Below are 144,179 nucleotides of genomic sequence, written 5' to 3'. Positions count from 1 at the left end.
AACATATGTTGTTGACAGTTTTTAACAGTTGTCATTGAAATTTTAAAGTTTATAGTTGTCATTGAGTTATTGTAAAAAAGTATTGTAATATTGTTGGTGTTAAATAAAGTTATTTTTAAAGAAATATAACATTCATGACAGCGGTGCAAAAAAGAAATATTTAGCAGTTGTTAATGGTAAAGAGAATCATTAAAGTTGAAACGGGAATACGCTGGACATGTAGCTAGGAGCGATCTAAACAAATGGCACAGATCAATTTTAACCTGGAGACCACACCAACACAAAAGACCCAGAGGCAGACCTCCTATGAGATGGACAGATGATCTGAAAAGGACTGCCGGGAAAAATTGGCTACAAGTAGCGTACAATAAAAAACAATGGAAAGGAAGACTTGAAGAGGTTTATGTTCAGATGTGGACGTGAATGGCTAGACGAAGAAGAAGAAGAAGAAGAATGGTAAAGAGAAGAATCTACAGCTTTTGATAAAAAAAATGGATACGTCCGTAGCCCTCGCATGGTTTTTAAAAATAAAAAAAGATGACGAGCTGAAGGAGAACCGTAGACAAAAAGATGAAGAGAAACGTAGGCCAGAGGAGAAAAAGAAAATTGAGAAACGTGAAGAAGAGAAAGAGGAAAAGGAAAAGCGTAGAGAGGTGAAGGAGAAACATAGACAAGAAGAGAAAGTAGCAGCTTAGTACAACTCAAAGTGCGATGGAGAGGGATTAGTTTAAGAGACAGGATTCAAAATATCGACATTCGTGAAAGAACAAAGATTAATGATGTCGCAAAACATATAGTAAGGCTCAATTCGCAATGGGTCGGTATTAAGACGAATGGGTAAAGAGGTAGAATTGTTAACAACTGTTAAGAGGAGGAAAGCGTCATACTTGGGCCATGTGTTCCGTAATGATAAGTACAGTCTGCTACAGCTTATCGTGAAAGGCAACATTGAAGGTAGAAGAGGTTTGGGCAGAAAGAAGAAATCCTGGCTGAAAAACTTAAGAGAATGGTTTCAAATACCAGAAGCTGCAAACGTAATACATGTGGCACAAAACAGAGAAACCTATCGCTTGATGGTCGCCAACCTTCGGTAGAAGACGGCACATAAAGAAGAAGACTTAGTACGAATAATGCAACACAGAATTTTCGTTTATTTTGCTGCCAACGCTGCAATTCAAAGTTTATAGAGACAGAACCATTTTAATATTTTGTTATAATTGATAGAGTTTAATGCATTGTTGATCTTTTTTTTTTGTTTAATGAGCAAATTTGTGAAGATGGACATTTTCAATAAATTTTTGTTTGTCCGAACACTTAGTTGTTAGGGCTCGTATTATTATTTTTGTGAAAATAAATTGTACTCTTTTCAGATATTACAAAACCAATGATCCGTATTTTTGTGCTTAACTATATTTCCCGTCTATATAACTAACCAAAGCATGCTCTGTTGAAATTGCCTTTGCTTGATCATGCGTTTCGGTTTAGTTTATAGTGAATTTTAAAGGCACTGCGCTCGGTTCCAAGCCACTTCCGTCAGAACCAGAGACTCTGTTATTAATCGATTAAAAACGAAAAACGAGGGACAGCTGATGCTGTTTGGCTCTCCCGAAGAGGAATCACAGTCGAATGCTATTTGAACATCAATCATCTTATTAGTGCTTGATTGTATCGTAAAATATTGGGGGTTTGATGGGATTTAGATTGGCCGTTTGAGTACAAAATTTATACGCATAGTTTTATCTTTCCACTCACATATGGTGCATTAAGGGCATTAAATGCTTTTGATCTTTTGAATTGATAAATCGGGATTAAATTTTAGCTGTGGTTAATTTATTTTTTAAATAATATTTGATTTCATAATTGGGTTTGGGTATAAATCTTTAATCTCTAAACCATTACTTTAAATCTGGAATATGCTTTTATTAAAACATTAATAGTACAAACGTACATGCCTAGAGATTAAAATATTCCACTAATAAATCCTAATAAAAATCCAGAATCTATATCAAACGCATTTTAAATTTTCAAACTTTAAAATCTGTTTAAGCTTCTACCGTCGTCGTGCACCATTTTTTGATAGAAAACTTTTTGGGTTTTTAAAATGTGACCCAGGTCTTAACTGATTTTCCTGCCACACAAAGGAATAGTTTCTGGATTTCTTCGATATCGGAAAGTATTTCGTGAAGGGTTTTTTTAACTTTCTTTATTTCAATATGTTATCAGTATAACAATAAAAATGACACAGTGGGAGCTACACACATTGGTGAGCACCCTTTACCTATATTTAGTTTACATTACAAATTTCTGACTTTTGTTTAAATAAGTTACTTTAAACTAGTTCCTAGCAGTAGAAAGATCTAGGGGATCCAACCCTTTTTAGTCTTCTAAGCAGCGGTTGGGTCACGAGGTCGTTGGCAAATGGATTTGGATAAGATCATAGTCTCTTAAAGTAGTTTGTACACTGAGTGACAATTGCTTCTTTAACATCTTGGCACATACCATGGGGCATTTCAAACATCACGAAGGACTTAAGATTGAAATCTTTGTAGACTTTGCATATTTGTATTACAGGCAGTTCCCCAGATTTAAATCCAGTATATCCATTCTGGTCGCAGTATTGCCTTATAGAGAAGAAGTTTGTTTTGGATACTTAAGCCTGACTTCCGATTCATTTTTATCTATGATCCGGGAAAGGTTGCAATTTCATAGATCCAATTTATGTTTTTGTTGAACAAGATATTGCAAGTATTAAAGATTTGCTTTTTATTGTGATATCAAATTCTGATTTTGATCGAATTATTTTCAGTTTACATAATAGTATATGAAAATTCATACAATAAACAAAGAAATATACATTTAAATAAATTTAATATTCTTTTAGAACAAAACAGTATACATACTTTAGATAACCTCAATAGAAATAATGGCACATTAGCGACAGTTGTTAATCTATCAAATATACAGTTAAATGCAACTGAGAGTTTAATACCGAATACTGTCAAAAGGGTCTAAACTTTGCTGTTACTGATCCATCTATTTCAAAATTAGACATAATTAGCTCAGTGGGTAAAATATATCTATCAATATTTACCAACCCACACAAAAAAAGAATACAGAGTATTATGTAAACTTGAATTGAAAAAGTCTATTAACATTAAGCAAAACATAAGCAAAGAGGATCTTAAAATAAAGGATAAAGGCTATAAAAACTTTTAAAAATGACGACTCCATAATTATCCTTCCAGCAGACAAGGGGCATGCAACTGTGATGATGAATTAAGTACAATATGAAAACAAAATTAAAGATCTAATAACAAACGCACCTTGTACAAAATTAACAAAGGATCCAACAAAGCCTTTGGAAAACAAAATATATAGAACTTTATTCAAGTTTAAAGACTGTTTAACAAATTATCAAAATATATTAATTACACCTTATTACAATAAGACCCCTTATTTTCATGGAGTTATATACCAAAAGTTCATAAAACGAATATACCACTTAACTTATTTGTTGTACCATAAATTATCCTTGTAGTTGTAGTGAACTGTCAAAATTTTTATTAAATATTATACAACCATTTGCAAATAAAAGTGAGACATTTATAAAAAATACAAACCATTTTTTAAATAAATTATCAAATATTAAATTTAATTCAAATAATATTTTAGTAAGTTTTGACATAAATAGTTTATTTATAAATGTGCCATTAAATAAGACTGAATATAATCAAGACAAAATTAGAGAGTGATGATACATTGGCAACTAGAACAAGACTAAATATATCAGTTGTAATGGAGGTATTGATTTTATGTACTGATCATACATATTTCGAACTAAATAATGAATTCTATAAACAAAATTTCGGTCTAACAATGGGCTCTATTTTATCTCCATTATTAGCCGATATATTTATTGAATAAGATATTGATTATATATATATATATAAGATTTTGAAACAAATCTTATTTCTAAACAAAATTTAAAACAATATGATGGAGATATATATATATATATATATATATATATATATATATATATATATATATATATATATGACGTATTCTCAATATGGCCTCATGGATCAGAGTTGTTGGATACATTCCTGAATGATATAAAAGATAAAGAAGAGACAATAACATTTACCATGGAAAAGAAATGTAATAACACACTACCTTTCCTGGATGTTTTAATCTCTAAAAACGATACTGGATATGAGACTCAGGTGTATAGAAAACCAACACACACCTACAGAATGTTAAATTCGTTCTTAGAGAAAAAACATTTGTTAACATCTGTTTTATTAAACAAATACTTTACCGTTTATAAATAGGGAATTTTCAACAATCAATCGAATAGAACAGAACAACTTAGAACGAGATCCTACAGCATACACAAGGAATAATACAAGGAAAATAACAATACCATACATAAAAGGATTATCAGAAAAACTTAAAAAGATAAAAAATAAATTCAACATTTCAACAACATTCAAAACAACAAACACATTGAGATCTATTTTATCCAAAACTAAACCTAACAATGAACAAGAAAGAACAAATAATTGTATTTATAAAATTCCTTGTAAATGCGATCAGTTTTATTTAGGTGAAACATCAAGGTCATTAAATGTTAGAATAAGTGACAAATACTTTACCGTTTATAAATAGGGAATTTTCAACAATCAATCGAATAGAACAGAACAACTTAGAACGAGATCCTACAGCATACACAAGGAATAATACAAGGAAAATAACAATACCATACATAAAAGGATTATTAGAAAAACTTAAAAAGATAAAAAATAAATTCAACATTTCAACAACATTCAAAACAACAAACACATTGAGATCTATTTTATCCAAAACTAAACCTAACAATGAACAAGAAAGAACAAATAATTGTATTTATAAAATTCCTTGTAAATGCGATCAGTTTTATTTAGGTGAAACATCAAGGTCATTAAATGTTAGAATAAGTGAACATCAATCTTATATTAAAAATAGAGAATTTGATAGATCTCAAATATGTAAACACGCATGGGAAAATGAACATAGATTTCAATGAAATGATTTAAGTATAGTCCTAAAAGAAACAGATGGTAAAAAGGGAAAAATCAAAGAAGCGGATCTAATTATGCTAAATGAGGCCAATTGTGTCGCAAATTCCTCGGCAGAATGCAGTAGGATCAGGTTACTTATATTAACAGAGGAAGTTAATAAAAGGAAAATACCAGCATTAGTAAGTCAGTAACATATCGAGGATACATAATTTATGGTTTTTAAATAGCAAACATATAAAATCAGAATTTGGTGTTTATTGAGAGTAAACTAAATTTAACACTATGTCGGGATAGTATTATGAAGTTTTTTCCTGTGTTTTCCTCAAGATTTACTATGGAATCACTAACAGTGGTTGTCTTTTTATAGACAAATTACATGCTATGATTTTTTCTGACGGATATTCTCAAGTTAAAGTTGATTTCCTATAATCCAATGAACTTATCTTACAATAAAGTCGTCCCAGGAACGCAACTCAGAAATATTGGCAATATCATTTTAAAGTCGTCTACTTTAAAATGTATACGATATATCTGAATTGTCAATATAAATGAATCAGATAAAATTAAATTATTGGAAAAAATTTTCACCAAGTAACAAAAAACAAAATAAGTTTAATTTATTAATGTTTGTATTTTGAGAACGATTTCCGAAGTGGAGATTGAAACCTCAATAAACTTATTTTAACCTTTTATTGTGGCTTATTCTCATTAAAATAGTAAATACTTTAAAATGCCACAAGAAAATAGCTTCAGAGCAATATTTCGATTCATAAACCACTACACTTCCTTGTAAATCATGTCCAGTTGTAGTCATTTGGACTATAATATGTTTTCCCCAATTTAGGTATTTCACCAATTAAAAGGTCTCTCGATGGCATTATGTATAGAATATAATGTCAGCGGATTCGCTGGGTGACGCGCATCCGAAATGTCAAATTTTCCACGACTGGCGGATAAATCAGACGGACATTGACAGATGGCATGAGTTACGTTTTCTTTGGGGACCGCTGCAGTGTATGGTTTATTTGCATAGACTTAATACTGAAGAAAACCCCATAAGAAAGAGTCTAATGGGGTAAAATCGTACGATCTTGGTGGCCTGTTTACATTATCATGCCTTCAAATCGCTCGTGCAGAAGCTTTAATGTGGTATGAGCTGTGTAAAATGTAGCACCGTCCTGTTGAATCCACATGTCGTTTGTATCCATATTATCTTATTCAGGTCAGATGTTTATAAACATCGACCCAGCACCGTTGGCGGTGATGGTCTGGCTAAAGATTTTCTTAAAAAAAGTATGGACCAATGACGCCGCCCAAAATCAACAACAAATAGTGACTGTTTCGGAATACATTGGACGCTCTTGGATCTCGTCTGGATTAGTATTGTCCCAAATTTCACAATTCTGTTTGCTGATGTACCCATTCATCTAAAAATAAGCCTCATCGCTAAAGATGAGTGCTTAAACAACACTGATTATAACCAGTTTAAGAACTAATGTGTAGTTTACAGCACAAAATTTAAACGTTTTAAAAATGTCTTAAAGCATAATTATTAGAGGCCATAATACAATGTGTCTTTGAATGTTAACATCACTATGATGTTCCAATTGATATTTTTTTAGTGCTTACCTAAGGTCTGTCATTTTGTATTTGAATTAAAATTTATGATTTAGCATCCGTTTTTCGAAGTTTTTCTCTGTTTGTCCTACTTAGGTCGTAGTCACAAATAAACGAATTACCACAGTGTTGGAACTGTAATTTAATACTCTATTCAGTCTAAAAACGGAAATTATCGAAATAATGAGATAAAGTGCCGTCTTTAATGTAAGCAATGTACAAGTCATAAAAACGTTTAAAAATTACTGTTATAATAATACCAGATAAGATCTTTTTTTAATTGGATCTTATTTTATACAACCGTACTTAATTAATTCTTATTATATGAACTTTATTACAATTCTCGACAGTAAGGCAATGAAAATGAAAACTTGATGAGTAGAATTAATTTGTAGTAAACAAGAAACTCTCACAGTGTATTTATTAGACAAGTAAAACAAATTCGATATAAAGAATATTTTCTAAGATTTTTCTTTTTGTAGTTTATTACATAGTTACAGAAAAACGTAACCAAAAATATGACTTAAAAGTATAATAAAACGTGCTCTCAATATTACTATGTTATAAAAATACAATGGGTTGAAACGGGTTAGCAACCATAAATAGAATGTTTGCCAAAATATACATATAACTTTGTATTTAATGATCATACTTTTTAACTGGCATTTTAAAAATGATTTTATTACGTCACATTTTTTGTTTACCTTTACGAAACCTCAAGGAACTTTTATTTTTTTTAAGACATATAGGTACTGTGTTTTAAAATTATTTATAGAACAGTTTTTTGACATAGCTGATAGTCCCCGAATTTATTTTATTTATTTAATACATGGGATAACCTCATTGACAGTTTAAATTACAATATACAATATCACAGGTTAGGATTCAAAACTTGAAATTACTTATAATATAAAATCAATATCAAAAAGTTAAACAAATGAGATAAAAATCTTACATAGGTACTAAAAATATAACATGAACAAAATTCAAAAATATACATATCACACAGCAAGAGATCTTTTTAACTGAGTTGAAGTTATATTGAAAATATCAAAATCGAGAACATTTAAGCCCCATGTATCTATTCAATGGGTTGTGACTACCATAGGTTGTTCTGTGGAAAGGAATATTGAAAATATTGTGGTAACGTAGGGCTTGATGGAGAACATTAAAGTTAATCTGGCTTAACAGGTTTGGACAATCAATAAATCCATGTGTGATCTTATAACTATAGCTCCTGACATATCAGGACGGTTCTTGAGTGAGGGTAAAGGTAATTGTTGTTCGATACGGGAATAATCATGATTTTCAATAGTAGTGTGGACATGGTAAGCACAATATCTTAAAAAATTATGCTGAACTCTTACTATGGTATCAATATTTTTCTAAAAATAGGGTGACCAAATAACTGAACAGTATTACAAAATACTTCGAACTAAGCAACAATACACTAATCTTGTTGAATCAATGGAAAAATACTTGCAACTCCTAGTAACGAAGCCAAGAAGTTTAGATGCCTCTATTGAAATAGAGTTTATGTGGTCACAGAAAGTAAGATTCTCATCAAAAATTATACTTACATCCCGAATAGAAGAAACATAATTCAGTGTAATCGCCATTCCGAAAATCATAAAACAACTTATCATAAACCAACTGCTTCTTTCACCTCGAGGTTTAAGCAACCTTCATATCGCCTTCATACCTTCATATCCTGGATATCGAAATCGACAGGACAACAACCGATAGGAATATTTCTTTTGTAAGATATTTAAGCAGCGTTGTCAAGAATACATTACAGAGTGCTGACTACTGCATTCCTGAGAGTGTTACCCAACAGGAGAACTTCCAGTAAGCGTGCATTCCTTAGAGCAGTAGATGATTTTACTATATGGAGCACCAGTATGGTCAAGAGTACTGCTTGAGAAGCCGACCACGCAAAAATGGCACAATTTATGGAACAATATCAATAAGGGACGGTGGATACAGCAGTTGATACCGGTGCATAGGGTGCATGCTGCATAGGGTGCAAACATACGAGTTATCATTTTACGCAGTTTTTAAGTGACCATGGTTTTTCTAATAATATTTTCTTCTAATATATTCACATATGTTCGAAAAAAAACTCAAAGACCAAACTGACTTTCTATGACGCTACAAATAGTCCAATATACTTAATTTTTGAGTGCGATAAATGTGTTGAGGACAGACAACATTTTATTATTGAAACAGAAAGTTACCACCCAGCTGAGGAACTGATAAATTACATACTAGAGAGTAGCCAAATCTTTCAACGAAAGTACCAGCTAGTACCGAAGATAATTAAAAAGAAATAAGCAGCAGACAGAGATTTAAGAAATTGAAGTGGGAAGTTTACTATCAAATTGCCCAGGGTGAATGTGACACATATGTCATTCTGACACATATGTCATTCCATTTTATCTCTGCATTAACGAGTCCCGAGAGTTTTTGCCGGTTTAAGTCCAGCACGGCATCTCATCATATAATCTAAACAGTTGGTGTCATTTTTGATGGGTTTTCCCTTTTCAGCTGTGAAAGCAATATTTTTTATATGAATTAATAATTCAGTATTGTTTAATCTTTGTCAAATAAATATTTTATTTTTTAATGATGCCTTCTGAGATATAATAATTGTAAAATGTATTTATTTTTATATAATCTAATAGCAATGATGATCGTAAACATTTTATAGGTTTGTTGGTAGAATTTGGCACCGCCTAATACTGCACCACCAAACATAAAATAAATTCCTTAGATCTAAATCCCGAACTTTACTCGGAATTTGTCAGCTTTAGCTAATAAATGCTGCAAATCCTAAGAAATAAATGTCGTTTATATTTCTTTCGGGCATTATCAACATTTTATTTATGACTATCGATCTATTCGCCAAAGGACTGGCATTCATTTCGTGCTCGAAGGCTTTGCTAGGGACTGAAATTTATATGAGTAATTATTTTTTGTATTTTAATTTTTAAGATGTATTAAATGTGAGATATTTCTTTGTATATAATTAAAAAATATGAGTAATTATATGGTTCCTGTACAGTGCAGAGATAATGAATGAAATATTCAAATGATGCCAGATCTTTCAGTGTTCATTTATTTTTTTATAAATTCACCTTACCAGCATTTCTAATTATTGCAGTTTGGTTAACTGAATAATGAGCACTGGTAGTTTACCGACGATTTCTTAAAACCAAGAGCCTATTCTATAATGTTCTCTTATTATATTAAGCAAATACTGCACAAGCTTTTTTTTGGAAGTTGGCTGTTATAAACCGGCGGTATTGCAGCCAATTGGCAATTCATGATACTCATTCCAAATTCTGAAACCCTGTAACAGCTTGCACAGGTCTAGTGGATGAGCACCATATGTCTTTGGAGTAATTTAGTATCGCCCCTGTGATGTAGTGCCATGTAGTCATAACAACTATAGTTGACTGTTTCAGATTTGTTGCTAAAGAATCTGCAGCTTAAATTTCCATGAAACTGCTCCATTATACAGGTATCCCTTGACTGGAGCATGTCCATTTATGAGTCCCTAAGTTATAACTCTGAACTGATTTGTGCTTGATTTCCGCAGTATTTTAACCCTATTAGCGCAAGTCCGTCTTCTGTGGTCTTCCTCTTGGTCGTCTACCTTTGTAAGGTGTCCGATGTTGTATTATGGCGTTCCAACGTTGGACTTTTTTTGTAGCAATGTGATCTGCGAAGCTCCATTTAAGTTTGGTAATTTTTGTTGTTATTCCTTATAAAGCAAATTACTGAAAAATCACTAGAGTATAATAGTGTCTGACTCTGATTGATCTAAAGAAAGCGTTTTACAGAGTAAGACTCAAAGATGTAATCCATCTTCTGTATAATAGACAAGTTCCCCTAAATATTATAAAAACTATCGAAAACATCTACCAAAACAACAAAATGGAAGTCAGAATAAATGGACAACTAACAGAATCTATAGAAATAGGCAGCGGAATAAGACAAAGGGATTCATTGAGGGTTATACTCTTCAATTTGATCATGGATGAAATCATCAAAAGCGTTAACAAAGGAAGAGGATACAGAAAGGGAAACAAATAAATAAAAATACTCTCTTACGCAGACAACGCAATATTGATTGCCTAAGATGAAGATAATCTGCAAAGATTAGTCCACAGATTTAACATAAGAGCAAAAGAATTTAATATGACAATATCATCTCAGAAAACTAAAACAATAATAATAGTAGTTAACAAAAGAACCAACCAGATAGAAAATAGAAATTGATGGCATCAGTATTGAGCAAGTAATGGAAATAAAATACCTGGGAATTACACTGTCTAGCTATGGAGACCTGGACAAAGAAGTGAGAGATCAAGTGCAAAAAGCAGATAGACTGGTAGAATGCCTTAATAACAGTATATTGCGAAACAAACACATTAACACTAAGTTTAACTCAAGAATTTAAAAAGCCAGTGTAAGACAAATAATAACATATGCCCCAGAAACAAGACCCGACCCAGCCACAACGCAAAGGCTTCGGGAAACGGCAGAGATGAGAGTATTGAAAAGAATTACAGGAAATACGCTAAAAGATCGAAAGAGAAGTGAAGACATTAGAAGAAAATGTAACGTACAGTGTATAAATTAATAGACACAAAATAGAAAAACGAATGGAATGACCACATAAGCAGAATGGAGGAGACCCGTGTCGTCAAAATGGCAAGAGATAAGTCACCAATCGGCAGAAGAAGTATCGGACGACCGGGCAAAAGATCAGGTTACAACCTTCCACAGAGGTTTTAATCCGCCAATGAACAAGCAGAATGGCTTATAAAGAGAAAGAAAAATAAGAAGAAGAATTTTTTGATCTTACCAAGCCGTTACTCTTTTTATCTTACAATCGTATACGTAACATTACTCTTTCCATTGCCTTTTGTGTTGTCTCTAGTTTATTCATATTTGCCTTGGTTAGGGTCCAGGTTTGACATATATGTGTCATGATAGGAAGGATGTACTGGTTGATGGGGACATATTACTGGGCTCTAGGTGATATGGTACGCCGGAGTATCTTCAATTTTTTTACGTATCAGTATGCTTAGAGCAGTACCAGTTTCTGTATGGCCTTCTAGAGATGTTTATTAAAATTCAGTTCTTTTATGTTTTCCTTTGGAATGACCCCACTAATAACGGGAATAGTAGGTATTATCTGGGTACTTTCTAAAATATCCTTATTTTTTTCTGTATTTGTATCTCAAGATATCGGTACTTAACGATCTTTTCATTGTATTTAATATGCAGATTATTGTTGTTAGGTACTGTCACATCAATTAGTGTTGTTTGTCCAGTCAGTTTATTAACCAGTACGAGATTAAGTCTATTAAGTATCACTGGTTGTTCTGTAAGCTCAATATAGTCTCAGTACGCTTGAAATTATCACTTTAAACCATATTGCCAGAGAAGTATTGATAATAAGGAACATGATTATTTTAAAAAAGCCCCAGTGTCTTGGCTGGTATTTTATGAAGAATCTTCGTTACTAACTTATGCCGTTCTTCATAACAGTTCCGAGAGACTCCTAATAGCACACGGTAAAATGTTGGATGGTTTCTTGGGCTATTCGACGATATAGCATTTTTCTTTTAGATATAAAAGTTTTTGACACGAAAGGTAATTTTTGATTGTAATATCTAATCGTAACTGACGAGTAGGAAGAACCTTTTTATGAAATATATTTCCTGATCTTCTTCTTCTTCTTCACGTTACATCTCCTCTAGAAGGTTGGCAACCCTCATGGTAAAAACAATTTACTAATGTTTGTATTTTGAGAACGATTTCCGAAGTGGAAATTAAAACGTCAATAAATGTACTTTAACCTTTAATTGTGGCTTATTCCCATTTAAATAGTAATTACTTTAGTAAATTTAGTAAATAGTAAAAAAAAAAAGTAATTACTTTACCATGCCACAAGAAAATAGCTTCAGAACAATATAATAGAAAAGGATACATGGATTGACTATGTAAAAAAACAACAACAAATACGGATAGATTTTTTTACAAATCGTCATTTTGAAGCTTTTTGCATAGTCTAAATCTAAAAGGCGGTTACGATCACCTCACCTGCCGAATCTTGGCTTCCGTACTCCGTGATTAGTAGCTGTTTCCACTTTAGTTGTGTTTGCCATGATAGCTGTACTAGAGATGTCATCAGGGACCTTTAATGCAGTGATTTCTCGTTGCCTTCTGCATTCTAATCCAGTTGACCACTTTCTTGGTTCTTCCGCCTTTGAGTGCATTTGAACCCTGAAAAAAAGATTATAAAAAGATTTTTTTTAATTTAATTGACAAATTACTTGTTTCATATTTTCATTACTAGAGCAATTTACTTTCATACTTCTTATGCTGTACATGAGAGTGATCTATTGGCTGTAGAGTATCTAGCGATAATACAAAATAGTTGTAAGTTCGTGAAATAGAGTATATACCATTTTTAGAAGACAAAAAACATTTTTTGTTACATTATTAATTGGAACTTCATAGATGCTAAACCGCCTATTTGTTTTTATTACATGCTGTAGATAACGTTTACTATTATTAGAATTCCTTTATCGCGGCAATTCCAATAGTCCTTAGTTTTATTCCTCTTCTATTACATTTATGGGTTGTTTGATTTCTTTCGGTGCATTGTACATTTGTATTTAATTGGATATAAACATTAAAGATACGGTCTTTACATCTGCTCTATAACGACTTTTTAATGAAACATGACAGAATCATTAACTTACCTTACCTGACAGTAAAATCTGGCTGTGAATCATTAATTTTATAGTCTTGGTCATTTTATAATTCGAATTAGTATCGAGATAAATACAATAAAACTGAGATGGCGTGCGTCGCTAATAAAGTGCCATAAATTCAACAATTTTCTTAAAAAATTGCCATATACACTTGCATTTATTTTTAGTCATTTTTTATGACAGAAATTGTAAAATGTTTTCTTTGTTTAATTAAATTGTGGTGTTTTATGAGGTGAGATGTTAACTCAGACTACAATCTGTTATTGCTGTAAAAAAATTAATACAAAAATGCTAAAAAATGAAAAAATAAAAAACAAATTAAAAAACAATCTGAATGTTCATATACAAACAATGCTAACTGACAACAAACAAACATGGGTAAATAAAAAATCGAATAATATAAAAACATATTACTGAAACCAGGTCAAGAAAGTTTGACATAACAAAGGTCGGAGGCTAAAAATCAATGGATAACAGAAGAAATACTACTACAAATGGAAGACAGAAGAAAATATAAAGAAAAAATCTACAAAAGTATAAAAAGATACAATAAATATGCACAAAAAAATAAGAGAAGTAAGTTTCCAAGATGAAAGAGGTGAAATGCAGGGGATACAAGAATTAAATCCTTTATACAGACAGAATATCACGATAGATGAAATCAAATATGCCATTAAAAACTAACTGCTGGATAACACGAAATACCTGTAGGACTGTTAAAAGTAGGGGAAGAGGATAACTTGAAACTAATGGCAGATTTATTCAACACGGTGTAAGATACGGGAATAATACCGCAAGAGTGGCTGAAGTCAGCGTTTGCCCCTAAAAAACAGGCAACAAAAGAGTGCTTGATTATCGAACCCTGAGCTTTGAGTGATACTTTAAAAGTACTGCTTAAAGTAATACACAAGAGAATCTATGACTTAAAGGAGGAGATTAGTGAGATCCAGTTTGGGTTCCGAAATAAAATGGGTACTCGAGAAGGACTACTCAACATACTTATGCTTTGTTGACTACGAAAAAGCTTTCGATAGAGTTATATATGAAAAACTAATATCAGTACTTATGAATAAGCACATTAACAGTAAAATCAAAAATAATCTAAACAATATATTGGAACTAATATCCCATAATTCATATTGATAGGCAGCAGGCAAAAGTAATGAATATCTGTATACGATTTAGACAGGGATGCGCTCAATAATATCAAAGCATGAGTTACCGTTAACTTAACACTTACGATATGCAAATGATACTGTGATCATTGCAACGAGCATATAAGACCTACAACATATAATGGAAAGCTTAAGTATGAACAGTACTGAGATGGAAATTAGTATAAAAGCGAAAAACGAAATATATGCTAATTACAAAAAGACCAGAAGACCAACCAGATAGAACAAGTAGAAAATTATCAGTACTTGGAAACTTTGATCAATAAAACTAATGATCATACTGCAGAAATAAACAGGCGAATAGAGATTGCCAGATCAACATTTATACGAATGAAGTCGCTTCGAACGTACAGAAATCTTAATTTTGAAATCAGTATACGGACCTAGGGATCTGCGCAGGGGTAACACCAAGACGCAAGCTCTTATCTTTTGCCATACTATTCATCCATAGGTACTCATCTGACACCAAAATCCTACAATCGGCACGCCCACTTAATGCGCAGCAAAATAACCGGAAATCTCTTAGCTGTAAGAAGTAAACTCGACCTATAAACTAGGTATCAAAATTATCCTAGGTAATAAAAGTCCCGGCGTGTTCCAACACGATATATATATATATATATATATATATATATATATATATATATATATATATATATATATATATATATATACATCTAGCGGTTAATCTGAGCTCCGTTCTAAAACGGTATCATACTAACTCCAGTAGAATATACACCGTGTATAGTATTATCTAAGTAGCGCTTTATTTAGACTCCGACCAACATGTAGGATTAAGTGGACTCCACAACAGGATAAATCATTTGTGGGATCCGTATTTACCATTTTGCGTACACTTCTAATCTCCTGAGATGTTGCCAATAATTGTATTAGTAGTAGATTTTCAAATTTTACAGCTGGTACATTTTGGAACTTGAAATTTATTTAAATATCCATCAATTTAGTCATGGATGAATTTCAGGATTATTTGGCTAATGTAGTTAAATATAAATTGTTAACCGACACATAACTTTATTTTACTTTTTAGTTTTAATAAACAAGGCGGTAATTTATATTACTTGTTTTATATATTTTTAAACATAAGAAAGTGTCTATTATAAACGTGGAAAAGTTAAGTTTCCATTTTTATTAATTAGTATTTTTTATTAAAAGGCATTGTCACTAAAACATTTAGTTCATAAATGTACGCACATCGGATAGAGTAATCGTGTAACAGTTTATGAAAGTAGAAGCCCCTTCGGTAGGATTATAATGCTTGTTACCCTATTAATATAATTAAAGAAAACTCAAACAACAGGGAGATCTTTGTAATTTTTGGATTACTGCAGTTTATGACATGCAATGTTTGTTTTATAGCGTAGTTGAATTTAAACTACAATAATTTATAAATCAATCTTTAATAACATACTTTTTTACTGCCTAATTTCAATAGATATGTCGATTTTTAATTAAAATATTTAATGCATTAAAGTCGCGTAGAGATTTTCACTAAACATTTAATTTTAAAGCTATTATGATAATAGTCCAAAAAAAAGTATAAAAGTCTAGGGAATTCAATATCCCACTATGGATTTGTTTTATAGATTATCGTAAAGCGTTCGACAGAGTCAAATGGATACACTTATGACTGATACTAAAAGAATTAGGTGTACAACAACACCTAATTTTGCTTATAACTGAACTGTACGAACACACTACTGGACCATTTAAACTAACATTAAAAGAAGATTGAAAATCAAAACGAAATATAAGTATCTCGGAAAAATTTCTCAAACGATATTAATATTAAAAGGGACTTTAAAGAGCATCTGACAAAGCATGCTAAACCTTAAGGCGACTAAACCACACAAAATGGTTATTTGAGAAAAATTATAGCTCGTTTCAGAAAGAATTGTAAATATAATAACATTAATGTAGATTAAGAAGAAACGCTGAAGAAAAAAACAGTAGCGGTTAGCCTAAATAAAGAAAGGCAAAAAGAAAATGTAATTTGATGTTTTGAAAAAATCTGATCCGAAAACTGTATGAAAAACATCTCATAGTATAGACATAGAGCGCGGCGGTGCCTCTACCGTCTGGCGGCCTATATCGGAAACTTTTACTACCATTTGACTATTTGTGTACAATTTTGTGTATGGTTAAGTGGCACACCACAAAAAGTGTTTTTATTTTCTCTTTTGTTCAACAATTAAAATGTATTGCTATACTTCTAGATGTTCCAATACAATAAAGGATAATAAACATAAAGCACAGGGTAAAAATTTTTATTATTTTCTCTGCACTAGTTATTATAAACACATAAGCTATACTACAATTAAAAACTATGACCACTATGAAAAATATACGGTAGACTATGACTACATTTGTGCTTTAGCACTATAGTAAGAACAAGATAAAATTCTTAATTCCTACATAATTATATTAACGAGAAGTTAATAAAACTTTTGTTCGTTATCAGTAAGAGAAAGCGCATTTCAGAATATATTATGAAAAATGTTGTTGATATTACAATATCAGATGATAGGAATACAAAAATAAAAAACAACTTACCTTTTCAAAACAACAATCAATCACTTCATTTTATCACGAAAAATTTAAAAATTGCAATGTAATTGAACCCATTTTGCGAGCTATAGTTACATTGATACTTATGTGGCAATTAGCTGTAAAGTCATTAGTCTTTCGCGTCGTATCATATTTTCCTAATATTTTTTGTAGGCAAGCGGTTTAGTTTGTGTAATATAATATCCCCAATTCGTCTCATAATATTTAGTTTTCAAAACAGCTGTTAATAATTCGTTCACATTTTTTAAAGCTCTTTGCAGTACATTTGAAAATAAGTCGACAGTAAGATACTTTATTAATTAGTTTATTAGGTAAGCCTAGTTCTGCCATGGTATTTCATAGTTTTATTCTTATGATTATATCAGTGTTTGTTTAAAATCTATAAATAACTAGTTTAATGTTTTTTTTGTATTCCCAACATTTCTAATTAACTGCCTAATAGTCAATAATTGATTATTCACTCAATCGTTCCAGGTGTATTAGAAAAAATATTGTATATCCTAATAATTAATAGATATATAGCTTATATATAGCTCATATCACTATAGTTTGTGTAGTACATTTTATTATCCCTTTTGTGTATGGTATGCTTTTCAGCAAGTTGGTACTTGCTCTTACTTCTAAATTGACAGATCAGCTGTTTAACTGCCTGTGCTTAACTTTCTTCTTCATTTTGCAAATATATATAAAATTTATAAAACTCTGATATACCATTAATTAAAATATTGGATACCCTATACTATTCAATGAACGGAAATACTAAGATCACACGGGGAGAATCTGTCTCTATCTAATTAGCCTTTTTCGGTCCATCTTTGGACATAGGCCTTCTCAATCCTTTTCCATTCTTCTCTGTCTGTCGGTATAGTTATCCACCTAGAGCCCACGTGCTTCTTAATATCATCTGCCCATCTCATTTGGGACCTTCCTCTGCTTCGTTTATATTCCCATGGTCTCCAACTTATAAGAATTTTGTTCCATTGGTCTTCTTTTTGTCTTATATTGTGCCCGGCAAATCTCCATTTCAATTTTGCAACTACTTGTCTAACATCCCTCACTTTTGTTTTCTCTCTTATCCACTTGTTTCTCTTTTTATCCATTAGTCTTATGTGCAACATTTGTCTTTCCATTGCTCTTTGGGTTTTTATGGTTATGTCCATGTTTGCTTTTGTAAATGTCCACATTTGAGAACCATAATTTAGAACAGGGAGTACATCTTTTGTTTTTAAGAATGTAGCTTAGTTTGCCAAATGCCGCCCATGCCAGTCTAACTCGTCTTTTTATCTCTGCTGTTTGGTTTTCTTTGTTACGTTTTATAGTTTGACCCAGATATATATAATCCTGAACTTGTTCTACTTCATCTTGTCCGAACCTCATTGTGATGTTTTCATCTGTATTTGTTATAATTTTGGTCTTGCTGTAATTCATAATAAGGCCTATCTTTCCAGCTTCTACGTCCAGTTCTTTCATCATTTCAAATAATTCTTCTCATTTATCTGTTATCAATGCGATGTCATCAGCGTATATTAGATGGTTCAAAGTTCAAGTGTTGTCCACAAATTTTTAAACCTTTTTCTTCCCATTCTAATCTTTTAAAAATATCTTCCACAGCCCGATTGAAAAGTTTCGGTGATATTGTGTCACCCTGTCTCACGCCTCTATTTATTTGTATTGATTTTGTTTATTCATATACTTTAATTGTTGTTTTGGCTTCCTTATATATATTGGCTATTAGTTCCGTATATCTGTGGTAAATTCTGCTATTAATCAAAGAACTTTTCACTGCCCAATGTTCGACACTGTCGAAAGCCTTTTCGAAATGTATGAACGCTATATATAGAGGAATATGGTATTCATTTGCTCGTTCTATAAGTATTTTCATACTTAGTAAATGGTCACTTTTGCTGAATCCCTTTCTAAAACCAGCTTGTTGGGTTTCCATCGAATTTTGTCGTCAATCTATTGGTTAAAATTTTTGTTGGGAGTTTATACATTACATTGAGGAGTGTTATGGGACGGTAGTTTTTTATATCTGCTTTATCCCCTTTCTTGTGTAGGATAATGGTTACGGATTCCTTCCAGTTGATTGGGATTCTTTTTTCTTTTAATATCTTGTTAAAAAGGGAATGTAGAGTGTTAATTACCACTTTTCCACCATATTTCAGCATATCTGCAGTTATTCCATCTTTTCCAGGCGATTTGTTGTTTTTCATTTCTTTCAATGCCTTCTTTATTTCTGATTTGCTTATTTCTGGCTGTAGCTCTGAGTTGACATTTTTTACTTTAGCTTTAAGTTGGTTTTTAATTGTTTCTGGTGGTTCCTTTTTTGTTTTATATAGTTCTGAGTAGAAATGGTGGATAATATTTATAAAGTCATCTTTAATGTTTGTTTCTAGTCCGTTTTCATCTTTTATTGTGTTTATTTCACACTTACCTAATTTCGGTCTTAAGCATTTCATATTTTTGTTGTTTTGTATTATTTTTCTATTTTTATTTCTTGTTCTTTTCTCTTATTTTCTCTTATCATTCTGCTAATTGTTTTATTGATTTCTACATATTCTATAGCTTCCTTCTTTTATCCATAAGCTTCTTTGTTTCTGTTGATATATAGTTGTTCTTTTTTAGATCCTTTTTTGCTATTTCTTTTCCTGATGTAATCATCGTTGCTGTAAGTATGTTGTCTATTTCATCTATATCTTTGTCATCACTGTCTAATTTTTAAGTAAGTTGTTCTTTTAATAGGTCTTTGTATATCTCTTTATATTGCCCTAGTTTGTTTCTATCTACTAGATCCCAGGTTTTAATTATTTTTCTTTTCATTTCGTAGTTACCGTCAACACTAATTTTTGCTCTGACCATCCAGTGATCGCTACCTGTTGTGAATCTGTTAAGAACTGTTACAACTTTAATGATATATCGTTCCGTGGACAGTATGTAGTCGATCTCATTTTTTGTGGATCCATTAGGGCTGATCCATGTCCACTTTCGTTGGGGCTTCTTTTTGTAAAAGGAGTTCATTGCGTATAGATGCTTTTCTTCTAGGTAGTTCATCAAAGTAGCACCTCTATCATTTCTCTGACCATACCCGAAATCTCCTGTTTTAGTTTCTTCCTTGTTTAGTTTTCTACCCAGTTTGGCATTGAAATCTCGAATTAGTAGTATAAGACGATTTTTATGTTCTTCCATAGCCTTTGATATATCTTCATAAAATAGTTCGGTATCTTCGTCATCATAAGCTGTCATGGGGGCATATACCTGGATAATTTTAATTGATGTTCTTCTTATTTTAAGTATGACATAGGCTGTATTCGGGTTTCTTCTTTTCGTCGAGTTTCTGATAGGCCTATGATATCTTATTTTATGTTTGTTAATTCTTCTTCCAATTCATGTACTTTTTCATCCGTAGACATTGATCTAATATTGTATGTCCCTATTGACAGGTTGACGGATTTTTTTGATTTATGTTGTGTTCGTGTTAGTGGGTTTTTGTTTTTATCTATCAAAAGCGAATTATTGCGTCTCTAAGTTACCGCGAGGCAGACCTTTGAGGTGTGGGATAATATTATGGGTTATTTCTGGTTTCGTCATAATTTACACTGAAATTACTAACAAGAGAGTGCTCTTACTTATACATGTTCAAATTGATATATAGTACCAACAGATGCAAGTTATATACCATCAGTACTAATAAAATGAAAACTATCAAATTAATGTCAATTTCATTGAATAATCAAAACAATCGAAAATATATACCAAAACAACACTATAAAAGTAAAAGTAGAAGAAGAACTAACCGACCCTATTGAAGCTGGTAATGGGATAAGACAGGGAGATTTCCTGAGTCCTTTATTGTTCAACCGGATTGTGGATGAAATAATAAAAAAGTAAGAAATAAAAGAGGATACCAAATGGGAGAAAAACAAATTAAAATAATCTGCTATGCAGACGACGCAATACTATTCCTTCAAAGTGAAGATGATTTACAACGTATGCTACACCAATTTCATATAACCGTCAGAAAATTTAACATGTTAATTTCTTCAAAAGAGACAAAATGCATGGTTTCAACAGCAAGTTTACTAATATGTTAATTGGAGCTGGAAGGTCAGATAATAGAACAAGTGATGGAGTTTAAATATCTAGGTATCACATTATCTAGCTACGGAAATCTCGAAACTTAAGTGGAAGATCCACTGAATAGAGCAAACAGAGCCGCAGGCTGCTTAAATGAAACAATATGAAGAAATAAAAATATCGGGAAAGAAACCAAAGGCAGAATTTACAAAACAGTTATCAGACCAATAATGACATACGCAGCAGAAACAAGACCTGACACAGAGAGGACAAAAAGGATGTTAGAAACAACAGAGATAAAAACACTTAGAAAAATTGATGGTAAGACACTATGGGACAGAGCTAGAAGTACAGATATACGATGTAGATACAAGGTGAAGAACATTAAGAACTGGTTAAGAAATAGAAGAGTAGAATGGAACGATGATATAAGCCGAATGACAACAAATGGAGTAGTAGACATGGCAAGAGACGGTTACCCAATAGGAAGACGATCAGCAAGAAGACCACGAAAACCATGGAACGGCAACTTACTGGAGACACATTGAAAAACAGACAGAGAAAAACAAAGAAGAAGAAAAAGATACACAGGATTGACAGGATAAACAATAAAATAGCTGCAAGAAAGAGAAAATGAATCAGTCATATTAATGTAGAATAGCAGAGGACAGAGTATTTGTCATAGCCTTTGATAAGTGCCCAATTGAAAAAAGACCACAGGTCGTTCAAAGAAGACGGAACTCTAGAAAGAAAATAGAATAGATTTAAAAAATAAATAAAAGCATAAACATGTCTTTTCCTACTCTTTTAATATTGAAAATAAGCAAATAGAACCTTGAATTAAAATGTAACCTTTGATATCTGTGATAAACCCATCATCACCTGAACAATGGCGCCATGTATGAAGTTGAAACTTTTTACACCTATTTTAACTGTTTATTTTTTTATTATCTATATATAAGTTACGAACGATATCACAAACTTATTTATTTTCCACAAACAGGCTCTTTAATACCTTAAATTATTACTATACAAATCTGATTCGAAATATCGTCAAAAAGTAATACACGGCATGTAAAATTTAAATTTTCAATAAAAAGTAAAATATTAGGCATTACTTACGGGGTTCAAAGAACGAGCCTTTACGAAAATTTAAGTACTAAGAAGATCAGAACAATCGGGCATACCCAGGGTAATGATTAAATAATTAATCGGCTAATTCGTCAGTCACCCCTTTAATATGATTTTGTCAAATTGGTCCTTTTTAGGACCAACTATTCTAATAACATATGTATATAACTGTTAAGGGTATATCTAGAGATCAAGAAACTTTACTTTACTTAAACTTATCAGACATATGCGCTAAATACGAATCTGACTCATTTCTAGTGCAGGAAACACATATAGGGCCTAACGTAGGGTATTTGGTATGAAGCTTATCGCTGAAAACCACATTATAGATATAGACATGCTATCTTTGTCGGAAAAAAAGCAAAGAATAACTCAAAGTAAGAAAGGACAACACCAGTCAGCTTTCAGAGAACCTTTCAACGATGTTCAGCTTGGATCCACCATCTACATATTTAATGAAAAATAATACAACTACCTACATTGAGGATCTGAGCACTATTACGAAATCTGTAAACAAAAGTGGCTATAGATAGGGAAGATCATGTAGATTACAAATGCTAAATCTTACCCAACACATCAAAGACGGGTACAAAAAATATCGGGTATCAGGGGTGGTATTTTTCAATCTAAATGCCGCTTACAACACCTTAAATTACCAAATAATTCTCGAAAAACTATATGATATCCCCTTAGATAACAAACTCACTTATATTATTTGCGTATGCCTACACAAGAGAATATTTTTTGTATCACTCAATGTTAAGAATAGCAGATGAAAAACGGTCTTGCTTGGGGTAGCATAACAGCACCTACACTGTATAACATTTACCCAAACGATCAACTCATACCGGTAGATAATAGGACTAATATTATAAAGACGATACACCTATTATTGCACAATAAAAATAAACTATGAATCAATTTTCAGCCAAAACCCCTGAAAAACTCATGTGCGCTCCTCAATTTCCCTAACATAGACGCTTTCACAAACTGAACATCCAATAATGTCATGAAATTGTTGAACTGTAGACTTCCTATAAATTTCTTGAAAATAGTTTGTATCCTACGGGATCAGTCACAGATCATTGTTTAAAACTAAAAGGTAAATTGAGGACCAGAAATAATATTCTTCGCAAGCTTGTCAGCTAAAAATGAGGCGTACGTCCTTCCGCCTTTAAAACATAGACGCTTGCACTATATGCTTCTGCTGCCGAATATACCTTGATAGACAAATTAACCATTCTTTTTTTTTGTGCACACTACTACCCATTTAAACACAAAAATATCTATTGCAGCACTTAACCATATTTATTTTGAGATAACCTTCTATCGAGATATCATATGAGTATACAAATAAGACCAGAACTAAAATAATAAAAAAGCTTTATACAAGATATCGCAGAAGAGTAGATGAAATAAAAGTAGTTTTTATTAACCGGGTGCTTACATAAAACGTACAAAGACATACTCACGTAAACAAAATACATTACGAAATTTCTGTAATAAAAAAAAACATCGAATTCGGCATTGAACTAATAAAATTATATTAAATAAAAAAACAACATTTCTAAAAATGCAGAAAAAATAAAATTTTCTATGCAAGCGAACATTCCATTAAATAATAAGCCGAAATCCTTTTGTATCTATATACCTGTTTTTTAAAGAACCAGTTACCTTTTAGTACGTAGTTATACCAGGTAATAAGATATCCTCTGTTACACAGTGTAATGCATATGACATTACACTGTCTACAAATAGTAGATAAAAATAAGGAGCCCATATAAACCGTTCAGGGTATATGTTGAAAATATACGGTATAATCGCACAGTTGCCAAACTCTCAGAGCTTACTTAAACCGATAAACGTATGGTTCAAATATACAATGAAAAAGATCTGAACGACCCCTATAATATATACACGTGAACTAAACGATATACATTTATGATACAGGGGTATTTACGGGCTCCAAAAAATTTTTATAAATTATTAAACTCTACATGTTGATGAATCGACTGAACCAATATTACGGAATTGTCAAGTGAGCTCCGTATATCGGTATCCACTTGACCACGGAGCTCAATTGAACCTGAATTTTAACATGGGCGGAGTTCACTTAATGCCGTAGATATATATATATATATATATATATATATATATATATATATATATATATATATATATATATATATATTGAATTTGAAATATATATATATATATATATATATATATATATATATATATATATATATATATATATATATATAGATCTAGCGGTTAATGTGGGCCCCGTACTAAAACGGTATTATACTAACTCCAGGAGAATATACACCGTGTATATTATTATCTGGGTAGCGCTTTATGTAGACTCCGACCAACACGTAGGATTAAATGAACTCCGTAATAGGGTAAAACACTTTTGGGATCCGTATGTATTCTTCCCCGTACACAACTAAACTCCTCCGATGTTGCCAATAATTTGATTAGTCGTAGATTTTTAAATTTTATAGCAGGTACGTTTTGGAACTTGAAATTTATTTAAATATCAATCAATTTATTCATTCTGAAATTTCACAAATACTTGGTTAATGTAGTTAAATATTTTATGGTGGTAATTTATATTACTTGCTTTAATTATTTTTAAACTTAAGTTAGTGTCTGTTATAAGCTTGGAAAAGGCAATTTTTATGTATTAGTATTTTTTTAATGCATTGACACTGAAAAATTTATTATATAAATGTACGTTCCGATGTTTCGATTGCTACGTTTTATGATGTACAATATTTGTTTCATAAAGTAGTAAAATTTAAATTATAATAATTTGTAAATCAATCTTAAAATTACAATTTTTTACTGTCTAATTTCAATATTTCAATTTTTAAATGTAGGGAATTCAATATCTTACTAAAATATAATACTTTGGTATGTAACTTGTAACAGATACTAAAATAATAAGTAGGCATAACACCTAATTTCGCTTTAACTATAAATGTATCGTATAACGTAACGTAGCAATCAGTAGTGAATCATTACTCAGATAAAATATTTCGGTGACTTTATGGTAATTTGATTATAGCCAACATATCTATTACAATTATTACATATAATATGTTCGGTTGTTTTAAAAAATACTTTGTGGCTTGTAAATTTTGTATCTTTCGTGATCAGGCATACGAGTATTTTATTTTTAATTTAGAAGTAAAGGTATATATAATATTCTTTTTTCTGTCACTTATTTTAAATATGGTTCACTTATATTCTTCTTGCTTATTTATTTTTATTCGTAATACTTATAACGTACGTAATAACGTACCCGTTGTTGCAAAAAGCAACAACGGGTACGAAAGATATCAGGTATCAGGGGTGGTATTTGTCAATCTAAATGCCGCCTACGACACATTAAATTAGAGGACATTTCTCCAAAAACTGTATGACAAACTGTAAACATCGTTTTATCCGCGTATATCTACAGAACAGAAGATTTTTCGTATCATTCAATGGTAATATGGAGAACGCAGACAAACGGTCTCGCTTGGCGTAGCGTAATGGCACCTACACTGTATTACATTTACACAAATAATCAACAGATACCAGTAGATACTTAAGCCAAACCCCGAAAATCTTAGGAACGCTCCTTCAATTTTCCCAACACAGGCGCTTTCACAAAACTGAACATCCAATAGTGTGATGAAATCCTTGAACTCTGAATTTCCTATAAATACCTTGTAGATAGTTTATATCGCACGTTGTCAATCACAGAATCTTGTTTAAAACTAAAAGGCAAACTAAGGACCAGAAATAGTATGCTCCGCAAGCTTGTCAGCTAAAAATGGGGCGCACATCCTTTCACCCTTAAAACGTAAATGATTGCACTTTTCTTCTTGCTTAACTGTCTTTTTCCTTTTATTCCGATATACTTTGTACGAGTACTAGAAACCAATTCGTTAAGGATTTTTGCTTAGTTGAGGATATATGTTGTGGAATGCAATTTTTAGATTCCCCATGTCTCTAATAACATTTTTATCAACGTCTGTTTTTCCTTGCAATTCTTAGAAGGCACAGATTAAAGCAAAATACTGAATTTGGTTTCAAAAATTAGTTTACGTTTTTTAACCAAGTTTGACATCTTGGCGTCTATGCATGTGTCCGATCTACCTTAAGCGATTTATTTTCCTAAACAATATATTTATAAGAGCTTTCTTTATTTAGTATGTGTTCTTATTCTATACGGATTTGTAGCAATATGATAATGAGGTTAAAAAAGTTTTCTTATTATTTTTCTTTCAAATATTCGGAGTTCTTCCTTATTTGTTTTAGTCATTGTCCATGATTCGCATTCATGTATTAAAATAGGTCTTAAGTGAATTATGCTCTGTATTGAATTGCTTTCTTCTGTTGATTCGCTTGTATTTGGTTTTTATTTTGTTGATTTTAAGTAAAACATTTTTCGTGCTCTCTTCACTTTGTTGAAGATGTCGTTTGCGGAGAGAGTTTCTTATAAGATCAATATCATTAGCAGATGCTAGGACTGCTTTGTACCTTGAGCCATTAATGAATTGCATTTTAAATAGACGTTATTTCTATTTTGGTAAGCTCTTCATTAAATTTTTGAATATTTGAATCGAGAATCTGTATTTTATTCAACTGTTTTATAACACAGAGTTTCTTGGCGCCTATCTTCATCTCTGTTTTTTTTTTTGTTTAGCGTATCATTATTTTTCTTCCTATGCCGTCCCCATTAACGGAGGTTGGCGACCACATTTCTAAAAGTATCTCTGTCTTTTGCAACGTGGAATAATTCGTCTACAGTCATCTTTGTCCAGTCACGAAAATTTCGCAGCCATGACTTCCTCTTTCTACCTATTCCCTTTTTGCCATCGACTCTACCCTGCATGATGGTCTGCAGAAGACTTTATATTCCTTAGTATGTGTTCCAGGTATGCAGTCCTGCGTACTTTTATTGTTTTCAACAATTTTTTGTCTCGACCCATCCTTCTCAGCACTTCCTCATTGGTGACCCTGGCAGTCCATGGAATTCTCAACATTCTCCGGTATATCTAAAATTCAAAGGCTTGAAGCTTCCTAACTATTTGCGCTTTTACCGTCCATATTTCTACTCCGTACAATAGTTGAGACCAGACGTAACATTCAACAAACCTCAGTCTCAGCGCAGTATGAAGATTTTTGTCACAGAACAATTGCTTGAATTTTAAGAACGCTGCCCTTGCCATTTCTATTCGTACCCTGATTTCTTAGTCTGAATCTAATTCTTTGTTGATGTAAGCTCCCAGATATTTATATTTTTACTCCCGCATCATTATTAAAAGAATTTTGCTGAATGTCGATCTAGGGAATCCGGTGGTATGTACATGATGTTTCCATAACCAACGTTCGAAAATTTGTCTTACTGTAAAGTCATGAGGATTTTACTAGGAAATATAGTGCTGTTTAATAATAATAAAGTTCAAGCAACAATTCCTATATGCACTAACTTGGTACTGATATCTCTGCTCCCCGATACCAGGTAGCAGTCCCAAAAACATTATAACTGCTACACTCATGATTTCAATTATCCAACGATTAGCCAGTCCAGGACTATACGCCTTATTATGGTACTGATATTGCTGCTGTCCCTCATAAGTAAATATAATATGCAAGAAAGGTTTTGGCAATTTAATAGAATTTTGTATGTTAGAATATTATTTCTCCGAGAAAGTGAAAAATATCTATTTGCTATCCGGATTTAATTCATAGATTAAATATTAGAATGCTACAAAATAATGCTATTAGCAGCAAAAAACGGTCTGATATTAAGTAATGAGAAAACTAAATAAATTTCTTTAACATACAAGAGAGAGGACGTAGGGTAGGGCATAACGTAACAATAAACCCATATAATTTTGAAAGATTGCAGCGTTTTAGGTATCGTAGATAACGCTGTCACATAAGAAATAAAATGGAATATTCAGGTAGCTAACTGATGTAAATATAACCCACATAACACTTTTAAATCCAGAAGTCTAATACAAATCCCTAAAATCAGGATATATAAAACAGTGATTAAACCAGTGCTATTGACTTAAATGTGACGAGAACGCTGACAAAACAATGTAAGTAAAACTTAGGTATTAATTAGATCAGGATTACTAGAAAAGCCATCAGAATTATTTTCCAACTTACAAAGGTCCGAATACTAACCAATACCGAACCGGAACTAATGCCAAGGTCTAACAGATATATAAAGATAGCAACGTCATACAAGAGACTAAATCTCAACGCCAAAGTTACGCTGGCTACATCCAAAGGCTTTCTAATAACTGCATTGCCAAGTTAAACTGGGAGAATGCCCCGAGAGAAAAAATGCCCTTAGGACGTCCACGAATCAACAGGGGAGGTAACATATGGTCAGATTTAGGAATAATGGAACTACCTACCGACCCATCATATTTATCAACACATGCCTGTACAACCAACTGCTATCCAACCTACAATCAATACTTATCTGTTGGGAACTATCAAATCCATTACATGTAGTCAAACGAAGTAGGCTTAAAAAAAGTTATCTTAGGAAAGGCACTAAAGAAATATTGATACATATTTTTAAAACGTTATTTACGTGGCTAAGTTTTCAATAGGAATGAGGAGACAAAAAGCAGAAAAGCCAATAGAACCTTGTTGCGTTCTGACTATACTATGACGATAACCTTTACAATATAAACAATACTTGAGGCAACTGTTTGTCTCAATTTTGTCATTCAGAATAATTATGTCTGTATTTTTTAATTTGCTAATTTCCATAGATTCTTATTTCCATAGAATCTAAATATATCTTAAGGCCTTTATTTTAAATATACTTTTTTAGTAATGAAAATACGTAGATAGAACCTGAAATATACATTTAACCTTTAATCTCTGGGATAAATCCATCTCCTAAACAATGGCGCCGATATATTTAGTTAAAATTCTGTGCACTTATTTTAACCGTTTATGTCCTTATCATTCATATATGAGTTGTGACCGATATTACAAACTCATTTACTTTTCACAAAGAGACTTAATATTAACTATACTTATTACTATACAAATCTGATTCGAAATATCGTCGAAAAGTAACAGTGTGTAAAATTATTTTTAATGAAAAGTTAATTAGTCATTTCTTATGGGGTTCAAAAGAAAAGCCTTTACGAAAATTTGAGTACAAATAAGACCACCGTAATCAGTTGTACCCTGGGTAATGAATAATTAATTAATCGGCTAATCAGAATCACCCGGTCAATATGATTTTTGTCAAATCGGTCCTTTTTAGGATCAATTATTCTAATAATGTCTATAAATATTAAGGGCATATCTAAAGATAAAGACACTTTACTTTACTTAACCTTATCAGACATATGCGCTTAGCACAAATGTGACGTATTTCTAGTGCAGAAAATACATAGAAGGCAAAAAATAGTGTATTTGGTATTAAGCTGATCGCTAAAAATCACATAATAAATGTAAAAGTGCTATCTCTGCCGGCAAAGAAGCAAAGAAAAACTTAAAATGAGAGAGGACAAAACCAGTCAGCTGAAGGAACCTTTTAACGATGTTGAGCTTGGATCCACTATCTACGTATATAATGAAGAATAGTACGGCACTGACTGAAGATCTGAGCACAAAGCTCATTATAAAATTTGGACCAAAAATACAACAGTTACTGATATCCAAAGTCTTCAGACAAACAAAGCAAAGACAAAGTTGTTGCCTTGCTTAAACCTGGCAAAAACTCCAACGACCACAAAAGCTATCGGTCAATATATTTATTTTGTCAGCTTTACAAAATACTTCTCAAGAGGTAAAACAGAAGAAAAACTCAAATTAAAAGACAAAAGTTACTATAGACAGGAAAGATCATGTACGTCACCAATACTAAATCTTGCCCAACACAGCAAAGATGGGTACAAAAGATATTAGGTATGAGGAGTGGTATTTGTCAATCTAAGCAGCAATTTGCAGTTTTCATTCAACATCTAAGTTACGTTATGCCCTACTCTACGTCCTCTCTCTTGTATGTTAAAGAAATTTATTTAGTCATCTGGGAAAAATTTCTCAAACGATATTAATATTAAAAGGGACTTTAAAGAGCCAAAGCACGCTAAACCGTAAGGTGACTAAACCACACAAAATGGTTATTTGAGAAAAATTATAGCTCGTTCCAGAAAGAATTGTAAATATAACATTAATGTAATTTAAGAAGAAACGCTGAAGAAAAAAAACAGTAGCGGTTAGCCTAAATAAAGAAAGACAAAAAGATGTAATTTAATGTTTTGAAAAAATCTGATCCGAAGACTATCTGAAAAACATTTCATAGTATAGACATCGAGCGCGGCGATGCCTTTGCCGTATGGCGGCCTATATCGGAAACTTTTACTACCATTTGACTATTTGTGTACGATTTTGTGTATGGTTAAGTGGCACACCACAAAAAGTGTTTTTATTTTCTCTTTTGTTCAACAATTAAAATGTATTACTATACTTCTAGATATTCCAATACAATAAAGGATAATAAACATAAAGCACAGGGTACAAAATTTTATTATTTTCTATGTGCTAGTTATTATAAACACATAAGCTATACTACAATCAAAAACTATGACCACTATGAAAAAATACGGTAGACTATAACTACATTTGTGCTTTAGCACTATAGTAAGAACAAGATAAAAATCTAAATTCCTACATAATTATATTAACGAGAAGTTAAAAAAACTTTTGTTCGTTATCAGTAATAGAAAGCGCATTTCAGAATATATTATGAAAAATGTTGTTGATATTACAATATCAGATGATCGGAATACAAAAATAAAAAACAACTTACCTTTTCAAAACAACAATCAATCACTTCATTTTATCACGAAAAATTTAAAAATTGCAATGTAATTGAACCCATTTTGTGAGCTATAGTTACATTGATACTTATGTGGCAATTAGCTGTAAAGTCATTAGTCTTTTCCGTCGTATCATATTTTCCTAATATTTTTTGTAGGCAAGCGGTTTAGTTTGTGTAATATAATATCCCCAATTCGTCTCATAATATTTAGTTTTCAAAACAGCTGTTAATAATTCGTTCACATTTTTTAGAGCTCTTTGCAGTACATTTGAAAATAAGTCGACAGTAAGATACTTTACTTGTAGATTACTCCTTGTTAAATTAGTTTATTAGGTAAGCCTAGTTCTGCCATGGTATTTCATAGTTTTATTCTTATGATTATATCAGTGTTTGTTTAAAATCTATAAATAACTAGTTTAATGTTTTTTTTTTGTATTCCCAACATTTCTCATTAACTGCCTAATAGTGAATAATTGATCAACGATTTATTAGTTTTTCTAATTCCACACTAATAGTCTCCTATTTGATAGTTCACCTATTCACTCAATCGTTCCAGGTGTATTAGAAAAAATACTGTATATCCTAATAATTAATAGATATATAGCTTATATATAGCTTATATCGCTATAGTTTGTGCAGTACATTTTATTATCCCTTTTGTGTATGGTATGCTTTTCAGCAAGTTGGTACTTGCTCTTTCTTCTAAATTGACAGATCAGCTGTTTAACTGCCTGTACTGAACTTTCTTCTTCATTTTGCAAATATATATAAAAATTAATAAAACTCTGACATACCGTTAATTAAAATATTGGATACCCTATACTATTCAATCAACGGAAATACTAAGATCACAAGAATCTATCTCTATCTAATTAGCCTTTTTCGGTCCATCTTTGGACATAGGCCTTCCCAATCCTTTTCCATTCTTCTCTGTCTGTCGGTATAGTCATCTACCTAGAGCCCACGTGCTTCTTGATATCATCTGCCCATCTCATTTGGGGCCTTCCTCTGCTTCGTTTATATTCCCACGGTCTCCCACTTATAAGAATTTTGTTTCATCGGTTTTTTTTTGTCTTATATTGTGACCGGCAAATCTCCATTTCAATTTTGCAACTTCTTATCTAACATCCCTCACTTTTGTTTTCTCTCTTATCCACTCGTTTCCCTTTTTATCCATTAGTCTTATGTGCAACATTTGTCTTTCCATTGCTATTTGGGTTTTTATGGTTATGTCCATGTTTACTTTTGTAAATGTCCACGTTTGGGAACCATAAGTTAGAACAGGGAGTACGCATTGATTATATACTTTGGTCTTAAGATGCTGTGGATATCTTTTGTTTTTAAGAATGTAGCTTAGTTTGCCAAATGCCGCCCATGCCAGTCTAACTCGTCTTTTTATCTCTGCTGTTTGGTTTTCTTTGTTACGTTTTATAGTTTGACCCAGATATATATAATCCTGAACTTGTTCTACTTCATCTTGTCCGATCCTCATTGTGATGTTTTCATCTGTATTTGTTATAATTTTGATCTTGCTGTAATTCATATTAAGGCCTATCTTTCCAGCTTCTACGTCCAGTTCTTTCATCATTTCAAATAATTATTCTCATTTATCTGTTATCAATGCGATGTCATCAGCGTATATTAGATGGTTCAAGCGTTGTCCATAAATTTTTATACCTTTTTCTTCCCATTCTGATCTTTTAAAAATATCTTCCAGAGCCTGATTGAAAAGTTTCGGTGATATTGTGTCACCCTGTCTCACGCCTCTATTTATTTGTATTGATTTTGTTTATTCATATACTTTAATTGTTGTTTTGGCTTCCTTATATATATTGGCTATTAGTTCCGTATATCTGTGGTCAATTCATTTTCTTATTCGTTTTTCATTATTCATTTGCTCGTTCTATAAGTATTTTCATACTTAGTAAATGGTCACTTGTGCTGAATCCCTTTCTAAAACCAGCTTGTTCTTTTGACTGGTATCCATCGAATTTTGTCGTCAATCTATTGGTTAAAATTTTTGTTAGGAGTTTATACATTACATTGAGGAGTGTTATAGGACGGTAGTTTTTTATATCTGCTTTATCCCCTTTCTTGTGTAGGATAATGGTTACGGATTCCTTCCAGTTGTTTGGGATTCTTTTTTCTTTTAATAACTTGTTAAAAACGGAATGTAGATTGTTAATTACCACTTTTCCACCATATTTCAGCATATCTGCAGTTATTCCATCTTTTACTGGCGATTTGTTGTTTTTCATTTCTTTCAATGCCTTCTTTATTTCTGATTTGCTTATTTCTGGCTGTAGCTCTGAGTTGACATTTTTTACTTTAGCCTTAAGTTGGTTTTTAATTGTTTCTGGTGGTTTCTTTTTTGTTTTATATAGTTCTGAGTAGAAATGGTGGATAATATTTATAATGTCATCTTTAACGTTTGTTTCTAGTCCGTTTTCATCTTTTTTTTTTGTTTATTTCACACTTACCTAATTTCGGTCTTAAGCATTTCATATTTTTGTTGTTTTGTATTACTTTTTCTATTTTTATTTCTTGTTCTTTTCTCTTATTTTTTCTTATTATTCTGCTTATTGTTTTATTGATTTCTACATATTCTATAGCTTCCTTCTTTTATCCATAAGCTTCTTTGTTTCTGTTGATATATAATTGTTCTTTTTTAGATCCTTTTTTGCTATTTCTTTTCCTGATGTAATCATCGTTGCTGTAAGTATGTTGTCTATTTCATCTATATCTTTGTCATCACTGTCTAATTTTTAAGTAAGTTGTTCTTTTAATAGGTCTTTGTATATCTCTTTATATTGCCCTAGTTTGTTTCTATCTACTAGATCCTAGTTTTTAATTATTTTTCTTTTCATTTCATAGTTATCGTCAACACTAATTTTTGCTCTGACCATCCAGTGATCGCTACCTGTTGTGAATCTGTTAAGAACTGTTACATCTTTAATGATATATCGTTCCGTGGACAGTATGTAGTCGATCTCATTTTTTGTGGATCCATTAAGGCTGACCCATGTCCACTTTCGTTGGGGCTTCTTTTTGTAAAAGGAGTTCATTGCGTATAGATGCTTTTCTTCTAGGTAGTTCATCAAAGTAGCACCTCTATCATTTCTCTGACCATAGCCGAAATCTCCTATTTTAGTTTCTTCATTGTTTAGTTTTCTACCCAGTTTGGCATTGAAATCTCCAATTACTAGTATAAGACGATTTTTATGTTCTTCCATAGTCTTTGATATATCTTCATAAAATAGTTCGATATCTTCCGTCATCATAAGCTGTCGTGGGGGCATATACCTAGATAATTTTAATTAATGTTCTTCTTATTTTAAGTATGACATAGGCTGTATTCGGGTTTCTTCTTTTCGTCGAGTTTCTGATAGGCCTATGATATCTCATTTTATGGTTGTTAATTCTTCTTTCAGTTCATGTACTTATTCATCCGTAGACATCGATCTAATATTGTATGTCCCTATTGACAGGTTGACGGATTTTTTTGATTTATGTTGTGTTCGTCTTAGTGGGTTTTTGTTTATATCTATCAAAAGCGAATTATTGCGTCTCCCAGATACAGCGAGGCAGACCTTTGAGGTGTGGGATAATATTATGGGTTATTTCTGGTTTCGTCATAATTTACACTGAAATTACTAGCAAGAGAGTGCTCTTACTTCCACATGTTCAAATTGATATATAGTACCAACAGATGCTAGTTATATACCATCAGTACTAATAAAATGGAAACTATCAAATTAATGTCAATTTCATTGAATAATCAAAACAATCGAAAATATAAAATATACCAAAACAACACAATAAAAGTAAAAGTAGAAGAAGAACTAACCGACCCTATTGAAGCTGGTAATGGGATAAGACAGGGAGATTTCCTGAGTCCTCTATTGTTCAACCGGATTATGGATGAAATAATAAAAAGTAAGAAATAAAAGAGGATACCAAATGGGAGAAAAACAAATTAAAATAATCTGCTATGCAGACGACGCAGTACTATTCTTTCAAAGTAAAGATGATTTACAACGTATGCTACACCAATTTCATATAACCGCCAGAAAATTTAACATGTTAATTTCCTCAAAAGAGACAAAATGCATGGTTACAACAGCAAGTTTACTAATATGTTAATTGGAGCTGGAAGGTCAGATAATAGAACAAGTGATGAAGTTTAAATATCTAGGTATCACATTATCTAGCTACGGAAAGCTCGAAACTTAAGTGGAAGATCCACTGAATAGAGCAAACAGAGCCGCAGGCTGCCTAAATGAAACAATATGAAGAAATAAAAATATCGGGAAAGAAACCAAAGGCAGAATTTACAAAATTTACAATAATGACATACGCAGCAGAAACAAGACCTGACATAAACAGGACAAAAAGGATGTTAGAAACAACAGAGATATAAACACTTAGAAAAATTGATGGTAAGACACTATGGGACAGAGCTAGAAGTACAGATATACGATGTAGATGCAAGGTGAAGAACATCAAGAACTGGTTAAGAAATAGAAGAGTAGAATGGAACGATCATATAAGCCAAATGACAACAAATAGAGTAGTAGACACGGCAAGAGACGGTTACCCAATAGGAAGACGATCAGTAGGAAGACCACGAAAACCATGGAACGGCAACTTACTGGAGGCACATTGAAAAACAGACAGAGTCATGGCTATATAAAAAGAAGAAGAAGAAGAAGAAGTAGAAAAAGATACACAGGATAAACATTAAAATAGCTGCAAGAAAGAGAAAATGAATCAGTCATATTAATGTAGAATAGCAGAGGACAGAATGTTTAGAGAAAATAATGAATCAGTCATATTAATTTAGAATAGCAGAGGACAAAGTATTTGTCATAGCCTTGGACAAGTGTCCAATTGAAAAAAGACCACAGGTCGTTCAAAAAAGTCGGAACTCTAGAAAGAAAATAGAATAGATTTAAAAAAAAAGCATAAACGTGTCTTTTCCTACTCTTTTAATATTGAAAATACGCAAATAGAACCTTGAATTAAAATGTAACCTTTGATATCTGTGATAAACCCATCACCTGAACAATGGCGCCGATGTATGAAGTTGAAATTTTTTACACCTATTTTAACTGTTTTTATTTTTTTATTATCTATATATGAGTTGCGAACGATATCACAAACTTATTTATTTTCCACAAACAGGCTCTTTAATACCTTAAATTATTACTATACAAATCTGATTCGAAATATCGTCAAAAAGTAATACACGGCATGTAAAATTTAAATTTTCAATAAAAAGTAAAATATTAGGCATTACTTATGGGGTTCAAAGAACGAGCCTTTACGAAAATTTAAGTACTAAGAAAACCACCACAATCGGGTATACCCAGGGTAATGATTAAATAATTAATCGGCTAATTCTTCAGTCACCCCTTTAATATGATTTTGTCAAATTGGTCCTTTTTAGGACCAACTATTCTAATAACATAATGTTTATAACTGTTAAGGGTATATCTAGAGACAAGAAATTTTACTTTACTTAAACTTATCAGACATATGCGCTAAACACGAATCTGACTTATTTCTAGTGCAGGAAACACATATAGGGCCTAACGTAGGGTATTTGGAATAAAGCTTATCGCTGAAAACCACATTATAGATATAGACATGCTATCTCTGTTGGAAAAAAAGCAAAGAATAACTCAAAGTAAGAAAGGACAAAACCAGTCAGCTTTCAGAGAAACTTTCAACGATGTTGAGCTTGGATCCACCATCTACATATTTAATGAAAAATAATACAACTACCGACATTGAGGATCTGAGCACAAAGCTTATTACGAAATCTGGACCAAAAACACCACAATGGCTTATCCGGATGATGAACAACTGTATTCAAATTATGGAAACACCCAAAATCTAGAGACAAGCCAAAGTTGTTACCTTGCTTAAACCTGGCAAAAACTCCAACGACCACAAAAACTATCGGCCAATATCTTTATTTTGTCAGCTATTTAAAATACTTTTGCACAAGATCGTTAATATGATTTCACCGATATTTGAAGAAAAGCTCAAATTAAAAGACAAAAGTGGCTATAGATAGGGAAGATCAGGTACATTACAAATGCTAAATCTTACCCAACACATCAAAGACGGGTACGAAAAATATCGGGTATCAGGGGTGGTATTTTTCAATCCAAATGCCGCTTACGACACCTTAAATTACAAAATATTTCTCGAAAAACTATACGATATCCCCTTAGATAACAAACTCACTTATATTATTTGCGTATGCCTACACAAGAGAATATTTTTTGTATCACTCAATGTTAAGAATAGCAGATGAAGAACGGTCTCGCTTGGGGTAGCATAAAGGCACCTACACTGTATAACATTTACACAAACAAACGATCCATACCGGTAGATACTAGGACTTCTATTATATAGACGAGACACCTATTATTGCACAATAAAAATAAACTATGAATCAATTTTCAGCCAAAACCCCTGAAAAACTCGTGGGAAACACTCGTGTGAAGACGTTTTCACAAAACTGAACATCCAATCTTGTCATAAAATCATTGAACTGTAGACTTCCTATAAATTCCTTGAAAATAGTTTGTATTACACCGGGTCAGTCACAGATTATTGTTTAAAACTAAAAGGTAAATTTAGGACCAGAAATAATATTATTCGCAAGCTTGTCAGCTAAAAATGAGGCGCACGTCCTTCCGCCCTTAAAACATAGACGCTTGTACTATATGCTTCTGCTGCCGAATATACCTTGTTAGACAAATTAACCATTCTTTCTATTAATTTTAACACAAAAATATCTATTGTAGCACTTAACCATATTTATTTTGAGATAACCTTCTATCAAGATATCATATGTAGTACACAAATAAGACCAGAACTAAAATATTAAAAAAGCTTTATACAATATATCGCAGAAGATTGGATAAAATAAAAGTAGTTGTTATTATTCAGATGCTTACATAAAATGTACAAAGACATACTCACGTAAACAAAATATATTACGAAATTTCTTGAACTAATTGAACTAATAAAATTATATTAAATAAAAAAACAACATCTTTAAAAATACAGAAAAAATAAAATTTTCGATGCAAGCGAACATTCCATTCAATAATAAGCCCAAATCCTTTTGTATCTACATACCTGTTTTTTAAAGAACCAGTTACATTTTAGTACTTAGTTATACCAGGTAATATAATATCCTCTGTTACACAGTGTAATGCGTATGACATTCCACTGTCTACAAACAGTAGATAAAAATAAGGAGCCCATATAAACCGTTCAGGGTATATGTTGAAAACATACGGTATAATCGCACAGTTGCCAAACTCTCAGAGCTTACTTAAACCGATAAACGTATGGTTCAAATATACAATGAAGAAGATCTGAACGACCCCTATAATATATACACGTGAACTAAGCGATATACATTTATGATACAGGGGTATTTACAGGCTCCAAAAAATTTTTATAAATTATTAAACTCTACATGTTGATGAATCGACTGAACCAATATTACGGAATTGTCAAGTGAGCTCCGTATATCGGTATCCACTTGACCACGGAGCTCAATTGAACCTGAATTTTAACATGGGCGGAGTTCACTTAATGCCGTAGATATATATATATATATATATATATATATATATATATATATATATATATATATATATATATATATATATATATATATATATATATATATATATATATATATTTGGAATATATTCAATGGTTGAATAGCAGAGGTTTTATCGGTCAATAATTGGCAAATTGGCAAATAAAACCTCTGCTATTCAACCATTGAATATATTCCAAATTTAATCAACGGTCGTATTTTTTACTATATATATATATATATATATATATATATATATATATATATATATATATATATATATATATATATATAGTTTCAGTTATTTTCCGGGTTTGGCTCCGCGTTAAATATTTTTGGTTTTTAGAAAAACCATTGTTTTGGCGACGTTTCGGCAAGGTCACACTTGCCATTGTCAAGTCAGATTGGTTCTGCTTCGTCTTGATGTTCCAGGCGAACTGATTTCTCGGTCGCTGCATGCTGAGTTTAAATATCTTGTTGCGCTTCTTTAAAGGTGCGTTTTCACCAAGAGCGCAAAATGTTTGCAAACGTTTGCAAATGATTGCATCTGTTAGCAAATAATTTTATTTGGTTGGTGTAGACAAATTTGGCAAGATAGGAAATGGCAAGAAACGCGTTCATAAAATTGAAGAACTTACTTTGCAACCGTAACCTTAATCTAGAGATCCGCACAAGAATGCTACGTTGTTACGTTTTTTCTACTTTATTATACGGCATGGAAGCGTGGACAATAAAACAGTCTGAAATCAAAAAATTAAACTCCTTTGAGATGTGGTGCTACAGGAGAATCCACAGAATATCGTGGACTGAGAAAGTAACTAATATAGAGGTGTTACAAAGAATGAAGAAAGAATGTGAAGTCATAAAAACTGTTAAAATTAGAAAGATTCAATATCTGGGTCATATAATGAGGGGCGAGAAGTACGTATTACTTAGATTAATTATGCAAGGGAAGATATAAGGGAAGAGAAACCCAGGACGACGCAAAATATCCTGGTTAAGAAATTTGGGAGAGTGGTTCGGTTGCAGCTCATTAGAATTATTCAGAAGCGCGGCCAATAAAATTAAGATAGCGATGATGATTTCCAACCTCCGATAGGAGAAGGAACCTGAAGAAGAAGTAGACAGATTTGAGAACGCTCCTAAACAATTGCAAACGTTTGCAATTGTTTGGCACGGTTCCATTTTCCACGTTTGCAATTGTTTGGTGGAGACACTAGGTTTTATAGTCTGTCATAGTAGAAAGAAATAGTTTGTTTTCGGTGAGCGATTAGTCGCGACTTATTTGTTTTCTACAAAAAAATGGAATGGGGTAATGAGAAATGTTTAGAATAAATTGAATTTTACAAAATGAAACCAGACATACGGAATGCCAGTCATAAGATATACTACAATAAATTTAAAAAATTCGACGCCTGGTGTGAAATAGCAACAGAAATGGACGAATCATTTAGAAGTTCTATTAAACTTCTGCTTTTTAAAAAATTTGACATCCAAAATCTACTATTTCTTCTTTTTTCTATATTCTCGTTTTTTACTAACTCAAACATGATTATAAAACTAGTCGCACATATAACTTATCTTCTCGGATCCATTTTGTATAAACAAGACGGAACGATGGCAAATGTTTGCAAACTTACTCAAATTCTCGAGTTCTTGTTTTTGACAAACTATGCCAAACATGTGTTGGCAAACGTTAGCAAATGTTTGCTAATGTTTGTGTGTAGCTGTTTGTATATGTTTTTTGGTGAAAACGCACCTTAAGACTCTACGCTAAACAATAACTTAATAGCTTAGTTTGTTTAAAAAAATCACAGTTGTTTTGTTTATATTACTTAAGAATTAAAATCGTTGCCATTCAATAGTTAAAGGCCTATATTTTATGAGAATATAATTTTCTATTTCTAGTCAAAAAACGGAACTTTCCTTGTTCGATGATGTTGTTGACTCGATGGAAAAGATTTTACTTAAATATGTTGATTATGTGCCAAAACACAGTGTTTTGCTAAACACAGTCTCATAGTTTTCAACACAAAGGAGAAAAAACAGCTGAACGCTTTCGTCTTAAAAAATCTGGAGTTGGTCGTGAATTAAATTTTAATGAAACTACAAATATCTCTCTCAAACCAAAACAGTTTTTAGCAGAAGATAAATATAAACAAAAGTTTATTGATTTGTTATGTATGAAGTTGAAAGCTGTAGGTTTTTAAACTAAATAAGCCCAGAAAGACGTCAAATAATTTTTATTTCGTTTACTTCTACTTATTATTTTTACTTCTTTTGTAAATTAAAATTCTCATGTAATCAAATTTTAGAATTCTGCAATAATTGCCGCTTCGAAATAGAAAACCAAATTGAACCGAACAGTTCAATTCTATTCCATTCTTTCCGGTCCCTAATTAGTAGTCGTCCACGTTAAGATTGGAATTTAGTTTCAGAAACCTCAGGGCACGTTTCCAAGTATCATTAGCAGTTCGGTTAAAACGAAAAACGCTCACATAATTGCGTACCACTGTGTTCTACTCCAACCCACCAATTATGTTTATCTTTTGACCTAAACATATAAACGTAAAAAATCAGTAGCGCAGCGGAAAGCGCATAGTTTTTGTTTAAAAGTTGGCAAAGAAACTTTTACCTATTGATTTATTTTTCTATAAATATATTGGTTGCTTTGGCAATTTCAATTGTTTTTAAAGCAACATTAAATTTGTTTGCTGAATATCTAAATTTGAAAAATTAAATATGTTTGTCCTTGATCTTCCTTTCGTCCAACACAAGACGAGAACCAAAACTTCTATATTGGTTGATTATAAAAGATACCGATTAACTCTCATAATACCACGGGATCATTGAAGACCCCATGCGTAACCTGAGAGTGTTTTTCTCTTGAAACTATTTTACTTAATATTCTAAAAAAATTAGACTTTTCCTAATATGATGCTATATTTAGCCCAGAGCACATATTTTGTAGCTTGCATGAATTTCTAAAAAAATAAAAAGTCACGCCTAGTACCATGGGGGTTACCAGTGACCCCAATTATTGTATAGCATTTTGTCATGCCTTTTACATTTCTGTTGTTTATTTTGATATTTTCTTAATGCTTAAAAGTTTCTTAAAAGTAAAGTGTTCTGTAACGTATTCTCTGGGAATGTAACTTGTTTTCTTCCTGGAAACAACTCACTTCCCTACTTCCCCCTGCCTGTCCGGCGCTTCCCCTAATTCTGTCTAAGTATTGAAAGTTCTGCGTTTAGACAATTCGTTCTAGGTTTGCTCATTCGATGGCTGGAAGAAGTTCAATGATGCAATGGATTTGTTTGTAATTGATAACAATTTGTAAAACTATTAAGTCTTTATTACAATTTACCACAAATATCAAGTACTTTAAAACTTTGTAATTTATTTAATTAATTTTATGTGTATTTCATATAAATAACTATTTTTTACAAATATTATTACACTGTTTGATAGAAACCTTTGGGGTTACTATTGACCCCATTAGTATTACGTATCACAAAAAAAATCTGGTATTATGAGGTTTAAATGATCTTTGTAGAAGCAAGGTGTAGTTCGATGTTGAAGAAATATTGCAGAATGCGAGTTAAGTATTTTATTTTATTTGAGTGCAGTTGATTTTACAAACACTTTTATTATTACAACTTGTCTTGAAAAAGCTAAGTTTAAATAACTACTTTGTCAAGTAAAATGAATATGTGCGTCTAATACGTAGAGTATGCGTTCAATAAATACGGAGGATTGCGATATGATTAACTAAAGCGAAATATATTACTAGAGAGCGTGAATGATTCTGTCCTACTGAGGACAAGATAATAATTGTCATTATTGAGAGTGCGAGATAATTTTAATTCTGCGGACAGATAAACGAGTTTTTTTTATAAAGATTTTAAACAACGGGATATTATTTATTATCTTTTTATGGCATTACGTCTTATGGCTGTAGGAAGCTCAAGATTGACAGAACTGAAAAACATTAAGGAGGGCTTATGCTCAAGTTTGGACGCAGAAAGCTGGATGATGATGCTTTTGTAAATTCAAAAGCAATAAAATGTTTTACGACCGGCTATTAGAAAACCCTTTTAGTGCAAGGTCTTAAAATAGAACAACAGCAAATGCAGGTGTGCCAAATTGTTGGCCCCTGAAATATTATGTAAATAATATTTCTTAGAATATATATGAAAGGATCTGATTTACGAGGTAATTAAAACTTAAAAAAGCTTTAGCAAAAATCCACATTTTCGTCTAAATAAACAAATGAAGCGTCTTCTTTTTTAAAATTATTATAATTTCTTAAAAACTCTTTTTTGAGTCTTTTGTGAACCACAAAACCTTTCATATAAAAACATTCTGCTGTCTTCCATTTAGAACCTAAATTAAATTTGTTTGAACACTCTCCAAAGAGTTACCCTAGAAATTTCGAATGAATTTGTGTCTTTTTTGTGTTATTTTTGTACCATCGTCTTTAACAATATCTCAAATTTCAAACTTACAACCCTCAGGAAGGTCTTTACTTATACACTCTTTCCAATCACAAGTAGTGCTGTGACAAACTTATTAGGGTACCATTAATTTGCAACCTGTTTAGGACTATCGCTAAATTACGAGTTAAAAGGGATTCAATTAATATCTATGCTTATGTTAATCTCTCAGAGCTCACTGATTAGGACCACATTAAATTCTAAGTAATAACTAATCTGGTTGTACCAAATATTTTGCAGGTAAATATAAAATAAAAATATTTGATGGATTTGACCGTTACTTGATGGAAATTCATTTTATGTAACAATAAAACACTGAAAACTTTGTTTTTAAAACTTCCACAAAATTTATTTTAAACTCTTATCAGCTGTTTCGGCTGATTGCCTTTCTCAAGTGATCTATTTTTGACATGCGTTTACACTTTATAATCTCTAATGAAATAGGTTAAGGAGGGGAGAACTGTTTGTCTTAAGTTGGTCATTCAGAATTATATCTGTGTTTTTTAATTTGTTGATTTCCATAGATTCTAACAAAGATAGCTTCAGGCCTTTGTTTTGAATGTGAAGAATTTTAAATTCGTCATTAAAAGAATGATTATGATCTAGAAGGTGAAGTGCGTATGTAAAATCTGTTTTTCTATTATTGAAAGCCCTTTTATGTTCTGGTATTCATTTATTAAAATTCTACCAGTTTGACCAATGTAAGTTTTTGGCAGTCGCCACATTTAAGTTTGTATACACCACTGTGTAAGAGTTTTTTATTTTGGCTCTTGTTGTTTTTAATATATTTGCCTAGGTTGTTATTTGTTCTGAAAGCTGGTGTTATTCCTTTCTTTTTTATGTGTTTGGCTAGTTTTGTTGATATTTTGCCTGTATATGTAATCGAGCAGAAGGTACTGGGTTTTTTCTCTGGTGGTGGAAATACTAATTTCAGGGCTTTCTTGTGTAGTTTTTGATTTAACATTTTATTAATTGTTTGTTCGTTGTATCGATTGTTTACTGCTATTTGTTTAATGATATTTAATTCTGTCTCAAAATTGTATTTTGACATCGGAATTTCTGTTAATCTATGTAACATACTATGATAGGCTGCCAGTTTATGTTGTGTGGGATGGGATGATGAATTGTGAATAGTCGTGTCAATATGGGTAGGTTTATGAAATATGGAGAAGTCATGTTTGTTTTTAAGTCTGATAATTTTTAAATCTAAAAAATTTATGGATTGATTTTGTTCTGTTTCTATTGCAAATTCAATATGACTATGAAGTGAATTAATATACGATACAAATTGGTCGAGTTGCCTGTTAGTTCCTGTGAAACATACCAGTACGTCGTCTACGTACATCATCTAGAGACAAAGATTTCATCCCATATTCAAACAGTTTTTATATTGGTGGAGATACATGAGTAACATATACTCAGGGAATCTTTCAAAAAGATGAAGAGAATTTTAAAGACAGAATTCGAATTAACGCAGACACATCAATACATCATACATAAGATCTCCAGCCATTAATGGATAGGATTACAGAAGTAAGTCAGAAATAAGGGTTTTCACTAAACATTAAGAAAACAAAATGGATGTATGTGATGAAACGCGTGTATGATGATCTTTAAGATAGAATAGTAATTTGGACGAGTTAGTGTGAACGGTCAATGAATAGAAAGAATAAAAATATTCACCTACTTTTGTACTGTAGCATTTTAAAATTCCTGGGTATATATTAAAATCCCCTCGTACACCGAAGAGTAATTTCAGTGTTTTTCTCTTTCCTTTCATACAAGTTAAAATACCGAAAAAGAATCTTTCAATTCCTCTTAGCGTCGCCGCTAAACCATTTTAGAGTTTGTTTATATTTCACAGATGCGTTTTTCCTCGGTATTTCTTTTGATCGAAGCCACTTTTTAGATATTTTTCGAGTTACAAATAGACAGAAATATTCCAGTTTATATGTTTTGTTTATACTAAGTTGGGAAGCGAATGATTTGTAAGAATCACATGACTCTCGCTAAGGCGGCTGTCGGTTGTAGTTGCTTACAATGTTAGTCAAAATTTTTTCTTCAAATTTGTAATATCTTCGTCCCTCTTCCTTTCTTTATGGGAAAATGTGTAGCAGTGTGAAGTTAATAGTTACAGTTTAAAGTTTTAAGTAACGTTTTGGAAAATGCCCACATATTCCAGATTTTTTTTTTAAAAGGCAAGTCCAAGGTTTGCATTTAGTGCTACTTCAACCTCATTTTTTTGTTCCTGGTAGTCGTTGCAGACTATAGATGCAGTTTTTTTTGTTCGTGTTCAGAGATTTTGCCATCCAGTTTCTACCCCCAGAAATTTTAGTGCATTTTAGTGAAATCAAGGTAAATTTTTTTGTTTTAAATTTTAAAGTAACGATAGACTTAGATAGATTGTTTTGGTTATTTAAAGAAGGTTAACTTCTATGAATAGTTTCATTTTAAAGATATTTCTTTATTTGTAACCTTTTTTTGTAAGTTTTGTAGCACCTCCCACTTGTAAACAGAGTTTGCAAACGGATAGGACATACAAGTTTTTTCTTCTTTGTTATTTTGATATAAATCTTTGTAACTATTTATATAGTAATCATTTTTGCATTATCTGTATTTCTAACTATTTGTGGTGAGACAGAAATTAATGTTTAATTTATTTCTCTAAACCATTTTGTCTATTTTTTTTTAGAAAAGTCTCCTAACCTCTCTTTTGTGTTTTTTAGGAAATAAGAGCCCTTTTCTTTCATCCAGCAGCAGGTACCCTCAAAGCGGCGTCCATTTTAAATAGCTAGAGGTCCTTCTTGTTGTTTTGTTACCCATTAGTCTAGGAGATTCATGTGAGTACCCATTTGTTTCATTTTCTTCTCGTTTCATTCACGTATCCACGACCCAGCTATTCCAAATAAACCCTGAGAGCCGTTTGCATGTTTCGTTTATTTTGCTTGCCCTATCTCCACCCCCAGTAACTTCTGTCCCAATTTTAAACCCCTTATAGCAATACCAATAGCAACTAAGCAAAATAACAATAGCAAAAATTGAGGCTTCCAAATTGTGACTTTATCGGCGAATCCTGAAGATATCTTATATTGACCACATTACTTATCAAGACGTTTTATTATTAATGCAAAAAGAAAAAGAGCTGTTAACCACAATAAAAATAGCCAAAATCTAATACCTCAGTTACATCATGAGGAACAACGAAAGATATGGATTGCTGCAACTAATTTTACAGGACAAAGTAGAAGGAAAACGAGGACCAGAAAGGCGAGGATTTCCTGGCTGAAAAATCTACGTACATGGTTCAACACAACAACCACAAATCTTTTAAGAGCAGCAGTGTTCAAAGCAATGATTGCCATGATGGTCGCCATCATCCAAAGTGTATAGGCACTACAAGAAAAAGCTACTGATGACTAATATGTTATTATTAAAAAAGTTATGGCATACTTCTTAATATTTTCAGAGCAACCCTCGTATGTATAAATACAATAAAAAGAAATTTACACATTATTAGACTCTTTCCTGCAAATGAGTTAAAACGTCATAACAAATTATATTTGTCATCTTTGTGAAACCTTTAGTTGTTTCGCTAATCACAAAGTATAACTTTTAAATAAGAATGTGGCTTTTGGTCCGTCAGTTGTTAATGGAACAAGCACATATTATTAAGCATATCTTCGTTTTAGTAGATAAAAGTTTTTTTCATGGATGTGATAATAATCTACGTCAAGGCACTAAACGAATTTCTATATATGTAGGAAAATATTAAGAATACATCCTAAAATATAAAATACGAACTAAAAGTCATAAGAAATTAAATTAGCACTAATGTGAGACACGATAAATATTAGTCTGAGGTTCATTTGAAGAATAACTGTGAAAATTCCATCATGGGTTATCACACGTCAAGTTTATTAAAATTAGAAGACTATAAAATTATTTATTGCAGGAATATAAATAAAAAATTTAAAAAAAATAATTAGTTAAATGGACCTATTTTATTTAATTAATAACTACATTGTAGAGAGATCGATGTTTATACTTTTTCAATTCCGAGAATGGGCAGGTTCATATTTAATTAAAAATTATTATTCTATCTCCAAAATTACGGTCTAATTTCCTATCTCGATCATCTCACCATTTGATATATCATCATCATCATCATCATCATAATCATCATTCTCAGCGTATTCTATCCATTATAGCCGTGTAGCCGTCCTTACATAGTCGTTCTTTATTTCTGTCCACGATTGTCTAATATTCGGTTTTCTGTGCCATGTTGTACCGTCTTGTTTCCTTGTGCCATAGCCCTATCTTATATTTAGACGTCGTCTTGGGCGCTTGACTCCTGGTGTTTACCTCAGTGTAATTCTAGTGGACTACCTATTAACAGTTCTTCTCGCTAAATGTCCCGCCCACTGTCATTTAAAAGATTTAATTCTGTGGATTACATCGGTGACCTTGATTTTCTTTCTGATCCATTCTATTCTTTTTCGATCTATCCTTATACCCAGCATGCATCGCTTCATTAATCTTTGAGTGACTTTGAGTATCGCTATTATTTCTTTGTTTAGTGGCCCAGTTTCGCAGTTGTATGCCATGATTGGTGGTATAAACCAATCGAATGCTATTTTCTTTAGGTGGAGTGCCATCCAGGATTTGAATATATGTAACTATATAACAGCATTTTCACAAACAGATGTCCAAGCCAGTTTCATTTTTCTGTTGATTTATGGGAGTAAGGAGCCAGATTTATGCATTAATTGTCCCATGATGTATTCACGTAATACAACGTATTCACGTATTATAATCACGTAAACACAGTAGCAACAAAACAAAAGTGACTGTTGGTATTCTATTGTATTCTTTTATTCTTATTAATGTGAGTAAATCGTCAACTCGAATTAAGTGTCAGACACAATTTGAAGTAAATTGCGTTGATTTAATCTCAAGGATTATGGTTGTAAATCCCGAAACAGCGGCTGCTATTGTTGCGTTGCTTTAAGACGGAAGAAGTGAGCGATATATTGCTCAAAAGTATCACATATTCAATAGTACTATGCACCGTATTTTTACACGTTTCTTGGTGACTCTATACGGAGCTTACACTAGACGACCTGGAACCGGTCCCCAACGAAGAACTAGTGCCAGTGATGATCGCTTCATCCTCTTACAAAGTCGTCTACCAGATGGTCGTGCCACGGCTGTACAAATCCGAAATCAACTTCAGTACTTCCGGAATACTAACCTTAGTGAACCAATAATTAGACAAAGGCTTGGAGAAGCAAACTTAAGCAGTCGCTGACCTGCAACGGGCCTACAACTTCTCAGGCACCATCGAGTTGCGCGGCTTCAGTTTTCCAGGACCAATGCTCATTTTACTGTAAATAATTGGAGGCACGTTTTTATTTACCGATGAGTCCAGATTTACCTTGCGGTGTCCAGATAGGCGTGAGAGAATTTCTCTAGAGGCACGTACAGAATTGTACATCGTTCCGAGAGGCTCCATAACAGCTGCCAGGTATATTGATGAAATTTTCCAAGATTTTATTGTGTCTTATGCTGGTTTTGTTGGAAATGACTTTGTTCTAATGCATGATAATGCCAAACCTCACAGCGCGAGAATCACTTAACAGTTTTTAAATAAAGTAAGCATTCTTGTAATGAATTGGCTAACATTGAGTCCAGACGCAAACCCAATCAAACATGTTAGTGACATGCTAGGGTGAAGGACAGGAAGTCGTGTTTCTGCCCCTTTAACCTTAAATCAGTTACAAGGAGCCCTTTTAGAGGAATGGAAACTGGAAACAAGGAGAATTCAGGCAATATTTCGATCACTTGGAGGAAACATTCACTATTAACATCAGTTTGTCCGGACACATGATTTAAAAAAAAAGAAAAAAAAAGAGGTTAATCTTTGTAAATGGGTATATTTTATAAAAACCCTTAAAAGGGCTACATTAAAAACACGAACGTTTTCGGAACAACAGTTCCATCATCAGGTTAAAAATACAGGTTACCATGCCTGAGGACTCTCTCTCTGATGACGGGAAGACCCAGAAACACGTGTCAGGGAGTGGTAAGAAACTCAAATTAAATCGAAACGCAACCATTTTCGTATATTTATCGTCCATACTCGACGCAATGAGTACAAGAAAGATGGTAATTTATATGGGTAAATTGTTGATGCATAGTGGAATATAAATATTCCCAGCATCGCTCTTAATGGCTTGATTAAGCGTGAGTATACAATTTACTTTAATTGCTATCGACACATTTAACTTCATCTTTCATCACTAGATGTCTCTAGTAGCGTACTCTGGTAATTATTTTTTCTATAATTGCCAGAGTAGTCGGTGCGTTTTGGTTTAGTTTGAGTTTTCTTACAAGCTCTCTCTGATGACGGGAAGACTCAGAAACACGTGTCAGGGAGTGGTAAGAAACTCAAATTAAATCGAAACGCAACCATTTTCGTATATTTATCGTCCTTACTCGACGCAATGAGTACAAGAAAGATGGTAATTTATATGGGTAAATTGTTGATGCATAGTGGAATATAAATATTCCCAGCATCGCTCTTAATGGCTTGATTAAGCGTGAGTATACAATTTACTTTAATTGCTATCGACACATTTAACTTCATGTTTTCCTTACGTTTATTTATCTTAGAGCATATCTTTTCCTACATGTCATTGTATGCTTTTTTACCTCTCTTACGGCCTTAAGGTATTCTGTCCGGTTATCTGGGGAATTTGTCGCCAGCGCTTCCTCGTACAGTTAATTTTTTTCTTGGAAAAGTGCTTCGATACCATCACTTTACTATAGGTTTATTCTTAAAATCACGGTTTCGGTCTCCCAATGCTTGCTTAGCAGCATCTTGTATTTGTGTTTTTAAGTTTTTATAGAGTTCATCAACTGAACTTTCTGCCAAAAGGTTTTTCAATTTATTAGCAAGTCTAGCTGGTACCCAAATCTAGTGGAATCATCATTAAAACTTCCCAAGTGTACTGTGGTTCCTTTTAAAACAGAGTACTTGAAGGGAAAAATATTTTGGCTTCTAGAAAAAAGTTATTTGACCTGCATTCGAAACCCCTTTTTACTTTAATATCTAACACTTTAAATTTTTTTTTGTCTAAAAATTAAGATTACATGTTGTTTGTGTACAACTAAAACGGTGTATGTTCTTGTGTTATAAATAGTATAGGTCAGCGATTTTAAATGTTTGCTTATGACATAAATCAATTAGTTTCTCAACGTTATTATTTAAACGCTCTTCTTCATGGGGGCTAAGTACTGAGTTATTGGTTTTTTTGCCAGTTCTTCCTTTTGTATTACCTAGTAATACCACTTCTTTACGGTAACTCATTTGGTCCAGAGCGCTTAACAATTCGGTAAAGAAATGGCTTTTTTCTTCATGAAAGTCGTCGTTGCCAGGCGCAGAAGCTCCAATTACTTTTTTTAAGTCATATCCTTTTAATTTTAATTCTAGTTGGACTATTCGCTAGGTTAATGTAATTCCAACTATCGATTAATCTCTAAAGTTGTTACTTCACCAGAATAGCAACTCCTGCTTTTGCTCTCATATTCTTGGGAACTCCGCTGTATATATGAATATAATAGTTTCGTTCTTCAATTCTTCTGCCCTTCTTTTTAGTTTCTGTAAGTATGACAATGTCTAAGTTGGTTTCTTCATTCTTGTATTACTTTCGTATATTTATTGGTTAAACCTCCCACATTCTAGGTTCTAAAAATAAGTTTTGTCTGCTTTTTTTTTTCCATCAGAAAATTTTGCCGTTAACTTTTTTTCCACAACACTAGTTGCAAGCACGTCGATCCAAACCTTATTCCAAAAGGGGTTAATTTTTTTGTAACAGTGTTCTTCCCGCATACTGGCTGTTTTACCAAACTACAGAGACCAGTTGCCCTTTTTGGTTCGTCGGCTCTATCCGCCAGATGAGATACGCCTGTGTTTCTGCCTTTAAGACCATTGACCATTCTTCGTGTGTAACCCAGATAGTGGCCCTTACAGGATACTATGAGCTGAAGCCAGATAAACCCTGGTTTTTTAAGAGGTTTTAAGAGCACTTCTGTACTAAAACTACTAAAACAATTGTCTTAAAAATGTCAAACTTTCTAATAAAAACGTAAGATAACATCTTAGAACGCTTTGAAATGCTTAAAATACTGCCCAGGTTTAAAATATAAGTAACGCTTATAGAATTATTTGTTTCACGTTTGCTCATAAACAATTATGTCTGTTTTTAATTGGTTAGATCTATTCTCCCAATTCTAATCAAACACCTTCCTTTTACGTAGCACAGAATCTTTAGAGAATATGATATAAAGTCCTTTCTCCTGAAAGAAAAAAAGTTTCTTTTCTGACTTTGAACTTTGAATATCTACACAAGTTAAATTGTAAACTCGTGAATATTTCTTAGTGGTTATTTTATTATGTTTTACATGTCTGCTCAACAATGAACTATGTCAAGAGAAACAAAAAGTAAACTTTATAAAAAGCCCTTTGAGAGAAAAAAAAAGAGAAACTTTGAAAAAAATTGTTTGAGGACTATATCTACCAACAGGTTCTATTTAGAGAGCGGTATAATTTAAAAAAATTTAAATAATTAAGAACCGTCTTAGAGGGCTTGGCCAAGTGAGGTGGATGGATGAAAGTGATAAAATAATTATGTTAAATAAATCTGGTTAACTATGCTACGTAGCTCAGATATCTGTGGCTCAGATTATATATGGAAAATGTGGATATGAAAGATTTGAAAGAAATTGGAGTAAAAGGGATGGAGTGGACAGCCACGAGATAGGAAAGGATGATTAGAGGCCGGCTACGGCTCAATGAGAGCTGTAGCGACACACATATATATATATATATATATATATATATATATATATATATATATATATATATATATATATATATATATATATATATATATACCTTATATTCTGTTCTTTTATATATGTTCCGATATATTGATTTATGTAATACCTGTCTCTGTAATAAAATACACTTCATGAGCCTCCAGATCCTTTGGTGACGAAGAAGATCCTTATATTCAGTCGCAGTCGCTAATTATGTAAGGTAAGTACCATGAAAGTTGTGAAAAACAAGCAAGGAAAAATAACAATGCAGCCTCAGACATCCGGAAACTACAAAATTCTGTTTCAGGTCGTAGTTCCAAAGAACCACTAAAAAGTGATCAAGACAAAATCTTTGAAGCTCAAAAGAGGCTTGACTCAAAAAAGCTTGATAGCAGTCTGGTCGCAATACGAGGTTAAACGACCCCTTTATCTATAATCTAGATATAACGTAATTAAACAAATGTTTGTAGGAAAATTCTAGTTATAAACCTTAGTATAATATAATCTTTCTTTTCTCTTAAAATTCTTAAAGTCTAAGTTTGGTTAAGAAAATCATTTTATTTATTTTCAATATGTAATATAAAACAGGCACTTGTATATAGCAGAAAAAAGTGCACAATTTTAGTTTAATCTGTCAATATATACGAAACCGTTAATGTGATTATTAGTTTTATCAAGTTAATAACTATGATTATTAATCAAGCATTTTTGTAACGTTGTCCTCCTTGCGGATACGTTTAAAAACAACAATGGACCGTTGCTTTTGTGCCGTTATCGTGTAATTATCTATTTTGTATTATTAGAAATAATATTAATTAAATTTACCTTTTTGTACAAAATTACATCGGCCAATGTAAACATGGGTGGCCCACGTTTATGGCCACATAATTATAAATTGTTTATTGTTAAATTAACGCACCTTTATAAAGTAATCTCTAGTACCAACACAACGCCTGCAAAATGGCAACAATGTCAATTAAAGTACATTAATTACACAGTTAAACTAGAGAAAGAAATTCAACATTCAATAAACAATAAAAACTGGAGGAAAGTACAATAGTAAAAGATTTACAAAACGACTACAAGTTTAATTTATCACCAGAGACTCCTTATAAGTACTATTCGTTATCGCGCTTCTCCGATGAGTATACCAGGTCTAGCTAATTTTCGAATTTTCAGTCACTAGAAATTATTTATCGATTTCTATAATTTACAATACTTCTTACTGATTATGTTGTGTTCATGAGTTTAGGAAGATCGGGTCACGCAAATAATAAAGGAAAAACTGACTAAAAAATACTTTCCACTGAACATGTGAATAAAGAATGGGAAATTCTAAAAGATGCAGCCAAACAGACATGTTAAACAAGTTTTTAAACAATTAGTGGATAAAAACTAAAAACTAATGTATGAAAAATGAAATCATACAATTCGGACTGTCGACAATTGGCTTATTCTAAATCCTCCATCAAGTACTGTAAAAGTCCTAGAGTCTATATGCTATATATATATATATATATATATATATATATATATATATATATATATATATATATATATATATATATATATATAGCTCCCTGCCAATACCTGATAGACCATTTTATTTGGTTGTGATATACCCAGGACTCTTATATCAAGGGACCTCGGACATTTTTATAGCAACAGTAAGTTTTGCCGACGTACCTTGCTGAAGGTACTCCTGTACCTGTCCTGACCTATTTGGGACAGAGGCAGACTCCGTGATCGGGGACATCTTTCTGCCAGTTTTACTTTTGTGTTTATTTTTAGACTTAGAAGAAACACTCATTTTTTAGTAATTTACTTAGCCATCTCTTTTTTCTATTCCATTCTATTTTGTCTTCTGGTCCGTTTTATTCGCACGAAGTTAAGACGAAACAGTTTTGCAGATGCTCCCATACCGTACCAAGTCTATATTCAACAGACAAATTTCGCCATCTCTCTGAGTTATCGCTTAGGCAATCGTTTTCTTCGCCTTCCATGCTTGTCCCATGCATGGGCACGAGGGTGTTACCCGGAATTGCAGCTTAAACTTCGATGGGTTTAAAGAGCCTAGATAGTAAAATGCAGGGCGCAAGACCAAAAAGAAGGCCACGGAAAAGGAAAGAGAATAAAGTGGCAGTGGACGTGCAAAATTTGCTAGACTTGAAAACCTGGAGAAGATCGGCGCGGAACCGACAAGGTTGAAGGCATAGTTTGCAGGAAGCCTAGGCTCGATTTGAGCTGTAGCGCCATTGGAAAGAGGGAGCAGTCGCAGCAAAATTCTCACAGTTTGATCAGCTCATTGTGGTGTGTTTGGTGATTTGCTTGAGGATGGTGTAGATATGAATGTCTGTAGTACATGTTTGTGTCTATGTGTGTATGCATGTATAAGTAAGTGTGTATATGGGTGTGTGTGTGTGTGCGTGTGTACATTTGTGCGAGTGTGTGTGTGTGTGTGTGTGTGTGTGTGTGTGTGATATTGACTACGACCTGTCGTATGTAACATCTACATATACATATTTAGACAAAGTCAGACATAAATACTCGTCTTATCTAAGGACTAAAAATCAAAAGATTAGATATAAGAGTTATCTTAGCCACCTTAATTACAATAAAAAAACTACAACAAAGAAAGAAAACAAAGTTTCAGAAGAAATAAAGGCTAAACGGTGTGTGAAACAGGGTTGTGTATGGCCCTCTATATTGTTTAATATGTAATTAGTCGAAATAATCATTAATAACTATTGAGAGAATCAACGACAGATGTAAAAGTAAATGGTCTACTCATTAACAATGTACAATTTTTATACGGAATAATCTAATAGACGAGTGGCTGCAGATATACAACCAATGGTTGACGTAGTGGTAGAAGGCAGCACTAGAAACAGCTTATATTTTAACAAGATATAAGCTGTTTATGTCGATTACAAAAGTCCAAACACTTTAAGAAAGCTTCATGAAGAAAAAGTAAGTAAAAAATAAAAATATAAATTTTACGGAACATTAATTTTTCGAAAATAAAAATTAATTAACCACCAAAATACATACAAGGCAAGAAAAGAGAAGAAAAAAATTACATTTAATAAAATGAAAAAGGTAGTCTGGAATGTAAACATGTTAATACAATTAAATCTGGAGCTAAGATTAATACTGTTATAAAAATTAATATTAAACTCACCAGTCTTCCGGGTTGAACCGCGTTGATTTCCATTACACCGAGCTTTCGACATCCTCTCTGATGTCTTCTTCAGAGCTTCCGAGGTCTCAGTCTCCTGAGCCCCCAGACACTACTGCACTGATCATTATTCACTTCACTACTACGACTGGGCACAGGGGACGGTTCATTTATACCGTCGATGTTGACGTGGCCTAGGTGAGGGTTAGGGTTGGGATTGGCGCGGGAGTTGGCGCGAACGTTTGCGACAGTTTGATTTTAATTCGAGGATGGAGAGGACGATATTTTCTTTATGAGGGGTCTCCATGTAGAAGATAACCGTATGGCGTCATCTCTTTTATTAAGACAATTTGGCCTTTTTTCTATTTCTATGGCTTCTCGGATAATTCTTGGTTTATAGAAGCGGATGGGGCTATGGTTCTGGAGTTTTCAAAATCAATGTTATGACCTGTATGAAGATGGTGTTGACCTAGAGCTGAAATTGAATCGGAATTGCGAACAGAAATTAAATGTTCATAAATCCTATTTTGGATTCTACGATTTGTTAGGCCTATATAGGATCGGGGACAGTCTGCACAAGGATCCAAACAAACAAAAACTACAACTTCATGTCAAAGGCACTTTAAAGGGAAGAATTAGAATTCTAATGTATATGTAATATATGTATAATTTGATTTATAAATATTATTATTTACAAATATTTGTATGTGAAATTGTATTATTATAATTTTATTCTTAATATATATATATATATATTAGAGAATTGTATTAATTAAAGCGTTGAAATATTTAAAAATTATACTTGGAGCACCAAAAATCGTCATTGAGTTCATCGTAACCAAATTTAACTGTTTATGAACTTGTTTGTAGAGTTCGGAAGAAGGGGTAGTAATATTAAGAATATCTAACTAATATTACCTAAATCATCAGATCCAAATTTTATCCTTCTTAAGCTTTTTTATAAATTTGAGCAATTAGGGCTAGTTCTCACTCTTAAAAACTAATTTTTAATGGGTTGAAACAGTCAACAATTATAGTTGGAGTATTAGACAATCATTATTTAATTTACTTGAACCAAACTTCACTTTTGTTTGAAGCTTTTTCTAGATTTTGGTAATTACAGATAGTTTTCACCATTAAAAAATAATAAAAAGCGCCCGTCGGCATAATATTGATTTTAAAGTTGAGAGTAATTTGAACTTAATTCCAAATATTTATACAAATCGGTATTTTCCGAAAAATTTGCAAGGTTTTGTACTATTTTAAGCTTTGTTTCCTGGAGCATTGACTGTTATCGCAGGAAAAAATAATAGCAAGAACATATTCTGCCCTTATTTTGAGTATTATTAATTTTGAACTGCAAAACTAGTTATAACAAACAAAAATATATTAATTATTAAGGGATGTACATTAATTGATAATATAAATTAAATCGATATGCAAATTTAGTTTTTTACATAATATATTATTTGTATTCTGTAAGTGTAAGTGAATACAAATTGAATAAACTTCATTAAAAATTTATTTAATAGAAAATCCTGTTTCCCATCTACGCGTGGTGAATAAAACCGTTAATATTTTACTAACCTACTAGAAGATATATCTATGAATAATTTTTAACAGCAATTATTAAGCCGAGAAAATTCTCGGACGAGAAATTTTCTAGAACTGATTTAAAATTCTTATATTTCTTAAGAATCCTATTGTTCGGTTTATATAACAGATAAAAACCAGCGGGTGAATAAAAACAATACGGCGAATTCTTTGTTTCTTACTCATCCTATCATTATTAAATGAATGCAGGCAAGCAAAAGTTACATTGCACAAAGATTTAGTAATTTAGAGGAGAAAAGTCTTTTTACAAGATATTGCTTTAGTTTTAACATATACTATATATATTATATATATATATATATATACATATATATATATATATATATATATATATATATATATATATATAATATTAATTAACATATTTGTTTGCATGAAGTGTGTGGTACGAAAATTCAAATCGATAAACTAGCTATAATCTGGCCAAAATTTGAAAAGATAACCTGGTTACCAATATACCGTACTGAGACGATAGATGTACTTTTTCTTGGACTTGTACGAACTTATCACTTTATGGCCCCTCATAAAATTATTACAACCTCAAAGATATAGAAAACTCATCACCGGCATCCTTAGAAGATAGGTAAACTCATCACCGCAGATAGGTAAACTTATCATCGACATTTTTGCTCCAAGGTGTTGATTTCTAATACCTGTTAATTTGTCTCGTTTACGTGGTAATATATTAAGTTCAGCAATTATTTGAGGCAAATGTTTTAAAATTTAACCAATATATTTTTAACGAATGTCTTATTGTGAGTGGTCCATTAGACGTATCTGACAATCTAAATGGATTCAAGATTTGAAAATTTAGCTGCATAGCTGAAAGACTTTTTACAATACAATACACAACAAACACAACAGGCATACAACCACTATAAACTAATCAGAAATGAAATGAATACTTTAGTTGGACAAATAAAAAGGGAATACTAGCAGAGCTTCTCAAAACAGACGAAACATGATGAAATAGAAAAAGCAATATGGAGAGTTATTAGAGAACAAAGAAAAGATATGAACAAACTTATAAAAATGGAACACATTCAGAAGGAAATATGGGCAGACTACTTTCGATCCCTATTTACTAAAGGTAACGATAATAAACCACCAACGCCAGAGGTGACGATAAACGAAGAAATAAACATTGAGAAGGGAAAGGTAAAGGAAGCATTAAGGAAATTAAAAAATATAAAATCACCCGGAGACGACAAAATACTGAACGAATTCCGTAAATACGGAGAAACAGATCTGACCAAACAACTCTAGAACTCAAAACATAATGGTGCAAAATAGAATTACTTAAGAATGAAGATCAACCATACAAATACCCCTCTTCAAAAAGGGAGACAAATCGGACCCGAAAAGTTACAGAGGAATTAATTTATTAAACACAACACTAAAATTAACAACCAAAGTGATAACAAATAAAATGAATATTATTGCTGGCAACTGGTTTACATCTATAGAGCGGGTAGAGGTATTGAGAAGTAAAACTCTAACTTGCATTGGAACTCTCCGTAAGAATCGTAAAGAAATTTTTCCTATCTTCATACTCACCAGAGGACGAGAAGTAGGAACGGCAATTTACGGTTTTACAAAACACATTACTTTACTTTTACACAGAACACATAAAACTAAAGCCGGAAATTTGGTATCATCATCTCGTCACGCAGCCACTGAGGATACAGACACTAAAAAACCACACATAATAGTGGATTATAATTCAACAAAGTATGGTGTCGATTCAATGGACGAAAAATGTGCCAAATTTAAAAGCAGTCGTCGAACTCGCCGTTGGCCTATATTTTGGCAGTAAATGCATATATTATTTATGAGTCTCTTAAAAACTCATTCAGAAAGGCCCAATTTTATTGAAAAACTGTCATTTCAACTTATCCAACCTCAGCTAAACAGAAGACTAGACTGTTCCTCTTTACCTAAAAAACCTAGGGTATAGATGAACCTCAACTGCGTCCAGAAGTAAGAGTGGGAAAATTAGAAAAAAGAAAGGACTGTTCTTTCTGTCACTATAAAAAGAAAAGAAGAACAGCTTATGTATGCTTTGATTGTCAAAAACCAATTTGATTGGAATGTGCGAAAAAGATTTGTTTGAAGTGCGCTACACTCTACCAACTTTAGTGACTGTCAGTTTTTTTTTGTGTTAACATTTTTTAAAAATCTTATTATTTTAATATTTCTTACTCTTTGCTTAACCCGATTATAAATTTTTATCAAGATTCTTTAATTTGTTTAATTTTATCACACTTTTTTCAGGCGTAAAAATGTACACAAAAATATCTATTCTTTTTATAATGTTTTTTATTTTAATAAATACAGATCAACTATATTAATTACTGTATTTTTTAGATAACTAATACTTTCAGTAAGTCATCGCAATATTTTTTTAATGAAATAATGCAATAATAATAATGAATTTATAAGACCAGCAGAAGAACAACAAGGTTTTAGGTCATGCACCTACACTATATTTATAATGGCATATCTATATTTCGTTGACCTTAAGAAGGCATTTGACCGGGTCATATTAGAGGGCGTTATCCACTTATTGTACGCAAGAGTGATACCTCTAGTAATAATCAAAACGATCGAAAATATCTACCAAAACAAAAAAATAAAAGTAAAAGTATAAGAAAAACTAACTGACCCTATTGAAGCTGACAATGGGATAAGACAAAGATATTCTCTGAGTCCTTTATTGTTCAATCTGATTATTGATGAAATAATAAAAAAAGTAAGAACTAAAAAAGGATACTAAATGGGAGAAAAACAACTTAAAATAATCTGCTATGTAGACGATGCAATACTACTCTCTCAAAGTGAAGGTGATTTACAACGTATGATGATTTATACAATTTTATTAGAAAAAAAACATCAGTCATTGTGTCACTGTCACATTTGATTAATAAAAATTAATTTGCTCATTTTTCAACACACAATGTTCAATTAACGCAAAATAAAGTTTCTCAAGTAGTAAGATGTTTTTTAAAGTGTAATACGGGAAGTGTGATCGCCAAATGTAAGGTAACACATTTTAATTAATTAATAGATATAATTAGAACCAGATCGAAGGTACTGCCCCAACAGGCAGTGAGCAACACGTCAGGAGGAGAAGATAAAATCCCCCGGTGTTCTACATGTGATTTTATTTAAATATCCCATTTAATATAATCGCCACAAAATTTAACATGTTAATTTCCTAAAAAACAAAATGCATAATTATAACAGCAAATTTACTAAGATTATTATAGATAAGATATAGATAAGATATTATAGATAAGATAAATTGGAGCTGGAAAGTCAGATAATAAATCAAGTAATGGATCAGGCATCACATTATCTACCTACATAAAGCTCGAAACAGGAGTGGAAGATCAAGTGAATAGAGCTAACAGAGCCGCGGGTTGCCTGAATGTAACAATTTGAAGAAATAAATATATCGGGAGAGAAATGATGGGCAGAATCTACAAAACAGTCATCAGGTCAATATTGATATACGCGGCAGAAACACTAGCTGACACAGAGAGGACAAAAGGAATGTTAGAAATAGACAATAACACTTCAAAAAATTAATGGTAAAACACTATAGGATAGAGCTAAAAGTACAGATACACGACGTAGATGCAAGGTAGATAATATGGATAAGAAATAGAGTAATTAAGACGGCAAAAGATGGTTTGTTAAAAGGAAGACGATCAGTAGGAAGAACACAAAAACGATGAAACGACAAATTACTGGAGGTACATTCAAAAACAGACAGAGTCATGTCTATGTAAAAAAAGAAGGAGAGGCTTTTGAATGAAAATATTTTTACCTACCGTTTTGGCAATTTGAGACTCTTGGTAAATTTAAAATATCTAAAAAACCGGTATGCCACCACTACATAGAAGACAAAAGAAACGAAAAAAGATCTACAGTTCATCGCATCATTTGCGGGAATTTTTAAATTTGAGGTAACTAGAAATTTATTTCTAATGCAGAATGCATCAAAATCCTTAAGTGCAATTTCCTGGCTTTTAGAAACGGATCAAAAGTAATTGTATGGTCCTTACCTGCCACAGAGTGCAGGTAGACCAACGATCAATGTGCAAATATCTTCAGGTCTATTTTAAAATCTTGGTTTTATTGCAGTGATGAGTTTATACTATCTTCGAGTGCATTTATGCTAAGACGTAAAGAATTTACAAAGTTATTTTGATATACCATCGGTTGTGTGTTCGATTGATTTATACATTAACAAGTTTGAAAATAATGTTATCTACCGAAGAGAAAATTTTTTTAGTCGAGTGATTTTTATTTTCGCTTATACAGTTTATGTAGACAAAATGGTCCAATCAATAAATCCGTCTATGATTTTTAGAGCATTTTTTAGACAGGCAACAAGTGATGTTATTACACTGAATAGTATAACATAATTTAGAAGAATTGGAAGTGTGTTACTCCAAGAAAGATATGAAGCTAAATGTAGAAAAACAATAAATATCACCGAGAATCAAACGTAAATTTAAAAAAGTTATGAAATCAACATGTGATTTATCATAATACTGTTATAAAATTTAATAATAATAATTAATAAAAATAATATTAATATAATTGGAGGATTTGTCAGAACTTAATGCCCATTCGTACGTTATTCAGACGACGCAATAATTGAGAAGGTCTGACTAGAATGGAACAAAAACTCCTTGTTCTGGAATTTGATTTTGGCGCAGATCAGCAGGTATATCCAGAAGGACACATGTAACAAATGAAATAATGACAGAAGAATAAGACAGAAGAAATCATGGCGAGAACAACTACCATCATAGAAGAAATACAGCAAAAGCAGCTTATTTAGTATTGACATGTACAGAAAATGACAAACCATTTCCTACTGAAGTTAATAGTGGCAGCTACATAAGCAAAAAAAACGAGAAAGACCAAAAACAACATGGATTTATGGATATCAAAAGGCAATATCAGAGAGAGGTCTACGACCAGGATACTGTAGTACCGAGGCGTTAATACGAGAGACTCAACATCCTCTATTTCAAATATCCAGTACGAACTGTGTATCAAACAAAATAGACGGCACATAGGACATGTTCTGTTAAAAAAAATTTTGAAGTAGGGACTTAGATCGTAGCTATAAGTGAAAGATCTATTTTTAATCTAAAACAGAAAAAAAAACAATAATTGTCATTTTCTTCTTCTCCCAAAGGCTCTACATCCAAAATGAGCCTTAGTCTCCTGTGATTCCCCATTACCTCTATCACTTCATCATTACCTCTGGATACCGTTCAGCAAATTTCGCGCATCTACTGCCAATTCGCTGTCCCATCTTTTATGTGGCCATTATTTTGGTCGTCTGCCCTGAATTTCACCATCGAGAGCTCTTTTCGGTAGTTTTCCATTATCCATCCTTACTACATGACCAGCCAATCGAAGTGTTTTTAGTCTAGAGAACTCCGAAGTAGGTGGTTGTTAGTAAGGTTATTATAGGATTATATCCTATAATCCTAGATATAACCTGTATCCTACATACCATTTTCGATGATGTGTCCAAAAACCATTCACAGAAGTTTTTTTACGAAAACTTCCAACTTTCTTTTTGTATTTTTTGTCATTATTCATGTCACATCCGTAACATCCGCTTGGTTTAATTATGGTTATGTGGAACTTAATCTTCGATTTTCGATGTACGGTTTAGGAATAAAATTTGTTAGTTATCGAGAAGTAGGATTTGTGGCCGTTCATTATTCTTTGTTGAATTTTGGTTTCTCCTGTTCCTTACAGCTATCTGTAGACATGTACTGTTATTTTATTGACTTCCAAAAGGCATTTGATCATGTTAAGCACTCTATATTGATCGAAGTTTTGAAAGACACTGGTTTGAATGGCAGAGACATCCGCAAGATCGCAAATTTGCATTGGAATCAAACAACATCGATTTTAGTAGACTTTTTGAAATCACAGAATCTTATTAAATTAGGAGTACGACAGGGATGCTTTTTGTCGTTCCTGCTTTTTAACATGTACTCCGAAAGAATTTTCAGAAATGCACTTTCTGAAAAATAATAAGGAATAATTGTGAACATTAAAGTCATCAATAATTTGCGATATGCGGACGACACAGCACTTCTAGCATCTACTCAAGAAGATCTGCAAACATTACTTTTCATTGTCGTTGAGAGCTGTAAGGAAGCAGGTCTGGATCTGAACATACGTAAAATCAAAATACTCGTAATAAGTAAATAACAGAATATAAGACCGTCTATATTTGTAAATAGTAACACACTTGACCAAGTCGATCAAATTGTTTACCTTGGATATCAGATAAACTGTAACACAGAGAGTCACGATGAAATTAGATCCAGAATTGAGCAGGCCAGAGCCGCTTTTCGGAGGTTGTCCAAGATATTATGTAACATATACCTAAAATTGGCACTGCGGATCCTCCTACTTCATTGCTACGTATTCTCGGTCTTACTTTATGGTGTCGTGTCTTAGACTATGAATAAGTCTAAATCGTCTTAAGGATTTCAAAATGTGGTGGTATAGAAGAATTTTAAAATTTTCCTGGGTGGAGAAAATTGGAGAAACTCCAATAGCAGGTAAACGCAGCCCAGGACGAAGAAGAACTTCATGGTTGGAGAACTTGCGAGATTGGTATGCTATTCATATAAGCATGATATTTAAGGTGGCAGTGAATAAAATTAATATAGCTATGAAGGTATCCAACGTTCTGAAAGGACATGGTATATGAAGAAGAAGAAGCGATGGGGCATACTAAAACGAGAGAAGGATGGCAGAAATCGAAGATGAAGATATATATATATATATATATATATATATATATATATATATATATATATATATATATATATATATATTGTTATGATGTGTTTTTTTTTGTTTGAATGATGAGCAATGAGTATTTTTAATAATATAATATATAGGGTTTTTATCGCGGTTCTCAAAGAATTAGCTTGTAAGTACTTTTTTAAATTATCTTTATTATAACTATTATGAAACACACATATATATCTAACCTAGCCAATGTAAATTTAAAATAAACTATCTTTAAATTGATACTCTTATAAAACTAATTAAATTCTATAGACAATGTAAAATTTAAACAAACTATCTTCAAAATTGAAATTGTTATGACACTAACTAAATTATATTAACAAAATTTTGTACCTTTCTTTCACTGAATGCCTAAATGAACTGTTTTCCACTATATATATATTCTAATCACCATTGAAAGTCTTCGTACTTCGGTTATCCTTGTTTTTGTGAAATTTCTTTTTCCAATTATCAGCTTCTACCAATTTAAGATATATTTTTCTTCATCAGCATCTATACACCACCAACCAAACCAGCAAACAGCATTTATATTTATTCTTCTTTTCAATATACCAATATCCAATTATTATAAGTTGATTTATACTAATCTCCAACCATAATATAATTTAATTTCTTCCAATATACCTTTTTTTATCTTCAATAATTATTTGTGTATAATTATAAATGTGCATTAAATTATATGCATAATTTTTAATCTTCATTTAACTCACTATATTAAACATTTTGACTATTTGTACTTGATTCACTGATTCCAACTAACTTTCATAATAAACTGCTTGACTTCTGACTAAAAACTTCCAAAACTTCTGAACAATTGACTTCACTAAGTAAATGTATCTATCTTCTAACTAACTTTCATGATAAAACTGCTAAAAACTGCCATAAACTGCCCTCTTGAATCCAAATCACGGGTATTTATATGTTTTGGACATTCTAGAACCATCTCGTAAGAGATCATGTTCTATTCAGTTCTATTTAATACATGTCTGAATTTTCTGGAACAAACCATTTCGCAAACATGGCCATCTCCGGAGATCCAGAGAATTCCATTCTTTTCTATTAATAATTTTGTTTACATTTAGGCTTTTCAGATCAGAATATATAATTAAATTAGTAACTAACACTCTAATTTAATAAAATACACATTTCAAACAATATATTATATAACCCACTTTATATTCGTAAATATTCTTAAACGTCACTTCAGAGTATAAATATCTGTCAATCTCCGAGAGTATTTTTGGTTGCCTAAGCACATGGCTCACTTATATATATTTATAATATTAAAATATAACTTTTTACAATTATTATATGCTAATTTATTAAAAATGCCCTCACATAAATATATTTTTATAAAATTCTCTAGTATATAACTTATTTAAAATAATCAAATACTTTTTTATATCTAATATTATGTAGTATATAACTTATAAATTATTTTCTATAAACCCTAATTGTCACAATACCCCAAAAATAATATTTAAAATAAATAATTTACTTATTATTCTTTTAAATATTAATTTTCTCATACCTTATTAAATTTAATAAATCAAAAAATTTTTTTTTATTTAAAATGTGTTAAATACATCCCTGTTCGCTGTCTATGTCAAAACAGAGAACAACGGAGCACAGTTCGGCTATTCTATGGTCAAACTGTCATGTCAAATGGAGCAATGGATGCGATATCAGAGAATAAAATATAACCTTAATTAAAAATATAATAGATATTGTGTTCTGTTTATTTATAGACAAAATCTAGGAATTATTTCCATTCAAAATAACTTTCATCAATATAAATTGGTAAGTTTTTCCACTTTATTATATTAGAAAGACATTTTTATAGCAATTCTAGTATCTAACCCCAAATTATGATTTTTAGGGTACCAAACAATTTCCATATGTACAAAATTCAACAAGTATGATGTCAAATTTATTCACAACAAAGAAATCTACCATCTATCTATGAAATGGATCTATCAGTAAGTTATTAGTGTTATTATATTTGTGTTAAAGGTATAGAAATCATTATTCAATCTCTTCATGATATTGAAAAATGTCGTTGATATGAAATATGCCTCTTAGTCTGTTCTCTGCATCTATTAACACATAACTATTTAGTCCATTCTGATTTTCAATTGTATATGGACCTTCAAACATTGGTTGTAATTTCTTACAACGGTTTTCTTTAACATTACTTTTTCTAAGTGAACGAATTAACACTAGGTCTCCTTTTTGAAATGTGATTGGTTTTTTTATATTTCGATTTTGTCTTCTGATATATTTTTCAGCTTTCCTCCTAATTCGGTTATTCACTTTCTGCATTACTTGTTCTAACATATCCTGATTATATTCACTAATCCACTTTCTGTTTCCTATATGGCCAAACATTAAATATTCTGGTACTTCCTCTGTATTCAAATTATGTGTATTATTCAAAAAATATTCTACTTGTGGTATATGTTGCTGCCAAGTTTCATGTTGGTTTTGGCACAGTATCCTTAAATATTTTATAACTTCTTTAATATATCTTTCTGCAGGATTTGCCTGAGGATGTCTGATACTTGTAAAATGAATGTTGATTCCCTTTTTCTCACAAAATGTCCGAAATTTTTGGTTGTTAAAATATGTAGCATTATCTATTATGCAATTTCTAAATGGTCCTATTTCTTCGAAAAATTGATTAATATATGATTTTAATGTTTTAACATTTGTTCTGGAGCAGGGATATAGTTTAATAAATTTTGTATATAAATCAACTATCACTAGTATATGCTTTTTTCCTGTTGGACTGAGAACTAAATTTGAAATAAAATCCATGGAAACTGTATTTAGTTTTTCATATACAACATTAGATTTATATGTGTTCTGGTTTTTGAAATTCTTTTCTTTGTTTAGTTGACATATTGGGCATTGGGTAGTAATTTCTTTTGCTATACTTATGTCATTCTTTGCAAAATAATTGTCCCTAAATAGCATCCATAGCTTTCTTGAACCAATATGCATATAATCGTTATGTAAATTTTTCAATATTTTCTTTGCTAAAGTTCTAGTTATTACATATACTTCTATGCCATTTATTATTTTATAATATACTCCATCTTTCCTAAGGACTTTTTGTTTTTCACTCAAATTGATCTGATCTCTTATAATTTCTTCTTTAGAATATAATCCAGTATTTTCTACTAATTGATTTAATCCAATTTTTATTGTTCGCTGCCCTTTTTGTGGTGTATTTTCTAACCTTGATAAAGCATCTGCCACTATATTGGATTTTCCAGAAATGTATTTGATTTCAAAGCAGTATTCACTAAGTATTAGACTCCACCGATGTATTCTACTGTTTCCATATTTGTTATTTAATATAGACGTTAAAGCTTGGTGATCTGTTTCTATTGTAAATTCATTACCCAACAAATAAAATCTTAATTTTGTGACACAGTGTATTATACTTGCTAGTTCTAATTCTGAAACTGAGTAACCCTTTTCATGTGGCTTTGTAATTCTTGAAATGAATTGTATTGGGTATTCGACCCCATCATGTATTTGTAATAATACCCCTGATAATCTCTCTATTGATGCATCTGTTCTTAGTATGAATGGCTGTGTATAGTCAGGATAGTATATTTTCAAATTTGACAGAAAAATGTTTTTAATTTCTTGGAATGCTAGTTCTCTTCTCTGATCCCATCTCCATTTTACACCTTTTCTCAGTAGTTCAAGTAATGGAATTTCTTTTATACTTAGATCTGGTATCATCCTTTTATAATAATTAATTATTCCAATAAATCCTCTTAAAGTTCTTAAATTGTGTGGTGTTTTATATTCCTGAATGACTTGTGTCCGTTCTGGATCCATTTCGATTCCCTTAGTGTTAAGTTTATAACCTAGATATATGACTTCTTTTTGAAAAAATGTACATTTTTCTTGATTTATTTTTAGTCCAACTTTGTCTAATCTATTTATTATAATTTTTAGGTGTTTCTCATGATCTTCAGCCGTTTTAGAAAAAATTAATATATCATCAATGTAGTGAATTACAAAATGTTCATGTTGATCCAAAATATCATGAAGACATCTACATAGAGCACTGCTAGATGATTGAAGTCCAAATGGTACTACTTTGAATTGATATACTACTCCATCTATCTGAAATCCTGTATACTGTCTACTCTTTCTTTCTAGAGGTATTAACCAGAAACTATGCTGTAAATCGATTTTAGTGAAAAATGACATTCCTGTAATTCTTCCTAATATTCCATCTATACTCATTGGTGCTTCAAATTGCTTTTCAGTAATCTTGTTAATATTCCTTGCATCCAAACATAACCTGATTTCACCTGATCTTTTTCGTACTACTACTATGGGGTTAATAAAACGTGTGTCTGCCTTCTCAATGATCCCATCTTCTAACATATTATTAATTGTTTTGTTTACTACTTCTCTGTATTTATATGGTATTGGGTATGATTTTGTTTTAAAATCTTTTTCTTCTTTAACTTTTATACTATGGATATAATTTTGTGCAATTCTATTTTCTTTATTGACAAGTCCCTTGTGTTGCTGCAATATGGAAATGACTATTGATTTATATTCTTCAGGGCAATTTAAAACTTTCATCATATCTTCTTCTTTACAAATAAAATTATTCTTCATTATGTACTCATTATTCCTTGCTTCCAATTTTACGCACTCCGCCTCGTAGGCATCCATCTGCTTAAAATTTCCATTCCTTAAATATTCACTACAATAATTATTCTTTACATTCTTTTGGGACATTTCCCTATCATCAAAATACATTTCTTCTTCATAAACATCATTATTTTCTTTTAATAATATCCTATCAACTCTTATTCCTTCTTCTACCTCATCTTTCTGCATAAATTTAATTATTTGCCCTTCCAAAGTTACCATTTTTTCTTCAAAATCTATCTTTACTTTCTTCTTTTCCAATTCATCATTTCCCATTAATATATCAACACATAAATCCTTGACAATAAATCCTTGCATATTAATTTCTTTATTAAGAATATTAATTTTAAAATTGGCTAGTTTATCAATTTCACCCAACTTCTTATTATTTGCACCAACAATTTTAATTTTTGGAATCTTTATTATATCTGATAGTTTTAATGTATTAAAAATAAAATTCTCCGAGACTAAAGTACTTTCTGAACCAGTATCTATCATAATTTTAATCATTTTATTTTTGGCCAAAGCATTTATATAAATTAAATTAATAGAGTCAATAATTTTATCCTCATCTAAAGAAATAAATTCAGAAGGTTTTTCATAATAGCAATGGCCTAACTTGTAATTCAGAAAGTTTACTGCACAAAATTTTGATTATTAGTATTGTCAGATTGTATCTGACCACTTGGATCTGATGTCCTATGTCTTTCCCTACTATGACTTCTACTCACATTTTCCTGCCTTGTACTACTTTGTTCCCTGTCTTCGCAGCTTCTATTCCTTCGAACATAATTTACCTGTCTGTTATAGTTAGGTCGCTCTGTATTTCTTCTATTATTAAAATCTTGTCTATTATTATTAGTACTGTCATTAAAATGTTGTCTATTATAATTAGTATTATTATTAAAATTTTGTCTATTATAACTAGTATTATTATTAAAGTTCTGTCTATTTGGATTACTGTTATTATTATTAAAATTTTGTAAATTATTACCATACCTAGTATTAATGTTATATGATTGTCTATATTGTTGAATATCATTTTTATTATATTGAAAGTTATTATTGTTTTTTCTGTTGTTATTATTACTTGTCATATTGCCTCTTTGTATTCTTTGAATAAAATTAATAAAACTATCTATTGTTTGAATATTTTGTACAGTTACGGTTTGCACAACATCAGCATCAAAATGTCTAGATACATTTAAGACTGTTTCATCCTCTCTAAGTGGTGGTTCTAAATATTTTGCAACTGTTATCAATTTCAATGCATAATCTACCATATTTGATTTTAAATTTTGATTATACTTTCCAAAATATAGAATTTCTCTAAACTTGGCTTGCTCTAATTCACCCCAATAATAATTTAAAAATTTATTTTCAAATGTTTGAAAATTATCTAAATCATTCTCAATACTAGCAAACCAAGTTGCTGCATTGTCATTTAATGTCACTCTAATATAATCTTTAATATCATTAATATTATTCACCAATCTTAATTTATGTTTTAAACTATTTATGTATACTCTAGGATGCAAATTTTTTATATTACCAGAGAATTTAATCCCAGTCTCATTTGTTAAATTTAAGTAAGGTCTCCCTATGTCTCTCATTTGTGAAATATCATCTATTCTCTGTTCCACATTTCTTATTTGATTACAATTTATTTGGATATTTTGTTGTATATCGTCTAATTTTTCTTCTGTGTTTCTCCTGTCTTCGTTAATTTTTACTTCTAAGTTACATTTCTGTAACTCTATTTTCTGTTCTATATCTATTTTATTATCTTGAATAATCCTCTTTACTTCTGTCCTCTCATTGTCTATCCTTTTCTTGTAGTCATTCCGTATACTTTTTATTTCATTTGCAACTTTTTTCTCTGCAGCTTCAAGTTTTTTATCCATTTGTTTTACAATTTTATTATTATTATCTTCTATTTTCTTTTCTAATTTTCTATAATTCTCTTCCAATTTCTGTTCCATTTTTTTCATGTCTTCTTTGACTTCTTTTGAATTCTCTTCCATTTTTTTCGTAATCTCTTCCATTTTCTGTTCCATTTTTTTCATGTCTTCTTTGATTTCTTTTGAATTCTCTTCCATTGTCTTGTTCATCTGCATCATTAATGACATCAAAGCTGCCATATTGACATTTTCCTCTCTTTCTGGATTCATTTCTGCAGTATCTTGTGGAACTTGAACTAAACTCTCCTCTTGTATAGGTTGTGTTTCTACTTCCACATCTTCTTCATTCTTTTTGCTTCTTGTACCTTTCTTTCCTTGAGACATTTTGAGACTTTACTTGTTCATATATAATTAAAATTAAAATCTATACTTTTTTCTTTTTACTGATAATTAATTTAATTGTATGAGAGCACTTATCTTCCCAAACTAATTCTTTTAAATAGAGAGCCACCGCGTTGGGTGCCAAATTGTTATGATGTGTTTTTTTTTGTTTGAATGATGAGCAATGAGTATTTTTAATAATATAATATATAGGGTTTTTATCGCGGTTCTCAAAGAATTAGCTTGTAAGTACTTTTTTAAATTATCTTTATTATAACTATTATGAAACACACATATATATCTAACCTAGCCAATGTAAATTTAAAATAAACTATCTTTAAATTGATACTCTTATAAAACTAATTAAATTCTATAGACAATGTAAAATTTAAACAAACTATCTTCAAAATTGAAATTGTTATGACACTAACTAAATTATATTAACAAAATTTTGTACCTTTCTTTCACTGAATGCCTAAATGAACTGTTTTCCACTATATATATATTCTAATCACCATTGAAAGTCTTCGTACTTCGGTTATCCTTGTTTTTGTGAAATTTCTTTTTCCAATTATCAGCTTCTACCAATTTAAGATATATTTTTCTTCATCAGCATCTATACACCACCAACCAAACCAGCAAACAGCATTTATATTTATTCTTCTTTTCAATATACCAATATCCAATTATTATAAGTTGATTTATACTAATCTCCAACCATAATATAATTTAATTTCTTCCAATATACCTTTTTTTATCTTCAATAATTATTTGTGTATAATTATAAATGTGCATTAAATTATATGCATAATTTTTAATCTTCATTTAACTCACTATATTAAACATTTTGACTATTTGTACTTGATTCACTGATTCCAACTAACTTTCATAATAAACTGCTTGACTTCTGACTAAAAACTTCCAAAACTTCTGAACAATTGACTTCACTAAGTAAATGTATCTATCTTCTAACTAACTTTCATGATAAAACTGCTAAAAACTGCCATAAACTGCCCTCTTGAATCCAAATCACGGGTATTTATATGTTTTGGACATTCTAGAACCATCTCGTAAGAGATCATGTTCTATTCAGTTCTATTTAATACATGTCTGAATTTTCTGGAACAAACCATTTCGCAAACATGGCCATCTCCGGAGATCCAGAGAATTCCATTCTTTTCTATTAATAATTTTGTTTACATTTAGGCTTTTCAGATCAGAATATATAATTAAATTAGTAACTAACACTCTAATTTAATAAAATACACATTTCAAACAATATATTATATAACCCACTTTATATTCGTAAATATTCTTAAACGTCACTTCAGAGTATAAATATCTGTCAATCTCCGAGAGTATTTTTGGTTGCCTAAGCACATGGCTCACTTATATATATTTATAATATTAAAATATAACTTTTTACAATTATTATATGCTAATTTATTAAAAATGCCCTCACATAAATATATTTTTATAAAATTCTCTAGTATATAACTTATTTAAAATAATCAAATACTTTTTTATATCTAATATTATGTAGTATATAACTTATAAATTATTTTCTATAAACCCTAATTGTCACAATATATATATATATATATATATATATATGAAAATTACTGAGTTCTCGGGAAGAACCGCGTTGAGAATTTAAAACTCGACGTTTCGGCACCCATTTTGGAGCCATTATCAAGAGGGATACGGTTCGGTTCGAGTTCGGGGTCTCAAAAGAAAAATCCACCGGAGAGAGAAAAATCTCGGGAGAAAATTCTCGGGAGAAAAATCCACCTCACAGTTTTTTCCTATTCCGTGTACCGGAAACCCACTCATACAAACCGCTATCTCAATGCCCAGTCACATCATCACCCCGCCCAACTTAATTCAGTCATCAACACTCTTATTTCCCGTTCCATAAGACTTAGCGACAACAACCACAGGTCATCCGAAATCAATTCAATAAGACAAACACTCCTACAAAACGGCTACCACAAAACCCAAATCAATAGAAGCATTCAAAAACTTCTAAACCCCATTCCATCCAAAAAAGAAACCTTGCCGCCGGATCAACCCAAAATCTTTCTACCTTTTATTAAAGGTGTCACTGACAAGATCAGTAGAACTCTTATCCCTCTTAATATCAAAACCATCTTCACCACTCACTCCAAATTGTCCAATCTCGTTAGATCCGTAAAAGACCAAATCCCCAATGAAGACCATGGTGTCTACGAGATACCTTGTTCCAGTTGCCCACGTACATACGTAGGACAGACAAACCGACGAATCCATAACCGTATTTACGAACATTCTCTATCAGTCAAACATTCCGATACCACTTCAGCCCTAGCCCAACATCATATTCAGACAGGCCACAAAATAGATTTCGAAAAAGCAAAAACCATCGCTCCCATCCGCTCATTAAAAGCGAGAATCATTCGTGAAGCTATCGAAATCGAAAAACGGCCTCACAGCTTGAACACGCGCGATGACGCGAAACGATTGCCGGCAACATGGCGACCCCTTCTTCAGCGACCTCCCGCCCACACCGCTCAGGCCACGTCAGTTCAGACCACGTCAGCGCATACCGTTCCCGCGCATACAGCGAGTATAAAAGCAGCGACACAGGGTAAGACCGGTTGTCACTCGACACTGGGGAGTAGGCAGATTGAGACCTCAGTGCCGAGAGACAGTTCTTGCAATATAGAACACGATACTGGTACGTCTCGAGTGAGGGGAGTAGGCAGATTGAGACCCCGAACTCGAACCGAACCGTATCCCTCTTGATAATGGCTCCAAAATGGGTGCCGAAACGTCGAGTTTTAAATTCTCAACGCGGTTCTTCCCGAGAACTCAGTAATTTTCATTTATCTGACCGCGGAAACTTATCCGAACATATATATATATATATATATATATATATACAAGGATTTCCACAGTTTTCACTGTATTCCTTCACTCAACCGTTTTCTCCAATTTTTCCTGTTTAGCCAGTCCCCTTCCTGTAGGTTTCTTCTACTCATTGCTTCGTCCACCTCATCTCTGAAAGATCTTCGAGGTCTGCCTCTCTTTCTTCTTCCTATCGGGCTCCACTCTGTTATTCTATTTATCCACCGATTTTGGTCTGCTCTTCTGACATGTCCGTACCAGGTTAACCTCTTCTGTTCGATGTAGTCTATTATGTCGGAGTTCATGCCCATTCTCCTCTTAATCTCCATGTTATTTATCCTATCTCTTCTTGTTACTCTGCAGCTTCTCCTTAGAAATTCCATCTCTGTTGCTCTTATTTTGTTTTTGGTTTTCTTATTTATTGTCCAATTTTCACACCCATAAGTCAGGATACTTCTTGTCATGGTATTATATATTTTTTTCTTTGTTTTCATGCTGATGTTCTTATCCCATAGTACCGGGTTCAATTTTCGTATGCAGTCTCTTGTTTGTCCTAGTCTATTTTTTATATCTTCCTCCGTTGTTCCTTTGTTTGATATTATGAAACCTAAATACTTATACTTGTCTGTTCCTTTGATTTGTTTACCTTCGTCTATTTCCAGCTGTTTTATTTCTGTATTCTCCGTTGTTAGGTATTCAGTTTTATTTCCATCCCATTCTTTGTATATTCCTGCTCCAGTTTTCTCATCATAAAACTGAGGTCATCCTCGTCTTGTGCGATCACTATTTGGTCGTCGACAAAACTTAGCGTATATAGATATTCGTTTCTTACTGGTATACCCATTCCTTCGCACTTTCTTTTCCATGGTTTCAGGGTTTTTTCCAGGAATATTTTGAACAGGGTGGGGAATGTGGAGCAACCCTGTAGTAGTCCCTTTGTCGTCTTAAATGGACTGCATATTCTATTGCCCGTTTTGATAGCTACTTCGTTATTCTTGTAGAGTGCTTTTACCGCGTTTATTAATCTTCGTGGAACTTTGATGTTTTCCATTGCTTCCCATAGCTTGGTTCTAGGTATTGAGTCATATGCCTTCTTAAGATCAACAAAAGCCAGATGGACGGATCTATTTTTGGCCATTCTTTTTTCTATTAGTTGTTCGACCGTGTAAATGTGATCTAAGCATGCTTTCCCCGCTGTGAAACCTGCCTGGTCTTCTCCGATTTTATCTTGTACATATATTTCTAATTTTTCCTTTATGGTCTTTCCATACAGTCTGCCTATAGACGATATAATGCTGATTCCCCGATAGTTTTCGCAGTTTTTTCTATTTCCTTTCTTGTATATTGATGTCATATATGCTTGGGTCCATTCTGCCGGTAAGTCTTCTCCATTCAGTGCTCTCTCAAACATTTTATGTATCATTCGGAATAACTTTTCCGATCCGTTTTTTATCAATTCATTTGGTATTCCGCCGGGACCTTCTGCTTTTTTGTTCTTTAGAGTTTTGATCGTTCTTTTTACCTCTGCTAGGCTTAATTCGATTTCGTCATGTGTGTAGATTTCTATTCCGTCTATTTCTGATTGTTTGAATTCGGGGCGGTCTTCGGTTAGCAATTTTTTATAGTATTCTTGCCATTCGTTTTCTTTGATTTGACCGATCTTGATTTTCTCTGTCTTATTTCTTTATTTTTTTTTCTGTATAGTTCCAAGTCCTCATAGTTTTTTGTGTTCAGGTATTTTATATGAAGTTCTTTTTTCTCTTTTATGCATGTTAGTGTGTCTTCGGTTAATTTCGTAGTTTGGTGGGTGTATTTTTGGTCCGCTTCTCCAAGAGCTTCTAGGGCTGCTGTCTTCATGCAGGTTTTTATGTGTTCGTATGTTTGTTCTAATGATTCATACCGAAACTCTTCTAGCTTTTGGTCCAATCTTCGCTTATATAGGTCTTTTATTGAGTCTTCTTCTAATAAATTGATTTTGAATTTCTTTTCTTGTGTTGAGCACGTATTGACAGGTGTAGCCGGAGCCGTAACTTGGTCAGACTCTCCCTGGGTCGGTTTCTGTTGGGTCCATATCAAGATGAAGATGAGAAGAGTAAATATGGGAAATTAGTATTATTATTTAATATTGCTTAGTTTTAATATTTCGTTAATATATATATATATATATATATATATATATATATATATATATACATATATATATATATATATACATATATATATATATATATATATATATATATATATATATATATATATATATATACAATAATGTTTAAATTTATCTCCTATTTTGTAACTAAATCGGCAAATTAAAAACTCATTTATTTTTTTTCTAATATCGCTATTTGTAGCTTAAAAAATGTCACTGAATTAGATATATAATTGAACGATTACATATTATCTAGTTATATTTTCCAATACAGGGTAACACCACTTTAATCCCCATTTTATATTTTTTACATGAGGGTTGGTGTGAGAAGGGGAAACTTTGACACGGGATTATTTTTACATAGAATTCTTTTCCATTGAAAGGCCAACGTTAACGTATTTCAATTTTTCTAGTTTCAATATGACCTACCCTCTAGATAAGTAATCTAATTAATCTAAGTGAAGGAAGACAGCTAACGAAAAATACGACTCTAACAACAATACACTGATGAATTTAAATAAAGATATCCACCGATTAATCCGAAAAGACATAATAGAAAACAATATAAGAGAGATAAACAAAAATAATTCAACAAAACGTTTCAATGTAAAATAATTTCCGAAAACGTTCTATAACGTGATGAAGCCGGATAGGGTTTTTAATATTATACCTTGTATAAAGAAATTTTTAAATAAATTATTTTCAAAGTTTAAAAGTTTTGAGGCGAAATACGATCAACATAGTCAAAAATATGTACAAAATAAGAAACAAAGATGACAACATTACTACGTATAAAATCGAAATCCTCGAGATTATCGAATCCTTTTATTGTGAAATTTATAAGAGCACCAATTAAAGACAATATCAGCCCCAAAAGACACTTTCAGAAATAAAAAATAACAAATCCCCTTGCGATGATGAAGTAGGAAATAAAATTATCCAGGCTTTGACCAACTTTTCACCGCATGTATCTACCAAGGAAAAACCCCTTCTTAATGGAAAAATGCATTGTTTTATTACACAATGAAGGAGACATTACAGAATTAAAAACTATTACCCTAGCAGTTTGCTATTACACATACATAAAAATTATCAAAAAAAGACTGGATGTTAAGATTTCTATCAGCCTAGAGAACAATTTGGATTTACATTGGGATACATCACTAACGACCACTTACTAGAAATAAAGAACGTGATAGACCAGTTTGCAGAATACAACAAACCATAAGCACTGATATTCGTGGAATACGAGAAGCATTCGATGGTATAAGACAGCTAGCAGGCTTAGGCTAAATGTTAAAAGCACTACTAGAATGCCAAATTCACTATACTAATATATTCCGGCATACTACCAAAAACATATCTACCACGGCTAGCTTAAGACTATCAGAACAAAATAAATTCTGTATACAACAAGGAGTCGGTAAGGAAACACCGTCCTTATAGCCGTTCGTATGGATGATACAATAATAATATTGCAAAAATGATAACATTCTTTCTTGGAGGTCGGACTAAAGATTAACATGAGCAAGACGCATATAATTACTAATCTGGTGCTAAATCATAATATTGCTATGGATGGAAAGGATATTGCAGACTGCGTAGGATAAATATTTAGGTTAAAATTCGATTGAGCGGAGATAACCAGACATGTGAGCTCCCACGTCGCATAGGATTAACCTGGGCAGCGTCTGGTAAGTTAAACTATGTATTTAAATCGAATATGGCTTAAAAGGAAAATCTTTGACAAGTGCTCTCTCTTGTCGTTTCCTCATTGCTGAGGATCGTGATTTCCTACAATGCGGGCTGTCAATTCTCTCCATCTCTTGCGATTTTGGGCTGCTCTCATGGACTCGGAAAACGTCTCTCCAGTGGCTTTCTGTACTTGATCTGACCATTGGATAGGTGAGCGTCCTCTGCCTCTACGTCCTTCTACGTTTCCGCACACAATTAGTCTTTCTAAGTTGTCATTGTCTCTTCTCGCAATGTGGCCAAAAAACTTTAAAACATTTGCAAGACACTGAGAGGAGAGTCTGGTCTGAATGTTTAGCTCTTCGAGAATCGACTGATTGGATCTGTGCTCCGTCCACGAGACGCGTAGCATTCGTCTCCAGCACCACATTTCGAATGCGTCAATCCTTTTCCTATTCTCTGATTTTATTGTCCATGTTTCGGCACCGTAACTGAAGATTGAAAAAATGAGTGTCCGTACCAGTCTCATTTTGAGTTTTTTATATAAAGAGAATATCCCTATTCTTCTGCGAATTTCCGTATGGGAGGAGGCTGCATTGCTTAAGGAAGATCCTAGATACGTGAACTCGTCTACTTTCTCGAATTGATTTAGGGCGCCTGTTGTTTGGAGGATATTCGCGTGGTCCACAATCATGATTTTTGTTTTCTGATTATTAATCTTGAGCCCACACTTGTTGCTTTCGGTTTCTACTCTCTTTATCAGTCTCGACATCTCCTCTTCAGATGTTGCTATCAGTGTTGTATCGTCTGCGAATCTTAAGTTTGAGATCTTTTTTCCTGCAATGGAGATGCCGCCTCTCCATCCATCGAGTGCGTTCCTCATTATGTATTCTCCATATAAATTGAACAGGTCTGGAGATAGTATTCACGGGCCTTTTCTATGAGCTGCCGCATATTAAGGATTTGCTCTTTCGTACCCTTCCCTTTGACAAAGCCTGCTTGTTCTTGGGGAATTTGTTTGTCTAAGTATTGTTGCAAACGGCGTTTAATGATTCTTAGTAATATTTTGCTTGGATGGGAAATCAGTGAGATGGTACGATAATTACTACACTTTGTAGTTGTTCCTTTTTTATGGATTGGTATGCACAATGATGTGCGCCATTCTCTGGGCCACTTTCCGCATCTCCAAATTTTATTACAAAGTTTCCACATTATGTAACATCCTTTGTCTCCCATGTTCTGAAGGAGCTGTCCCGTGATATCATCGCAGCCAGGGGATTTATTCTTCCTGACAAGTGCATGTTACCTATATTCACTTATGGAGCAGAAACATTAACACTCACAAAAAGAAAAGTAAACATGATTAACGTGACTCAGAGGTCTATGCAGCGCCAGATCTTGGGTGTCCCAGTCTCTCTGAGAGTCCGAATCCCAAACGAATAAATTCGTCGTTGATAACAGAAGCTATCAAACCATCAAAAAAATCACGTCGCTAAAATGGAATTGAATAAGATACGTCGCCATATTTTACCAACCAGATGTAATAACGACCTGAAGCATGTTAGCAGTAACTGGATGCAAGCCCCACAAGACAAAGACCAATGGAAAGAGCTGAGGGAGATCTATGTCCAGCAGTGGACACATACACGTTGATGATGATGCTGAACCTCAGGGTGGTCCTTTTTAAGCGGAAATCTCGGTAATTGTTGTGTTAAAAAATAATAAAAGTTTATTTCTTTATTGATATTAATTATCATATCCACATTTAGTAAAAAATCAATCAATATTATTTTATTGATATTCAAAATTAATAACAGCTTAATTAAAAATTTACATTTCATCATCAATATTGTTTTTAAAATGTAACATTCGCATGTCTTTTTAAATTTATTAATTAATCTTTCGTTTTTAAAGTAACGCAATCAGCTCTCTTCAATTTATCAATTTGTGGGTCGATGTGATCGAATAACTGATCTGAAATTTAAATTAACTTTTAATCTGTTATATCTGCCGGGGTTTGGCAGTCCAGTTTTTTATTAAAGAGGCGGCAGCTTTAGATGTCACCACGGTTGGAATCCGAGTAGGGTACTATGGTAATGAGAATGTGCGTTGTGTAGACAAACTAAAGAATAAATTATTATATAGGGCATTATGGGTTTAAGAAGTTAGGAAAGTTGCAAGTTCCAACCACAACCGTAAATATATCTACATATTATTCTAAACGCATTTAAATAAGTTTTATAGTAGTCGAACCCCGATTATCCGAAGTAACGTAGGACATACCTGACTTGGATAGCCGAAAGCTCTGATAATCGTGATTTTACTGACAATTGGTTTGTTTCCAGTAGGAATAAATCAGACGCTCTAATGATCAATCTTGATTTGGAGACTAACAACACAGATATTTTTTAGATGGAATTAAACCACAATTCATTTTATTTAAAATTACATTTTTTATTTTCATTCGATGAGCTCTTGTAAACATTTATACTGCCGTGCCAAGCTCAAAGGCGTTAACTGCTATTTTTATCGACAATAAGATTTTTCTATCTCTTAACACGTTCGCTGCGTATCTGGAAATGGATACGTCACTACCGAACTGAAGTATATTTTAACTGTTTTTTATAATGTTAATCTAATAACATTGGGGGGGATTATGCGTGATAATTTAGGATTTAAGCTGTAGAAGAATCGACTAAACCCCTCTAATGAATTGTCTCCACTCTGATAAAGGCTGTCACCATTGTAGAAGACGTCTGTCTCAATGTCCTTATCAATGCCTCTACAATCTTTAGGAGATACTTATCCCTGCGAGCGGGGCAAGGCTTACTGGTTCCACTAGTCTGGACTGACTGGTTCCGCCCTCGCGGATTTACAAGAGGGTAGGGAAATCTTTCTGGAAAGGAAGGGAATTAAGGACTTCTCGGTCTCAGGTCCTGCAAAGAGTGAGAGGCTATGGGCTTACGTTAGAAGCCGGAGCACTGCATAAGCGAAATGTGTATCTCTTCTAGTCTCGACCTGTAACGGCTAGGAATAACAAAAACAAATTTCGAGTTTACGATGTATTAACTATACTGTACACTACAAAATATCAGTAAGGACCAAAAATGTTCGATCAGGCGCGAAGGGAGACGAGAAGAGACAAGCAAGGAATTAAAGGTCGGACAATTCCGTATTATTAGTAATACCTTGGGTTAGTATATAGATCTTAGTAACCTTCGCGTATCTAGGCTCTAGCTAGGGAATACGCCTCCAGTCTACAGGGATTTGAGATTGCGAACCTTCGAATCTCCAGTTGCCGACACTTATACGTCACACTATCCCGTCGAGTTAAATAACGCGTCCACTGTCTGCGTATCGTCCGATCTCCACACTATGGCGTGGAGCGTCTGGCGTGACCACTTCCCACTGGTCCCCCTGGCGTCGGGCCACTCTCGGCGCCGCGCTCTTACTGCCCTCTCTGACCCACTTCATTCCGTTTTTATGTATCGCCAACTCATACCTTAGATTCTTTATGTCACGTATTCCATGTGTTAAACTGGATCACGCTATGTAAAAACTTCATAGTCAGCTCAATTCTTCTCACTTGTTTAACAATTCGTACCTTGTATTAATTTCCAACAAGGTCTAAGTGTCGTAATTTTTTAAACATTCAGGCTTGTGTTACACTGGGTCAATTGTTTTGTTTTTAATTTGAAATGTATACGTAAAACTGTGTCGGATTTATTCTTTATTAATTTGGAATATATAATAATTACTTAAATAATTATTACTCTTTACTAGGCTAATTGTCCCTTAATTTTTCCTTCTTTATTTCCTTGCTGTTTACATAACATTAACAAGAGAATAAATAAACAATTAGTAAAAAAATATATCTTAAGATTTACCCGCCAATATTGACATGTCGCCCATTGGCGACATCAGCACTGATCGACAAAGTTACATCTGCCGTGCTACTGTCGCCTATGAGCGACACTTACATTAAGTAAAACGATGAAACATCGTAAGTGATGGTCAAACCATCTTCTACTCAATTCTACTCTTTCACCGTGACTTACATTTTAGCCAAAAAAAAATTTGGAACATTTTAAAATTATTTATTTGTCTTACAAAATAAACAAAACATATATTATTAATAATGTAAATTAAACTACAGTCATAAAATAACTCGAACAAACAAAAATAACTAACAAACAACAAAAAAATATAATCTTTGTATTACACAAAAATTAAAAGTCGGTACTTTACAAAATTCTTAAAACAACTTGGAAAAATAAAAATATATGAAACAGAACAAAAAATATATATATATCTTAGTATTGCACAAAAATAAAACGTTCTCTTTACAAATTTTTGTGGTACTTAACAAAGCAATCAGATATACACAACCCAGGTTTGTCAATACACATTTCACAATGAAAAAGTGTTTCTTTTCTAACTTTATTTTTGTGACAATTTTTGCATCTTTTTCTAATAATTCTACCCGAGACATTGGTTGCGGATAATTTTGTGGGAAAATGTTCCGTTGTTTTAGATTTGGAGCGCAGAATTGGTTCTGACGTCTCCGGGAGCAATGCTGCTATAATCTGTAGTCTAAAGTTATAAAAATCTAACTTATTTCCAGAAAATTTATTGAAAAGTAAAAAAGCATTTAGCAGAATAATCTGAAAAATATGAATGGCCAATTTTTTATACCACCTTATTGTTTTATGAGTAGTTGGGTAATAGGGCATCATTTGATCTTGACGATCGATGCCACTCATATACTTGTTGTACTGTAGAATTAGACGAGGCTTTAATATTTCTTCTCCCCTTTTAGTTTTAATTTTTTCTAAGCAGTTTTCATGTTCTGTAGATATGTAAGCCACATCTCTTCTATCCCTCCATTTTGCAATCATTACGTCGTGTGCATATCTTGCAATAGTGTCTCCCTTAGAAAGTTTAGCTTTTTTTACCTCTTCAGGATTATTTTTTTTTATCCAATCGGAGCGTCCCAGTACAATATGTATCTGATGTTAATAACTTTTTTGCTAATAAATAACTATTATAGAAATTATCCATATAGACTGAATGTCCATTATTGAATTTTTCTTTTAGCAGGTGTAACACCACTTTTTCTGTGTGTCCTTTTCCTCCCACATCATCCAACTGGCCGGTATAAACAAGAAATTTAAGAACTATTCCGTATTCCGTGTGGCTCCGTTAGCATGTAAAGTTTTATGCCGTACTTGTGTCTTTTGCTCTTAATATATTGGCGGAAAACTAGCCGCCCTCGCCAAAGGACCATAGATTCGTCTAGCGAAAGTTCTTTACTGGGGTAATATACGTCGCACATTTTTTTGTTAAAATAATCTATTAGACCGCGTATTTTGTACGATCTTCATCAGAAGAAAAGTTATTTTCTAAGACAAAAACTCCATTGGCCCCTCTAGAACAAACTAATGTCGTCTATCATGTACCCTGTGCAGAGTGCAACTCCTGCTACATTGGCCAGACCAGCCGCTCTCTTCAAGGTCGACTAACGTCCCACAAAAGCGACATTAGGATTTCTAAACCATCTTGTGCCCTTGCACAGCATGCCATTTCAACCAAACACAGTATCGACTTTACGAATACCAAAATACTGTCCAAACAAAAAATTATCATAAGAGATCCATCCTGGAAATGTGTCAAATTCTAAAACATCCATCGTCCCTAAATAAGAGAACCGACATCGACAACTTGAGCCAGATATATCATTCTCTCATCATACAAAACAAATAAAAAAACCCCTTACAAGACAGTAACTTCATTCCCATTCTTCTTTCCATTTTTTTTGTTTGGCTGTTTTTTAAAGGAAAAGGAATAAATGAATCCTTTTTTAAAAAAGGTCTGTCCCCGTTCCGCCCACTAATTCCCTCAAGAATCGTACCTGCTGCCTACATTCCAGAGAAACACATGTACGACAATAAGCCACATGTGAAAATTATGACATCCTAGAGCTGATAGAAAACAATCGAAAAGATTAGTGTGGTTTGACCCTCGAAAGAGCTTAAACCAACATTCAAATGAAGCCATCGGTTAAAATCAAATGAACTAGTGTTCTTACAGTTTTTCTTGTAGTTTTTTGTTTCGTTTCTCTCGTTTAGTTGTTAATCTTTAATGTTAAGTTATCGTAGAGTTTTTATAACATCAAAAAACCCTACAAATTGTTTTTGTAAGTATGAGCCCTGTTGGTTGTTTACTTATATTCTAACTACTTTTTTATTTGTAGTGAACTGATGATGCTTTTAAAAATAAAAGCGAAACGTATTCGAATAAATCAATAAAGTAGTTGACGACTTTTATTTGCCAATTATTGACCGATAAAACCTCTGCTATTCAACCATTATATATATATATATATATATATATATATATATATATATATATATATATATATATATATATATATATATATATATATATATATATATATATATATATAGATATATACATGAAAGCTTACAACATAAATAGTTTTGCGTCGAGCCAGCGAAGCACACATTGTATTTTACATTCTTCTGGAGATTTCATTTCGTTTCGCTAACCAACCAACCATTATGTTCTTATCACCGTTCCTGCGGGAGCGTGCACGGTTGTTTGCCTTAGTCGGATGTATCCTTAAATGATATTCACACAGCTGGATCCGCTGGCATATAATCCAGTCCCACATACATTCTCTCACGTAAACATACTTATCTTATTCTTTTCTCTATTATCTAGACAGCGGGGCACTCTATCCGAGATAATTAATGCTTTTGTGTTTGAACACTGTGTACTGCATTCGTCCGATTAAGGGGGTACATGCACATGCTCGGAATAGATGAAGTAGAGAGTCAATGGACCGCTAATGGCCCTGCATGTAATTTCATGAGAGGAGCATGTCCATCGACCGCAAAGGAAATATCGCTCATCGGTTCAATAGTTCGTAAAAAAGAAATGGATGTGTGCAATGTTAAACAAAAATCGATAGCTAGTGATGTGATAGAACTGAAATATTATTTTTAAGCGTGTAATATATAATGTAATATTACATTATAAAAGAGAAAATATTTTTATTAAACAGCAGTTAATGTGACAATGAATTATTTGATATTATACGAAATAAAGGTACAGGTTCCAGTCTACATAAAAAACTGCTTTATTTCTTATTTTGGCCTTTATCTTGATGTACTTGAGCTTTTTATTGAAATTAGACTTTTGATTTAGTTCTACTGAACGCGGCTGTATCATCGAGAATTTAGCTTTTAACATTACATAAATAATTTCGACTGATATGTTGACAAGTCTCAATTTGATAAACTTTGAACTCTTACCGATATCACTGTCAAGTGGTTAAAAAAAAAGTAAGCGCAGGGAATAACATTATCCACAAACTAACTGCTAAACTAACCACACACTCTCCATACCTCTGCCTTAGCATTGTATTTTGCAGCACCAGTGTAGGCGAATTCTGCTCACCTCAAAAAAGAGTCAACGTGTCCCTTAATAAACAGACATTAATAATAGCATCTAGAGATACTTGCAAGATTAGAGACTTCGAGAATCTCATCTTGAATTCGAGACGAGACCAAGAAAGGACTTTTTTTATTAAGTTTCAAGACGAGACAACATGTTGGGCTCGAGATTCTCGAAAATCTCGCATCTCGAAAAATTGTACAAATTGTTTTATTCTTTTGTAAAATATTTCTAAACTGATAGACATGATGTAAATGATAATAGAAGGTAACAAAATTTGAATTTCAAATTAAAAGGATTTTTTTAAATGATGCGTTCTGTAATTTTTGATGAGGGATATTGGCAGAAGTGAAGCTCTACACAATTCAGCAATAAATTCGCGCTGATCATTTTTGATAGTCTTGAAATGCTTGTTTTAAAGATTGTTGTCGCATTTTAGATTGATCAAGTTATTGGACTTCTTTTATTCAGTTCAGTAGCAATATGTTGTGTAACTTGAAACTGACGATCAGAGGCGATCTGAAATGGACAACATATTATTTTTTTTAAATATTATTGCAATGCCTGTTAGTATATCTTCTTCTTCTTCTTCCTCTTTTTAAGCAATTCTGCTTGTTCATTGGCGGATTAATACCTTTATGGAAGGTTGACTTTCCATCTTTTGCGCGGTCGTCCGATACTTCTTCTGCCGATTGGTGACTTATATCTTGCTATTTTGACGCTCCGTTCGGTTCTTGGAGATAAGAATACGGCCGAGATCAGAAAGCCCTGTCTGTCGTAAGAGGCGACTAATGGGTAGGAATTGAGAGATGGAGAACCGTCGCCTGAGGTTTCGGGTTTGTAGAAACGCACACGTTCGCTTAGGCGACACGGTCACCGGTCTACATTCCTAGTATCCGAGACGAGACTCTCGTGGGTCACTCTACTCTCATTCCAAAAGAGCCTGGCGAGGTTGAATGAGCTGGGCCCGTACATACCTCTCCTGGCCTAGTGTCAGGCGTAATGTGGGTGCCCCGGTACGTACCCGTCGGGAGATTCAAAAGTGGTAGAGGAGAGATCCGGCGGCGACCTGTCTACGTGCGAGGTGGAGATTTCTCTGCCTGCTTCGCCTATCCGCCCGTGGGTGGAATAACAAGTAGGTGAGATAATCGCAACACAGGTACTACGGGGAAGAGCCCCACGAAACGTTTCTTGCATACGTGGAGTGGCACCTTCGCTTTGGTGTCGGACTGGTAGGGGCAGTGGATTCGTTAACGGTCGTATAGCCGACAGGCCAGGTAGACCAGGGTCCTGCCAAATTTTATTTGGAGGGCACAAAGCATAGCAATGCTATTTTGACGACACGGGTCTCCTTCATTCTGCTTATGTGATTATTCCATTCTTTTTTTCTATTTTGTGTCCATACATTTATACACTGTACATTACATTTTCTTCTAATGTCTTCAATTTTTTTTTGATTTCTCAGCATATTTCCGTAATTCTTCTCAGTACTCTCATCTTTATTGTTTCCAGTAACCTTTGCGTTGTGGCTGTGTCGAGTCTTGTTTCTGAGTCATTATTGGTCTTATACTGGCTTTATAAATTGTTGACTTCATCTCAACGTTAATATATGTTGTTAATAAATACAATTTAATTTGGAACCAATTGATATTTATAGGACGCAGTTATAATCTTTCAATATTTAAAAGATCAGTTCAAAGAACTCAGTTCGTCAATTACGTCAATTAACACTGAACTGTGATAATAAAGTAAAAGAACATTGCTTAAATCTTTAAATTAACAGGCAATTTTAGACTATACCTGGAACAGCTAGATGAAATATTTATTGTTCAATTTTTATAATAGGGTACATCGATAATAATACACTCTTCGGCATTTCAGAATTTCCAAGTCATAAACGTTATAATTCGTTATTTATTTCCTTAAAATAAAGTAATACTACACAGGTGCTTATTTAATCTCGTCTATTATCCAGTTGAAGCAATTTATCCGCATCAGGTATTACTAAACTATTAAAATTTATTTATGTTTCTGAATAATTTTATTTTGGTAATCTGATTTTGTAGAATATAATATGCTTTAATATGTTAAACATTGCAAAATATACAAAAACAGTTAAGAAAAGCAATTAAATGAAAAATATGAACCAAATAGACAAATAGAGTTAAACCAAGCTCTCAAATTGTTTAACCAGGAGATGCGTCTTCTTCCGCGACTCCTTCTACACTGTATTCTTCCTTGCATTATTAATTGCAACAAGTTATAACGCTCGCCCCTCATGACATATCCCAAATATTGCAGTTTTCTGACTTTAATTGTATTTAAAACCTCTTTATCTTTTTCCATTCTTCTCAACACCTCGACATTCGTGACTCTATCCACCCAACTTATTCTTAATATCCTTCTGTAGGCCCATAACTCGAAGGCTTTTATTCTGTCCGAAACATCTTTCTTTAATGTCCAAGCCTCCAACCCATAAAATAATACGGAGAACACGTAGCATCTAAGAATATAAGGTTTGGTCTCTCATAATATAGGAAAAGATTCAAGGAAGAAGATTTTTTGGCCGAAGGGAGAATTCTTGGTTAAAGAATCTACGTGATTTGTATCAATGCAGATCGACTGATTTGTTTAGACCAGCCAGTTTAAAAATAACAATGGCCATTATGATTGCTAACCTATATAGGGAGACGGCCTTCTAAGAAGAACTTATGTCTAGGATCTAACAGTAAAACAGCACCATACATCCAATTGGTTCTGTTATAATATTTCATTAATTTATCCCTTGCCGCTAGAAATTCCAAAAGCAAATTTTAATTAGTTTAACCATTTACCGTCCATGGTAACAGGTATGAAAAGTGGTGAGCAGTCATTATTATCCACCCTGTATATTTTTTAATTAAATCATAATGAAACAATTTTAATAATATTTATATACATAATTAATGAAATCTATATTGTCAAATTTATTGTTTACATATTACATATCGAGAATTTCGAGACAAGACAAGATTTTCGAGTTCGAGATCAAGACAAGACCACGCATTTCAAGATTTTTTTGAGACAAGGCCAGGTTTTTCTAAAATCTCGTCTTGCGGCATCCCTAATAGCATCGGATTGCTTAAAACCAACATTCATCAAAGAGATTTACCCTATAGAGCTCAACCACCCATCAGAAAACAGATCAGGTAAGAGTTAGAATGAAAAAAGCAAGAGCCGAATTGAAGACAACCATTGTATGATCAAACTAATGAGACGTTTGTTCGTCAAGTGAACTAAGATCTCGAATAAGGTTTCCGACAAAATTCAGATCCGTCCTCGAAGATCCAGACACACGCCGAATAAACTTATGGCAAGCATCAATTACCACAATGCACTTTATCACGTCAGAGGAAATAGCTGCTGTATACCAATTGCCTTTCCTGATATGGAGAGCGCTAAACAGACTAAGAACTGGTATCTCAAAATGTACTGGTAATCTGAGAAGATAAGGATACCAGGGAGCGAAACTATAGGGCCATCTCTGTCTGTATCTGTAGAGTAGGGAGAACGAGTCAAGTCCCACAGCGCTTAGGCCACACTTGAACCATTGTGCATTCTCCCAGCCAGCTCTCGTCCTTAGTTCATTGCCTATTTTGCCATTTCTATGAAGGTGGACAACTCACCAGGGAACATCTCCCTTACCCATACGAGGGTACGCCGAACGCGTACCCTCGTATTGACGATTACCCCGGACATTCACACACGACATGCTCTACAGTTTCGTTTTCTCGTTCACACTTTCTGCATAGAGGTGTATCTACTAGCCCCTGTATGTGGGGGTATTTGCTTAGTTAACAATGACCAGGTAAAAAACCAACTGTAGGTTTTCCTGGTCATTTTCAAGTACTTTCTTAATATTGACTTTTCAAGGTTACTTAGTGTTACTTTGACTACTTGAAGTCTACTACATCCTTGCTTTTCTTCCCATCTTTTCAAGATTTGCGCGTGGGAGTTACATTTCACAATTTTCGTCATTTTTGTGTTTTCCTATTGTGTCCTTTAACCCACCAGAGGATAATTTTATTACAATCCAAAGCTTAAGTTAGTGATTCGAGACACTGCAATACTAACCCTGATGTGACACGTGGTCCATTAAAGGTTAGTAGCGCTTGTCTGCTATCCGTGCAGATTATTGTTATTTTCCGGCTATACTTTTTTGGGTTATTTCTTTTGCTGCTATGGAGATACCAGCCAGTTTTATCTGAACTACGCTGGCACTTTTTCCCATACCCCACTTTATCCTTAGGTTCAGTGATCTGAAGTATATCCCGCATCCTGAGAATTCTTTCATTTTGGAGCAATGGAAATAAATAATTTATATTATGCTTTACGTTTTTAAACGCTTTATTAAATAATGTGAATTTACATTCAATAAAAATTTGCTCAAAAATTTTAAACAAAAAGATAACTGAACTCTGTAGTCTTATGTAGTAAGTAAATAAATATAACTCATTTGTATTGTGTGCTTTATTTTCTTTATTTTTCTTTTCTATTTTTGCCATTTCTATGAAGGTGGACAACTCACCAGGGAACATCTCCCTTACCCATACGAGGGTACGCCGAACGCGTACCCCCGTATTCACGATTACCCCGGACATTCACACACGACATGCTTTACAGTTTAGTTTTCTCGTTCACACTTTCTGCATAGAGGTGTATCTACTAGCCCCAGTATGTGGGGGTGTTTGCTTAGTTGACAATGACCAGGTAAAAAACCAACTATAGGTTTTCCTGGTCATTTTCAAGTAATTTCTTAATACTGATTTTTTTAAGGTTACTTAGTGTTACTTTGACAAGTCTACTACATCCTTGCTTTTCTTCCCATCTTTTCACGATTTGCGCGTGGGAGTGACATTTCACAATTTCCGTGATTTTTGTAGGCCAACCAAAGAGTTCGTCAGGTCTTAAGAGTCTTAGGTCAGCCACATTCCCTGCCAGTTAGTCAGCTTTATTCCTATTGTGCCCTTTAACCCACCAGAGGATAATGTTATTACAATTTGAAGCTTAAGTTAGTGATTCGAGACACTGCAATACTAACTCTGATGTGACACGTGGTCCATTAAAGGTTAGTAGCACTTGTCTGCTATCCGTGCAGATTATTATGGCTTTTCCGCCTATACTTTTTTGGGTTACCTCTTTTGCGGCTATGAAGATACCAGCCAGTTTTATCTGAACTACGCTGGCACTTTTTCCCATACCCCACTTTATTCTTAGGTTCAGTGATCTGAAGTATATCCCGCATCCTGAGCCTTCTTCCATTTTGAAGCCATGGATATAAATAATTTATATTATGCTTTATGTTTTTAAACGCTTTATTAAAAAATGTGAATTTACATTCAATGAAAATCTGCTCAAAAATTTTAAACAAATAGATAACTGAACTCTGTAGTCTTATGTAGTAAGTAAATAAATATAACTCATTTGTATTGTGTGCTTTATTTTCTTTGTTTTTCTTCTCTATGATCATTTTTCGTATATAATCTATTTATAGTGAATACATCTGTGTATAATTTGTTATTAATTAGAGGTTTTTTGGGCAATCGACTTTTTTCTGTTATTTCAAACTTTGATTTGGACATTGATATTCTTTCTTTTATTAACATTTCGGCTGCTGAAATGTAAATTTCCTTCTTTTAAAAATATCCTAGACCAAATACCTGTTTTTTCTTCTTCTTCACTTCAAGAATTAGGCTTGTTCTGTTCTCAGTCACGCATTCTTCTTTAGAGGCGTCCCACGTCTCTTCATCCACGTGGTTTATATTTTAAAACCTGACTTGTGAGCCGGTGGGTTGTCATAACGTTAGAGCACATATTTATTCGACAAATGGGGCTGTCTTTTCTTTAATATTTTGGTATAGTAGAGTTCTCTCACAGTTTTACCCTTCCCTAGGTAGTCGATATAAATCACACCTTGTAAATCCTAGAAAACGGTGGTCATCACCTGTTTCTTGGTCTCTGGTGAGTACCAGTGGAGCCATGTTTTATCGACAGTCACAAAACGACACAGAAACTCCTTCGGATTGAGCTTAAATAGCGTCAAATACTGACTGCTCTGAAGTGGTCTCACGGTTGCGCTGTTGTCCGGAGGAGCAAACGTAGTACCCAACACACCAACAGCTTCCTCATGCTGCGCTTAAGAGTTAATGCAGGAGACAACCCAATATACCGTTATATTTTGAGTTGCCTCCTGTCTTAACTACCTCGCGCTCCTTCAATCGTCGATCTGCCAATGCAAGAACTTGGAATTTTTCCACGTTTTCTTTCATGGTAGCCGTTTTCAGGGCACCTGGGCATTTTTCGTCAAAAACACAGTACACAGCATATAAGGGCTCTTTATTTTTACTGCGCAATGTCGCTTTCAGAAACAAGAATCGAATGACCGATCGATATTGGACTGTTATATACTACTACACAATAGTAGATTTCTTTTGCGATAGTGGCGTCATCGGGAGGTGAAGGTAATCATTTACCCGACCGCCGTAGTACATATCGTCACTGTAAAATGGGCAAAGTGAACACAGCAGTATGCAGATTTCGTGAAAATGCAGAAGAAAATATCATCTGCAACTGTAGAGCAATTATTCGCCAATGTTATAAATACTTGTCACAGGTTTTTCTCCATGTCATTAATATAATAGATATTACTGGAATATATGCAATTCACTTATCTGTTACTAAAAATTCTTTTTGCCTTAATTTAGTATGTATATATCGTCCACCTATTACACTACTTGCACACGATAATGTTTCCTTCACAAAACTTGAAGAACTATCATCTCTTGATAATTTTATCATTACTGGAGATTTTAACTTCCCAGAGATCACCTGGCCAATAACTTCATTATCTGACGCCGAAAACGCTCATAATTTATTTAAAAGCTTTGTAGTAAATTCAAACCTGATACAACTGATTACAGAACCTACTAGATTTAGAAATAATAACCAACCTTCTACTTTAGATCTAGTGCTTATTAATGATGAACAGCTGATTTCATCTCTCGAAGTCAGTTCTCCTATAGAAAGTCAGATCATGCAGTTATAACGGCTCACATTCAGTTCAATCAAATATTACCCTGCAAAAATAATATTGTAACATATGCTACTACCGACTTTTCTGAAGTGGACATTGAACTCTCTCAAATCGACTGGCATTTATTTTTTGCAAACTTAAATAACCCCTCATTAATGTGGACTGCATTTCTCGATAAAGTCCACAATATAATTTCTACAAATACCACTTTCCGTAAGAGTTATAAAAACAACCTTAAACCCTGGATAAATCGAACAACAATTAAACAAATTAATCACAAACGACATCTATGGCAAAAATTTAAACACACCGGGCTTCTTAGTGATTTCCAAAGCCACCGCAGATTTTCAAATAACTTAAAAACATCTCTAAAAACTCTAAGACAAAATTTTGAAGCAAATGTTATCGAAAGCGGTAACATTAAAAAAGTCTACAAATACATACGTTCCTCCATGACGTCTAAAGTTTCCATTGCTCTACTTCAAAAATCCAACCAGACTTTATGCTCTTGTGACAAAGAATCTTCCGAAACTCTCTCTTTAGAATTTTCACAGGTTTTTACTAAAGAATCGAATGATGGTTATCTACCTGCTATGTCGGCGCATCCTTACAGCAAGTTGAATTCACAGTGGATCATGTCAAACAACACTTAATTAAACTTCGCACAGCCGCTTCATCCGGTTTAGATGGTTTAACACCAAAACTGTTAAAAAGGTGCGCAGAAACGCTTGCAATACCCTTAACGTTAATTATGCAAACTTCTTTCATCCAGAACTCCTTACCCCCTAGTTGGAAATCAGCTTCCGTTACCCCTGTTTTTAAAAAAGGCAACAAACTCGATCCCAACAATTATCGTCCGATTAGCTTGCTGCCAGTAGTTGCCATTGCCAAAGTTATGGAAGCCATTATCTCCGAGGAGATGACCAACTTCCTTCTCCAGGAACATGTTATTCCAACTCAACAACATGGATTTGTCTCTGGTCGCTCTACTCTAACCAATCTCTTACATTGTGTTAACGACTGGACGTCATCACTTAACAGTTCGCAGTCGGTCGACGTTGTTTATCTAGATTTCTCTAAAGCCTTTGACCGTGTACCTAAGCGCAGACTTCTACATAAGCTAGAACATTTCGGAGTTCGCGGTACTTTACTTCGTTGGATAGATGATTTTCTGACAGATCGATATTACAAAGTTAGAGTTGGCGAATCTTTCTCACAGGACAGGTTAGTGGAAAGTGGAGTGCCTCAGGGTTCCGTCCTTGGACCTCTGCTGTTTACGGTTTACACCAGCGATGTTCCTTATTAGGTCTCAAGTAAAATATCGTTATACGCCGATGACACAAAAATATATGCCAATCCAATCACAAACCAGCTAACCCTCCAAATGGACTTGGACTATATTTTAACTTGGTGTTCCCAGTGGTCATTACCCTTAAACGCGGAAAAATGTGTAGTGCTTCGAATTAGTAAAAATAGCCCACTTGTGCCGTACTTTGTTAACGGCCAGCCATTAGATTCTGTGTTTTTGTATAACGATCTTGGTGTTATCATAAACAGCAGCCTAACTTAGTCCGACCATATTACCTCTATTTGTAAACTTGCGAACTCCAGACTGTATCTTATTCGGAGGTGTGAGTTTCAATGCAATCATTCTGTAAACTATACACTCTTTACGTAAGACCCATACTTGAATACGCTGGACCAACGTGGTATCCTGATCTGGTTCGAGACAAGACTATGTTGGAAAACGTCCAAAGAAAAGCTACTCGAATTTCTTTGGGACCGAGAAGACCTTCTTATGCAGAAAGACTTAGTATAGCTAACCTAACTTCATTTGAACTCCACGCCGACAACGTGGAGACAACTTTTAAAATACTAAAATTCAATTTTGGAAATCTCGATGAAATGTTTACCGTTAATTAAGATGAACGCTTCAGAGGTCATCAGTTCAAACTGAAGAAAGAAAATTTTTCTACAAGATCAAGGCAGAACTTTTTACCAAATAGAGTTTTTGAGTGCTGGAATAGCCTTAACGATAACATTGTCTCTGCTCCCTCTACCAACTCGTTTAAAAACAGACTTGACCGTTTTACATTATAGTTAAAATATTTTTTTTCTTTTAAACCAAAAATTGTAATTTTATTTCATTTATTTGTAATTTTGGTTTTTTACTAGTAGGTTATTAATGAAATTTCTTTGTTTTTGGGCCTAATAGGGACTTAGTTCCTCTGCTCTCGCTTATGTATAATAATAATAATAATAATAACTGCCTTCATTGACTACAAGAAGGCTTTTGATTCAGTGCCGCATGAATGGCTTATAGATATATTGAAAATATATAAAGTCGATGATAATCTCGTGACCTTTTTGAAGCATATAATGGCAGAGTGGAAGACTAAAATTCACCTTCAAATACCGGGTGAAATTAATATCGAAACTGAAGATATCCCTATTAACTGGGGGCTTTTCCAGGGGGACTCGTTGAGTTCACTTTGGTTTTGCCTAGCAATGAACCCACTATCTCAGCTGCTGAACTCTACTGACTCAGGTTTTAGCATCAAAAATAACAACACTGTTGTAGCGAAGCTTAATCATCTGTTGTATATGGATGATTTAAAATTAATGGCTTCCACTCGAAACCTCCTAGATGAGATGCTAAAAACTGTAGAAAATTTCTCAAATGATATCAGTATGAATTTTGGACTAGACAAGTGCCGTATACTAAATATAGTCAGAGGAAAGGTTCAGCCCGGAGGTTTCGATATGCAAGATGGCCAAAACATCGAGGCAATGGGTGAAAATGATATGTACAAATATCTCGGAGTAAAACAAGCGCGGAAAATTGACCATAAACAAATGAAAACTGAACTAACTTCGGAGTTCGTGCGAAGAGTAAGACAACTAAATCGGTCATATCTTAATAGTAAAAATTTGTTTAAGGCATTAAATACGTACGCCTGTTCTGCGCTAAGCTACTCATTTGGTATTATAAAGTGGTCAAAAACGGATATAGAGGGTCTTCAGCGGAAAGTAAGAACACTTCTCACAAAGGCGCAAAAACATCATCCACGCAGTGCAGTAGAGAGAACAACATTACCGCGGTATCAAGGGGGAAGAGGACTTATGGATATAGGTGTGCAATTGGATAAACAAATTGCTAATTTAAGAATTTATTTTCAGGTACAGGCTAAGACATCTACTTTACATCGAGCAATTTGCGCAGTAGATGATACGACGCCGCTTAAACTGAGGGAACAAGAAATGCTCATAAACCACCTGACTAAGCAAGACAAAATGCGCACCTGGATGAGTAAACCTCTGCATGGGCGACATCTTAATGAGATCAACCAAGAATATGTCGACAATACAGCGTCGAACTAATGGTTGACATCAGGAAAGATGTTTCCCGAGACTGAGGGTTTCCTACTTGCCATTCAGGATCAGGTTATTCCAACTAAAAATTACCTGAAATATATTGTTAAAGATCCTCAAGTCCAAAATGACAAATGCCGATATGGATGCCAAGCCCAAGAAACCATCCAACATCTTACCGGTGGCTGCCAGGCATTTGTCGGTACTGATTATAAAGAACGTCATGACTTAGTAGGAAAGATTATCCACCAAGAACTAGCTGACAAACTGGGACTTCTCCAAACCGACCATCTTTCTTATTATCAATACGTCCCTGAAAGAATGCTTGAAAATGACAACTACAAGCTATACTGGGACCGCACTGTGCTTACAGACCAACCAGTGGCCCATAATAGACCCGATCTCATACTAGTTAATAAAATTACTAGGCAAACAACACTTATTGATGTGGCGATACCCAACACCAATAATTTACGTGTTAAATACAACGAAAAGATCTCCAAGTACAGAGATCTAGAAATACAAATCAGGAGACAATGTAGAATGCAAAGTACCCAGACGATACCTATTACTCTTTCTACCACTGGAGTCATCCCGAAGAGCCTCCTAGAAAACATAAAAAAGCTGGGTCTAAATGAACATCTATATAAGATTATGCAGAAAGCTGTGTTACTTTCGACGTCCAGATGCGTACGAAAATTTTTGGGAGATACACCGACATACCAAGTCATCTAGGACTCGATAACATGAAAAGAGTCTCACCAGAGCTCAATCCTTTTGATACCGTAGGTATCTGGGATGGTGAATTTTCCCCTTAGAGGGAGTGTGAGCCGTATGGCTAAATCTGGATAATAATAATAATTTAATCGTTTCTGAATATATCATGATAGGACATTTATTGAAAATACATGATATCTTAAAGATATTATGTATTTTCATAAGAATATAAGAAAATATTTTGCAGAAAAGAGTTTAAAATATAAAAAATAGTAAGTATAAAACATATAAAAATGAGTAAGTGACGAAACAAAAATATAAATAAATAACTACAATGGTACAAGAAGATAATAATATACATATTACGAATATCGCCTGCGATAAATCATAAAACATCAAAATAAATTTAAATAAATCGAGATGGTGCAAAAACGTGTACTATAGTGTATTTTTATGTATGAGAGAGTAATAAAACAATAAATTATGTATGCAAATCCCTAAACTGTTGATACGGGTGACTCAATGAAAAACAGATATTTGTCAACAAGTTTACAGAAGTATATAGGAAAACAATTTTAAATTGAGTATGACCACCAGGTATAAAGGTTGGAGCAGAATAGAATACAATAGTTGTGAGGTTTACTAATCCCTAAATAAGGTTGCCAGTGTCGGAGTGATGGAGGTTAACAGGTACCAATGAATTTGCAAGAAATGTAAGATGTTTATTTTATTGGTTATATATAACCAATAAAAGTTTAATAAGTACCTACCTATTTGCAAAATAAAGTTTAATTCTTTAGATAAAATAAAACGTTTTATTTTATCTATTTGCAAAATAAAGTTTAATTCTTTGCCTATTTGCAAAATATAGTTTAATTCTTTAGATAAAATAAAACGTTTTATTTTATCTGAAATGAGTGCATTCCACGAAGTAAGGGTTTCAACAATCAAACATTTAATTCTTTAATTCCAGGAATCTACGACAGTAATTGACTAGATAATTACCTTCTAAACTTATTCCACAGAAAATGTGATAGTGGGTTTTTCCATTTTGTATATAGGAAGGTCCAAGTGGCGTATTCAAAATTCTTAACAGTTCACTAAAAGTAGGTACTTCAGTTGCAAGGTGCAGTTTATTGTGTATACTAGTGTTATGGAAAATTTGGAAGTGCCGTGTAAACGCCGAAAAATTGGTCCTCTAACAGTTAATGAAAAAACATTAATATTTAATTGTTTTAAATCATTTACAGACAAACGTTTATGTGAAAGTGTTGATGAGACCGTTGAGTTAGTTAGCAGTACACTTGGTGTTGGGAAATCTACGATTTACAGAGTTATTAAAGAAGAGAAATGTGGTAGTTTTCAAATGCCACGTAATGCTCCAGGGAAACCAAAATTTCAAATAGAATATCATTTTAAAGAAGGACTTCGACGGAAAGTGCATGAATTCTTCTTTAGACAAGAATTTCCAACATTGGATAAAGTTCTTGTCTCAGTTCGAGATGATAAGGATTACCCAGAAATGAGTCGAAGTACGTTATGGAAACTTTTAAAAGAAATAGGCTTCCGCTGGAAAAAGAATCCCAGAAAGTCTATTTTATTAGAAAGAAGCGATATTGTCATATGGAGAAGACATTTTCTAAGAACCATAAAGGAAATGAGAAACCAAAAAAGAAAAATATTTTATCTTGATGAAACATGGATCAACGAGGGTCATACACCAAATAAATTTTGGCAGGATGAAACTGTTACAAGTCAAAGGCACGCTTTTGTAAATAACTTATCTACTGGTTTAAACCCACCATCAGGAAAGGGACGCAGGCTGATAATAGTACACATTGGCAGTTCAGACGGTTTTTATTAACTTTTGAATCAACTCGTACCGGTGACTACCATGAAGACATGAACGCTGATGTCTTTCAAGAATGGTTCGAACAAATGATAGATCTTCTTCCTAAGAACTGTGTAATAGTAGTGGATAATGCAAGTTATCACTCCAGACTTATAGAAGGACTGCCCACAACCAAGTGGTTAAAAAAAGACTTGCAGAATTGGCTGAGTTCAAAAAATATTACGTACCATCCCGGATCTATAAGAAAGGAACTTTATTCGTTGTGTGCCCTTCATAAAGAAAAATTTAAAAAATACGAAATTGATGAAATTGCCAAAAATCGTGGAATGACAGTACTTAGATCCCCACCATATCATTGTGAATTAAACCCGATTGAACTGGTATGGGCACAGATAAAGAGTGAAGTTTCAAGAAAATATACCACTTTTAAAATTCATGATGTTAAACAGTTGTTTTTGGAGGCCGTAAATAATGTAAAACCTGAAAACTGGGAAAAGGCAGTAAATCACACTATTAAAGAAGAGGAAAAAATGTGGAAGCTGGACAATATTACTGATAAAATGATCGAGCCAGTTATTATAAATCTTGGTTCTGAAAGTTCATCTACTGAATCTGATTCGGATTTATAACAAGTAGCTGTAAGTTTTATATTAATATTTTTATTCATCTATTTAACATACCTTAGACGGTTTTAAAAACTCTTTTTCTCTTTTGTAATTTTTAAAAATTAAAAAAAATGTGAATTTTTTAAAACCCTTTTTAATGTAGGCCAGTCAGTTCTAATATAGTGTGTGATAAAAGAGGTCACTTTTGTTTACATACACATAACACTTTATAACACTGAAATAATTCATTTATTTTTTACAATTATTCAAAGTAATTTTTCAATTAATCTTGAGCACGCCCATGGAGTGGTCGGAGCTACCAGTTAAAATTATGCTAATTACTCTCTCGTTCATAAAAATAAACTATAGAAAAATAGAAACCCAAAACATTAAGAAAAAGGTATGTTCATCGTTTTATTTTTTATATAAATTTTTTATTAAAATACGCAAAAACTGAAACCCTCATATCTGTACCATTTAATTTCTCCACTCTGTAGAAGTTGATCCAAACCTCTGGGTACTTTAACTAATTAGTTACTATTGATGGGTAAGCCAGCTTTGCCAATAACCGGTTGACTTTAATTTATTCAACTAAAGTTTATTATACGTTACAGCTAGTTAATTTTATGTTCACCTGTTAAATAAGCATTTTTAGTCACGCATTTCGGTTTTAACTTTTTTGGAAAAGACCATGGGTTTTATTGCATTTAACTTTTAAATGCAGACATAGGATTGTTGATGACTTATAAATAAAAATGAGAATTAACTCTTTAATTTTTAAATTTGGTGGGTCAATATGTTGTTTATATTAGGAGGATAAATTAGGTTCTTGTTTGGTACCAATATTACGGCGATTTTTGGAAAAGATTAGGTCTTATTAAAAAAAAATTATTTAATACTTAAAAAAAGTTAGGATTCGCACAGGTGTAGGCGAATCGCGTAGTCAATTAAAGATACTTACTTACTTTGTGGCGTTACAACCCTTCGTGGGTTTTAGCCGACTGGATAACATCCCGTTCTCAACGCCCATTGCCTTAGGCCTGCTGCTGTATTATTCTCCACCGTGTGACACTAGGTCTTCCGCGTTGTCTTCTTCAATTTGAGGCTTCTTTTCATACCAGCCTTACTATTCTTTCGTCAAAATGTCTTTTTAGGTGACCTTTCCACTGGAATCTTCTGGACTTATTTATTAGGTTAGTGTCTGGATATAGTTCTTCGAGCTTTTTGTTAGTTCTTATCCTACATTGTCCTGCTGCTTCATTAAATACAGGTCCAGGTACAGGATTTTTCTTTCCCAAACACGTAGTCGCTCTTCAAGTTCTTGCATCGCTGGCCAACCCTACACACTTTATCAATATCTGTTTAAAATCTATAAATAACTGATGACCTGTTTTATTGCGAATATCTGATCAATAGTAGAGGGGCCCGCTCTAAATCCGCATTATTAATCCCCAACGATTACTTCTGTGTATGTTTTGTTTTTTTCTAGCAGTATGTTTGCAAGGACTTTGTAGGTGGTATTTAGGAGCGTTTTTTTCTGTAGTTAATATGCTTTTTATTGTATATTGGTACGATAACCCATTTATCTGGCATGGCTTCTTCTCGAAAAATAAATGCCTTGAATTAGCTCGTCTATAGATCTGTATTCTGCCAGACTAGCAGTTTAATCGTTAACAGAAGTTCGCTGTTGATTTGAAGAAAGTTTCCTGTTCTTGCTTGGCACCCGGCCTGAATTTTTGAAACTACTTTAAAAAATTGTCTTACTTTGTTGTCATCTTAAAAGATGCGTCCTTATTCGAGTTACCTGTTTTGTTTTCATAACTGGTTATTTTTTTACAAAAGGAATAGTTAGTCCCTTGCTCAATCCTCCTTATTTCTCTTCTTGGACTTGGGACCAGGCAAAGGCGTCAATTACAGATGGTTAAAAATAAATAATGCTTGCAATTCGAAATAATGTAAGCAAGGGGAATATCGATATTATCACTCTTATTTATAACTTTGCTAACACATAGTAAGAAGAGAAACATCCAAGTAGCGGCTCTAAATATGTTAAATGAAACCAGTTGCGTCACAAATACATCGGCAGAATGCAGCAGGATCTGCATTTTACTGTCATCATTGCATTTGGTTATCTTTTTAAAGACAGATCAGATGCTATTATTTTTCTAACCTATTGGGTAACTAACTAATTGGGTATTGGGGGTATTGGGGGTTCTAACCTAACTCTTTGGATATTCTTAAGTTAATAGTTATTAGTTAATAGTTAAAATTGATTTTATGTAATCAAATGAACTATCTTACAATAAAGTCGTCCCAGGAACGCAACGCAAAAATATTAACAATAAAATTTTACGGTAACCTACTTTAAATAAAACGTATTATAATACATGTCTAAATGAGTAAGATAAAATTAAATTAATAATAGTAAGATAAAAGAATTGTTTACCAAGTGACAAAACAAAATTTGTTTAATTATTTAATGTTTTGTATTTTAAAAACAATTTCCGAAGTGCAAATTAAAACGTCAAAAATAAACTTTTCTCGCTTTTCTGTGCCATGTTGTACCGGCTTGTTTCCTTATGTCCTTGTGTCCTTCCTGGTTTTATATTACATTTAGACGTCTTCTTGGTCTCTTGACGCCTCTTCGATACCACAGTGTAATTTTAGGGAACCACCTATTGTCAGTTCTTCTCGCTAAACGTCCCGCCTACTGCCATTTTAAAGATTTAATTCTATGGATTACATCAGTAGCTTTGGTTTTCTGTCTGATTCATTCTATTATTTTTCGATCTCTCTTTGTTATACCTAGCACGCATCGCTCTATTGACCTTTGAGTGACTCTGTTTCGCTATTATTTCTTTGTTTGATGTTTAAGTTTCGTAGCCGTATATCATGATTGGTAGTATACAATGAGCGAATGCTTTTTTTCTTCAGGTGGATTGGAAAAGATGCCCAAGCTAGTTTTATTCGTCTGTTGATTTCTGGAAGTAAAGAGACATATTTATGTATTAATTGTCCCAGGTATACATACTTATCCACTGTCTCAAGTTCAGTGTTGTTTATTATTACATCTTGGACATCCCCTATCTCGTTGTAAATGGTTTTTGTTTTTGTCAAGTTCATTTTTGCCCAACTTTATTGCTAGCTGTATTTATGTCGCTTATAAGTTCTTGTAGTTTTGCAGGATTATTAGCAATCAGAACGATGTCGTCTGCAAATCTTAGATGGCTGAGGTATTCTCTATTAATGGATATTCCTTTGTACTGCCAGTTTATTTTGCTGAATATATTTTCTAGAGTTGCAGTGAAGAGTTTTGGTGATATTGCATCTCCTTGTCGAACGCCTCTGGTAGTGGGAAATTCTGGAGTGTTCTCATAAATTTTTATCTTAACTTTTGCTTGTCTGTATATGTTTGCTAAAGTTTCTATGTACCGTTTGTCAATGCTTTGGTTGGTTAAAGCTTCTATTACTGCCTTGGGATATATAGAATCGAAAGCCTTTTCGAAATCTATGAAGGTTAGTGCTAGCGTTATTTCATATTCTTTAGCTCTACTTATTAGTTCTCTAGTATGAATATGATCCATGGTACTGAATCCACAAGGAGATAGCCTATCATACCTTCCATTCAATATTGCACTAGAGAAAGCGATAAGAGAATCTGAAATAACAACCAGAGGAACTATTATTAATCGCAGCGTACAATTACTAGCGTACGTCGATGACATCGACATTATTGCAAGAAGAAAGGCGGACGTGGTCAAATCATTCAAGGCGCTTGAAGCAGCAACAAAAAGAATGGGGCTAGAGGTTAACACTTGTAAGACGAAGTATATGAAAGTATCAAATTATATAGAAGCAGCACAACCCGAAAATCTAACGATCGGAACATATACTTTCGAAGGAGTAAGAAAGTGTATGTACCTAGGCTTACAAATTAATCAGAATAATACAGTAAGTGCAGAAATTAATAGACGGATATATCTGGCAAATAGAGCCTATTATGGATTAAAAAAATTTTTAAGAACAAGCCTAGTTACAAAAAAAACGAAACTAGTGATATACAAAACTCTTATCAAGCTCATCCTCACCTACGCGTCGGAAATAGGGACAATGACAAAGAGCGATGAAAAAAATTTAAGATACTTTGAACGTAAAATCCTCCGGCATATCTATGGAGAAGTACAGGAGGACGAATTATGGAGTAGACGCTATAATTTCGAACTTTACCGCCTATATGACAAATCTGATATTATTAGGTCCATCAAAATAAACCGGCTGCGGTGGTTAGGTCACATAGAGAGAATGAATGAGATTTAGCTGCCAAAACATATTTATAACCAAAGAATAGATGGAGTGAGAAGGAGAGGCAAACCCAGAGCACAATTTAAGGATGAGATGGAGGAAGACTTAAGAATGTTGAGAGTACGAAACTAAAAATCCAAGGCGAAAAATAGGAGAGAATGGAGACTTTTCCTTGAGCAGGCCAAGACCCATCATGGGTTATGGAGCCATTGATGATGACGACTGAATCCACTTCTGAAGCCAATCTTGCCCCCTCGGCTTTGCAGCATCTAATGCGTTTGTTAATCTGTTGTTGATGATCTTTGTGAATAGTTTGTATAGGGATTAGTAGTAGACTTATAGGTCTGTAGTTTTTGATATCCTCTGCGCTATCTTTCTTATGAATGAGAATTTTGTTTACTGTATTCCAGTGGTCTGGTATGCATCTCGATCTTAGTCAGTTCGTAAATATGCCTGCTAAGATTTTGTTACTGTTATACCATCGATTCCAGCTGCTTTACCTCTTTTCATTTTTGTAATTGTCGATTTTACTTCTTCGCGAAAGACTTCTGCTTGTGGTACATCTTCTTGGTTACTAATTACTTCTTATATATATATATATATATATATATATATATATATATATATATATATATATATATACAGGGATGAGTGCCTTAAGAACCGGCAAAATAACGCAAAAGATAGAAAACATAATACGTTGTGAAATAAAAAGAGATGAAAGTAGTAGAGGTGAGAAATTATCGACATAAATCTATAATTTACTTTACACTACATTAGATCTATCGAAAGTTTCTCACCTTTAGACGTTAGATTATGAGCTGGTTGACTTCAGTCATAGTAATACGTACTATTCTCACCTTTAGACGTTAGATTATGAGCTGGTTGACTTCAGTCATAGTAATACGTATCACGTAATGTAAGTAAAAACAGTTTAAGTGTATTTTTTTATCCAAAATTAAAGTATTGATCAATAATAAACTGTGATTTGAGACGTCGCATACACTCTTTTCAATACAGAATTATCATAACTTGTTATTCTGTATTCGTCAACACAGAATTAATTATCAAATTACTACTAATTAAACTGTTTACTTACATTTGCTTTATTGCCTTCAATCAGTTTTTACTTTATGCGAAATTTAAAAAATGTTAATGTTCGACATCATACTTGTAATATTATGACTGAAGTCAACTAGCTCATAAGCTAACGTCTAAAGGTGGGAAACTATCGATAGTCCTAATGTAATTTAATGTAAATTAGAGGTTTCTATCGATAATTTCCCACCTCTACTACTTTCACCTCTTTTTATTTCACAACGTATTATGTTTTATATCTTTTGCTTTATTTTGCCGGTTCTTAAGGCACTCATCACTGTATATGCACATTTTACTATTTTTAAATGCACAATTATCCGAGCCCAATTAATGAGATATTATTATTCAAGAAATTAAAAATAGTGCATTTTCCTTTTGCTTTAAGGAGAATAGACAACGTAAAATATAATTCATATTCGAAAAGCCAGATGTTTTTGATTAGAACATGCTTGGGCCCCTCTTAATATATTCAGGAATCTCCAGCATCGGTGATGACGTTACGTAATATTCTCGTCGCTTATAAATTCCCTATTGTTCCCCGGTAAAAACAATAACAATTTCCATACAAATCCAATAATGTCGAATAGAAGCACGTTATCGCAACAGTATGGTGTAATTTATGTTGGTATCGTAGGTAGAGCAAAACTAAACAGAAATATTTATCGTGGCTTAATAGACATAAACAATTCTTTACATGTAGGCGACCCCCATTGTTGTTTTAGGATGCGCCATCCTTCATGCGGCAGCTGCTCCGCAAAATAACAAATACATTGAAGTTTCGTCGAGAAAGTTGTGTCGTTCTTGTACTTTTGTTCGATTTATGGAAGTCTACTCTATTTCAAATGAACCATATTGTACCTGAATCGACTTTCTGCTCAGACAATATATCGTGAATGGCGCAAAACTATAACAGTTTGTGTATACCTACCTACATAATTTATATAGTGGAAAAAGTATTACTTATCTACATACCTATATACATAATATATATATATATATATATATATATATATATATATATATATATATATATTATATATATATATATATATATATATATATATATATATATATATATATATATATATATATTTCAAATTATTTTCGACCGTACTGTTTTAAATATTGATTTATAGTATCAGCAATCGGTCTGTACTGTAGGAAATAAAACTCTATTTGTTCTATGTCTCAATATCTCGTCACGATTTTGTGACTTCTTCAGATGAAAACTGTAAATTTATTAGAATAAATATTATATGTAAACAAAGTGGATATTTCAATACTTTCAATAACTATAAGAGTAAAAATTTAAATTTTTTTTAACATATCTACATAAATGACATTTTTGTTTGATTTTAATTTATTTAGGAGTTATGGTAACCGCAATATTTTATAAAGTGAATTCCCATTGTACAATTTTTAGTGAATAAGTTAAAACAAATAATTATTATGGCAGTATTATAAAGTGGAAAGATGGAATTAATAGTAGAGAATTGAAAATCAGGAACATAGTAAATTGATCTATAAAATGTAATTGATGGTACGTAGTCAGATAGTTCATTCGATTACATGAAATCAACTTTTACTTAAGAATATTTACCAGAAAAGATCATAGCATGTAATTCGTCTTTAAAAAGACAAATTCCTGTTAGTGATTCCATAGTAAATTATGAGGGAAAAACCAGGAAAAAAACCTCATAATACTATCCCGACATGGTAAGTATTTGGCCGTGCATTTAGTTTACCTTCAATAAACACCAAATTCTGATTTTATATGTTTGTTATTTAAAAAACATAAATGATGTATGCTCTATATGTTACTGACTTACTAATAATGGTATTTTCCTTTTAATAACTTCCTCTTTCAATATGGGTAACCAGATCCTACTACATTCTGCCGAGGAATTTGCGACACAATTGGTCTCATTTAGCATAATTAGAGCCGCTTCTTTGATTTTTCTCTTTTTACCATCCGTTTCTTTTAGGGCTATATTTGAATCATTCCATTGAACCCTATGTTCATTATCCCATGCGTGTTTACATATTTGAGATCTATCAAATTCTCTATTTTTAATATAAGATTGATGTTCACTTATTCTAACATTTAATGGCATTGGTGTTTCATCTAAATAAAACTGATAGCATTCACAAGGTATTTTATAAATGCAATTCTTTGTCCTTTCTTGTTCATTGTTAGGTTTGGTTTTGGACAAAATAGATCTCAACGTGTTAAAAATTAAATTATTAGAAGAATTTTTCACTAAGTAACAAAAAAACAAAAATTTGTTTAATTTACTAATGTTTGTATTTTGAGAACGATTTTCGAAGTGGAAATTGAAACGTCAATAAACGTACTTTAACCTTTAATTGTGGCTTATTCCCATTTAAATAGTAATTGCTACAGATTCAGTAAGTGGCATTCCTAGCGTCTCCAAACTTGAAATAATACCGATTACTAATGCTAATTCGGAATTTATTGAAGCTTTTTTTTAACCTTTTCACACTTTTTTCGTTTGGAAACTGTAAAATTGTAACGTTGTTAGTTTTATCCAGCTGCTTATAGGCAATCATATAGGATTTCACTTGCACTAAAACGGCAATTATAAGACTTATACTCGTAATAATATATTTTGTCCGCAAGAACCAGTAGTTTCGTCAACTATGCATATGTAAGGATTTTTAATAATTTGTTTGATATCTTCCATATTCTTCAATTAAACATTATTTACGTAATATTTGTGCTGAGTATTTGCATTTGGTATGTCGAATTGGCAGTTTTTTTCTAAAAATCTTTTAAATGTCTCGTTCTATAACTCTTAAATAGGAATATTGGCAAAAATAAAATTTTACCAAATTCAATTTTGATTAAGTTGTTGGATTTTTCTTTTATGCAGTTCAGCAGCAATATGTTGTGTAGTTTCAAACTTACGATCAAAAGTGATCTGAAATGGACATTTCTTTACTGATTGTTGGTTAATTTTTTTTTTAATATTATGTAAATATATTTTGTTAATAAACACAATTTAATTAGTAAACAATTATTATTTATACTACGCAATTATCATCCCTCAATATTTAAAATATCATTCCAAAGAACTCAGTTTTTAGAATGCCGTTAGTATTTAATACCGCACAAACATATCCGGGAGCATATGTTCCATCAGAGCATAATCTTTTACTTCTTCTTCTTCACGTTCCTTCTCCTATCGGAGGTTGGAAATCATAATCGCTATTTTAATTTTATTGGCCGCGCTTCTGAATAATTCTAATGAGCTGCAACCACTCTCTCAAATTTCTTAGCCAGGATATTTTGCGTGGTCCTTGGTTTCTCTTCCCTTGTATCTTCCCTTGCATAATTAATCTAAGTAATACGTACTTCTCGCCCCTCATTATATGACCCAGATATTGAATCTTTCTAATTTTAACAGTTTTTATGACTTCACATTCTTTCTTCAATCTTTTACTAGGACGTTTAAAACTACACATAAAAAAGTCCATAAAAGAAAAGCACAAAAACGTCCGGACATCCAGAAGTTCAAAGATAAAACCACAAGAGAAGAAGTCAAAGAGGAAATCAACAACAAAATAAACAGCATGGTAATCTCAGATATTAATCAAGAAAACCTAAGTGTGGATGATATGTGGAATAAAATCAAAAATATCTGTAATTCGGTGGTAGATAATAAACTAAACCAGAAAACAATATAAAGAAACAGCCATGGAGGAGACAAGAAATATTAGAGCTAATGGAAGAATGAAGAAAACATAGAAATAAAAATGAGGAAAGGTACAAAGAAATAAACAAAATCATTAAGAAAAAGAATAAAAAAGCAAAAGAATCATGACTACAAGATCAATGCATAGAAATAGAATTCATAGAACAGAAGCATGACACTTTTAACCTACAGAAAAAGATCAAAAACTTAACGGGAGGAAACGATAACGAAGTCATAACTTAATACTAGACGAGCACAACAATTTGCTCTACGAAAAGGACAGAATACTTGAGAGATGGAGGCAATACATGGAAGAATTATTCAAGGAAGAGCAAGAGACAGAAGTAAGTGTTTCTGGATATTCAAGACCAGAAATAACGGTCAGTGAAGTAACATATGCAATAAAAAGACTAAAAACCAACAAAGCACCTGGACCTGATAATATACACGCTGAAATATTGAAACTATTTGAAAACAACCAACTCAAACTCCTAACGAGTCTACTGAACAAAATCTATGAAACTGCAGAATTTCCTACAGATTGGCTAGTTTGCACCACCTTCACCCCTCTCCCCAAAAAAGGCAAATGCCACCAGATGCTCTGATTACAGAATTATAAGTTTAATGAGCCATGCACTCAAAATCCTTCTTTCTGTTATTCACTCTCGGATATATAGAAAACTTGAAGAAAACATTGACAGTGTTCAGTTTAGGTTTAGAAGCAGACTGGGAACGTGAGAGGCCCTATTTTCCATGCAAGTATTGATACAAAAAGCTTGAGATGTAAATTGCGAAGTCTACGCATGCTTTATAGACTTTGGAAAAGCATTTGACAAGGTGCAACATTAAAAATTATTTCAGATACTGTAAAAATCTAGTATTGATGACAAAGATTTACGCCTAATTAAAAATTTATACTTACAGCAAAGGGCAACTGTACGAGTAGACAACGAAACCTCACAAGAATTCACGATACAACAGGGAGTACGTCAGGGCTGCATTTTATTACCGACGTTGTTCAATACTTACTCGGAAACGCTGTTCAGGGAAGTTATTGATGTTTTAAGATAACGTATAAAAGTCAATGGTGAAATCATAAACAATTTAAAATATGCGGACGTTATGGTTTTGATTGCTGATAATGCGGAGGATCTGCAAACATTAATAGATCGTAAAGTGAAAGCCTGTGACAGAAATTAAACTGTAAGAAGGCCAAAATTCTTGTAGTAAGTAAAAACGACGTAATACAGCACCAATTCACAGCAAATAATGAACCCTTGAAAATAATCGACAAAATTACATACCTTGGATGCAGCCTAAATGAGGAATGGGACCACTTACAAAATAAGATAAGCTAAGAATTAGATTTTATATAATATGCACCTGAACATTGATATAAGAACACGAGTCTTGAGATGCAATGTATTTTTTACCCTTTTAAATGAAGTCGAAGCCTGGACCTTGACGCAGGCAACATCCAAACGATTAGAATCCTTCGAAGTGTGGTGCAACCGCCGCATGCTCAGAATTTTCTATATCCATCATGTTACAAACAACACCGTGATCCAACGTATGAATAAAGATCTGGAAATTATGCGCATCGTAAAAATCAGAAAGAAGACATACTTGGGGCATGTGATGCGCAATGAGAAGTATCAACTAATTCAACTAATTTTACAAGGCAAAAGATCTCAAGGACGCAGAAGGACATCTTGGTTGAAGATCATCAGACAGTGACAGGAATGACTACCATACTATAATAGAGCTAAATAATTTCGAGCAGCTGCCAACAAAGTTGTATGGACCAACGTGATTGCCAACATCCACAGAGGATAGATACCAAACGAAGAAGATTTAATACGCTTAGGATAATAAAATGATCATAAAACTTACCGATTTGTCACAAGGTTCGCAGAACACTTTTTCATCTTGTAAAGTAAGTACTGGAAAATTTTTAATCCAAGGCGGCACTAAATAGCACTTACCTTTGTTATGTTACAGCATATTACCTATTGTTAAACCCTAATGTTAAAGAATATTTCTTAGATATATTTTTTTTATAGTTAATTTTAGAATATTCTTGGGACAGCCCGACGAAACATTTAATTTTTATAATAGAGTACATAACATAGATAGTACATATTACATTTCTATTCTTAGGCAATTCAAAATTTCCGAGTCATAACTGTTGATTTTTAAAATTAAAGTTTAATTTATTTTCCTTGCAATACTGCTACACTACTCAGCTACTTATCTATTTTATCCAGTTAAATGTTGGGTGGAGGCGGTCTACCAGCATCCTTTATTAGTAGATATTAAACCATTAAAATTTATTGGTTTCCTTTACTGAATAATTTTAGTTTGATAATCAGATTTTGTAAAAAATATGCCGTAATATGCCAAATATTGCAAAATAGGCAGAAAAAGTCAAAAAAGCAATTAAGCTTAAAAAAACATTTTACCTAAACTCTCTCATTTGATGCCACACTTAAATTTCCCCTATTTATTTTTAATGTTATCCTTTTTTATCACTCCACTCAACAATGTTCGTGTTCATTTTTTCTCAGGTAGCTGAAATCTCATAATCTTTTTAAGGGTAAAGCATGTTTATCAACATCGCTCTTGAATTGGTAGTTTCTATTCTGACAACTAATTACCATCTGATTAAACCGAACTGTACAATTCCCAAAGTACTGTTCCTGAAACTGATAACCTTTTTATACAAGAATACATATTTTACTTTCCAAAATGATTTCTACGTCCAAATAAAAGGAGCACCCATGGGTGTAGCCATATGCCCATCTTTGGCAGAAATTGTAATGTAACTCCCTACTTTACTACTGTACTCGAGAAGTTGATTTCCAGTTCCTCTTCATCTACCAATATGTAGACGACCTCATATGTGCAGTCCGAGCTGACAAAATCAACTACACTCTTAACATATTTAACTCCTATACTACCGTCCTTAGGAAAAACACTGCATATGCAAAAATTATGAAAATTTAGTTGAGCGCGAAAATTAGATCTAGAGAGTTTATATTACATGATTATTAATGAAAAGTACAGTATTTACAATCCCAAATATATATTCTGAAATCATGCATCTACGAAAACATGCGTGGAGCTATGGAAGAACCCCGCAACTACAACATTACTTAGGTAAAACCCCGCATATATTTGACGGAGCCTGCAGTTACTGTGTTTATTCTAAGCAATACACAATCGCAGTGTTTCTGCTACGTAATTGGAGCGATTAGCGAAAGCATTTGTCACACAAAATGTATTTCAGTCGTCTACTCCTATCTGCTCTAAAAAAGATGGACGTGTCAAGGTGGCATGTAAAACCAAAATATCGACTTTATACATATACATATAGAAAGTTGTAATCCTAGTATATCCCATTACAGGCGTTAACTCGCCCTGTATCGTAGATACCTGTCTAGTGATTTAACCATACAGGCTATGCACAAGGATTATTTAGCAACCTACCCTCCTAATCAATGCTCGTATAAGTTTTATCGAAAGCATCTTAAAAATAAAAACATATCTTTCACAAATCTGGACCATGAAGATGGCCCAGAAACTGTGTGAAGCATTCCAACTACACAATAAAGCATAATTCTGAGAACTAGAATCCAGCATGTAGTGAATATGATAGCTAAAAAGAACACATTCAACGTGCCAGAGATTCAAGAGAATTATAGTGTTTGGATACAAATGAACCAGATACATCAACGACCACTATGTTGACTTACAAAAAATCATAATGTTATTAAGATCGATGTTTAAGAAAGCAATATTTACCCAAAGAACATCGACATTCAATGAGAGCTTTGTACCTCTGGGTAAAGGAAAAAAAAACTTTTTCATGCCTATGGTATGACGGTATTACTGGACGGGGAAAAGAAGAAATAATTAACTCATATAATGCTTTTTTTTACATTACAGGTATATCGAACATTTTGTCCTTTGGGTTGATAACTGCTCAGTTCAAAATAAAAATTGGAGTTTTTTATATTTCCTTGTATATATTGTAAATTTTGACGCTATATCTGCTCAAAATATTTATATTTAGTATTTCAGACCAGGACACACCTTCATTTCCGCCGATTAGCTTCCACATCAGGTGAAACTATCTTTAAAAAAACCTGTTGGAAATTCAAATTCAAATTCAAAAAAGGTTACAATAAAAACAATGCAGTATATAGGTTTTTTTTAAGTGGCAAGATTTCTTGTCACAAGCAAAAATTAAAAAAATAGAGCTTCGTCCTTACTTGGCGAAAAAAGGAGAAATTGTTGCCCACCCGGGATCATTTTCTCTAAAGTACAAGTTAATAACTCCGATAGTATATTTGGAATAAATTTTATGGAAATAAAAAAGAAAACCTTATTAAAAATCTCACAACAATAATGCCTTCAAATAGATTACAATTTTGGCAAAACCTTGAGGAAGATAAGGATTAATAAGATAATTTCTTTCTATATTTAATTTTTTCTCTTTTGTATTAAATTTTTTTTGTTAGGGTTTATCCAGTGTAATAAATGCGGTTTTTTAATTAGGTAACGGCATAATCGATTTTAAGCGTATTATAGTTGTACCTATCTCCAAACCGGGAAAAAACCCTAAATTTAGCTGAAGCTTACCGACCTATATCATTATTATCATGTATATTGAAGACTCTTAAACGGATGATTAAAATTAGGTTAGATTGGTGGCTAAGAGATCAATGTCCCTTACCCGCTAACCAATAAGGCTTTATGAAAGGTTATGAAACTTTAGATTCCTTAACAACTCTTGTTGTAGACATTCAGAATAGTGTTTCCAGAAACAGTTATGTACCTGCTTTATTTTTAGACATCGAAGGTGCTTACGACTCGGTATCTCTTACAATTCTCCAAGAAAAAATGATTAATTTTTTTCATATTCCAGCACAGTTTGCTTCTAACGTTGTGAACCTGTACACGCATAGGATAATTTATTTAAAAGACGATCATACTCTTATAGGACCTAGACTTAATAACAAAGGATTACCTCAGGGCTCCGTTTTGAGTCCTATTTTGATGCTGTAGTTTTTGACTTAGCAATTCCTAATATATTAATATAAGGATGACTGCTCGAATAAATGAACTTTGATAAAATGAAAAGGCAGATATCGAGCCCAGTTTATTAATTAAATCTTGCCCAAGTACTTTCGCTTCCTAGAGCATCTTTAGGGACACTTCGTCAATTTTGGTCTATCCAACAAATTGTTGAGAATGTCATAAACATAAATTTGTACATTACACTACACTACACAAGAACAAACAGTTTAAAATTTTGTTTAAAAAAGGTGAAGCTACATTATGGTTGGCATTAGGAGAGAGAATTCATTCTCATGCAATTCTCGTCACTCAGCGCAATTTTTCTATTTTAAGTCTGATTAAAAAATATAGTTTTTAAGTATATTAGACATATAGTTTTTAATCAAATACACAAAATGAAAAAAAAAATTGGATCTGCAGCCAACTCGAAAAAAAAGTTACATGCTTTTTTCGACAAAAAAAAGGTATTTTTAGGTAATGTACACTAAACTTACGGGTCTTTAAAACCAGACAAATTGCGCTGAATCTTCTTTTTTAATTAGATAAAAAATAAAAATTTACTTAAAACCGTGAAAAACAAATCAATTTCACTTCTTGATTTAGCACTCAGTTGGTTGCTATCTTTACCAGAACGCAGATGTAGTCCTTGTTTCAAGTAGGGGTCAGATGCTCTCTTTAAGTAAAATATGTTACCACCGACCTCGTGTCGCAATAATTTTAATTTTTAATACACTTAATATGTAATCCAAAGGTTATTACACCTTACTAAGTGGCTATTTTCATTTTGTAACTATGTAAGTATTTACCACATGCTTTTAATTTTAAAAGTCAACATTTATCATCTTTTTATTTACTATATTAACGTGTAAATACTTACTTTTAAGTTTTCACTAATGATGGTTTGTTGATCCAGTGGCGGATCCAAGGGGGGGTCACGGGGGTCATGACCACCCCCAAAACAAAATTAAATATCAATTAAATAATCCTAAAAAAAATAATTTAAAACCCATCAACCCTATAGGCAAGAAGTCAATAGTTGAAATGATTCAAACTCATTTATTCTAGGGGTAAGTGTAGAATCATACGGAAGCCTTTTTAAATTGCTCTTTAAAAAAATCAACAATTCTAAATACAGTAATACCTCGACTACGACTTATACAAATTCAGAGCAACGCGATTTTCAAATTTTGTCAATTCGTCATTTGAGTGCCAGAGAATCGTTCGATTATCAATGAGATAGAATTACCGCACACACATTATTGCTCATTCAATGTACATGATATGACTTTTCGCACGAAATCAGCACATTTTTATTTTGTATTAGGTATTTCTTATCTTCAGTTTTGTCTACGAATTGGTTGTTTGTAATTTGTCTGATAGCTCTGTCTGATACTTTAGTGAATACAAATAAAGGAACTGGGGGCTGCTGTCCAGGTATTTGTGAAACTGTGAAACAGTAGTTTGTCTTAGTGATGCTTTAGCTACAACTGTATCACTTAGTCGTCTTCTTCAGTCACCAAAATTAGATTTTAAGTAGGCTACTGAGGCCATAAAGGACACTAAATGCATTCTTCAAAATAAAAGATCAAATGCTGAATCTGTTTTTAGCAAACTTTACTATGAAGTAAACAAACAGCTGAACAACTAGACATTGAATTGAAGATGCCTCGTATAGTTTCTCGTTAAACCTGTTGTCAAAACCAATCTGCTAACTCTTGCGAAGAATATTTCCGAAGATCTATTTATTTACCCCTTTTAGACAATATCTTAACTGATTTAGAAGAACGACTTTCACCGAAAGTTATGAATCTAGTTAACCTTCAAGTTGTTTTACCTAAACTGATAACACACCAGAAGATAAAATTGCATTAAAAAAAATTGTTGACACCTTCCAGGATATTATTGGACCAACTACTTACTGCATATTCCACAGTAGAACAAGAGGGAACACAGGGAACACTGTGGATTCAAAAGTGGAAAAGAGTCGTGCAAAATAATGGAAAACTTTCTGATTGTATTTTAGAAGTATTAGAAAACTGCGATATTCATATGTATCCAAATATCAGAATATTTCTGCAAATATTAATTACACTGCCAGTCAGTGCAGCAACAGCAGCGCGTTCTACGCTTAAGCGTCTAAAAACTTGACTTAGAAATAGAACTTCTGCGGAAAGGTTAACTGATTTAGCACTCATCAATGTGCATCCTGAAATTTCTCTAGATGTTGATGCAATCATAGAGCGATTTGCTAAATCGGATAGGCGAAAAGAATATTTACTTATCTTATTATTATATAATAAATAAAATTATATAATATTTACTTATCTTATTCTTATAGTATTTTTAATCACTGAACTTTTATTTACCACTCGTTGCCGGCTGTTGCTGACAATTTGTGAGAAAAATTTCAATACCGAGTAGAAAAATATTTCACTCACTTATAGCCTAATATGCCTAATTATAGAAATAACTATTCATTGGTTATATTATGTTTTTTGTTGAATAAATTAATTTAAATAAAATGCTGTTTACACTTATTCTTAAGGTTTCTTCTTTATTACGGAAGGGTGGCTATAACTACAGCAAATTGCTCTCTATCTTGAGCTGTTCTTAGTATCGAATGTGTGTCCATTCCTGTCCAGTCTCTTACATTCTTCAGCCAGGAGCAATTTTTTCTTCCTGGACCTCTTTTTCCTTTTACTTTCCCTTCCATTATGAGTCGTAGAAAGTTATATTTTTCTTCTCTCTAAATATGTCCTAGATAACTCGTTTTTCTGTTGTTTACAATGTTTAGGAGTTCTCTCTCAGTCCTCATTCTTCTCAGCACGTCGTTATTGGTTACGTGCTCTGTTCACGAAATCTTTAGCATTCTTCGAAAAACACACATTTCAAAGGCTTCTATATGCCTCATACTTGCAATTCCGAGAGTCCATGTTTCCACTCCGTATAGCAATAAGGAATAAATGAATGTTTTTACAAATTGATATCGGATATCTAACGATAAGATAGAGTTTATTAGGAATGTCTAACACATTCATTAATGTTTACACTTACATTGAGTTATTGTATTTAAATTACTTAACTTTGGTTTATACTTATTTATCCTTGGTTTGTTCTTGATGTTGTAGCTATAAGAGAGATGGGTTGAAATTAATTCTCTTTAAAATACCTAGTTTAAATTGACAGTCATTGATTTTTCAGTATTTATATTTTAATAACTTTATTTTGGTTTAATAGTCTTGTACACTTGATTTTACTGTCATAGAGTCTGTGGGTTTAAATTATTTTTTTTGTTTAAGTTTAAGACCCCTTAATGTTGTACCCTTCTTTGCACCCGTAGGGTATTTGGATTTTAATATAACTTCTCATTGGTTTAATATATCGCCTAAAATAATTATTGAGAAAATGGTTCCCTTACATGAGGCACAAATCATATCAATCGTAAAGGTGCAAAAATCTAAATCCTATATCAGAATCACCCCCAAGACCCATGACCCCCCTGACAAAAATTTCTGGATCCGCCACTGTGTTGATCAGACTGAAAACGGTCTGATTTTAATCGGTTCAGATAATTTCAATTTTTTATAAAAATAATTTTAAATACTTATGTACAATTTTACACTGGAAGTTTTTTGCTTTACTGTAAGTTTTTTAAACTATGGTATATTCGTACAGCTGCGATTTTCCCTTTAATAAGTTGATGCAAAAATATGATATTTATACCTGACTAATAAAATAAATTTTGAAAATTTGTTTTATTTATTACGTGACAAATAATTTGGAAATTTTATTTTAACAATAAAAAGCTTCCCCAAACTAGTTTTTCCATTCTATTTTCTGACTATTAACCGTGAAAATAAGAGGATTTATGAAATCCCTGTTTCCCCTAACGCTCTACAGCCTTTATTGAATACCCAAGGGTTGGGCTTTGTACACTTTATAATTCATGAGTTCTTTCTTGAAACTCGACATATCTTTTTAAGTGAGAGTGACTTCCCGTCCGACGAAACATTTTTTTAGATATATGGATAATTTGGTCATTTTTTCCGGTTTTTTTTAATAAGTTATTTTTATTATTTTTTAAATCTATAATTTTATTACATTGGCACTTTATGCTTTTAAACTTTAATATATAAAAGAAATTTGAATAGCAATCAAATAACGGAAAACATACAGCAAATACCATCGTCACTGTAATTAAGATTGATTAAAAACATTTGAGTGGGCTAGTACACTCCATTCGCTGTTAATAGTTAATCAGTTCATGGTTCAAGCCACACGCAAACCAGGAAAAGAAAAATTCCAAAACGAATCAGCATTTCGATTAAGCTATACAAATAGTTAAACAAAAATAAATACACTATGTTAAAATATCAGTATTCTAATCTACTCGTATTTCCATTTCTATTAGTTAGCGAACTATTTGTAATTATAAGAAAAATACTTTTCCAAATAATCTTATACGTAGGGAGTCTAAAGGTGCCTCCTCTATTACTGAATGTTTGCTGTATAGGTTGGCAAATTATTTTATATTTCAGTGTTCAGAATGTATATTTTCTCTATAACGTCTTTACACAAGAGTATTTTACTTTCTCTATTTGTCTTTAATTAACCGTAATATATGATTATTCGCAAAAAAAGTTGATGACTAAGACGAAACATAATAAAAAACGAAGCTATTACATAAGAGTCCAATTTTGAAATACCATGAGATAGAAAGATAACGAAGAAGATCTACTAACAATAAAAAAATGATAGTAGAATGATAAGAGGTTAGTAATGTTATCAAAAAAAAAATAGGAAAATAGAAAAAAAAGAGGAAAACAGATAAAAGGTTATATACAAAGACTTCTCAAAAACTGTTTGTGTGCAGAAAAATTGTGTGCATCACACCTATATACCTAGATCACTCCTATTACAAATATAAAAAAAATTTTGACTCAACAAAGTCATCATCATAATCACTAATACGATAACTAAAAAAAAGATCTAATCTCTATCTATTTTTAAATAACATTTTATTCTTAATTACTTTTAACATAAAATTACTTCTTTCATAGCAGGTTTAGGTTAGTTTTGGTTAGTTTAGGTTTGGTTAGGTTAAGTTTGATTACATTACGTTAGTTTACACTAAACCATTTACTCTTAGCTACTTTTAACACAAAATTTATGGTTTGTTAGCAGGTTTATATTAGATTTGGTTAGATTGACTTCATCATCATCATCAGCCCATAGTCGTCCACTGCTGAACATAGGCCTCCTCAAAAAACCTCCATTCAGATCTATCTTGCGATGCTGCAATCCAGTTGGTACAAATCCTCTTTATGTCGTCAGTCCATCTTGTGGGTGGTCTTCCCGGGTTTCGTCTGTCCGCTCTCGGTCTCCACTCAAAGATTTTTTTGTCCACCTATTATCCTTCATTCTAGTGACGTGTCCTGCCCACCTCCATTTAATTTTGGCTATGTGTTTTATAATGTCTTCTATACCACTTTTTCTACGGATTTCTTCGTTTCTTACCCTATCTCGCAATGTTATGCCACAACGTTGACGTTATCGGCATAACGTTGCGAGATAGTTTAGCTTATAGACATATAAATACAAATAGACTGATCGCTGCAATACATTACCGGTCCCTCAGTGCGACAGAGAAAACTGACGTAAAGCTCAGTCTCTGCACCTTTTTTTAATAAGCCGGGTTTATCGACAACGTCACCTTTCCATAAGTCATTTAGGTCAAGTGGTCAAAAAATCCGGCCCATTAGAGAGAGATACAGGGACTGCTTTGTGTCAGTTGTCTTTGTCGCACTGGGGAAACGACGTTGCATTGCAATGGTCAGTCTATTTGTATTATATGTTTATGGTTTAGGTTAGATTTGCTTAGGTTAGGTCTGGTTACGTTGGGTTAGATTAAAACATATTATTCTTACCTACTTATTTTTTACAAAAATTAGGGGTTTGTTGGCAGTTTTAGGTTAGATACAGCTAGGTCTGGTTGTATATACAAATGTACATACAAATTTTACTTTGTGTACATATGAGTCATATTGTTTTAAAAGAATAAAAGTCTTGATTACTTTAAACCCGGACTTCAAACCTTGCGTCGCGACGCCCTGGGGCGTCGCTGCGTTGTCCAAGGGGCGTCGCGTGTCAGCGCGGACTTTTAATACAGAAAATATATTTATTTGTTTTAGCAAAATATCCCTTTTCATCTTTGTGCCTATGTTTTGATTTCTTTCTAAATTTTTAATAAAAAAATAAATGTTTAAATAGTGTTTTCGTTATAACTATAATCTGTTACTAGGCTAGCACTAAAATTGGTAAGTATTATTGGGGGTTGGGTTGAGGGGGCGTCGCAAAAAAATAGCAAAGTCACAAGGGCTTCACAGTACGAATAAGTTTGGGAAGCCCTGCTTTAAACAATATAATATATTTTTCTGAAGCTATTTTCTTGTATCATTTGAAAGTAATTACTATTTAAATGGGAATAAGCCACAATTAAAGATTAAAGTAAGTTTATTGATGTTTCAATTTACAATTCGGAAATCGTTCTCAAAATACAAACCTTTGTATTTTGAGAACAATTTCCGAAGTGGAAATTGAAAAGTCAATAAACTTACTTTAACCTTTAATTATTGTGGCTTATTCCCATTTAAATAGTAATATTGTATATTTTTACGCAAGTTAACATTAAAAATCACGGATTTTTATTATTTTTTAATTACGTTTGTTATGAGTAAGACAATTACACTTTTTTGTCTTTTCACGTAAATTTTTTAGGTTATTTTATTACTTTTTTGTGATTTTTTTTATATTTCTTGATTTTTGGTTACTTTTACTAGTTTCCAGCAAAGAAAACATTAAAATTTGAGCTTCTCTTTACTTTTTCAAAATTTACCGCGAAAAACTGCTATTCGTTAAAAATTTGTTATAAATAAGCAGGTTCCCGGGGTAAACTTTGAGTAAACTTTTTACCGTTATGTTGCAGTATCATATTTTTTTGATATATCAATTTGTTAATGTTTTGTTAAATTAAACTAATTTTTGCAATATAAAATCAAAATGGAATTGCTTATTTTGACACCACTTGATTTAAGCTTTCGTCTTAGATTTTTTGTTTTTTTTTTTAATTCAGTGTTCAAACTATTGAAAACTTGCATCGAAAAATGTTAAAATTAGCTTTTTTCGGCATTTTTAATTGTTTATTTGCATTTTACGCTTAAGGTAAACATTTTATGAAAAAATCACAAGAATAACTTTCGCCTTAAAATAACCCAAATTATTAAATAAAGTAGAAGTAGAAGAAGTAGTTTCGAAGTGAAAAAAAGGTTGACATGGAAAATTTTCGGAAAACTTTTAAACATAAGATATTGGCCTCATACTCTATCGATTAAAAGAAGTTCCATCGTGTGAGTATGAAATCGACCTTTTTCGACAAGAACCCGTTTAATATATTCTAATCAGATGTAAAAATATAATGCTGTTTATAATATTTATGATACTTGGCAAGTTGGCATTGTGTAAACTGTCTAAAGGAAAAAAGTAAACGCTTGGGTTTTAAATTTTCTGATCAAAAAAGTTATCTTTCATGATATTGTTAAAAAAAGAGAAAAATTATAGCTTTTTGTTTTTTAGACTTCTGAGGTTATTGCCCTGTAACCTATTATATTCCACATCTCATAACGATCTGCAATAAGCCTGCATAAATGAACTTAATTGATCGTAAAGAAAATATTTTTGTCGGAAAAGATTTAATTTCACTACATAGGCGCTCTGAGTAGTCCTGATAGGACGAAATACATATAAGCGAATAGTGGAAGCACATGATACTATAACAAACAAGGTATGCTCACTTGCCGGTCTAATTTTAATCGACTTTGCGTATGACGTCATAGCGAGACAAAGCCAAGGGCCTTGTGTGGATCTTATTTTAATGATGCATCATATGGCAACGTTGTTCCATTACTGTAATGAACAACTTCGAAACTTAAACTGTTAACGGTAAGTATACCTCGATGCCATATCTTGCACTAAGAAGTCATAACTAGTTACTTTCTGTGAAAACGTGCTTTGAAAATGAATAAGTAATTTGTAAAATTAATTAAAGAAATATATGAATCTTCGATTTGATTGTGTGTATTACAAACAAAATAGATATTGCTACAAAACATAAATTAAATATAAAAGGCCGGTAAAATGTAAAGAATTTGAAACATAAGGAAAAGCAGGTCATACTTCAGACTTTATGAATATCATTTAGACATTTATTTTACAATCTTCGTGATTTTTCTCTTGCGGATATTGTAATTATCTTTAATATTTTTATTTAGAATTATTATTTTAAAATACATTTTACATATAAAAAAAGGAATTTTACATCTTCGCTAACATTTACATATTTTGCAGCTTCTATTAGGTTTTTTTAAATAATTTTTAGTTATTTTTAATTTGTTGCCATTATAACTACGAAAAATATGTTCCAGTTCACTACATTTAGTTACAAATTCCAGTGTTGGTTTGAGTAAACCACCCTCAGAAACGTGGTTTACCCAAGTAAACGATTTATCGTTAGCGTCCGGAATATATCCAAGTATTTCTTTTTTTGTAACTTAAATGCAATGAAACCTGCTAAATTTTCCAATCCATCCCATTCCAGGTCTTTTATATTCGAATTCATAAAATCTTGATGACAGTCAATTAAATATTCAGGGTTAATTTCTGTATCACCACTGGAAGGTTTAGCGAGGAAAAGATCTCTTCAGTGACAATTTCATAATTAATTATACTATTAGTAGTAATATTCCACTATAGTCTTTCTTTTAAACAATAGTCTTCTGTAAAATGTTTTGATCATATTCTCGCTGTTTCTACATTAAATTTGTCTCGCTGAAAACACTTGAAGACCCATACTTTACGCATTTGTTTGTCTCTAGAAAACACAAAAAAACGACACTTCGAAAAAGATTTACTTTTTTTATTTTAATTGTTTAAACAACCCACCACTGCACAATACATTATGACAACCAAATAATTAGTCTTCTTTATAAAGTAGCTACAGGTAGTCGAGAGGAAGTTGCGTACGATAAATAAATTAGGTGTTATTAACACAGTAAACTGAATGTTTTCACCACAAAATTTATATAACAATATAATATACAAAGTCTTTACTACATTAATGAATAAATAAAAATCTCATTCACTACGTTTTGAAGCACACAGAATAGCAACAGATAGAGCATTTAACTTGGCATCATTAAAGTTGTCTCGGGCTTACGTCACAGGTGTGCGAGAGAGAATGAAGAACTTGCGCGTTGACTTATCTTGTTATGTTATAGTATCATGGTGGAAGCAGTACATCAACATTAAATTCTAACTGTCTTTTTTGTATTTTTTATTAACTTAGGTATTGAGTATAAGAAATCAGTTCTCGAAAGGTTCTTGCCTAGATAAATTCATCTAGTTGTGGAATGCAGATCTAGATTCCCAGTCAGTCCATTCATCGGCTGTTTTACTTTGAAAATTTTAGAGAGTACTTTGGCCAATTCTCTGAATTTTTGTTTCGAGAACTAAGAAATGTTCGGATTTCGAGTGTTAAAAAATATCTTTTTTATCGTAATATTTCCTTAAATTTGTCTCTCCTTATATATACTATTTTGATTTTTAATATATGCCCTTAAGAATTTAATAATATACATTCAAACTAGTGTATTAAATTACGCATCCAAGATGTTTATGAATGAAATAGGACGAGCTTCGGTGAATAAACATCCGTCGCTTTGCACTCTCAGCCAGAACCATTTTACCGTCGTTACATATCCTATATAAGGGAATATTGTGTTACTTATCATACGTTTTTGTGAACCAGTAGACAGGAGACAGATTTTATTCTTATCGGTTATCGTCTTCCAAACAGACGGCAACCAAGTAGCTCTTAAGGTCTTTTATCAACGTTCAGGAGAAATTTTCAAAAAAATGTAAATGGTTTGTTCAGAAAAAGATTGTGAATAGAGGACGGTATTTGTATTCAAGAAATTTTTGACAATAACTTCCAATTTATGCACATATTTTACTGTTTGGCAGTGTGTTCTAAGAATTTGTAATAAATTACCTTCTGCGTGGTGTTTGGAACGTGGTTTAAAGGTGACGCCTATTTTAAGAGTATCTGGCATTTCAGTATCAGATAAACGAAGCCATTTAAACAATGAAAAGGATAGCCGTCATTAAATTTGTAGATATACAGCGTGAATCACATAACCTTTCGTAAGACTCAGTGAGGAGCAAAATCAGGTTTTAAATTAAGCAATGAGTATAAATCTAAGGTCAAATAAAAAATCCGTAAATAACGCAAACTAAAATCCAATATATAAATAAATATTTTATATTTTAGAATATAATTCTAAAATAAAATATTCAGCATTGTTCTGAAATGGTTGGGTTTTACGAAAGAGTGGAAGTATTACAGAAGCTCCTAAAACGTCAACAGGGAGAAAGCACATTCATATAGACGATACTGTGAAACAATCGATTCGAAGAAAAGTTCATTCATTTTATTTACAAAAAAAGATTCCTACTTTGGATAAACTTTTTGTAGACATTAATGAAGACAAATCTTTATAAATTGTGGAAAACTTTACGTGAATTAGGATTCGTAATATCTGTACAATAGTACAACTGTAACAGTCAATAGACATCTCTCCATTCAAGAGATTGAAGAACATTACATTGATAAAGATGTGAGAAACTTCTACCAGGAGGTAAGAATGAGCAGTGACCAAGGCGCAAGAAAACAGAATTACTTCAACAGTAAAGAAGGGCATATAATAGGAGATAAGCAGGTGAAGCTAGATAGATAGATGGCAAAAGCATTTCAGAGAGCTGCTTTATGAAGAACCGGATAGAAATGATAAGGAAAAAGTTGAAATGTTAGGGGAAGTCAACGACACGGCGGAAATAGTGGAGACTTTCACCTTAGAAGAACATGTAACAGACATGTAGCCTGCTATCGAAAATCTGGGAGAGAGAAGTATGCCGGAAGTATGGAGAGAGTCAATAGTATGTCCCATTCATAAGAAGGGATATAAAGCAGTGTGTGCGGATGTAACATTTAATGTACTCGCCAGAGTCATAAGAAGTAAACTGGAAAGGCACTTAAACGAGCAGGTTGGTGAATATAAAGGGGGATTCAAAAAGGCCTATCCACTGTAGATCAAATATTCGTGTTAAAATTATTCAAAGCAGTACGTGCTAGCAACAGTTAAAGATAAAACTTCTCTTTATAGATTTCTTACAAGCTTACAATTCTGTGATAAGAAGGCGTCTGTACCATACCCTGAGAGTACTTGGAATTCCGGAAAAGATGATCAGACTAGTAAAAATAACCCTAATAAAGACCAACAATAGAGTAAGGATCCGCTGTCCACAATACTCTTCAATTTCTTGATGAAGGCTACGAACGAAAGATATGATTTATGAGAACAGAAGCCAGGTTCTGACCTTTGCGGACGATGTAGTGTTAATGGCAATAACTAAAGGGAAACTACTGAGGATTTTCAAACTATTTGAAACCAAGGCTAAACAGTATGGACTGATTATTAATGAGCAAAAATATTAAAATGCAAACCAGCACATCACACGCCTTTAAAAATTACATTAAAATAATTATACCAATTTTAAAATACATTAACTTTTTATGCTTAACATAGATATTAAAACCTAAATAAAATTATGTAGAGAGGTAACTTTATGTTTTTTTTGACGTTACTGTAAAGTGTTTAAAATGTTACAATCTTACTAATATTAATTATACTAATCTTACTAATATTAATAGTGTCTGTAATCTTTTTTGTGATTTCTTAATCATTGGTTAAGTGTTGTTGGGATGTTGTACTTATTTCTTATCCTTTTTAATTTTTCTGATAAGCCCTTTACTTATGGTATTTTTGTCATCCTTGAGTCCCTTCTTGTGAATGTTTCCGAATTGCTTGTGGTGTTTTGTTGTTATCTTTTTTCTATCTTGTGAACCTTGTTTTTAAATGACAAAAGGTAGATATTTTTTGTTAAAACTTTGTTAGCGGGTTTTTTTCTTCTTGAAATGTCTTTTCATTAATGACTTGATGATTATACTTTTTTGAGGTTAACGTTTAAAAAAAAATGAAGTAAATTGTAGCTTTCTTTTTCCATGGTGAATTTGATTGATTTTTTTTTATTTTTGATCTCCATCAGGAATGTATTCAATGCTTCTGGTCCATACTGGTTGCTTGCATTCTTTGTGTAAAATGTTGTGTACGAAATCCTTCAAGAATATATCTGCTTATAGTGGAGATAAGGATGAGCCCATGACTAATCCGAAATTTTGCTTATAGAAATCATTATTAAGTTGAAAATATTGTAGCGTGTTTAATAAAACAAGCGGTTCTAATTTATGCAAATATATTTATTTATAAGCTTACAGTACGATATCTTAATTAATTAAATTAATATCAGCGCAGTTTATACAGTTGTTATGTACTAGAATAATTTGGAATAGTCCACCTCTATTCTCGCGTCTATCTATCAGTCGGTCGATACATCATGAATATTATCAAATACACATCATCGTCTCGAGAGATTCAACCGTTATATTGGGTACGTCGAGATAAGCTTGTTCGTTACAATATGTATTGCCTGCGCAAAGTGTTAGTAGCTCCATGGACGCTGATACATTCAGTTTTGCCAATTGATTGGTTTTTGTTGATAATGTATCGTCTCTCTGTAATTTATTTTTAATCACTTTTCCGTATATTCCACTGACCAAATTTGTCACAGCGATGCCTCCGTAGTTCTCATTGTCATCCCTTCTGCCTTTCTTATGTATATTATACTAGATATGAATTATGTCTTCCATTCTTTATGGGTTTGCCGCTCCGTTAATGCTAACTTTTGAAAAGTTGGTCTAGGCTTTCATATAATTTTGTTGTATCGTATTTTATTAGTTTAGCAGGGATGTTTCCGGAATCTTTTTTTGCTGTTATTAGTATAGGTGAGGCTATCATATTTATATTATGAGTTTCGTTGTTATCTTTGAGGTCCGGTCTGTATTTATTTAAAAGTCTTTCGAAATACGCGCCCCATTTATCAGGTGTAATTGTGTAATTGGTGGTATTATATCTCTTTTCTTTTCCTGTCGTAATGATTTTAAAACTCTCCAACTTTCTGTGCTTTTACGTTCGTCTTAATGGGAATTTATCCTGTTATAATTTTGTTGCCAGGCTTTATTTTGTTGAATATATATATATATATATATATATATATATATATATATATATATATATATATATATATATATATAGACAAAATAAGAAATATTCGTTATGATGCGTTTTTAGTTTCTTCTGGACATTTACCTATCACTGGATCCTTCTGTATTACCATAGCTCAAAAGCCTGAAGTTTTGATAGAGTTTGTGCCTTCAATGTCCACGTTTCTACTCCGTACAGAAGCACTGAGTACACGTAACATTTAAGGAGCCTTATTTTTGTTTCTAGGGTGAGGTCATGGCTCTTAAACACAGAGCTCATAGTGAAAAATGCACTTTTTGCCTTTACGATCCGACATTTAATCTCTTGGGTTTTGTTTTACGACTCATTGATTATAGTTACTAAGTGCTTGTACTGTGGGACACGTTTAATTCTCATTTGGTTCACATACAGATTTGCTCCAGTTATGTTTTCCTTGCTGATGTTTATATCCAGTCCATATGTTTTACTTGTTTCCGTTATTTTGTTCATTCAGTTTTGCAGCCCTTCTATGGTATTGAAAAACACTATTGTATCATGTGCATACCGCAGGTTATTGAGCTCGAGTCCATTTATTGAGATGCCTTCATCAATATCTTTTAGAGCCCCTTCAAAAATGTGCTCCGAGTACAGATTGAATATCAGTGGTGAAATTATACACCCCTCTCTCACTCCCCTTAACATTTTGACCTGATCTGTGTATTCTCCATCTATTCGGAGCACCGCTAATTGATTATAATACAGATTGGTTGTTATTTTTAGGTCTCTTCCGCCAATCCCTGTCCTCTTCAGCACTTCCATCATTTGTTCATGCCTAACTCTATCGAACGCCTTCTTGTAGTCAAGCAGGCATGCAAAAACGTCACAGCTGATATCTCTACATTTCTGAAACAATACCTGCAAGCTAAATAAAGATTTCCTCGTACCAAGGCGTTCACAAATCCAAATTGATTGGAGGTAATTTGTTCCTCGCATTTACGGTAAATTCTTCTGTGGATGACTTTTAAAAACAGGTTTAGCAGATGGCTCATTAGGTTTATGGTCCTATAGTCTTCACAAACTATTTCTCCTGGTTTTTTGGCCAATGGTACGAACTCCAATTTGAGCGACTCTACGGTATTTTTCCTGCCTTGTTTATTTCATTAAATATTTCAGTTATTATTTTTATTTGTTCTACATCTAATAGCTTCAGCAGTTCTACAGGAATTTTATCAAGCCTTTCCATCCTTCATTTGTCTGACAGCTGCCATTATTTTTTCTGGTAGCATTTCGAGAAATAAATTTTCTTCAATGGTGGGTTCTTGTGTTATTCTAAGGTCGTGTAAAAGTTTTTCCAAGTATTCTTCCCCTACTTTATTTTTATCTTCATTGGTTATGGCAAGATTTCCTTCATCGTCTGTTATTTTTCCAGCTATATTTTCTTCACCTTTGGATAGGCAAGTTATCTTATTGACTCTGATACTCCTCTATTTCTTGACATTGTTCTGTTTTTTGTTTCTCTTTGGCTTCTCTTATCTTTCTTCTGACGATGGTATGTATTCTCTTATATTCTTGGAGATTTTCTTTGTTTTTTCTCCTCTGATCCATAAGTTCAAGTATTTATCGGTCATCCACGACTTCCATTTCTCTGTATCTTTCTTCAGCTACTTAGATAATTCCCTATACTGGGGTTCAATAAAATAAATATACGAAAACATCTGTAATTCTTTTGACAGTGTCCTTCTAGTTTGATCATTCCCATATGTGGAGGAAAATTTTTTTAGAGAATTTTTAGAGGATGATTATTTGACCAATATTATTTTAGTGTTTACTCTGAATTCTTATTTTTGTTAAACATTGCTAAAATTAGCATGACATGTACATTTCAATATTATTATATTTTCGTTTAAATGATAATCCATAGGTATACTAGAAATAAATTAACATTTATATGAATTATTGAAATTCTTTATAAATATTTGCCGAATAAAATGATAAATATTTTTAATTTTGGTATCACATCTCGTATAAACAACTGTTTCAATAAATCATGTTGACATTTTAACTAGTTTGGAAGAATTCCAACTATTTTCAAGCAATCTGTTAACGAAAAACATAACACTACAATGTAGTTTAAATCTCATTAAACAAACCTTTATTTATTTCGTTTCATAGATTTTTATTTAAATTCTATGTGAAAATATATTGATGTCAAACTATTCAACAGTATTTAAACATTTAATATATTGTAATGAGTCCTATATGTTAACAAAATGAAAAAAAACTACAGAAAATCATAATTACAGAGATATAAAGTGTACATCTTATGTCAAAGTAAACAAACAAACGAATTATTTCTAAATTAAAAACCCTTTTAATCAACTCTGACGTAGTACCATTGAAAAACAAGAATTTAGAAATAAGTTGATAAATACTGTAGAATTGGGTACAATTTGTTATTAAAACTACCTACAATTTTGAAATGAATCAAAAAAAAAAGTGGACCCTTCGACCCCATAAACTTTTCCAGGTAGGCGACAAATTCCAATCAATAAGTTTTTACTACTTTAAAAAAAAGACCCCATGAAATTAAAAACTATTAACACTAATTAATAAGAAAATAAAAACCACGAATTTTGTAAAAGTTGTTCTTGTACATGTATAAAAAAAAATAATAAACAAACGATTAAGAACAATGACAGAACACGCAAATTATGAATGTTCTTTTGAAAAACACTTTTTTAAAAAAAGCACAAACACTCAAAATAAACTTTTATTTACACTAGCAAAGATTTTAGTTGCAATTCAAAATACATATATTATTCAGACTGCAAATACAAATATACTGTCAGACTAAAAAAGGTGGTTTTACAATGCTTTATTTATAATCATTACACTTGCTGAGTTTGCTGTTTTAGTAAGTCGCATGTTGCAAGGCTCCGGAATAATTTGATGGTGATAGGCGGTAACTTCTTATTGAATCCGCGTGGTCGAATATACTGGTTTCTAGCGATCATTGTACTATAACTACTCCATCCCTGAAGAAGTTTTGTGACAGGACGAACAAAACTTTGGCATTAGCTTCTTCTGGAGTTTCGTTGCTAGAATTTGTTTCTCTATTCTTTTTTTGTACCTGTATACAATATATATATAGATTATTGTAATAAAGATATACCATGCGGTCCATATGTATGGAATAAATTCATTTTTGGCGTTATTATGTAGAGATAGTGCAAACACTCCTGACCATGAAGCTGCTCGAAGGCGGAATCCAAATTCACGTAAAGGCAGAAAGATTCTATTGTAAGTGGAATTATGCTAACCAAACTGAAACGTTCTACCATTCACGTTGCATAGTAAAGTGCGTTTCGCATGGATGTGGGGACTAAACCAAATTTCGTCTACTGCGCCGTGGTCAGGAGTGCTTGTACTATCTCTACTATCTGAAAAAATCTGAAACAGGTCGATTTTTATTCTTAAATTGACAATTTACTGTATGAAAATATTATACCCTTCTAGCACCCCCTTTGAATTATAAGCACCATCTCGAAAATTTTAAATAATAAAGGGGGTCGTGTGGCACATTGTTAAAAAGGTATTTTAGTCCTCTATTTAGAAATATAAAGTTTTTTTTAATTTGGTTAAACCATAACTAAGAACATTGATTTTTAAGATGTAAAATTTTGATAATGTGTCTATCACAAAACTTAGGTTAAATGAAGATAATGTCACATAATGTTTAGAATGTATTTTTCAATGTAATTTTCAATTAAATTAAATGTTCAAAATGACCACCCTTCACTTCTTGACAATAGCCTAGGCGATTTTGGAATTCTCGCACAACATTTTGTACGGGGGTTATTTTGTTAATTTCTTCCGTTATCTTTATACTACTTGTACCTACTTTCAATTTAATTATTTATTACTTACCAGAAGGACAGTTTTTCTGCATTGGTATAATCCCTTCCAAGTGATTATCAACATTTGAAGATCTTTTATTACAATTTTCCAGTACAGTTTCCTTATCTGAAGAATACATACGAATATTCTCTGGTGCATTGTAAAACATGATCACATCTATTTTACTTATTCCAATACATACAGAAACAACTGGAGAATTATATATTACAGTAGAAATATTGTAAAACTACTTATAAAAAATAAATATACTTAAAGTACTCCTTACTATCATTCACTCGCGCATATATAGTCCTTCTCAGAGCCTTCTTTCAGTGCGTCATTAATTGTGACGTCATATACTGTATTGGATGTGTCGAGAATTATTTCATGTAATTATTGAGAATTGTGACAGATGCCAGAACCGTACTTACTTTTATTGCAAGGTGGATTAAATAATAGTAAACAATATTGTTTATTAAATTCATAAATATGGAAACATTTAAAAACGACAACACAACGATCCATTTATTGTTTATTTTATAATAGTATATAATACAAGTGTAGTTAGTTCGTTTTCTAGTTATACAATTAAATATTTGCCGCCATTTTCTTATAAAAGCAAACAAATACTGTTTTCAAAGATGTTTATTACGTAACTTATAAATTAATTACACAAATAGGGTATAATTCTAATCATAAAAACAATTTATTCACTGATGCCTAATAATAATACTTTATTGAAGACATTGAAAAGTAGAATTTGGATATCAATGAAATATTAAATCCTTTCCTGTATATTTTTTCGATAATTATTTCATGACAAAAAACTAATGATATATCTGAAACAAAAAAAATCATAAAGGCGACAGGAATTGTAAGAGAAAATCGTGTACAAAAAAGTCCAATAATGGAGTCTAAAATTGTTTGCTTCCTACAATTCTGGAATGGGTTAATTACTATTTAAATGGGAATAAGCCACAATTAAAGGTTAAAATACGTTTATTGACGTTTTAATTTCCACTTCGGAAATCTTTTTTTTTCCGAAGTGGAAATTGAAACGTCAATAAACGTATTTTAACCTTTAATTGTGGCTTATTCCCATTTAAATAGTAATTAACCCATTCCAGAATTGTAGGAAGCAAACAATTTTAGACTCCATTATTGGACTGAATTGTGGCTTATTCCCATTTAAATAGTAATTAATTTAAAATGCCACAAGAAAATAGCTTCACAACAATATCTGGAATGGGTGTAGTAGATGCGCATGATCAGTGCATATTGTTATATCGAATAAGTTTAAAAGGTAAAAAGTCATGGTGGGTTTTATTTACGTACTTTCCTGACATGATCAGTGCCAATGCCTGGAAACCTCATCAAATTTATACTGAAAATGTGATTTGGGAGATGGTGTCACTTCAAGAACACCAAGAAATAGAAAAGCTGGTTACAGAATTGAAGTCACCAAAGGCTTTCATTTTCCAGGAAAACTGGATGTTTTGAAAAATACCATACAAATACCTAAACCCATTTGAGAACGCCCTTGTATTTCAAATTGAAAAAAAAATTTTTTTTGAATATATATGTAATAGATGTCACCCAACATTTAATTTAATTTATTTAATATACGGGACAAACCCATTAAATGTTACAATTTACAATATATAAAATAGTGGTTTAAGTACACTTATATATTATATGTAATTAAATCTTAAAACCTATAAATCCAGCAGTTAACTCTATGATTCTAAGATCCAGCACTATAAAGACGGGAAAATAAAACTTCATATGTTGTGTACCTATGGGTGTCTAAATAAGGATATCTGTCAATTTGGAGAATGAAACAACAATGTATGCTGCTATTTCATATATTTGAAGATGTATCGTTGCCTTTCGTGCAACAACATCAGTTCGTCAATATGCTCAATTAGATACCCATAGGTACACAACATACAAAGTTACATAGTTAAAACGGTTAGAACCTTACAACATATGTATGTACATATAATATATATACATACATATATATATATATATATATATATATATATATATATATATATATATATATATATATATATATATATATATATATTGTTATGATGTGTTTTTTGTTTGAATGATGAGCAATGAGTATTTTTAATAATATAATATATAGGGTTTTTATCGCGGTTCTCAAAGAATTAGCTTGTAAGTACTTTTTTAAATTATCTTTATTATAACTATTATGAAACACACATATATATCTAACCTAGCCAATGTAAATTTAAAATAAACTATCTTTAAATTGATGTTCTTATAAAACTAATTAAATTCTATAGACAATGTTAAATTTAAACAAACTATCTTCAAAATTGAAATTGTTATAACACTAACTAAATTATATTAACAAAATTTTGTACCTTTCTTTCACTGAATGCCTAAATGAACTGTTTTCCACTATATATATTCTAATCACCACTGAATGTCTTCGTACTTCGGTTATCCTTGTTTTTGTGAAATTTCTTTTTCCAATTATCAGCTTCTACCAATTTAAGATATATTTTTCTTCACCAGCATTTATATACCACCAAGCAAACCAGCAAACAGCATTTATATTTATTCTTCTTTTCAATATACCAATATCCAATTATTATAAGTTGATTTATACTAATCTCCAACCATAACATAATTTAATTTCTTCCAATATACCTTTTTTAATTATATTAAACAATTGGACTATTTGTACTTGATTCACTGACTCCAACTAACTTTCATATTTCTTACTAAACTTTTCTGACTGACTTCTTGAAAATTCTGAACAATTTACTACACTAACTAAATGTGTCTACTAACTTTCATAATGAACTGGCCTGACTTGTGACTAAAAACTTCCATCTTGAATCCAAATCACGGGTATTTATATCTTTTTGGATATTCTAGAACCATCTGGTAAGAGATCATGTTCCAATTTGTTCTATTAAATACATGTCTGAATTTTCTGGAACAAACCATTTCGCAAACATGGCCATCTCCGGTGATCCAGAGAATTCCATTCTTTTCTATTAATAATTTTGTTGACATTTAGGCTTTTCAGATCAGAATAAACATTTAAATCATTAAATATATATAAATTAAACATTTTAAACTAACATTATTATTATAACCCCACTTATATTCCTATTATGATTAATTTCTATCTGTCAATTTACTGTATAGTTGGTTGCCTATGCACATGGCTCACTTAAATATATTTACAACATTAAAATACAACTTTTTACACTTATTATATGCTAATTTATTAAAAATGCCCTCACATAAATATATTTTTATTAAATTCTCTAGTATATAACTTATTTAAAATAATCAAATACTTTTTTATATCTAATATTATGTAGTATATAACTTATAAATTAATTTTTTTAAACAATATCATTTCAATATATATATATATATATATATATATATATATATATATATATATATATATATATATATATATATATACCATGGTGCCTATAACGTACCAGTAACTTTCTACAAATATTTATATATTCATTGAGAGACATATTAAACACATCTACATTCTACATTCAGGTTGTTTAACAAAGATAAGTATCTATTCAGTGGGCCATTGGCCCATGGGTTTTTCTATAAAATGGAACAATAAAAGTACATAGATAATGCAAATCATGGTAATATGATACTCTAAGAATACTCTGACTCACAAGAGAGGGACAATCAATTCTACCATTTGTCAATTTAAAAATCAAAGTTAAACCAAACATCACAATTTTGGTGTTTTCCATTTTTTTCACTCTAGTTTCTTTTTAGATGTTAATGAGTTAAAGTAAGTAAGAACTAGCAACCTAATATCTAAAAACCATAAAAACACAACAGACTACAATTATTAATTGATAATAGAATTATTAATGAAATATGTGGGAATCAACCTAAAGATCTAAAACTATAACATAAGGAAAAGAATAACTAAATATAAACAAATGCACACTTCTAAATAACTACAAGATACTATGATTATAAGGAACTAAATAACACTAAATATTACACGAGAAAATTAGAAAATATAAATAAATAAATACAAGAAAAATAGAGACCAATAATCTTACAAATTAAAAAAACAAAAACGAGCTTGGTGTCATTTTATTTCTGGCCCTTCCACAAAATCATCATCTGAAGATACACAATCCCATTCATTTAAATCAATTACTATAGGAGATATGTGGTTTGTGTCCATTATTTTTGCTGTCTCCCAATATTCATTAATGAGGCTTTCTGCATGCCTAACATACTTCCTCCATTTTTCTGGTGTGACCTTAAATTATAGCAAAGTTAGTATCTAAGAATAAAAAAAAATTAATTTACCTGTTGTAAAGATTTTTTCCACACATTTAATACTGTGGCTTCGTTTGTAACGCCAGCAGAAGTTATATTGGCATCATAATACCTTTTGCAGTCAGACCAAACATTCTCTATTGGATTGAATTGACAATGATATGGAGGCAGTCTCAAGACACGATGGCCATATTGAAGGGCCAGTCTATCCAATCTGTAAAACAAAATATATATAAAATGCCACTTACTAAATAAATTCTAATACACACTTAAATACTTTATCTGGTAGATGCTTCTTTACAATATCCATCAACTCAAACTTCATCATAGTCATTGAACAATTAATATGCCGGTTTTTCAACCATTCTAATAAAGAATGTTTTGCCCAACTAGCATTTGGTATTTTTTCCAATAAAGTTGAATGGTATGATGCATTATCCATTATAATTAATGATGGTTCTTCTAAATTTGGTAAAAGCTGATGCTCAAACCATTTTTCAAAATTCTCAGAATTCATTGAATCATGGTAGTCACCAGATTTACTTCCACTTTTGAAAATCAATTCACAGTTATCAATGAACCCATTTTCAGAACCTGCATTAAGAATAATGTATCTACACCTTCTCCATTCTTCTTTCTGACTGCATTAACACTGCCATCTTGCCAGCTCTTGCGGAATCCTCCTTTACTGAATATCCAGGGCTCATCCAAGAAAACTGGTTTTAAAGGGTATAAACTGCTTTCATTGTCCTTATAGGCTTTCAAAAACTGAAGTCTTTTTAAAGTCACATGTGGTTGTTCCATTAAATATTTTCTGTTAGCAACACTACAATTTACCCATCTGAATTTTAATTCTTTTAACGCCTCAGCAACACGCTGAAATAAACAGTAGGTAAAAATAAAACAATTTTATTTTCAGTGTAATTTTAAACTTACTTCACGAACAGCAGAAATTGGTAATAAAGTTTGTCCAGCTTCTTTTTCTAATTCAAAATATTTAACTAATTTAAGTATCAGAACTTGTTCCTTTTCCGTAAATCTTGGCATTTTAAAAATATTTTAATGAAAACCAAAACAAAATAAAAAATATAGGTTAACACAAATAATGCATAACAACGCTATAAAATAAGTCAAATACTGTCAATACTGACCTGAACCGACAAGAATCACTTCACTCTTCACACTTCGAAAGGATGACCAACATGAATGAAGTTTTACGTCAAATGTTCGTGACTCGCGTAACTGATTGGCTAGAGAAGACGCGCATTTCAAATATCAACGAATCAAGTGTAGGTTAAGAATAGACCGGTTATGCATGCAACGCTGTAATATTTTCGTGTTTTAATCACGGAACTGCCGCTTTTTTCATCACATCCAACTTAATGCGTTAGAAAGAAATCGAAAAACTGTGACGCACTGAAAGAAGGCTCTGAGAAGAAGTATACACCAAATTAGAAGAACATCTGAGTGAAGTTCAATTTGGATTCAGAGCAGGACTCGGAACGAGGAAAGCACTTTTTAGTTTGCAAGTTCTAATACAGAGAGCCAGGGATGTCAGCTGCGATGTGTATGCATGTTTCATTGATTTTGGGAAGGCATTTGATAAAGTCGCATATGGGAAACTAATCGATATACTAAAAACATCACGACTCGATGGTAAGGATAAAAGACTGATCTCAAACTTATATCTCCAACAAAAAGCAACAGTACGATTAGAAAATGAACTGTCCGAGAACTTCACAGTCGAAAAAGGAGTAAGACAAAGTTGCATATTTTCACCGGCATTATTTAACATATACTCTGAAAACATCTTTATAGAGGCCTTTTACGAATCAAAAGATGGGATTGCTGTAAATAATAACTTATAAACAATATTAATTGGGCCTCAAAGGATGATTGATAACGTTGTAGAAGCATGTGTAACAAATACGGCCTGAAACTAAATTGCAAGAAGATAAAAATAATGATCATTAGTAAGAACACCAACATAAACGCCCAAATTACAATAGGCGATACACCGTTAGAAAGAGTGGAAAAAATATGCTATTTGGGCTGCAATATTAAGGATACTTAAGATCACAGTTACAAAATAAAAACTCGTATTGAAAAAGCCAGAAGCCCTTTCAACAGCCTTAGGAATCCTCCTCTATAGAGTAGAAAGCTGGAGCCTCACAGAAGATGCCATAAAACGATTAGAGGCATTTGAAATGTGGTGCTGCCGACGTATGTTGAGGGTCTCATATGTACACCACACAAGTAGCATAACTATTCTCCAGAGGCTAAGAAAAGACAAAGAAATTATTAACACCATAAAAAACAAAAAATTGGATTACTTCGGCCACATCATGCGTAATGATAAATACCGACTTCTACAGTTGATTCTACAAGGCAAGATTGAGGGTAAGAGAGGCCTTGGACGTAGACGTATATTCTGGCTGGCCAATCTTAGGAAGTGGACTGGTCTAACGTCAACTGATCTATTTCGAGCTGCTGTGAATAGAATAAGATGGGTCAATGTGGTCGCCAACATCTCTAGAAGATTTAGAAGAAGAAAATAAATTATGTTTTTACTTACCATCGGCATTATTCATATATTTAAGCATATTCAGAATTTGTTTTACGTCTAGAGGCCTTTGAAATGTGGGTCTATAGGCACGTTCTTATAGTCCCTTGGATGGATAGAGTCACAAATCAGGCAGTATTGGAAAGACTGAATATTGAACTGGAAAATATTGCACAGGCTTCAAGAGGAATTGAAGAGAAAGTACATAACGCAAAGATTTAATTATCAATAAATATATATATATATATATATATATATATATATATATATATATATATATATATATATATGCTTAAAAAAACGGTAAGATAGTTTCGAAACAAATTCAGATTTCTGCTTTAATCTGGAGCCTTCTAAAAATGGCAAGACATGGCCAGACGATGATAAAGATGTTAAAAGAGACATGGGGAATCTAAAATTTGCATTCCACGACATGTCTATTCATCTAGGCAGAAATCCTAACGAATTTGTTTCTCGTACTCATACAGAGTAGATCCGAATAAAATGAAAAAGACAGAAAAGATTTGATTTCACGTTCAAAGCGTCTATGTATCTATCGATACGTATTTCGACTTAAAAAGTCTCATCAGAATAGTTATTCGTAGCCGTTCTTAACGTGAAAAATAATCTTCTCTGTCTTATTAGAAGCAACAATAACATGGCTTCGTTATGGACGCAATAGCGACATCTGATAGAAAAATCGGTAAGATAGTTTCGAAACAAATTCAGATTTCTGCTTTAATCTGGAGCCTTCTAAAAATTGCAAGACATGGCCAGACGATGATAAAGATGTTAAAAGAGACATGAGAAATCTAAAATTTGCATTCCACGACATGTCTATTCATCTAGGCAGAAATCCTAAGGAATTTGTTTCTCGTACTCATACAGAGTAGATCCGAATAAAATGAAAAAGACAGAAAAGATTTGATTTCACGTTCAAAGCGTCTATGTATCTATTGATACGTATTTCGACTTAAAAAGTCTTATCAGAATAGTTATTCATAGCCGTTCTTAACGTGAAAAATAATCTTCTCTGTCTTATTAGAAGCAACAATAACATGGCTTCGTTATGGACGCAATAGCGACATCTGATAGAAAAATCGGTAAGATAGTTTCGAAACAAATTCAGATTTCTGCTTTAATCTGGAGCCTTCTAAAAATTGCAAGACATGGCCAGACGATGATAAAGATGTTAAAAGAGACATGGGGAATCTAAAATTTGCATTCCACGACATGTCTATTCATCTAGGCAGAAATCCTAACGAATTTGTTTCTCGTACTCATACAGAGTAGATCCGAATAAAATGAAAAAGACAGAAAAGATTTGATTTTACGTTCAAAGCGTCTATGTATCTATTGATACGTATTTCGACTTAAAAAGTCTCATCAGAATAGTTATCAATATAATACGTATCAATAGATACATAGACGCTTTGAACGTGAAATCAAATCTTTTCTGTCTTTTTCATTTTATTCGGATCTACTCTGTATGAGTACGAGAAACAAATTCGTTAGGATTTCTGCCTAGATGAATAGACATGTCGTGGAATGCAAATTTTAGATTCCCCATGTCTCTTTTAACATCTTTATCATCGTCTGGCCATGTCTTGCAATTTTTAGAAGGCTCCAGATTAAAGCAGAAATCTGAATTTGTTTCGAAACTATCTTACCGATTTTTCTATCAGATGTCGCTATTGCATCCATAACGAAGCCATGTTATTGTTGCTTCTAATAAGACAGAGAAGATTATTTTTCACGTTAAGAACGGCTATGAATAACTATTCTGATGAGACTTTTTAAGTCGAAATACGTATCAATAGATACATAGACGCTTTGAACGTGAAATCAAATCTTTTCTGTCTTTTTCATTTTATTCTGATCCACTCTGTATGAGTACGAGAAACAAATTCGTTAGGATTTCTGCCTAGATGAATAGATATGTCGTGGAATGCAAATTTTAGATTCCCCATGTCTCTTTTAACATCTTTATCATCGTCTGGCCATGTCTTGCAATTTTTAGAAGGCTCCAGATTAAAGCAGAAATCTGAATTTGTTTCGAAACTATCTTACCGATTTTTCTATCAGATGTCGCTATTCAAATCTTTTCTGTCTTTTTCATTCAATATATGCTTAAGTTTTTTTTAAATCTTAATACTGCAATTTTAGAAATGTTGGTATTTTTAGGGGCGTCATTTTATGTTCTAAATTTTTATATCTAACCTATAAATTACATGATTCATATCAGCAATCCATTTCGATTTGTTATATCTCTAAATTTCATTCTGTTTTATTACGAAATATATGATTAACTTGTTTTGCGTTGGAACAAAATTTATGTTGACACAAAATATTTTCGATCACATTTCCCGCCTTCACATAAGATTTAATTACGGAAAATCCATTTAGTGTTGCAAAATGTTTTTAACCAGTCAGTCTCGTACAATTTTAATTTGATTTCCCATTGACGATGATTAAGTCATATGGTTATTGCTCTTAATGAACAATTGAAAATTTTAACTCACCTCCATTGAGTACGCTGTGTTACAATACATTATTTGGATTATGCTTCTCCGCTTTTTTTCTATTTCTTGCTTTATTTTTTTTTTTGTTTGTAATTTTAAGCCTGCTAATTTGTTCAAAATTTTGCTCGTTTCATCTATTTTTTATTAATATTTTTAATTGATATTCGTTCACATCATTTCATCTCTGGCATTCTTTGGGCATGCAGCATATTTAAAATACGCCAGAACGTGCTAATAATTTTATCTCTTATCTAAAATTCTCAGCTGCTGTATTAAAGCAAATTTGTTCCTCTAATAAATACAAAAATAACTAGATAAAAAAGTATTTTCCATACTATTTTTAATTTGTATTAATCGATATTTCTAAATACAGGACAATAAAATTATAAGTGTAGTATAACTGTGTTTTTTATTTCATTATGTTTCCTTCTAACGTACATACGGCCTCACATAAGATTATATATGACTTGGAGCTCACCATTATAGTCCAGTCGTCAGAGAGTTGACCCCTAAAAATAATACGAACAAGCTGAATTTTGCAGAGAATATTAATTTTGGGAACTCCCCTGCGAGGAGGGTTTTAGGGGGAAGCCCGATGGTAAAAGTGGTAAACTTTTTTGCATCTTTTTTGTGGTCCCAAAATTAATATTCTCTGCAAAACTTAGACGGTAAAGTCCGAGAGAAAGTTAAAAAACGCACGAACAAAAAAGCAAAAAAATGAGAGAGGAGAGAGAAATTTTGGTAAGGGATATGTTACAAGAACTGGAAAAGAAATTAAGGAAAAAACTATGCAAGAGCTGAAATTATGTAGAAATCCAGAAAGTCCAAGGATAAAAAGCTACAATTGTAGGTTAGAATATCTAGCTGCTCTCATGGATGTTAAAGAAAAATGTTCTATGCGAATTAGGTGTTCCGGCTCAAACAAACAGCAATACGGACAGCATACCATAATTTATCATTTTCCTGTTCATTACGTTCGTTCTGTTGTTTGCAAGGAGTGTTTTATGAAAGTTTAGTAAGAAATTAAGAAGATTATTATTATAAATTAGTAAGAAAACTTAATATTACTAAAAAATTCATAGAAGTTACAGCAGCGAAGAAATTTTCTCAAATATCAAGCGTAATGACATTAGACAAACGAGGATATCATGAAAATCGGTAGAAGGTATTAGATGTTGAAAAAATAACGGCTAGAGATTACATTTTATCTATACCCTTGTATGAAAGTCACTATACAAGGAAGAAGTCACCAGGAAATATTTACCTTCACACTACACACTCACTGCTATTTATGAAGCTTACAAGAAGATATACCCAAATAATTTTATTAATCGTAAAATATACAAAAACATATTTTACAGCGTGAACATCAGTATAAAAAACTTAAGAAAGACACACACACGCGGTACATGTGACAAGTTAAAAATGAAAATCAATATGTGCAAGAATGAGGATGAAATAATACAACTAAAAGAAAACTTATACGAACACCATTTACAATAGGGATGGCGGTTTTTGACAAAACACCGGTTTTCGGTTATACCGGTTTTTTTTTGCTTACGGTTTAACCTGGCGGTTATAACCGGCCAAAAAAACCCGGTTTTTCCAAAAACCGGTTTTTGGTTTTTTTAATCCAATAGTTACAAAGTTACATTTATAATGCACTTTAGTTTGCGATACTTTATTCGACTGGATATCAATATGATCAAAATTAGTACTATCGAAAGAACATCAATATCAATATAAATAAAACACAATTTTTAATAAAACCATTTTATTCTATTAATTATTATATTTATTTATTATTTTATTATTAATATATATTTAGTGATTATTAAAATATAATATAGTGTAAGATTAATATATACATATTGCAATAATATACAATAAAAGAATATGCAGTAATATTTTTCATGAAGCCTATTGAGAAAAACTCGTTCATATATATGTTGGTCGGTTAAGCGGCTTCTCTCATCTGACACAATATTATTCAATGATGACACCAGTCTCTCTGATGTCACCGAACTTTCAACCAACGACATGTATTTTTTTAGCTATAAAAGCCAAGCCTGGCATACAGGTTCTGTTCTGATCCCAGAATGAAAACGGATCACTTGGCAGCAAAGGCCGCTGCAGATATAGAGTCAGTTCATTTGAAAAAGAACTTTGAATCTGTGTGTCCTGAGAACTTGAACTGAAACCACTGTTCACCAACTCCAGATCGTGTGAAGACCAAAGAGGATTTGATTTTAAACTCACTTTGGCTTCTTCATTTGGAAGGAGCAGGAAGGAGAAAGTTTTCCGATTTCGGTAAGGTACGTCCTAACTTCCGAGCCTAAATTGGATGTGACTGTCTCCGCTATATACTAATTCAGATATAGCTTTTTGAACCTCGGTCCGTGATTGTAGCATGACAAAACAGAGGATTTCGTAAAAGCTTAGTGCCCCTCTGTTGAAGGCTAGTTATGAGCTTTTGGCATAACTTTTGAGCTGTACTAAGGTTTGGCTTGAGGTTTTTTAAAAATCTTTCGATAATAGACACAAGGGGGATAACAAGGCTAGCAGTAATGTACTGGGAACCCGACATCTCCTTTGTGGCCTCATCGAAAAGCGATAAAATGCTTACAATTTCAGTGACTAGTTTTATATCTGAACCAGAAATCATCCTTGGTGCTTTTTTAATCGAGGGATCTGCCAATAGTGCAGCTATATATGGGGACATTAGTGTGAATCTTTTAAGCATATGGTAGACAGAATTCCATCTGGTTGTAGTCAGATGCAGAGAGCAGTAAACCAAAATTATTATACTACCGCTCAACAGAGAGCGCTAAAATAATTTAGGTTCTATTGTCAATGAATATATTGAGAGTAGAATATAATATGCAATTATTGTATTTAATTAATGATGCAAATTTAATTTACCATTTAAAAATAGAATCCTCTAAAATACCCACCAATTTTCCTCTCCTCCCAAACCCAAAAAATTCCCCATCCCAACCATTTCAACTTATAAAAAATTTCCCAGACTCTTTCAAATGGTATTTAAAAAAAATATCAACATAAATATTTTACTTAAAAATAAATTGAATAATGCAATTCATCTTTTATTTTTACTACCATCAAAAAAAAATGATTATGTATTACTTTTAATACGTTTGTATATTTGTATAATAGGTACATTTTAACTCATTTAATACTTCCTGTATGGGTGTATCGTTTTGAAAACGTAGGGAAATCCTTGGAGATTCGTATTCGTAATCTGTAATTCGATATTTATAGTCAGAACATTATTTTTGGTTAATTAGAAACAGCCATTCACCCACTTTCAATGTCAAGAGTCAAGTGTGAAAAATATATGATGTACCAGATCACTTCTTATGTAAATATTATGATTACAAATATCTTTTCAACGAAATATTACAATAAAACTTAATTGTTTCTGGCTGATGAGAGTTTGCACTTTCAGTTTGCTTCTGTATTTATAAAACAAAATAAAATTTGAATTATGGTTTTGTTTGGAATAATTACTTGAAAATAATAATTATGATTGGGATCCAAAATAATGCCTAACCTATTCCTAATCACCGTAAAAACCTAATAACCGGTTTTTACTTTAAAAATAAAAAACCGGTTATAACCGGGACAAAAAAACAACCGATAAAACCGGTTATTGCGAAGTAAAAAAACCGGTTTTCGGTTAAAACCGGTAGGTTTTTCCCATCCCTAATTTACAAGCCGATCAAGGAAATAAATCTAAAGAAGAAGATAAATTTCTGGCTAAGGATCATGCTAAAATGAAAACTATTTCTTTTGATCTCCAGCAATGCCTGCCAACACCAGACCACCAAAGCGGTGAGTCGTTTTACAAGACGCAGTTGTGGACTTTTAATCTTACAGTTCACGACTGTGACAACTTACAAGCTTACTGCTATTTATGGCATGAATCTTTAGCAAAAGAGGGCGGAAATGAAATACGTCTCTGTTTATATCAATACCTAACAAAATATTTAGATCCTTTAGTCGAACATCAGTTTTATAACAGCAGGTTGTTTAATTGCTTTACAATGCTCTGCAAATTTAAAAATTATTGACCATAAGTTTTTAATACTAGGCCATACACATTTGGAGTGGAATATAGATCATAGTTTAATAGAAAAAAGAAGAAAAAATTTAGTAGTCAAATAAAACATTCACATGACTGGGCTCAAATAATTCGGCAAGTTGGGAGAAAACATCAATTTTTAGTTACAAAAATGCAGCTCTTTGCGTTTCTTAATTTTGGGGATTTATTTAATTCCGTACTAGTTAACCGCAAAACTGATACTCAAAATAACAAGATAAACTGGAGACAGTTCCGTTGGTTAGGGTATGAAAAATCTAAACAGTTTTAATACAAGTTGTCCTTTGACAAAGAAGAATCTTTCAAGACCGTAGAGTTAGGAAAGTGGTGAAAAGCGGCTACAAGTTTATTAAAGTTTGTTTAGCAGTAAATGGTTGACTTCAATTAGTACCGACTATAAACATCCTGGGTTAACCGATAATAGTATAAAAGGCCCGGTTTCAGGTAAAATTTAAATATGGTTCCTGGTATAATTTGTCAATCTTCATTTCTTAATGTTGATTTAATTGCGTACCATCCAATTT

General features: G+C 32.5%; 1 protein-coding gene across 1 annotated transcript; it reads right to left on the bottom strand.

Moving 5' to 3' along the window:
• Positions 1-134,006: 134,006 nt before the first annotated feature.
• Positions 134,007-135,030, bottom strand: LOC140433478 (uncharacterized). The gene is made up of 3 exons (XM_072521466.1): positions 134,720-135,030; positions 134,481-134,664; positions 134,007-134,430 (listed from the first exon to the last, which is right to left on the bottom strand). Exons 1-3 carry the CDS (start codon positions 134,965-134,967, stop codon positions 134,254-134,256), a joined length of 609 nt encoding a protein of 202 aa, XP_072377567.1. The 5' UTR covers positions 134,968-135,030; the 3' UTR covers positions 134,007-134,253.
• Positions 135,031-144,179: the final 9,149 nt, after the last annotated feature.

Source organism: Diabrotica undecimpunctata, chromosome 2, assembly GCF_040954645.1.
Source record: "Diabrotica undecimpunctata isolate CICGRU chromosome 2, icDiaUnde3, whole genome shotgun sequence".
Taxonomy (NCBI): domain Eukaryota; kingdom Metazoa; phylum Arthropoda; class Insecta; order Coleoptera; family Chrysomelidae; genus Diabrotica; species Diabrotica undecimpunctata.
This window is presented reverse-complemented; position numbering and strand designations above follow the sequence as displayed.

Excerpts from the sequence above, each read along its gene's own strand:
- LOC140433478 (XM_072521466.1), bottom strand. The coding sequence starts at position 134,967 with ATGAATTCTGAGAATTTTGAAAAATGGTTTGAGCATCAGCTTTTACCA. Across the intron at positions 134,665-134,719 it reads CTACCAGATAAAGTATTTAA|ATTGGATAGACTGGCCCTTC; the intron begins GTGTGTATTAGA and ends TTTGTTTTACAG. Across the intron at positions 134,431-134,480 it reads GGAAAAAATCTTTACAACAG|GTCACACCAGAAAAATGGAG; the intron begins GTAAATTAATTT and ends CTATAATTTAAG.